Genomic DNA, 140,652 nt, shown 5'->3' with positions numbered 1-140,652 from the left:
TCAGTCTCCCAAGGGTTAGATTGGGCTATTGCCTTGCTTGATCATCTACCCAACTTGTCAATGGTTATTTTGATAATGACTCTTTTCTCACTCTCATTGAAGAGGATCGAAATATCAAGAATGACCTCAAGTGTTTGGACACCTTTTGTTAGACTTTTAACTTGACTATTTGATGGCATATGACTTGATCTCATCAACAATCAATTATTCATATGTATGCCTACTTGGCTTCAAGCTTTTGGTTGTACATGGATTGAACATATGATGAAGTCTTCAATTTCTAGGGAATTTTGTTTTCTTTCTAGAATTCTTAAGTAGTCTTATGGCATGTAGTCCTTTCCAAAATTGAAAACAAGGTCACTTATTATATCACCAAGCCTCTTTCCCTAGTAGGAAAATTCAAGTGAGCTAAAAATTCTTGAAATCACTCATGTTTATTATTCCTTATGTTGGGATTCTTTGAAAACCTCCTACATAAAATTGGACAAGCTTCTCTAATAATTTCAATGGGCATATTCTAACAATCACAAGGGTTTTCATCAAGTCACCTAGGACTTTTTTCCCTCTCTCATGAGTTTGGAGGTCTAGGGCTATGATCCACCCAATAGTAAGGGCTAAATATTTGCACAGAATGGATCATTCATGCCCTCACCGAAAATTAATCCTAGATCCTTTGGCATTGCATTTCTTCTGTCTATCCAATTAATCAACCTGTCTGAAAGGGAATTGGTTTCCAAACCCTTCTCACCATGAATGATGCAATTCACATCAAGGGTGATTTTGTGGCTAAAAGAATATGGAAATATTGGGAATTTTTTAAGCCTTAGGTGGTTTGGAATGATTTTGGTTTTTGGGATGGTATTTTCCTAAAATAGAAAAACATTTTGTGATCCACTCTCTTGCAATATCAAGGTCATCCCGTATCTTGTTTTCCTTGGGTGAGGGCCTTGAAATTTCACAAGAAATGTATCCAATTATCATGGGATTAATTCTCTATAACTTATATGAGCCTTATGTCAAGTGGAATGAGACTAAGGCCAATTTTTCCTTTCTAATCAAGATTGTGAGACTTCTAAAAATATTATAGGGGCTAATTGTACTAATATGATTCACAAATTTGGCATTCAGTCTTCCAAACCTGGTGGAAAGATTGAAAGTGGGGTCCAAGGATCACCTTCCTCAACTATGAGCCCCATCTTGGATATTAAAGACTCTACATTTTCTCATGGTGCCTATTTCAAACTAGAGATGATATTTGCAATTGGCAATCTCAATTTCGCAATGTAAAATTCTCATTGTTTGGTCTACTATTTTGAAGCCTAAATTGGCTCACTTTTCTTGGTGTACTCTTTTTCAAGTCTTACTAATGGGTTCATGATTAGTTTTCATGGGCATATAAGGCCCTTGTTGCCATGATTTATGAGAAATTGGAGTCTTTTAAGAGCCTTTTTTGGTTTTGTTTCTAAGAGTATAAGCTTTGGAATTGGATTCATGATTTCTTCTATGCTTTTCAGTTAGAATCTTTTTCCTGGCACATGATTCTTTTAGGAGATTGGCCTTGCATTCCCCATTAATTAAATTGCATATGGAATTATTTTAGGGCGGAGATACTCTTCAATGTATGAAAAGATATAGATTATATAATTTTTGTTCATTGCTTTGTTGACCAGAATGTTTTTCTTTTTTTCTAAAATAATTATTTGTTCTAATATGTTATTACAGTTTAGGTGCAAGCCAATAAGGGTTCCCTAGAGGTGGTTTGTAGTGTCCACCCTTGACTTGACTTGTTTTGAATAGAGTTGACTTTTAATTCATGCGTGATAGACATTATTAGGCATAGGCTATTTCAGATGATTTATATGATGTTGATACTATCATTATTCATTGTGTGATTTATTAGACACTATATACTTATTATGTGATTGATTATCGAAAGACTATATTGATCATGTGATTTGAGGAGCATAAGTATTGATGGATTTTACATGTTGTACTATAATCATGAATTATACTAATCACGCACTCGATGATGTTTTTATGTACTGACCATATTTAATGATTATCTATGATGAGTTGATCTTATGGTGTGTTTGATTGTTGTATGATTGTCTTCGGGATAGAGACAATGCCACATCACTCATTGCGAGTGGGATGTGTCGTTGTGATTCTCCAACCCTTGCTTGTTATAATATATATATATATATATATATATATATATATATATATATATATATATATATATATATATATATATATATATATATATATATATATATATATATATATATATATATATATATATATATATATATATATATATATATATATATATGCATATGTTGTATCGTTGCTTTGTGGATGCAGGATTTGCAGGTACCAAACACCGACTCCACCTGGCTCCACAAGTCTAGCATGTCTTTAAATCCCAATGGCATGTGGTTCAGAGTTGGCACAAGTTCCCCTCACATACTCTAGGTCTAAGTTGTTCACTGCGAGTCGTCAGTATCTTGGAGCAAGTCGCCATGTCAGTTAGTAAGCTTGGTTTCTTATGTGTTGTGAGTATGTTAGTATTGGTTGGTTAGTTCTTTTATGTTGAGACTGATTGATGATTGATGCGAGATTAAATAGTTAACAATGTTTATTCTAATTATCTTGAGTAATAGCGATTTGATTATTTGATTATCTAATGTTTAATTTAATTTATTGGATTCTTGCCCTTTTGGGTATTTAATTATTTGATATTTAAATATTTATTTATTTTAATCATGATTTAATATTTATTTAATATTTATTGTTTAGCTTATGTTGTGGTTTTATATTTATTTGTGATTTGACCTTTTATTGGTATTTAAATATTTATTTATTTATTTAATCGCCTATGGTTTAATATTTATTTGGTTCTTTAATTCATTTATGAACCTTTGGTTTATTTAATTTAATTTCCCCATTTGATTTATTTAATTGTGGCTCATGTTTTATTTATTAGTTTGACTCTTATATTAAGTGGGTTGTATAAATACACTTTAAAATAAAATAATAAAATATTCCCACCTAATTGTAAAAACATGATTTATATTTATCTTACCTACCCTCTTCTCTTATTGGTTGAATTTGAAAAGGGAGGTAAAATTATATTATATGGTGGGGTTGGTAAAATATATTATAGAATCGAATATTTTGATTGGTTGTTGTGAAGGCTAGGGTTTTGGTTATTGTTTAGCTTTTTATTTTCATTTCTGTGAAGTTTTTGGGGTTGGCTATTCTCTGGAAAATTTCTCCAGCAAGTTTTCTCCTTGGTTTTGGATTTCTTCACTCTTGGTTTTGGCTGGAACTTGGTTGGATTTTGGTTTGGCTTTGTGGGAGCTCTTCTTCATCTTCATTCCATTACTTCAGGTTGTAGGTTGGAGCTTGAGCCTATGTATTTTAGTTTTAATGGCCTCTCTATGTATGCACCGTGTCTGCAAGTGTATTGGGCTTGGGTTGAAAGAAATATGTATTGCATATTCTATAGTCTTAATATAGTTTTGGAAATAAATATTTGGGGAGAAACTTTATGTTATGTGAGTTTCTGTATAGTTGGCTGGAAATTATATTTTGGTTTTTCTGAGAATGTGTTCACGACTCTGTATATTTTTATTGATTGTGAATGTTCTTCTTGTGGATTCCATTTGAGTTGTTTGAGGATATTTTTGCAATCCCCTCTCAGAGTGTGATTATTTTGTGAGAGTTTTGTTGGGTTATTTGGAGATCTGCCGAGTTTATTTGGTTCTCTCTGTCAGTATTGCCGTGAGAGAAACTTAATATATTTTGATTTATACTTGGTTAGATTTTATTTTATTTATGCTCTTTATTTCCATATTTCTGGGCGACCTTGTTAGTCTTTGTTTCGTAAAATTTGGTTAAGTGTAAGATTTTATTTTTCTGTCGTAAGTTTTATGAGTATTTCCATCAAATTTATGCATATGCACTAACTTGTTGAGCATATGCGCGAACCTATTGAACATATGCGCTAACATGTTGAACATATGCACAAACCTATTGAACAAAAGCATGAACCTGTTGGGCAAATGCATGAATCTGTCTTATTTATGTGTTTTTCATAGTTTTGCTTATTTTAATTAATTTTCCCGAATTGATTTTGTACCAGAGGCTTTATTTGAGGTCTGTTAATATTTTCTAGATTTGGCTTTTATCAGTTTTGATGTATTTTGATGGTTTTATGTATATTTACTTCTCTACACCATCTTGGATATTTTAGACTCTCTTCCATGTGGATAGGTCATGGATGATTAAGATGATTACTATGTTGTTTTGGACCAGCAAGTGAATAGGCCTTGCTGTGATGGTATATTTTATTTGATGGCTTGATATGCCTTTGTTTATTGCTAGCCAAGAGGCTCATTTTTCTATATTGATGTTGTTGTAGCCTTTTTTTTAAGAGTATGTGTGGAAGCTTTTGGCTGCATTGAGTATTATTCTCATGTGTATATGTTGGTAGAGCCTCTTGTGATTTATTGTTGGGCCATGTTAGGAGGAGTGGGCTTCCTTGTGATGACCTGGGGCACGAGAGATAAGCTTGCATGAGGTTCCTTGTAAGGATGCATGAAGTCTAGACCACCAGGGCACATTGAAGTTTTCCATGATTTGTAAACAAGTGATAACATTGATAATGAATTAATTGGGATGGGTAATTATAACTCATTTAAACGAGATAATGGATAGTTTAGGAGCCTCATGGCTTAATCCTAGGGAGGATGTTTTAAGATAAGCATGAGAAGACCGTGAAGACAGTAAGCTAATCCCCCTTGGTCTCTCATAGGTTGAGATGGCTCGACATGTCCATCAGGATAGTGCCTTGTGTTATTATGTTATTATGTTATGAGGATGGCATGTGATGACACTCCACTCCTACATGTGCTCCCCCTTTATGATTTATGATTATGCTTATTGGATGCATTTATGTCTTGATGAGTTTTATGCCTCTGGGAGTTTATTCTTGTGGTTCTGTGTGAGTTCTTTCTTGAGAGTCCTTGTGTGGTTAGTCTCCTTGGTTATAAGTCTCAGCCCAGATGTAGAGTGTGTGTTGGGACCTTGTGTCATCTCCTAGCATGGGGGGTGGTTCCTTTGGTTCCACATGGTCGGGTGGTTGATGCTTTTAAACCATTGGGATGTTCCTACCTTTGGATTCTTCTTTTGTGGATGAGGATGCTTCTTCAGATAGTTCTTAGATGATAAGCACAAAAAGAATGTAAATGATGATGTGATTTATGTAATGAAATAATGGTTGTAAAAGAAATCATGCTTATGAGAAATGATTATGTTGTTCTAGTTATAGTGATAGCTTTTGGTTATGGTATATGAATGTAATGATGAACCCTTGAGTTGTATTGTAATGCATTTATATTAAATGAAATGGATGCATGAGATGTGGATAAGTATTGTGGTTTGGAATTAAATGATGCATTTTGTAATTTTGATGATGTTGAGATAATGGTAATAGCCTAGAAATGATGTCTTTAACTAATTCTTTAAGTAGAAGAAATTTTATGCCTTGGCAAGATGTATGAGTATGAGTAATTTTGGAAGATATCTTAGGACATGTTTATGAGTTGTGATTGAAGAATTTGAATTTATAGTATCATACTTCGTAGTCAGTGATCTAATGGTAGGATTGAAATCTTATAATGCTTGGGATTTAGTTGAATGTTCCTTATGAAATATTGTATGGATGTTCTTAATGAATGAATTACTAATCTTATTAATGGAAATTACTAGTAAGTGTATGGATAGACGGTAAGATGAGTGCTTGTCTTTTAGGAAAGGATTATAAAGTATCATGTGTTATAATTTAAGAATTATATCTCCATTTGGTGGATGCTATTAGTTGTTATGGAATTAGGATATTGTACCTTAATTTGTGTTGAGATGAATTCGTGTAGTTACTCAATTTGTAATAAGACGATTATTGGTTAATTGATATAGTGTAAGAGATTTTAGGAGTATTAAATGAGCTATGGGTTAAATGTTTAGGAAGACTCTGTGATTATTGCCTTATGTACTTTAGGAATCATGATGAAGTAATAAGCATGCTAGGAGCGTAGAATCATAAATGATTATGTGGAAGGTAGTCGTAAATGGAAATGGTGCTAATGCAATGTAAGGGTTAATCTTGGAATGTGAATGGTGATGTTAATAGTCAAAGGTTGGTTAATGGTAATAGGAACATTTGGACTTGGTGTATAAAATGAACCTAAGAGAAAAAGGGAAGTAGCTATGCATTGAAAGATAGAATCTCATATTAAATGAAATATTAAGTAGGTTGCATATCATGAGTGTTAGGTATTGACTATGTTGCACCTATGCTTGTAAAATGATTAAGATTATGAGGTATTGATCTAGATGAAAGTAAATGCTTATTGCTTATGTAGGTAGATTAAGTAATGGCGTTGATATACCCTAGGGAGTTAGTAGAAATGATTTATTGTATTCCGCTTGCGTAATTGTTTAAATATATTGAGTGAATTATTCTATGTTCATAACACTTAAATGTTGTTTGTGTGCTCGATGCACTGCTTAAGTGATGTTATGTGTTGTATTGTAAAAAAAAAATTAGTGTGTATTTAGCTATATTTCTCTAGGGTATTTTGGAGGGCATTACATGGTTCACCTTTAGAAATTGCTTGACCATTGGGGGAATGCCTCTTACATCATGGCTAGAGTTCTTTCATCCTTCTTCCTCTTAGGGCCATGCACCTCCTTGTGGGTGTTGGAGAGATAAGAGTCTCTCAGCTCATAGAAATCAAGTTGCTCAGCCCCAGGTTTCTCTCTCAGCTAGCTAAAGGGATCATGGTCATAGGATTTCATTGCAAACTATTTGATGATGTTTGGTCTCTCCTCTAGCTCAATGTATTGCTCATGAGTGGCCTTCTTAAGGCATTTCTAGTTTCTCTTTTGGTGGAGCTCTTGGGTGGCCATTTGGTGGTGTTTTCGACCAGTTTACTTCTATTGGTTTAAGTTGGCTATTTCTTTAGCACACAATGATCAAGGTGAAGAAAAATATGATGAGGAGTGGGACCCTTTTGTTGACACTCTAGATCTTTCTAGGATGTATGGAGTAAGGTGGGTGATTGAGACTCTTTGTCTTACCCCTCTATTATTTCTCTTACTGCTTAGCGACTATTTGAGTTATGTTTTTTTTAATTCGAGCTTCAACCTTTTTTCCAAACTATTGGGGTGTGATTTTATGTCCACCCACCATTTATATGAATATGTATTGTTATTTCTATATAAATGATAGTGTTGAGACCTATTTATAAAGAAAAAATATTGATGGCTAAATTTTTAAAACTTAAAAGTTTAATAAATGTATTTTTTCTAAGTTTTTTTATTTAAAAAGTTTAATAAATATTTTATTTAATTTTTTAATTTATGTAAATGTTTAATAAATATTACTTATTAAATATTTAAGGCCTCAGCCTTTTATCCAAAAAAATGAAAATGTTTAATAAATTATTTTTTTTATAAACTTTAATTTTAATTTTATATTTAAAAAATATATAATTAATTTTACTTTATAATTAAAACTTTATATAAAAATTTAATATAAAATTTGTAAAATTGTTAATGAATAAATACAGAAAGCTTAGAAATATTAGTTGAAAAATAAATCATCATAGGGAAAAATAAGAATTTCAAATTATTATTATTATTTTATAAAAGTGGGCAAGCCACTAAACTATATTTTATTAATATTGAATTTTGAATACAACGTGTTCAAAGGGCATACCGGCAGGAAAGAACCCGCAAGAAAACCTTTGGTTGTGGCCCAAAAATGCAAAAAAGTAAAAACCCGATAATCCCAATTATTACATATCTGATTGTAATCACCCTCCCATTACATGGCTTTCAAAGATATACATATAATTGTCTGTGCGACCATCAAAAAATGAGAGAGAACCACCTAACCCATGAGATATGATCTATAGAAGTAGAATCGTACCATCAAAGCTTCCCAGGTTTGCCAAAAATTCGAGCATATCAATAGTACAAAAAACCTGCATCAAAAAGATATCAACCAACAGATACCTGCATAAAGTAGTTAAATCTGAAACCAAGAACTTGAGCTCTCAATAGGAGGCTCTCTATCCATGCTCGAAGGAGGGATAATTTGCAAGGGGAATTCTAGTCGTGGAGGAGCTGAAGCCAAGAAACCAAAAGAGAGCAGAGAATGTAAACTCATAAGCACAACCAATGCCTTATCGACAAACTGTGAAGGAACCCGAATCTAGCAAGATTTCAAATGATTTCAAAGTATCCCCCAATCTATCACATAATTAACTCATTCTCAACTCAAACAATAACTCCCCACACCTCCCATTATCCAATAGATCAGAACGAGGAAGCAAGCCCCCATAATAAAAAGAGCCCAGCTCAAAATGATAATTATCCAATGCAGACCTAACAAACTCCCAAGAGCAAATCAAGGGAGGAATGAACACATTAACCAAGAGTTGGAGTAAACCCTCATCAAGCAAAATGTCATGGCAAATAGTAAGAAATCAAGACAAAATCTCAAAGCCAGAAAAAGAAGAACCAAACTGGAACTAGAGAATTCCCACCAACCTACGAACCTCAAAATCCACCTAAGGAGTAAGCAAACGAAACACCTTTCCAAGCATCTCATAATTATTGCCTGAAACCTCATTATATTTCTCAAGTTGGCATTCAACAATGACCCTGTATCTTGAAAGAGCAATAACACTTGACATATGAAAAAACCCAACAAGACCGATACAAAGTTTACTACTGGATTGAGAAATGTTATCGGCTTTTAAAGACAACAACCACCAAAAACGTAAGTAGGACAAATCACACCGCTTCATAATTACAAGTGAAGGCATTTAAGCAAGATTAAAGCTCATGTGAGATACATCATAAATGAAGAACTTCTCATGATGGTGGCGGCAGAGTACTTCATATCCCATCAAATGCCACATAACAAAATGCTTACCCAAACATGATCACAACACAAAAATCGTGACCGAATGCAACAAAAGCACATTCCCTACGTACAACACGATATAATAAACACTTTTAAGCACTCGTGCGAGAGCATAACAAGTAAACAAGCCAAAACATAACTGCTGATAGGGCGCTACCCTAAGACCATAAAAGGTACCCACCCTTGCTGCCTATGCCAGATCATAACCATACTTTATAGCCAAAAAGAAATTCTTACCTACAAAGCATCCTTACCACTTGTACATATACAACAAACATGCCTACCTCGCAAGGAAGAAGGGCAGTCCATATTTAGGAAGAACCCAAAGACTTACTGCAGATATTTTAGAAGTGAAGCCATAATCTCTTCCATGCTTACATTACGCAAATTGACATTACTATCTATAGCTAAATTTGCCAAAAAACCTGCAATTCTATTAATTTCTCTGAAACAATGAGAAATCAAGAAAGAATGAAAAAATGCCAACTGTTGTAAAATTAAATCCAGAACATATTTTAATTCCCAACAATTAGATTTCTTCTTCATAACACATTGTATGGTTACCATCGAATCCCCTTCAATTACAAGATCCTTAATTCCCAAGGATATAGCCATATCCAAGCCCAGAGACAAGGCATTAAACTCTGCAAAATTATCAATCTTATGTCCAATAGCATGACATCTAGCCTGGACGAAGTTAGCATGGTGATCAAAAATCACCATACCTACTCCTGCCAAACCAGGATTTCCATGAGAAGAACCATCAAAATTCAATTTAAAATGCCCATGAGGAGGAGGCTTCCATATAGCCGCATTTCTCTTGGTTGAAGCATCATTCTTTTTCAAAATTGATCTATGAGAAGGCAAGATAGATAGTAACTTCCAAACCCTAGACACCCTACTATCCCAGTGCGAGAAAGAAGAAATATTTTCTAAGTTCTTGTAGATATAAGACAAGACAACTTCTGAAATAGAAGATTCAATTTTCATTAAGATCTCCTCAAGAGAAGAGCTAGTTTTTTTAATGATCCTATTATTCCTTTCTAACCAAACATTCCAGATTAAAATCTTTCCCTATAAGATCTTTCCCTATAACAAAAGTCAAATTCAATTTATCAAATAGCCATTGCCAACATTGAAATGTAAAATCATAGTGAAGGAAAAGATGGGAGGAGGATTCCAAATTTTTATTGCATAACACACAAGGAAAAACATTAGCGATACCAAGTCTATCCAAGCGCATGCCTGTAAGAACCTTGTCCTAAACTACTAACCAAGCAAAAGCCCCAGCTTTCGATAGATAGGCCGAATGCCAAAAAAGCTTATATGGCCAAGAGGGTGAGTCTTTAACAGACACAAGAGAATTATATCCATCTTTAACCGTATATTTGCCCGAGATATTCCTTGTCCAAACGAGTTCATCTTCAGACTCAGATAGGATAATAATTCTTTCTCCCAAAACCTTTGCTTAATGCATTTTGAGATCATGATCAACATCCAAGAACTCAATGGACTTCCACTTAGCCATCTTCATATTTCCACTATGAATTACCTCAAAGTAATCTACCACAAAGACCCCCCAAAGGGAAGAAAGGGTAGATATCAAAGGGGACCAATCCCTTATATTTCGTAAAGGAGTGTGACCATTCCACACCTCATCCCAAAATCTAACCTTCTTCCCATTATGAACAATCCAAGAAAGATGTGGCAATATGACATTCCTACATTTGCAAATAAAGTTTCACATTACCGAACCTGAAGGTAAGTTTGAAATTTGAAAAATATACTCCTTAGGCCCATTATTCAAATACTTTGAAAACATAATTTGTGCCCAAAGAGAATCAGAATGCTCATACAACTTCCAAACCAATTTAGCTCCAAGAGCCAGATTTTGTTTTTCCAAGTTCCTAATACCTGTACCCCCCAGATCCTTAGGCAAACAGACTTTATCCCAAGCTACGAGAGGTAGTTTTTTCCTTCCATCTTTATTACTACTCTAGAGAAAGGACCTAAGAGTGTCCTGTAAGCTCACAATCACTGATTTAGGGGCTTTTAAAACTGACATAAGGTAAATAGGGACTGCATTCAACACAAATTTGATCAGAACAATTTTCCTTGCAAGGCTTAACCATTTGTGGCTCCAAGATAAAATCCTCCTTGAAATGACATAAATAAGCTTATCCCAAAAGGTTAGTTTGTCTTGATTGATGAAGAACGGTATACCAAGATACTTACAAGGAAGGATACTAGGTTCAAAACCCCAAAAGGACTGCAATCTATGTAGAACTAATTGTGATGTATTAAGGAAGAATATTTTTGACTTCTCAATATTCACTTTTTGCCCTGAAAAAGATGCATACTTTTGAATAATTCCATTTATAGTATTTGCCTCCCTCAAAGAAGCTTGACCAAAAAGTAGAGTATCATCTGCAAATAAACAATGTGAGATAGAGACAGGAACCCCAGGGATCGCAATCCCCTTCCAAAGTCCTTTTAAATTTGCAGCTTTAATTGCCCAGCTAAAGGACTCAGCTAAAAGTATAAACAGGAAAGGGGACAAAGGATCCCCTTGCCTCAGTCCTCTGGAAGAAGAGAAAAAACCACAAGGAGAACCATTGATTAAAACCGAGAATCTTGCAGAAGAAATGCAAGCATTGATCCATTTGACCCAAGCCTTGGAGAAACCTAACTTAAGAAGAACAAGACCTATTTAGACCAATTTAAAAAACAAATGTCAATATTATTTTATTTAGTGATTTTAAAAAATATATATAATTCCAACTTATTTTTCTTATTTAAATGTCATTTTGTAAATTATTTTTCTATGTAATTACAAATGTTATATTTTAGAAATAGTTTTCATTATTATTCTATTATAGTTTAATTTGATTTTTCATTAACATATTTCAAAAGAAAATCAATATTTATTTCAAAGTAATTAATATTAATTTTTTTTGTAAAATTACTTGTTATTTGTTTTTAAATTTATTAGTATTTGATGAATAGGCCTTCTCTATTAATTTAAAATATTAAAGTAAATTTACTAGTATTAGTTTAATTTACTTTACAAAACTAATTAGTATTAATTTTTTTATTCATAGTCAATAAGTGTCAAACAAGACTTGCAACAAAAGTTAGCAACATTTAGTATCAATAGTGTCTTTGGCTCATGTATGAGTAATGTCATTGCACTGTGATTTGCTGCATATATAGCTTGACATAATTGTAATAACAATGTTTGCGGAATGGTCCCTATAAATCACTAGGAAAAAATAAGGGACATCTTGTTGATTAAAATCTAAGGGATGGGTAACCTCCCTTAGATCCTTAGATCACAAATAAAAAAGATAATTTAATTAAACTAAAATGATGTTAGATTAATTTGGAAAACCATCATACATTTTCATTAGATTTTCATATAGTTTTGATTTGATATATACTTTTAAAAAAGAAACAAAATAATTTTGCAACCATGTGAATATAACTTTTGTTACTTGGTTTAAGGGTGATATTTTGAAAAGGGCCATATGGAGTAGATGAAAACAGTAAACACGTGATAGTCATTGTGACCACTCACTTTGGAATTTAATTGTTCCCCCCTCCACAATGCGGTTTAGGGAGTGTCCAAAAAAGATTATGTTAACTTAATTAATAGCTCAAGATTAATCAATCGAGAGGATCTTTTGACTAGGGGATAAAATATTTAACATAAATATCAGGATAAAGGATATTCATTATATACGTGAATGAATCTAATAGATGGATTTGCTCGACTCCCTGGATCTTTAAGTCAAATTTTGAGGTTGGACTCATGTCTTTATTTATATATCCCTAAATGATGGTGATTTTGGTGCACTTTCATTAGAGAGTATAGAACCATTTAGGAGAGACTCTAGGTAGTGGAAATAGTGGATGTCATTGAATCTAAGTCTCTAGATAGAGCATTACACTTGTCTTGTTGGATGGATGGATGCCTTAGTAGTGGATGTCATTGAATCTAAGTCTCTAGATAGAGCATTACACTTGTCTTGTTGGATGGATGGATGCCTATCATTTCCCTAATCATACAAATTAATAAACATATAATAACTTAATAACTAAATCAAGTTTTAACAAAAATAAATTAACTAGATTTAGTTTTTAGGTACAACTTGATGATGCCTATCACATGGAAAAACCACTATGATAGATACAAAATTAACATGACATAAACACAACTATCATAGTAGTTGCAAAACTATTAGGTATTTTTCAAAGTGCTTCATTACATAGATCTTCCCAAGACCTTTCTCACAATTAAAAAATACATTCAAATATAAGTGCAATATAAGAAAGCTATAGCCTTCCCCATTCATGGGTTTTTCAATTCTTCTCAATTAGTGGTGGATCGCAACTAAACCAAGTGGTCTTCACTACAACCTAGTTGATGGAAAATAATTTTTACAGCACATCTTAGGGAAACTTGGGGCCATTGAGGATTGGTTGTGTGATTCATGATCATGAAGGAAAAGTGCCAAATTCTATTATGACAGAGGAGTATTTTGGACCTAAAAAATGAGAGCACACAATCACGACATGTGGCTCAATGAGAAACAAGGGTGGGAGAAATAATATAATATTCCACAAGAGGTGGATCACCTACCGAATGTGGAATGTAACAACAAGATAATACCACAAAAGGTGGAATTTCTCCTACAAGCATCATCCCTATGTGCACACTTCCCTAAGTATCTCATATCCAAACTATGATGAGAGGCATTATCCTAAGTTAACTTAAGTAAAGTGTAATTATATCCTATAAGAAAAAATAATTACACCAACACCCCCCCTTAAGTGCAACTTAGGGGAATGAAGATGCAAGTCAACAATGCAAGATGGGTCTCGACTACTAGGCCATGATAGGTACCCATGTATAATATGAAAATGCAATAAAACCTATGCAATGCAATCTCTCACAAACGGAGAAAGGGAGGAAACCCAGTGGGAAAAAACTCCCCCCCAAAAGAGAGATATTTGTACAAAGAGACTCTTAAAGAAGAAGGACAAAACCTCAAAGAGGAAAAAGTCCCCCCCATAAAAGAGGAAGGAGAAATCAGTTAACCCCCCCGAATGAAATGTCATGCACCCCCAAGAGAGCTCACAACTTTTGGTACTTACTCTCAGTGAAGGGTTTGGTGAATATGTCTACAATCTACTCCGTTGTAGGACAATTCTGTAAATCAATGACCCGCTCCTAAATCAACTCCCTAATGTAGTGCATATGAATCTTGATGTGTTTGGTCTGCTGGTGTTGGACTGGGTTATTCAAGATTTCAATAGCACTCTGATTTTTGCAATGCATAACTGTCAGATGTGGAGTGGAGAACCCAAACTCTGTGAGAATATGTTGAAGCCAAATAGCCTCAGTTGTTGCATTGACAACCCCCCGATACTCAACATAAGTCGAAGAGAGAGCAATATCATGCTGCTTCTTGCTCTGTCAACAAATGGGGCCCGAACCAAGGTGAAAGCTTTAACCTAAAGTAGACTTAAGATCATCAAGATCGCCAGCCCAATCGGAGTCTGTGTAACCAACCAAACAAAGTCCTATGTCTGTTGCATAGTGAATCCCATAATGATGTGTACCCTATATGTAGTGTAAGATGTGTTTGGTGGCTTTCCAATGAAGCTCATGTGGTTCCCACATAAAGCATGAAACCATGCTAACCACAAATGAAATGTCAGGCCATGTGTGAGTAAAGTAGACGAGACTACGCACAAGCTAACGATACAATGTGGCATCAACTAGTGGAGTGCAACACTTAGCCTCAAGCTTGACTCCTAAAAGAAAGGGAGTCAGTGCAGGATTACAATCAGCCATATGGAAGCGTGGGAGCAGATCAAGAGAATGCTTGGGCTGTGAAAGTGTAATCCCAGAAGGTGACTGTGAAATCTCTATCCTAAGAAAGTAGTGCAAAAGACCCAAGTCAGTCATAGAAAATATGTCATGCAAAGCAGATTTGACACTGCTAATGATGGATGAGGTGCTCCCTGTAATGATCAAGTCATCAACATAGAGCACAAGTATCAAGTGTGAGTCATCTTGTCGCAAAATGTAGGCATTCGGATTAGAATGAAACATGGTGAAACCTGCTAAGAGAAGGAAGGAATCCATCTTGGCATACCAATCCCTAGGGGCTTGCTTAAGGCCATAGATAGATTTCCTCAATCGGCAAACCAATGAAGAATCCTAGATGAAACCTTGTGGCTTCTCCATATAAATATCCTTATCAAGATCCCCATGAAGAAAAACACTCTTCACATCCATCTAATGTACAACCCAATCATGAGTTGCGACAATAGCAAGTGTCAAGCGAGTGGAGTTCATATTTGCTACGAGCGCAAAGGTCTTAGTATAGTCAACACTTGTAACCTGTGAGAAACCTTTCACAACAAGTTGAGCCTTATACTTATTCACAATACCATCCGCTGCAAACTTGGTCCGATATATCCACTTACATTGAACCATCTTTCTCCCCTTAGGGAGAGGGACTAACTCCCAAGTGTTGTTCCTCATCAAGGAACTATACTCTTCCTGCATAGCTTGGTCCCACTTGGGAACCCCTAATCCTTCCTAAAATGTTCGTGGATCGGAAGTGGTAGCAATGTATGCGTGTGGGAGCTCCCGATGCTATGATCGAGTCCTCCTTGTGTCTGAAGGATCCCCAACAAGAGAACCTGCTGACTCAAGTGTCTGTCTATCCCAATTAGTTCTACGTGGAGGTGGAAGATGATGCTCCTCAACTGCAAGTGGACCCTGTAGAGGTGTAATTATACAAGTCGATTTGAAGGGGTCTCATCATCTGAATCATTCTCATCACTATTCACAATGCAGGAAAGTGGAGGAGGAAGTGAGACTAAGCTAGGAGAGATTTCCTCAAAATGAAAACTCCTCTAAATACACACCTCATGTGTCTCTGGATCCATCAATCAATATGCCTTAACACCCTTGGGATATCCAACAAAAATGCAAGGCCTATTATGAGGTTCCAATGCCTTGTGTTTCTGCAGAGGAATGCGAGCCCATGTTGGACACCCAAAGACTCTGAAATGTCTCACAATCGGTTTCCTACCAACCCAAACCTCAAAAGGCATGATACCCTTCAAAGCTTTGTGAGGAACCCGATTTTGGATGTGTGTGGCACAACTGATAGCCTTTGCCCAAAAGGCGAGATCAAGGGAACGTGCATTTATCATATAGCTAGCCATTTCCTTGAGAGTTCTATTCTTTCTTTTTGTAACTCCATTCTGTTGCAGAGTGTAGGCAATTGAATGTTGAAGATCAATACCCTCAAGTGTACAATACTCCTCAAGTCTTTTGTTCACATATTCCCTTCCATTATCTATGTGAAGGATCTTGACCAATTTCCCTGATTGCTTCTCCACATGAGCCTTGAAGGCTAGAAATTTATCAAACACTTCACTCTTATGAACAAGAAAGTATACCCAAGTGAAGCGGGATTAGTCATTAATGAAGGTGAGGACATAGCAAGCCTTCCCAAATGAAGGTGATGGAAATGGACCTACTACATCGTTGTGAACAATTTGAAGAACTTCCAAAGCTCCCCAAGATTTCCCCTTATCAAACTTCTCTCTGGGATGCTTGCCCATGGAACACCCTGAACATACACCCTCTAAAAAACTGATTTGAGGTAGACTTGTGACCATGTCTTTAGTGCTAAGTTGCTGAAGATAGCGGTAGTATAGGTGACCAAACTGCTCATGCCATAGCTTACTTTCTGAATTTGAATGAGTAAGCAAGGCCATAGAAGGAGATCTTGGCACAAAGTGGGAGAATGAATAAAGTCATGAATTGTGATTGAATTGTCTCACTGCTACCAAGACATCATTATCAAGTTCTTTTACCATAACTGAATCAAGTGTAAACTCAACCTTTTTCCCATTCCCATAGTGAGTGATTTGGTAGATAGAAGGAAGATTGGTGGTCAAGTTAGGAACATAAAGAACATTCTCAACTGTTCCATCATCCATGGCAACCGAACCTTTCCCTTCTATGTCAACTTGTGTATCATCACCTATGTAAATGAGAGGTACCTTAGATGGCTCCAATGAAGAAAACTGCTCCTTTGCAGAACCCATGTAATAAGAGGCACCCGAGTCAAGTATCCAATGCTGCGAAGAACCTGCTTTAGCCACAAATGCTTTCCCTTTTCTCTTAGACTGTGAGGAAGTAGAAGGAGATGATTCCTTCTTAGTGTAGGCAGATGGCAAATTGATGTTGTTCTTCTTAAGGAGTTTCGTCAACTCATCAACCTCCTTGGTGTGACAACGATGCTCATCATCATCATACTTCTTGCAATAAGCACAAGTTGGTTTTTCCTTCTTAGGTGTATTCCCCTTCTTGGAAGAGGATGAAGAATCACCTTGTGATGGAGAGGATGATTGCTCTTTTTCCTGTTGTGGTTTTGACTTAAACTGATTATGCTTCTTTTTTGAACCTTTACCTTGATTCCCTTGATTAGCCACCAAAGCCTTGGACTTTGAAGATTTGAGAACCCCCATGCTCAACAACTTGGATTGTTCCAACATCAACATTTCTATGAAGGCATCAAATGTAGGCATAGTGTAGGAACTTCTCACTATCAAGCGATGGGTTTGGAAGCTAGAAACAAATGTTGCATATTCAGATGGAAGCTTGTCCGACAAGTTGAATATCAATTGAGCATCCTTTTTGTCAATTCCACAATCCTTAAGCTTTTCTCTTAGCTCATTTGCCTTAGTGACATAATCTTGGATTGTATCAAAACTGTTGGGATCTAAGTTGGTGAGCTCAATGTCAATCTTGTAGCCTCTGATTTCATCAAATTGGCCATATAATTTCTAAAAGATATCCCAAGCCTCTTTGACTGTGGTGCACTTCTCAACATGAAAAATGAGGTCATCTGATACATATTTTCTCAAAATTCTAAGAGCCATGCAATTTTTAGTGAGCCATTCTAACTGAGCATTAGGATCATCCTTAGGATTTGTAGGTGCTATTATTGTTCCATCTATGTAATGTGTGAGTCCTTTTTCCATTAGTTTACTCCATGCTTTAATTTTCTATGAGGCATGGTTATGTGGAGTTAAAGGTGGAAATTTATGAGCACCCATAGAAAAAAGATAAAAGAGCACGAGGAAATAGAGACACAATCACACAAGACACCCTCCCAAATTCATTCAATCAAAGAAACCCTGCCCCCCTGCCCCCCAAAAAATGATCATTTGGCACTTTATACTTAGTGCATGTACAATGGGCCACTTGCAAAAAATGACAAAGTGGACTTCTGATTTCAACTTTACAACAACCTCAAATAGGCCAAAAGAGACTCAAACTGATAATGCAAGAGATCTAAACTAAGATCCAAGCAAATTACAAGTACCAAGTAGGCCAAAAAAGACCAATTTCTGAAAGTATAATTTCTACCCAATTTGGTGAATAACTAATAGAACCACGTGAAAGTAGATGAAAAATTATGCACTTCCAAAAAAATGACACCTAAAAAGGAGGTTGTATGAGCCTAAACGAAGCCTTTAGAGTTGCAAAAATGAGGATTGGACAGGTACAACTGTGAAAAATTGTCCATCAAAACTATAAAATAACACCACAACTATGTAGAGCACAGAAAATTAGCCGAACAAAAAAAAAAAATTGCACCCCAAAAGGAGCAAAATTGAGCAAGCTATGGGCCTCCAAAGTTGACCCAAAAAATCAAACTGCTCAATGGTGAGGGATCTAAATTTTCAAAAAGGTGCTAACGTAGGATGACGTCAACACGCCACTATGTTAATTTTGACGACCATATGACCATCGAGAAAACTTCACTTCCTTGCTAATGTGGCATCTGTACAATATAGACAAGCTGTCGTGGATGAATCAGATGTTGCCAAGTGTCATACGGTGATGATGTGGCAAGTATGGTCAGGTTGACTGTGCTGCTGATTGGGACAGTACAAACTACTAACTGGGCATTGACATGACAGATGATTGTGCATCTATACGATGACATGTCAAGCTGACATGGCAGGATGACAAGGATCATTGTACAGATGATGTGGCACCTGCATGTCACAGTACGACTGCTGACTGGGACAACTGACTGGACTGATGAGTCAGATCTGTGTGGTGCTGAGTCGGTAGAACGTGGTAGAGTGACTGTGCATGGACCGTGTGCATGGTTGAATAAAGCACCACCACATGTCTTGTCTGTCAAGTTATTCGGCGCCACGTGGCACGATGTGGTGCCTGCATGGTGTCATTGTAGCGGTGGTCCCAAGTGGAGCGGCTAGCTGTTGGACAATTGGGAGAGGAGGTCGGGGCAGAGCAGACGCCGAGGTTGTGGGCCCGGACGACAACTTGTGCAATTTTTTAAAATGAAATACAATATTCACAAAATAATAATAAAATATTATTATGATTATTTTTAAATCTGTATCGTACTTAGCCGAATTGGCTAAAAAATTCCTCCGATGCCCCAAAATGCACTTTCGCCAAATATAGGTAAATCTATACTTGATTTTTATGGAAATAGCCTCCTAAACGCAATGATGAGGTCGAAAAATCTCTAGGACGCCTCCAAAACAAGCAACACTTCAGATCCGAAAATGAAGCCCTCCAAAATATCTCCCAAAAACTACTCAATGAAGCCCCAATGGCTCTAATACCATGTGAGAATTTTCCAAGAAAGCACAAAAAAGAGAGACAATAGTTTGACAAGAACAAACTGTATTCTCATCAATATGCAAAAGTGATCAACTAGATTAACCAATACAAGAGAGATGAGCCTTCTTATATAGGTAAGGCCAAATGGATATGTGAGCACACAATCATGACATGTGGCTCAATGAGAAACAAGGGTAGGTAAGAATATGTAGGGGTAGGTAGGAGAAATAATATAATATTCCACAAGAGGTGAATCTCCCACTGAATATGGAATGTAACAATGAGATAAGACAACAAAAGGTGGAATTTCTCCTACAAGCATCATCCCTATGTGCACACTTCCCTAAGTGTCTCATATCCAAACTACAATGAGATGCATTATCCTAAGTTAACTTAAGTAAAGTGTAATTATATCTTATAAGAATGAATAATTACACCAACAAAATTATTAGGGAGAGATCTCAGTGGCAAGGTTGTAAAGTGTTTTGTTATGAAAGCCATAATTGAGGTCTTGGGAAGAGGTTTCGTTGAAGGTGGTGTAAGGCACTAGGTATATATTAAAATTGCTTCAGTGTTTGTTAAATTTTTGCTCCATCTAACAAGGGATAGGGAAATTTTGATAGCTTTGGGAAGATTCTACATATGAGAAAAGTTTTAGAGTCGGTTTGGAGATAGAGATGAATAAACAATCATCTAAATTGCTTACTCCCCTTCAAGTGATGGGTTTAATTTGGAGAAATTGTTCATGATATGGTGATGATTTAGCATTTTCTCTCCTCAATGTGAGGGTTGGAGTTTTACAAAATTGGTTTTTATGTGCTAAAGCTTTTTAGACCTTTCAAAAATTCTCCTTTACAAGAGAGATTCGATATAGCCAAGGTAGATATTGTTGTTAAATATCTAATCAAGAGGGCATCATTGATTAAGCTTGAATATGGTTCTTACATGATAGAGGTTAAAGGTTATCAATAATTTTCTTAGTGTCTTTGGTGTTTGGTGTTATGTTTTCTCAACTCGAGATCTCTTTTTTTATTTTCTTATTATATCAACCAATTTTTTCAACGAACAGTGACATGACTGGAAATTCTCTTCTTAAGTTGGATGTTTGTGTCATTTGTTATTTTTTTTTTCTCAATTGTGGCTTGCTCCAATACAATACCTTATTAGATTATTTATGTAAATTTTTTATATTTTTCATATAATATATAGGAGAGGACCTTAAACCTCCACTTGTTTGATAGAAAAATAAAGTAATGGCCTTTGGAAGGTGGATTGTCTAAACAAATTGTAGAAATATGATGATATTTACAAAATTGCTAGATATATTAAGACAAAACCAACTTGTTTACTAGATCTAAGACTTTAAAGACCTTTCTAACACTTAAAGAATGATATCATATAAAGTTCAAAGGATTAAGTTATTGTCTCTGCAAGACAAGATATAACATTAATGATATCAAATTTCCACAATCCACAGAGAATAAAGTAATTGTTTCTGAATTAAATTGTGTAGAGATTTTTTTCATGAAAAAATATCTACACAATCTAATCCAAAAACAATTACATTAAAATATCACATGATTGTCAAGTGGATTGAATTAACTTAAGAACCTTTGCTGAAATTGCATGAGTGAACATATCCAAAGCTAGCTAATATCGTAAAAAGTTCAAAATGTGTGCATGAACAAGAACATACAAATCACACAAAAGTCATAACTCATTATTAGAAGTTACATAAATATAATGAATCGAGATTATGAAATAGAGAAATCATTAATAAACACAACTATAATGCTGCAAACAAGAGCTAGGTACATATGCTTGCTACTATAATTATAGAGTATCATAGAATTGACATTATAGCCCCCTCTATAGGACAACCTATTGTGTATAAGGAATAAATAGAAAAACCTCATGGAACAAGCCAATTATTTATCTAATTAGTAAAAAATTCAATCATCAACAATGTGCCAAATTAAGCAAGAAACTCTACAAACAACAAAACTCTTAAATTTTGTTGAAATCTTTAAGTAACATGGCATCATAAATTTCACGACCTAAATTTGATGATTGCATGATTATATTTCTATATTTTATCGTAAAATCAATAAAATTAAAAACATTGCATAAAAGAGATTTTAGATTTTGTTGAAAATTTATAGAAGATTATGATGTTATTATATATAATTGTATTTACATTAAAATATGTGTTAATATTTTAAATGGCAACTTTGAAGGGAAATGGAAATGGATCCTTTTATAGTTCATGATACCCGACAATCTATTTATGGGTCTGTAGATGGCTTATAGTAATTTAGGACTACCCGTACTCCTTGCGGGAAGCACTTAACTGTGCTATAAACAAGACATACATGTTTTACCCCTTACAAAAGTTGAACTTGTGACCTCTGAAAAAGGGTACACACTCTCCCCCACTAGACCAACTCAGATGTACCGTCATAAAAAAGGTTGACTATAAGGTTGATAGAATGCACTAGCCCATAATATATTTATAAGTCTAGACTTGTAAACACATTATAATTTCATGTCCCCATGTGGCTGCTTAAGTCTATTTCCTGCTTATTTTTAAGCACCTAAAGTATTCCCATGCAATTTTATAATTACGGGGAACTGAAAATCTAGAATCTTTTTCTACTTTTGTGGAGTAGCCTAGAAAAAAGAGAAGGGGCTGAAAATAAGAAGCAACTTCTTATTAAGAAAAAATGGCACATGGCTTCACCAAATTTTTTTCTCTCCTTTTTATTTGTCTTAAATTTTGTTTTTAAATTTTATTTGTAAGAATTTTTTAAAATTTCATTAAAAATATTATTTAAGAAGGTTGGCTAAAAACAAGCATCACTAATTCCACAAATTTTTACACAAAATGACTGCTACCCAAAATAAGCTAAATAACCTCATAAAAAGACTGATACATTCTATTGACCCCATATAACTTAACAAATAGGGTGGACCGTCAAATTTAGGCCGCCAGACAATGTTAAAGTCAACCCAAAACGGCTATGATAACAGAGACCAGCTGCCGGCGCTTCTGAATTGATTGACAAAAAGTTTCAACAGAAATTGTAATGACGCTGGAATTGGTTTGCAGAGTAGCGAGAAAACCAGGCATAACACTAGTTTTAATGGCATGTGGGACGCTCGTATATTACCACTGTGCTATTCTTCAGACCACCCTCGTTTCCCTCATCTGTGATGTCCTGCTTGTCATTCTCTGCTCCTTTGCAGTCTTAGGATTGATGTTCCGCCATCTGACTGTATCGTGAGTTTCAACTATTTTCAATTTAATGAAGAGCTTCAACATGGTAATGGTGATTTTTGATATGAGTCTTTTTATTATTCTTTATTCATGGTTTCTTGTTTTAAACCATAGGGTTCCGGTGGACCCTCTGGAGTGGCAGGTTTCGCAAGAAACCGCTAGCGGTGTTGCGGAATTCATGGCAAATACTATCGGAGCTGCAGCATCTGTTCTCCGAGTGGCTGCTAGTGGCCGTGATAATAAGCTCTTTTTCAAGGTCCCTGCACTTCACAGTTTTCTGTTTCCATTTTTTGAGCTCAATTGTATTCTCAGGCTAGCAGAAATTAATAACGAAAATATTCTCAGGCTGTTCTAGAAGAAATTAGGAACGTAAATATTGTGAGCTGTTTTAGAAGTCCACTTTATTCGGATAATTAAATTCAAATTTCAGGTTCCCATTTAGAAATAAAATGATTATGATTATGTCCACTAGACCCAACTATATTTAGAGTCAGCAGTATTACAGCTTTAATTTAAGACATTGTTATTAGAAATTGCCCTATATTTCTCATTCTGTTGTAAGTGCTTCATTAACAAGTGAATCTGTTTGAGCATTATATTGCTTCATATAAGGGGTTGTTTCAGAAGGATAATTAGCCTTCATCTGTCCCTTCCAAATTAGACAAGTTTGGGGTTAATTGGATGCTCTCTCTTGAGCACTATAGCATGGTCCCATGCAGCTGCCCACTGCTCACTTTTTTAAGGCTGGGGTTGCCCCATGTAATTTTTCAACAGGCACAGTGCATGATTTGGAATCTTTTCTTAGAATAGTGAAGTAGTTATAGCTGAGGATTTGAAACTAAAACTGTAGATGGAGATGGGGTGACAGAATCATGCAACCACTGCTCAACCACAGTTTTTCCATGGCTACACATTTTGTCTTCCCTCTCTTTTTGCTTTCCCCTTTTTATTTTACCTTCAAAATTTGATAATTACAAAAATATCATCATAATTTGCCAATACCTTGAAACTCCTTGAATTTCTGTTGCCTTCCCCAAGCTCATCTTGAGAGAATTTTAGGGAAATAGTTAAAGGTATGGGAAAAAAGGGTTTCTAAATATGACAGAAAGTGGGAAACTATATGGTTTTGAATCTCGCTTTTAAAAAACTATTTTGTATTTTTTTATTTTTAAGAAAGTTTGATTTCAAATCTTGAAATAAAAGCAACCCTATGTTGGAAGAGTTGTACCTTTAGGATTATATGACAGATCTCCTACAGCATGGGAATATTTTATCAGGGCTGTGAAGTGAAAATTTTAGTCACAAGTGTAGGAGTACGTTTTACTGAACAGGTATCAATGTGTTAGACAAAAGTCAGAGGAATCAGATGTGGTTTATTTAGAGAGATTTGATGGCCTGCTTGAATTTATATCAGAGAGCTTAAATAATCTAAGTTAGGACAAGGTTGCAAAAGGACACTTGAAAACAGTATACAAAGGTTGTGACGTTTACCAGCCTCGCAATGGAAGTATTAGACTAAAACATGGGAGAGACCAGAGAGAGTTGTCATGAAAAAGATTGTGACACCATAGAATGTATGTGAGTGGCCTAGGGCAAAGAGGGGGATCAATAAGTTGTTACCAATGTGATGGCAATTATGGTTTCAAATCATGAGAATGCTCAACGAACCTGAATACTAATAGAAGGAGGGCAACACAAAGCAACACATTACGAGTTGAATGCAAGGAGCCTGAACAATAAGACAAAGCACATGCAGTAAAAAATGGAGATAGTTTTATGCTTCATTAAAATAACCATTGCTATGAAAGAGCATTTTCAAGCAAATTCAAATTAAGAGATAAGTTGTGTACCTCAGTGATCGAATTAGCTACCTATAAAAATGTAGTTAGTTCTTCTGTTCTCTTGTAAACAGTGTTCCACGGGGACGTGTCCCCCCCCTTTTTGGGCGCGTCCCCCCATCAGAAACGTCTCGGGGACGGGGGGACGGGGACGCGACGTCCCCCGCCGTCCCGCCACCGCCACCCAAGTGCCGCCGGGACGCGGAGACGTCCCCGCGTCTCCCAGGGAGACGTGGAGACGTGGAGACGTCTCCTTGGGAGACGTTTGGGCGTCTCTCCGTCCTTCAAGAGACGTGCAGACGTCTCTCCAAGGACAGGGAGACGCCTAGACGTCTCCTGTCGCCCCCACTTATATGCAATGTTTAAAATTAAAATTTTAAAAAAAAGTGAGTTTTTAAGTTTTTTGAGGGTTAAGGGGTAACTCTAATTGGACGTGGGCCAATAGAAAAATAACACCCGACACCTTTAGAAAATAATAAAAGTATTTTTGGCCTCGTGGGGCGCTGCCCCTCGACCCCGCCCTGTATCGCGACAGGGTACGCGCAAGGGGCGCTGCCCCCAAACCCCCGTTGAAAAATATAGGGGGAAACTGCGCCGATAGAAGTAGGGAAAATCTAACCTCCGAGTTTGAATAGGCTCCATATAACAACACAACTTAGAAATCTTGGTATTTAGATTTAGTATTTCAAATTTCCTATAGTCTCATTTGAAATGTAATTCTTACACTGTAATACTGTCATACATCTTTTCAAAACTAGTTTTTCAAGTACTATATGTATATGTACAAGTATATGAGCACCACCACCCCGCCACCGCCCCGCCGCCGTCCCCCCGCCGTCCCCAAATTTTGGCCCTTGGTTCCCCCATCCCGGAAACGCGTCCCCCCCGTTCCCCCGTCCCCCCGTCCCCAACGCCCGTGGAACACTGCTTGTAAATGATCTTGCCCACCTAATAGCTTGCATCCTAATCTATATAAGCTATTTGAGTGCAAGATGTGAATGGAGTATAAGTATTTTATTGTTTCACAAGAGATTAATTTCAGTTTTGGACCTTATGTAGACAAAGCATGGAGTGATATTTTATAATGATGACTTGCCATATACTATTCCAAAATAAGCACCTTTTAGTTGGGCATGCACCTTTCCAAGGAAAACTTGCACTATTCACAATTGAATTTGCTCTTCACTACACATTGTTAAGTTTTTTATCAGATTTGAATAGCTGGGAAATTTAACTTCAACTTTCTATGACTGTAAATGTAACCTTTTAAGTGTTATCGATCTGATACTATATGTACTCGATACAATATGTGATTGCCACGATATGAACAGTTGTAGTCTGTCACGGATTGCTGTCCGCTCGATCTGAGACAATGATGTTGTTCACCGTCTGCTGTATTATATATATATATATATGTATATTTGATATGCTATTAGTATTCTGGATTGACAGAATATAATCGAACACAAACTGCTATTATCTCTCTGTATGCTGAGTGTATGTTTGATCTGCTAGCAACACAAATAATTTGGTTGCCACTGAGTTTATTCACAGCAAGCTATCGATTTCATATATTCACCGTATATACTATCCCCGTTCCTTTGCCATCATATTCAGTCTGATGCTATTCGTTGAGTATGCCAGCCGTCTACCAATCGTATCTACCTTTGGTCTGCACTTGGTTCAATATTATTCGAAGTCTTTTTCTATGTCTTCTGTATATCTCGCTCCAATGGAAATGTATCATCCTAATATATGATACTCGTAGTCTACTTAAGGAGTCGTGCCTCTTCACAAGGAGACCGTAGACTATTTGAATGCAGCCTGATTCATAAATGAATCGAAATTATATCCAAACGATACTAATATAATCGGTTACAACCAATCATAATCGGTTATCGATAACAACCAACATTAACTGCTACGATAACAAAATGGAGTAAACCGATCATTACAAAAAGTCGATAAAGTAATGCAAGTGGATAATGGTTATGTATAATCTAAAGGCTAAATCTAAACTTAATAATGAGAACAGTTATTTAAATGTCTAAGGCCGATAGGCCAATTAGACATTTGAATTGTATAGGCTTGATTAGAGAATTCCGACCGAAGCTATACATATTCAACACACATGGATTGTAATTTGTGAATTTCACACATGCAAACAGCACTACAGACTTTGCACCTCATGCAAAGAACAATATGAATCACACCGATAGTATGCTTAGCTCTATGTGATGCCCCCTTTTTGTTGACATCAGTTCTTTAGTGAGGATTAGCCTATTACCCTGACCCTCATAGGCTAATGGGATTGGTTAGAGGGTCTTTTGAGGATTGGTATCATCCCCAGTGTTCAGAGTGCTTCAGTTTGGTCTTCGTTTGGCATCATTCGGACATCATTTGCTCTACTTACTATTTTTAGTAAGTCTTGGGACGTTAGAGATGGACCCTTGCTATTTTTAGTAAAGGGGGTATGGTCATATGCAGTCTCCTCATGTTAGCTCCTAGTTTAGACGGCGTTCGAAAATACAGAGTATTCATGGAAATATTAATGTTTAATTGGCTCAATTAAACATCAATTATTTGGAGATTATATTATTAAGTTATAAAATGACTTTATATTATAAAGCACTTAAATGAGGGTCTATTTATCATGAGAAGGGGGCCAAGTTTATTAATAATTTATGAGCACATAACCCAAGGTTTAATTACATTATTGATGCCAATGAAATATTATAACATTTTAATGTTAATAAAGAACTTTTTGAAGAAGTTTGAACTTCTTGAGGAAATATAAGTGTGCAAAAGGAATCGAACTTCATTATGTGATTGGAGTTTTTGATTGAAGTTTCTCTAGAGCATTGAAGTGTAGAATACCAAGGGTTTCTGCAGGGTTCAAGGCTCGTCGGCATTGGAGAGCGTAGTTTCTTCATTGTAACAACATATAGAGGGTGTGCGATATCATCTGATTATGCTTGTGAGAATTGGCTTCATTCAAGAGTCAATATTGAGCTAATTGGAGGGTTTTATTTCAGAGTTTGTTTGCAGATTGAAAAAGATTATATTCAGAGATTTATTTGCTGCTACAGTGCTCGTGAACAGTGCGCTACAGTACTTGTGAATAGTAAATCGCTACAGTACGCATGAATAGTAAACGCTACAATACTAATGCATTTTAGAAGAGTTAATCAACATAAATTCAAAGGGGTTTGAAGAGCGATTTCAGATTGTTGGAGGCTACATTAATTGCTGTTAGTACCACTCATTGGCATGTGGGAATTACATGTATGTATGACAAGTGTTTGTGTTAATGACAATCTGTTGTAAGTGCATTTTGGTCTCTTAGAATGCATGCCAAATGTTCGTAGAAATGTCTAACAGCTGTAGATGCATATTTCATACGATTTCAGTCACACATTGTCATTGAAAGGTTAGTGGTAGGTGTTACATTGCATTCTCATTTAGTTTCAGATTTTGATATATGTCATTTTGAGTTCAATGAATGCATATTATCATCTCTTAAATCAGAATATCAAAAAGAAACCACAATCAGCAAGTACAAAAGTTTCATGACAAGTGTTTGACAATATTCCTTGAGCATTTAAATCGGAAATTTTCAATCAGATTTGGCAAGGGATACTACAGTGGTATCAGAGCGGTTTCTTGCCAACCTGTTGGGTAGATTGATTCAGCTAGTTAATCATGGTTACTTCGGGTACCCAGAATCAGTGGGACCAAAATATGAAGCAAGTGTATTGCTCATTGGAAAAGTTAAAACAAAGCCAGAAGAAGCTGGATGAATTGATTTCAGACTTTGCAAAACTTGATAGAATTGCTTGGTATATGACATCTCTTTTTAAGGGGAAGGAGAAACTAGAGGTCTCTACAGGGCAAGTATCTAGAAACCTCTGTAATGAATTTTTAGCAACCCGTGACCAGCATACAGCTGAACCTATGGCGAGCAAAAATCAGACTTACATGGATGAATATGTTGGGCACAAGACACTTCATGATGACTCCAAGAGTGAGGAGGCACATGTGCAGGAAGTGAGGGTCAGATTTGAAGAGAATGTTGACACTGATAGCACTTTAGAAGTCATTATCAGTCATGATAACAATTCTGATTTTTGCAACAGCGGTCATATTTCATTGCCTAATCGTGAGTTAGCAGCCATCTCAGGTGAGATTTGTTGACGTGTTTTTGATGACTACGTCGAACACAAAATAAAGTTGCCTAACGGTCACTTCACTCTCTCTTGATCAAAGTGTGATTGCATGCTAAGATTGCAAGAAGTTCAAACAATTGACTCCAAGGTTCCTTTATTCTACGGACGTGACTCAGTTGGCTGATGTGATTGCTGGTAATCCAAGGGGCCTTACATTTGCATCATTCTTTCACTTCTTTGTTGTGGCTGGAACTCCATCATCAGATATGGCAATTTTGCGATGCTTCTGCTTCAAATGGACTAAAATGAACTAAAAGTAAAAGGGAAAGGGTTCAGAAGGATCTAAATCTATTCCTAAGGGCCATGATATCAACAGTTACTGCTTTGGTGGACAAATTCCAAACAAACCAAGCTCTGCTTCGCCAAGATCAACTACAACTCCGCAAGAACCGGTGCAATCTTTTGGGGATGCTAGAGGATTTTCAAATCGTGAAAGTACATTTGAATACCCAAAAACGGCACAATCCAAACGACCATCTACAATCGAACTTAGCACAAATTTAGGGGGTTCAGGCTAACTTTACACTGCAACTTACAATCAGCAAGATGCAAAAAGTATGAACCATGGAAATTCATCAGACACCATTACATTCTCCATTGAAATCAAAGCACTTCACTACTTCTACTCTAAGTGAGGAAGGTGAAACCATGCAAGCTTTAAAAAAATAACCTAAGTAGACACCATCAAAGAACAATGTTTCACTGTTATTATCTCAAAGCTTATCGCAACAATTTCATACAAAGCTCCCTCCTTTACAAATGAGGGGGTCACCCCTTTATATGGGCCTCAGGCCATGCAAACCCTAATTAGGGTTCACCCCAGAAGATTCCCACTCAAGGTGCAACAAGGTGGGAATCGGTAATTAATAACCCATCATGCCCATATACAATTAATTCTATCCCATTACAATTAATTACATTCCAGAAGTGCCCACTATGCAATGAATGTAACCTCATGCAAAAATCGCCCGTGATGCCATAAATGCACCATCATCTTCTGAATGTGACGGCTGCATGCAGAAGGAATATGTCATAATACCATAAATGTGATGGTTGCATGCAGAGAGATGCTTCATTAATTCAACGTTCGTTGACTCGGCTGCCACTTGGCGATAAAACCTTGGAGAGAGAAAACTTCAGGAGAGAAGAATTTGATCCATGAAGAATTTTTCTTGAAGTTTCTCGAACTCTCTTTGCTCTGGAGGAGATTTTCAATAATTCTCCACCATCTCCTATTTTTTAGGAATTTCCACAATTTTAGGGTTTTGGTCCAGGAGAGAGAGAATTCTCTAACGTATCCATATCTTCAAAAATTTCTAAATTTGGAGGTCATTTGAGCCTTGAAAATGGATTTTTCAAATTTTTCCCGGGGGGGGAAATTTCTTGTTCAGTTCATCCATGATTCCTTCCTTGCCTTAGAAATTTTATCTTCAATTCATCCTTGGGTGTGATTTCTTGTTGTGGAGGAATTCTCCTTTGGAAAGGAATTTGTTCCTTACCCTGAGGAAGGAAATTCTTCATGCCTTAGCCAATTTTCATGATTTCCAAGAACTATGTCCTAAAGGAAGAAATTTCAAACACTTAGTCAATTTTTTACCTTTCCTAAAATTTTGTCTTGAAGGGAGGAATTTCTGACACAGCACCAATTTTTTCACTTTCTTGGAATTTCTTCTTCTTGGGCGCAATTTTGACTTGGTGGAGGATTCAGTGAATTTTGTGAATCCTCCATGCCTCCTTGGTTTTGGCGCCTGTCCTTCATCTTGGGCGGAATTTTGACTTGGTGGAGGATTCAATGAAATTTGTGAATCCTCCATGCCTCCTTCATTTTGGTGCCTGTCCTTCATCTTGGGTGGAATTTTGACTTGGTGGAGGATTCAGTGAATTTTGTGGAGGATATTTATTCTTTCCTGCTCTCCATGGATACCTTTGCTATAATCACTATGCAATGGATTTCTTCATTTTTTATGAATTCCTTGAGGACCTCATTTCAGCGCCTTATTCATGCCTTGGGCGCTAATCTCCTTTAGGCGTGGAATTCTAAACTTTTTCCATTCTCCTTGAGCACTCCACTTTGGCGCCCTCCCTTGGAGTAGGGCGAAATTTTAACTAAGTGGTGGAATTCACAATTTTTTTGTGAATCCTTGAGACCTCTTTTTTAGCGCCTAAGTCCACAGTTGGGCGGAATTTCACCACTGTGGAGGATTCATGAATTTCTAAACATTTCCAGACCTGCCTCATCTAGCGCCCAATCATTTCCTTGGGCGGAATTCTTCATGCATGGAGGGATTTTGATGCTTTTCACAAGTTCCAGTCTCTTCGTCAGGATATATATATGAAATATAACATTTAAGTATAAGTGGCATCTTCAATATGTCTTTTTCCTTTCTTATACTTTAAGTTATATTTCATATATATTGTCAGGATGTTTGAGAGTGGTTTCAGGTCCATAGGAATCATAATGCAAATTCTGGATTCTTTCACATTTTCAGACTTAGTGAAATTTTAGGCCACTTTTGGATCCAGATGACATTGGTGGATTGATGTGAATTTCCAAACTTAGATGATTTTTCAAGCTTTCCATTCCTAAACAAATTCCCATACTTAGCCAAATTTTGACCACTGTCTGTGCTGAGATGCCACTTTGGGACTTTGGAGGTGGATTTTCCAGACCTAGAACAATTTTGTGCCTTCCACTTCAGGGATGATTCTCACACTTAGCCATTTTAGACCCCTGCCTGTCTGCTTTCAACTTTCCAGATTTAGAAGTGATTGTGCATGTTGATTCTTCGCTGTCTGCTAGCCCGATCCTGCCACAAATAGACTTTCCCAAAATAGAAACTTTCCAAAACGTCAGAGTTAGAGCCCAAAACAAGACGCAACATGACTTACTAAAAATAGAAACTTACTAAAAATAGTAAGTTTGACTTTTGGCAAAATGATGACATTCCGAGGCTCAGTAAAATCCCTAAAAAATAGGAACTTTCTAAAAATAGAAAGTTGCTCCGTTTTTGCTCAAATTTTACTGGGAGGTTCCTTGAGGGGTCGTGATTCCAACGATATGTTCAGTTTTTCCAAAACCCTAATAGAAACCCCTAAAATCTAGGACAAAAGGCATAAATCCCAAAAAAGACAAAACATGCCCTAGACTTCACCAAACTCGCTCAAACGAAAAGCGGATTTAATCAATACGACCCCCAAACACTTGCAAAGTGGAGAAATTGACGAGACTGCTGCGAAAAAGACCCAAAAAACAAAGCCAAAAGACCAAAAGGGCCTAAAAAGAAGGGGGTCTCCATTTGCAATGGGGCGATGTGTGAAAACGTCACAACAAGATTGATGGTTGTGTGGAGGCACCTAATGCAGACACTCAAGTTATGGGTGATGTTGAGGCCATAGGTGTTGTGGATTCAAACCACAACAAGTCTGATTTTTCCAATCAAACCATGGAAAACAAATCAGAAAATTTGCCTAATGGTGATGGTTTCGAGGATTGTATGACTGATGTGCACACATTTATATGGATAGGGGACGTGAGCATTGATATTGGCGGTTCAGTAGTCTCTAACATGTTATTCGAGCCATCCCAAGAGGTACATGACAGCGGTACACTTGTTGAGGATGTGTGCGAAGTAGATAGCACACATGATGATGCTTACTACTCAGTGAGCGATGACGACTCCGCCTCTTACCAGAGTGTAGATTTCAAACCAGGAAATTTGAATGGAAGTGAGAAGTTCCAGGGTTCTCACCATTTAGTAGTGCAACTGAAGGTGAACAGAAGTATGATAACTTCAGCCTTAGAACACTTCTATATTGTGCAGCAATTGGTGGCACATTGTTGCTGGACTCCTGGTATATGTGAGCACTTGGATGGTGGGCTTACCCTTGCAGAGTTTCAGTCGCTCAGAGATGCCGTTGGGGTAATGCGGAATCATTACCTACAGATATTATCAGATAGAGATCATCTCCTTATGCTTGACAGTATCTATTATGATGCATTGAGGGGGAAGGAAGAGGAGGTTGACGAGCTCACTCATGAGCTTGAGGTGACTTTGAACTTGTTGGAGAGCACTCAGTTGGCCCTTCAGGAGTCACAGGCACGGATTAATAATCTTACTGTGGAGTTGAGTCGAGCTCACTCTTCACCTGTTACATATACAATACAGTCTCCTACAGTGGCAGTTGGTGATGGTCTTATATCCATGGATCATGGATGTGGTGATGGATATGTTAAGGATGTTGTTGTCTCCATCACTGAGTTAGGTGCAATTGATTCAAATGGGATGATCATCTTGGTTGAGAGCAGTGGAGAACCACATGTTGCACCAAGTTCTTCAGTGATCGGTGCTACTACAAGTGATGCAGGTCAAATTGCTGATCGTGCTAGTATGGCGGTGATGGGTTCTCCAGAGAGTTGTGAGTTGGTGCACCGTGACACTCCCTCATCTACACAAGTGACTGGTAGAGTGTTACCTGGTTGGGCGTATGGCTCTCAAACTGATTTGTTTTCCTCTCCTGGAACCAAATATGTTTCCTCATCTCATGCAGTTGATCTGGGTGGACAGTTTGTTGCGACTCAGAGTCAGAGTCATCAGCTGCAGGTTTTTGGAGATAAGGTTGACTCAACCTTATTTCGTTTTTACAGCGCCAACTTATTTGTTGAGCACCTACTTGAGAGTTCCGAGTTTCAAGATGGTCTGTATGGAGCTACCGGGGATACTCTCATTCGAGGTTCTCATGCCATCAAGCGTCTTGTGGGAGCAATTGTAGACACTTTGGCTACAATGCTTCCAAATAGAGATTTTGCGATTGGGTTCGTTGAGCAGGTTGCCAGAGGCCCTACCCAATCCACTTTTCGGGGCCAGAGTTTGTAGTCATCTTTTGATTCTAGAGTTGTTAGTGATGAGTCGTTGATTGAGGTTGGAGCCTGCTACATGAATTACATTGTGAGGAGTGCTCACCACTTTTCCTTTGATCCACATGTGGATGACCTGATGATGCGTAGGTGTGGATTGGCTCAGGGATTATATCATCCCTTGTGGGATGGAGGGTCGCCATCTATAGAAGATGGGACTAGAGGCTGCAAGTACTTGATTCAGATGGTTGTAGGATATTATTTGCAAGGACACCAGTCAGTTTTCCATTATACTGATGTGTATCCGACAGGGTTGGTCACTCTTATCTCACCGAGATTTCGTACGAATACATGGTTACAGAGTGATTATGGTTTCAGTAGTTGCAAGATGGATTACTTGTCAAGTCAGCACATCTGTGGGAGTCTAGCAGAGGTGAGAGATAGTTGTGGAGTTGCAGATACCTTCAGGAATTTGTATCTCTTTATCGAAGATGGATGTGAGTGCAGTTTGCTTTGGGACCCGAGTGATGACTGGGTTAACACTGTAGTTTAGGTGGGTTCCATTGGTTGACTTCACTTTTGGCATGGTGAACATGAGATCAAAGTTGAGCAGCAGGAGTTTGAGGATCTACGTTGCATGCTTCTATTCGAGGTTTGGGATCTTTTGGGTGCATCGAGATTTCAGACAAAGCTTGCAAAGGAATTTATGGGTGTGCACATGATGTCGAACATGTACATTTTCACATTGGACCCTCATGTACGTGATTTGTTTCGGATGCACAATTCAATGGCACATGCGATGGACAATTTGTATGACAGCATACCTTGTGCCAAGTTTGGTAGCAACCAAGATCAGTGTTATGAGTTGCCTCCACTTGAGACTCTTACTCCAGTGACACCAGATGGCGGGGATGAGTTGATTCAGCAGGTTCAGCTTGATGTGTCAGGGTTACAGGAGTCATTTGTTGATAGCAGGGACATTGTGCAGGTCTTCACTTGGGATCCAGGTGGAGGAGTCTATTTGCCGTCGAGATTGCTTGGGGACAAGCAATTTCAGGAGGGGCAGACTGTGATGTCCCCTTTTTGTTGACATCAGTTCTTTAGTGAGGATTAGCCTATTACCCTGACCCTCGTAGGCTAATGGGATTGGTGAGAGGGTCTTTTGAGGATTGGTATCATCCCCAGTGTTCAGAGTGCTTCAGTTTGGTCTTCATTTGACATCATTCGGACATCATTTGCTCTACTTACTATTTTTAGTAAGTCTTAGGATGTTAGAGATGGACCCCTACTATTTTTAGTAAAGGGGGTATGGTCATATGCAATCTCCTTATGTTAGCTCCCAGTTCAGACGGCGTTCGAAAATACAGAGTATTCATGGAGATATTAATGTTTAATTGGCACAATTAAACATTAATTATTTGGAGATTATATTATTAAGTTATAAAATGACTTTATATTATAAAGCACTTAAATGAGGGTCTATTTATCATGAGAAGGGGGCCAAGTTTATTAATAATTTATGAGCACATAACCCAAGGTTTAATTACATTATTGATGCCAATGAAATATTATAACATTTTAATGTTAATTAAGAGCTTTTTGAAGAAGTTCGAACTTCTTGAGGAAATATAAGTGTGCAAAAGGAATCGAACTTCATTATGTGATTGAAGTTTTTGATTGAAGTTTCTCTAGAGCATTGAAGTGTAGAATACCAAGGGTTTCTGTAGGATTCAAGGCTCGTCAGCATTGGAGAGCATGGTTTCTTTATTGTAACAGCATATAGAGGGTGTGCGATATCATTTGATTATGCTTGTGAGAGTTGGTTTCATTCAGGAGTCAATATTGAGCTGATTGGAGGGTTTATTTCAGAGTTTGTTTGCAGATTGAAAGAGATTATATTCAGAGATTTATTTGCTGCTACAGTGCCCGTGAACAGTGCGCTACAGTACCAGTGAATAGTAAATCGCTACAGTACCCACGAATAGTAAATGCTACAGTACTAATGCATTTTAGAAGAGCTAATCTACATAAATTCAAACGGGTTTGAAGAGAGATTTCAGATTGTTGGAAGCTACATTAATTGTTGTTAGTACCACTCATTGGCATGTGGGAATTGCATGTATGTATGACAAGTGTTTGTGTTAATGACGATCTGCTGTAAGTGCATTTTGGTCTCTTAGAATGTATGCCAAATGTTCGTAGAAATGTCTAAAAGCTGTAGATGCATATTTCATACGATTTCAGTCATGTCATTGAAAGGTTAGTGGTAGGTGTTAGTTGTTACATTGCATTCTCATTAGGTTTCAGACTTTTATATATGGCCTTTTGAGTTCAATGAATGCATATTATCATCTCTTAAATCAGAATATCAAAAAGAAACCACAATCAGCAAGTACAGAAGTTTCATGACAAGTGTTTGACAATATTCCTTGAGCATTTAAATCGGAAATTCTCAATCAGATTTGGCAAGTACTACACTCTACAAGCACTACTCAAAAAGCCACATCATTGATGGGGTTAAGTCATCCAACCACATTTCACCCTTCCAATCTGGCAACAACCAATGAAATTGAATCATTTGGAATTCCAACAGTCTTTGTAATTGTCCGTTATTGCAAATTGATTGTAATTGTATTTTCTGTAATCTTCATGATTATGATAATTGAGAGCATACAAATGCAAGTACACAAACATACCACGTGTATAACACATTCTCAATATACGGGAAAAAGAGTTTGGTCTCCAAGTTCAGCATTATACCCTTAAAGTATCATATCCTGTTCAAGATGAATAGAAATAGAATAGCTTTATTTTGTTATCTATCATCTCTATTCAATTTATAATGGTGCTTCTGTTTTTGTTCCTTCATTTCCATTGCTATTTTTTCATATTTACAAAGTAAGGAGACTCATCTCTTAGTATGTGGATCATAGTTACAAGACTTGGACTTGGCAAGCTGATTTTTACTTAGATTCAAACTCAGCACTCAAGTTCAGCGAATATTCGGCAAATTGAAAAAACTATGAAATATAGAGATTTTTAAAGATTCAAAGCTTTTATTATGCATCCTTCAATACATAAACTTTAAAGACGTAATAATCTAATCAAATAGAAGCTACTCTAATCACATACACAAGTATACATTGAACAAATGAATACAAAAGTGGATTTGAGTTGAAGGAAATAACACTTTAAAAAATATAAATAAATCGTGTCAAATGTTTTAAGAATACAAAACTCATGGATTTTATGAAATCCATGAACTGAAAACAAAATATCAAAACTAGAAGTATAATTATGGTTGAGGGGAGCTTGCATCACTTTACCCAACATTTGTAGCTATATTGCAAGTGTTGTGTGGGCATCCTCAATGATGATGCAACCATGATATCTGCCCATGTAGCAGTGACACCAACATTCAAGGGGCCTACTTGTGCTCTAGCTTCCTCTGCATGGCTATTCGCATTGCCTCAAGATTAGATCAATCAACTCGTGCAATGTCCTCCTTAATGAAGATAGGATCCTCAACCTTGGGGATACAATCTGATTGTAGGTCAACCTCCTCTAATGTGATGGGAGATAAATTAGAGGTCAATATGTGCTTGTGATGGAGGTGAAGGTTGTATTGAACATAGAAAGATTACTGTAATGTCCCCACTTTGAGATATAATTTAATAATAAGTAATAATAATAAAATTAAAATAAAATATAAAAGAATATAGTTAAATATAATTAAGTCAATGAATGGTCAAAAGACATAAAATGAAAAGGTGTGACTCCCTCAAACATGAGATATAAAAGGGGGAAGAGAACCTCATTTGAGGGGGGATAATTTGGGAATCAGAAGTGCAGATCTGATTGTGTAAGGTTGTGTCCCTTTCAAAGGGCAGAGTTGCACTCTTCCAAAGGGTGCTAATGGTGAAAGGGTGTGTCTCTTGCCAAAGGGCACATGTGATGAAGAGGTGTGACCTCTCCCTCACATTGAGAGATATAAAGGAAAGGAATCAAAAGCCTCCAATGACAGCACCATCGATCCGATCCGATCAGATTAAGTTACCGGCAGTAACATCCTTGTTCTTGGTGGTATGCATGGGAATTATGGAAAAGAAAGGGAGAAGCATACACAGCAGAGATTATCGAAACAGAATATCATCAAGCAGTCACTCAGATCAAAGGATCAAAAGAGGGAAGAAGATCAGATTTGGACATTAATAATTAATGGAGTAAACGGTAGACTCAAACATATAGTGGGGACTGTGGTATGCATTCCATATTTATGGCACATTGCATACTATTTATCTAAATGCTACTGATTAAATGATGTATAGTGGCTATGACCGTTTTGCATAGTATAATAAATATAGATCTGAATATGTTTGTAAATACAGTAGCAATATTTATGTAGAATCAGTCCATGTGAGGCGTATGCACTTGAAGAAGTGGTCCAATCTGCTTGTGGCATCTTGTAGGAAGAAGATAGAGGTGTAATCCAGTTGTGACAAGGGGCTCACAAGTGATCATAAGAACCCTTGGAGTCAAGCAACCAGTTACACTCTCTATGCGAGACTCACAAGATGATGTGTGTATGGGTAATGGGCTTGGAAGGGACAGCAACATGGGCTGCCAAGTCTAGAAAGGAGGTTAGAAACAACCATTCCTTGGACTTGGTAGAAACTGACCCAAGCAATTCTTTCATGTCTTGGTGTATAGGTAACGAGCTTGGAAGGGACAGCAACATGGGCCGCCTAGTCTAGCAAGGAGGTTAGAAGCAACCATTCCTTGGACTTGGTAGACAATGGACCCAAGTAACCCTTTCATGTCTCGTATACCCACTCTTTCTGTTGTTACCTTATAATGGATTATGACTGATTAAGAATGGATATGCTTGTAGGTGTTTGCCTTTCCTTGTGGGTGCAGGTTATCTTTATAACTCTCCACTCCTTTGATACAAGGTAAGTCTCAAGCCCTATTTCTGATTTATAAATTTATGAATTCTTGATTGCAGTAGGATTTTGATTCAAGGATAATTACATTGAGTACTGTGATAAATATTTGTTTCAGATATACTGTTAGCAAGTTAAGAATGGAAATTGTCTCCTAATCAAGCAAATTAATTTAAGTCATGAGTGTATTGAAATTAGGTAATTGTTGTTAAAAAGGCCTATATCTAGTAGGGGACATTACAATTACTCAAACTTTGTATTGATAATCTATTGTGATTCATGTGGTGTATATGCTCAAATATATTCCAATTGCACTTGTATCCTAAAGTGCTACATGGTTGGCTCAAGACACCATGGACAAGCCTCTAAAGATAAGGCACCTTAGCCCCATGCATCTAAAATAAGGAAAGAAAAAAATGAACTCAATCTCATTGTTGTACTTCAAGTTTCAACATTAGCATAAAAAATGTAAAAACTTCAAACTTATAGTATGCCCTTGATAGATTTTTACTTGTTTGGTAATGTGAGTTGCCTTAAATCTATCTCATATAAAGAGGTCTGTTTGTGCTAGTTTGTCAATTTTAATCTTAGAGATGATATTCTCTCTATGCGGAGGATTTAGGTTCCATCCACTCTATGACTATGTAAAGTCACTCAAAACATCCTCATTCACTTTGAAATCTGAGCGGAATTGGAATATTGGATTCAAGAAATAGGAAGCTACATGTAAGGGCCTTTGAAGTTGATGGTGCCATTCGATCAATGGTACCCCAATGGGATGATATCTGTCCTCAATCCCACCATAGATGGATCTAATAGCCTCCTTGGTCCTCTACATGCCCTTATATACATAGCTAGTTGTGGGCTTCTCTCCATCAACTCCTTGAAGGAGGACAACTAAAGGATCTTTGAGTTTATTTTTAACATAAATAAGTATTATAATGAATTAAAGAAGAGAAAATAAAGTTCTAAACAAATAAAACTATTTTAAATGATAATGTAGTAAAATGAGTAAGAAAGAATGGAAATATGAAATAATATTTATGATCTCCTTCATCATAACCTAGAAGCTTTGCTCATTGAAAATCTACTCAACCATGTCAACCCTTGCACTAGTCTTAGCAAATGAAGATTTAGACTACTCCTCACTAACAAACATACAATCTTTGAATGAAACAAAGATTGCAACATTATAAAGTCCATTGAAAATCAGGTCATTTGAGAATGAGCCACCGCTTTCTTGTTTTTGTGTAGCCTTATTAAGTTGAGGACCCAACTATTGTTGTATATGTGATGGCAATAGTTTTTACCATGCTTGACATATGCTTTAGTCCATGGGATTTTGCCAAGATGCTCCAATATAAGGTCAAGGTAGTGAGCAGCATAAGGAGTCTAGAATAAGGATGGGTGCCTATCTATAAGAAGTCTACTTGCAACAACATAATTTGCTGCATTGTGTGTAATTAATTTGCACAGTATTTTTTGACCCACCTCGTTCAAGATTTTTTCTAAAATCTCACAGAGGAAATGAACTTTTTGTCTTCCGTGCAGCATCAATAGATTTTAGGAAAGCTATACCACTTGAGGAAGAAACAAGGAACTTTGAAATGCTAATGTTAATCACTAAAGAAAAAATTTAAAATCTTAATCACTAGATCAATGGATTTTAGGAAATACAATTACTGAAGGAAGAAACAAGAAAATTCAACAATTGCCCAATCGTCGATCATGATTATGCAGCCCTTCCTCCATATCTTACATTGCTCATCAATTTTGGCCTTCATATCAACCACCTTTTATGTCAAAACTGAGCCCTTTGTCTCTTGAACATTGGGGGCTTTGAATCTTGCCCTACAAATAGTAATGGCATCTACTAGATTTGCCAATAAAGAGACTTGAAACAAAAAACTAATCAAAATAAGTATTATAAATTTTAGAATCTAAATTTTGAAAAGCCATAAATTTAAATTTGTTAAGAGAGAAATTAATAAACATACTTTAAAACAAAAATAACAATTACTTATCTAGCTGCATGAAATGAAATGGAACGATAGACCAAAAGTCTGTAATTGCACTTTTTGCTGCGTCATGCTTTTCCGTATTTCAAACCCATGCTCTAAGCGATGGTTGGGAATTTGTAGTGTGTGATACAATATATGAATCCAATTGGGTCTGTGAACTCTTGACCAAACACTAGCATTGCCGTTGGTGCTTGAAGATCTAGGGAATGGAGGAATTAAAGAACAACTGTCTCCATGAATGTTTCCTATCTCCTCTTTTCCTCTTTTCCACTTTTTTAGTTCCTTTGATGAGTTAAAGGTCTCTAATTGACTTCGTGCCTTGCCACAACATCAATAGGCGCATGTTAGCATGAAGTAACATTTTGACATGGCATTTGTGTGAGTCTATATTTTAATCGATTAATGCCTCCCTCATTAATTCTTGTATTGCAAAATTTTTAACCAACTTTCCTTCCATAGCCCTTGGGATGGCATGTTTTCAACAATGGTCCTTCTAATTGGACCCGTTTTGATCAATTTATAAATTTTAAGTACGCTATAATAACAAATAAATGAAAAATTAATTGACATTTCAGGTTTTTAAATAAACTAAGACAAAAATATCAGAAAATAAAGTAAAAATAGGTAGAGTTTGCAGCTAAAAAATAGATTATCTTTTAGGAAAAAATAGTTAGGGTTTGTTCATAAGTAGAGATAAAAACAAAAAAATCCATTATGAAACAAAAAAAAAAGAGGGAATCACTAACACATGCTAATAAAATATAACATGGGTTTGAGCGGGACAGGCGGGAACACAGAGGTTGGGGTTTCCTCAAGCGATGAGGAAGCCGATTTAGACAATGAAGACGACTGTGGCGACCATTCTTTGCTGCGATTGTTGGGTGTGTGCCTTCTGGCTTCTCTGGGGCCAGGGGTGTTAGGCTTCGAAGTTGGACAAGGATGTGTTGATCCTCCTATCGCTGTTTCGGCAAAGGTGGGAGGTTAGCGCCCCTGTTGGGGAGGCGGTTTGGTCGGCCATTCCTTTCTCTTTGTTCCTTCCTTCTACGGTTGCAGAGAGCGTTGGTGGAGAAGACGCTTCAACACAGGGAGAGATGGCTCCTCTGCTTTGGCTTTGGAGTGCGGGCTTTGATCCCTTCGGTTTTTCTTCGCCCTTTGGGGCTCCTTGTTTGTTCTGCACTCTGTACGACAAGGGATGTGGAAGGTTTTGTGTTTTGGTCTTTGTGACCTCTGGTTTGTTTGCTCTTGGGGCTTTGGTTTCTGGTGATGCTGTTTTTTCTAAGGCTCCTTCGAAGCTCTGGAAGGTCTTTTTTAGTTGTTTGGAAGGTGCTTCTCTTTTTGTTCTTTCGTTGCTGGGCTTTCCTCCTATTGAGGTGGAGGACCTGCTTTTGAGGAGCCTTTTGAGAGGGTTTACTGGGCATTTGGTTTTCACCCTTCCTTGTCTGTTAGAGGTGACCCAGTTTCCTATGAAGGTGGAGATGTGGTGGAGGGGTAAAGACTGGCTTCAACTTGTTGTTATGGTGCTTTTTGGGACGTCTATTTGCCTATCTCATCATCCTATTGAGGTGGAGAGATGGTGTGTTTGGGCTTTTCGACTTCTGATGTTACCCATACCGTTGGCTGAGGTTTGTGGTTCTCTCTCTCAAAGCTGTCTTCTCGAAAGTATCTGGGTTTTGCTCTTCCCAGATCCCTAGCTATTTTTGTGGCCTATGCTCTTATTGTTGTCTCTTTGGAGGGCTTTTTTGTTCCTGCCTTTTGGTACCTTGGGTACCCATTTTTCTGGTTTTGGGAGCCATGCAAAACCCAGTGACAGGGTTGGATGCTAGCAGTTTTCGAGGGCCCAGTCCTGCCAGCTTTTGTTCTTGTTTTTGTTTAAGGGAAGGTTGTGTTGCTGGCGACCTGGTTTATTTGCTAAAGATTTGGGGATCCTGGAAAACCCTTTGCTGGTTTTGGGTGCCAATTCAAAACCCAAATTCTAGGTTTGGGGAACCTATCAAAACCCTTAGCTTCCAGATTGGGTATGTATGGTCAAATATTGCTACCTGGATTTTATGTTTGGGGTTATGGGTGCCCGGATCCACCCATGGTTGCAGACATAGGCTAAGGGTGCCTCTGTTTTACCCTTGTGCTCTTTCTTGGGGCTGATCTTTTTAGTCCTGGTTTTAGTGGGCCTGCTGGTTTTCTGAAGTTTATTCCTTCGAGCAGCCTTGTTTTTCTTTAGTTGGATGTTGTTTGGCTGTGGCTTTCTTTGTTAATATCTTTGAGCAGCCTGCTTTGTTGGGTTCTAGATCCCGGTAAAATCGATTGGGTTTCAGGTCCCTTCAAAACCTGTTGTATGGGGTTTCGGGTCCCCTCAAAACCTGTTTTCCCTTAATCAAAAACAAAAAAAGAGGGAAAAATGAGTTCTCATCATTTTTCCTTTGTTTATTTTATGTTCCTTGAATCTATAATGAAAAAAGATAAACAAATGTAGAAGACATGCCAAATTAAAAAAATATATATCAAAATAGGAAAATATCTCTTCAAATTAACTCCAAGTTGATAGTGGGCTGCTACAAATAATGGGTGGGCTCTTCCAAATGCACCATAGGCTCCTTTATATGCATCAAGGGCTGCTATAAACTTGCTCAATTTGCATTCAATCAATGCTTGCTGCTCAAGGTGCATATTGTTTTTTCTTTCAATGGGTTTTGATTTTAGCTTCAATGCTCTTTTTTTTTTTCCTTCATTGTGATTGCAAATGAATTGAATGCCATTCTAGAATGTTAGGTTAGAATGATTTTATTTATTTTTCTTTTTTTTTTGGCTTAGTGTGATAGCCAAGGCTGAGTGATGAGACTTTTCAATTTTTGTGATTTTTTAAACTTAGTGTCTAGCCAAATTTGTTGAGTAATCGAGTTCCAAGTCTTGTAGCCTTAAATGGAGTTAACCAGCTTGGAACTCACCAATTTTAGGTGATTTTTGTGAGTCTTGTAACTCCAATGTGGATTGCCTTCCATGAAAATATAATGCTTGACATGGATCATTGGTATCAAAGAAAATTCTACACCAACGTCATGTTGTCACTTAGTTTCCACAACAAATTATAATTGTGCATGACTACTTGTTTATATTAATGGAAAGAAGGCATATAATCTGGGTTTGTTTCAGTCTATCCAAAAGAGCAACGAGACAAGGTGTAAATGTTTGATGATGTGGAATAACCTATCTCGTAGAGGCCCAAAGTAATGTAAGCTTTTGAAGAACAAAGAAAATAACTTTTATCATAATTCCATTACTCATGCTTTAACTAGGTCCCACACCATTGTCGACTAATTGTAGAAATTCTTTTGAGCACTAGATTCCCATCCAAAGCACAATTCAATCTTCACATCCTAGTTTTCCAATGAAAAATTGGCATTCAGATGCTACATGAAGGGCTTTGGAAATTGGATTCTTACTATATTGTAAACAAGTTCAAGGGCATACAATAGACCACCTCCATAACTCTGAAGATGCCCAACTTTGCTAATGGAAGTATTTTGTGCAAAGAAAGAGTGTGAATTTAAAGCTATTAACACATGGTCTTGTTGTGAAGTTTTCACACATCGCCCCATTGCAAATGGGGACCCCCTACTTTTAGGTCCTCTTGGTCTTTTGGTTGTGTTTCTCTGGGTCTTTTCACAATAGCCTCTTCGGGATCCTTGGTTTGCAAGTGTTTTGGGGTTAATTTGATCAAGTTTGCAGCTCGTTTGAGCAAATTTGGCTAAGTTTTGTCTGTTTTGTCTGTTTTGTCTGTTTTAGGGCTTCATCCTTCAAACTTGGATTTAAGGCCTTTCCTTTAGGGTTTTGAAAAAACTGAGCATTGCATTGGAATCAAGACCCTCTAAGGAACTTACCCATGAAGTTTGAGCGAATTCTGAGCAACTTTCTATTTTTAGAAAGTTCCTATTTTTTAGGGAGTTCATTGCCTCTCAGATTGGTCTAGCAGTTTCTATTTTTAGTAAGTTTCTATTTTTAGTAAGTGTCTCTGTGTCTTGTTTTGCCCTAGTCCTAACATTTTGAAACACTTACTTTTTTTGGAAAGTCTATTTTGCCAGGTTCTTCACAAGCGGACACTAGAGACTGAACATTTCTGAAGAATCATCTAAATCCGGAAAGTTGGTAAGGCCAGGCTACCATCAAAAAATGGATAAGTATGGAACTCCCATTCTAGAAGTGGAAAGCATGGAAAATTCTCTAAGTTCGGCAGAAAATCTCTTCAATTCCAAAATGCAATCGTGATCCGGAAATGATTGAAAAATGACTTAAGTTTGGATGGAGAACCAAGCAAGAATTCCTTAGGCATCAAAATGCATACCAAAAGGAGGTGGGCGCTAGATCAAGGTCATGGAGGAATTTCCTCCATGACAAGTTTTCCTTCACGTAGTGGAAATAGCGCCCAAGTCTGCAAGAGGGTGCTAAACTGGGGTGGTGGAGGAATTTTCCTCCACCCCCATTTTTCCTTAACACTGCCAAAATAGCGCCCAACTGCTGGATAGAGCGCTCAAGTTGGGGTATGGAGGTCGTCCACACCACTTTTTCCTTCTTCATGCCAAAATTCCACCTAGACAGGAAGTTGGGCACCAAACCAAGGGTGTTAAGGAAAAGTCAACGAAGTCAACATTCCTCCACTGCATGGAATTTGCACCCAAGGATAAAGAGGAGTGCCAAACCAAGGAAGTGTGAAGTCAAGGATGAAATTGAAAAGAAAATTCCCCTCGGGAAAAAATTTGAAAAATCCTCTTTCAGGCATGAAAATTGATCCGAACTTCAAGATGATGACAAAATTGGCTAAGTGATAGAATTTTATCTCTCTTGGACCTTGGAACTCAAATTTGAAAAAATTCCTAAAATGTAGGAAAAGTAAAAAATTGACGAAGTGTTGGAAATTCCTTCCTTCGTGATAGAATTCTTGGAAAAAGTGAAAAATTGACTAAGTTTTGGAAATTCCTTCCTTCAAGATTGAATTTCAGGAAAGTGGAAAAAATTGACCAAGTGTTGGAAATTCCTTCATGATTGAATTCTAGGAAAGTGGAAAAAATTGACTGAGTGTTGGAAATTCCTTCCTTTAGGACAAAATTCTTGGAAGAAATGAATTTGCTCACATTTAAGGCATTATGGCAAATTCCTTTTGGTAGCCATCGTACTTAATGCAGTGGTGGAGCATCTTTTGCTGTAACTGATTTGGAAGTGATGGTGCATTCAATGCACATTGGGCGAATTTGAAAGAAGTGGTGCATGCAATGCACAATGGACGCCATTTTTGGCAGGAATGTAATTAATTGGAATGGGATGAAATTAATTGTATATGGGTATCTGTTGTGACGTTTTCACACATCGCCCCATTGCAAATGGGGACCCTTGCTTTTTTGTTTTTTTAGGGTTTTGTTAGTTAGCCTTTGCATTTTGAGTGCTGTCGGGGAGATCAATAGGATAGCATGTCCTAAAAATTTGGCTAAGTCTGAAAGTCCTGATCCTGAAATTTGTCTAAGTCTGGAATGTCCTGATCCTGAAATTTGACTAAGTTTGGAAACTGAAAAACCTCAAAAAACTAGATTTTGCTATATAACTCCTGGAGGTCTGAAACCACTCTCAAACATCCTGAAAGTATATATGGAATATAACTTAAAGTATAAGAAAGATCTTATACTTATATGTTATATTCCATTAAAATTGTCCTGATAGAGAGTTCAAAAAGTCAAATTTCGCTCCTGACCTTCACTAAGGATCCAGAGCGAAAAGCGCTCCTGTCCCTCTCCAAGGGTCCAAGGCAAATCGCTCATGTCCCTCACCAAGGGTCCAGAGCGAAAAAGCTTAGTGGAGTCATTCCTGACCTTGTTTGGACAAATTGAGACATCAAAGGCATGATGGAGGACAAAATGAACGTGATAGAGCATCCAGACTTGATTAAGGACAATGAAATGATGGAGTATTTGTCTAGATAGGTAAATTCGCTCCTGTCCCTCACCAAGGGACCAGAGCGATTTTATTCATATACACATTTTTAGACCTTGTTTGGACTCGAACTTTTATTCATGGCGTGTAAAGAGATGATATTTTCCTCAGCGAAGGAAATTTGAAGTGAAAAGTAAAAAGATTTGGCCCTGAGAGCAAAAATCGCTCCTGTCCTTCACTGAAGGACCGGAGCATGAAATCCAAAATTGCCTTGCCCTTGAAAAATTTGAACGATTTTGCGATTTGAGATGAACGAGGGAGGTACATTTTACTCATTGAATATAATTTGGTTGCACCTCGAAGGAGAAAATTGGCCCTAGAAGCAAAATCGCTCCTGTCCCTCTCCCAGGGACTAGGGCGAATTTTAATGATAGCTCCCGTCCCTCTCTTAGGGACCAGAGCGATTTTCTTATAAGACAAGTTTTGGCGAAGTGAAATGAGTTTTTTAAGTTTGAGGCAAGTAAAAGGAGGCGTAACGAATCTATTGAATATAATTTTGAAGAGTGTAAGACGCCAGTGAAGCCTATTTTGTCCTAGGCGCTCCTGTCCCTCTCCAAGGGACCAGAGCGATTTCTTCCTAAGACAAATTTCTCACCAATTTGAAGCAAATTCCATGTCAAAGATGAGCGAAGGGGAGCATAGCGGATCCATTGAAGATAGTTTTAAACATTGGCAAAGAATGATTGAGCCCACAAATGAAAGTTCGCTCCTGTCCTTCAGTCAAGGACCAGGGCGAAATCTTGGTTATTTAGACTTCCCCTTCGAATTTTAATAAATCCAGGCCAAGGTACAAGGGGGCGATGATGTTTGGAACGCTTCGAAGAAGAACAAAGTTGCAAGGACCATGAAAAGTGATGAAATTACCCAAGTTCGCTCTTGTCCCTCTCCTAGGGACCAGAGCGAACTGTCCAAGTATACTTAATTTTGAGATGTCACTTCCATTTCAAACGTTCAAGAAGGAGTAAGAGAGACCATTTTATACTTTGAAGACAATCGAAAGTTGATAAGAACAAGGATTAGCCCAAGGAACAAAGGTTCGCTCTTGTCCTTCAGTCAAGGACCAGGGCGATATTCATAAAATCAATCATTTTCTTCCAAAGATCACATCAAAGCAAAGTTACACAAGGTTGAAAATGTCATTTGAAAGGTGATGAACAAGGAGTTAAGGTTAAAAGATGACAAATTTGAGCTAGAATGTCAAGATCGCTCCTGTCCCTCAGTCAGGGACCAGAGCGAAAATGGTCTAGGAGGCATTCATTTCAAAACATTGAATCAATCAAGCTCAAGGTTCCTATTTAAAATGCCAGTTTCAACGTAGAGGAAGTGACTTTGAACGTAAAAAGCGAGAAATTCAAGAACAAAATGCTAAGGCGCTCCTGTCCCTCTCTCAGGGACCAGAGCGATGTGGTTTGTATCCCTTATATCTCCCATGTTTAGGCGAACATCATTTTCAAATGCATTTAAATGCTAAATTTTGATGAACCTTGATATTTTTAAAAAATCGGCATTTAATAGGTGCGCACAAGGCATTTAATTGATTAATTTAATTTTAATTTTGCCTTTTAAAAATCGAAATAAAAAATTATAAAGGCATTTTAATCAATTAATCTAAATAAAATTGGAGCGCTTGGGTTTTATTTTCTATATTTTACAAAGTCGGCCTCCATTTTTATTTGAAATTTATTTTTTATTTGCCTATTTTCAAAAGTCGGCCTATAGGGGATTGAAGAGGTAAGCGCTTATATAAAGGGGGTGTGATATGGCATTTTAAATCATCTTTTAATTATTCATTTGCATGCGATTTGGAAGACAAGGAGGAGTGCGAAATCTCATCAAGAGGAGTGCGAATTGTGTTCCAGTGGAGCACATTTGCCCTCAAGGCGTTGGAAGACCCCAAAGTTGGTGGAGTTGACAAGAAAGGCGCCTTTGCTAGAGGAGGATCACGTTGAATACTTCAATCTTCGTTTTTGCCTAGGCGAATTTCATAATTTTAGCATCTTTTGTTAAGTTAGCTCTCAAGTGAGGTATGGCGAAGTCCTCTTTGTTCTTATTTTTGAATTTCAAAAGTCATCCTAGCCTTAATCTTGAATTTTGAATTTTGAAATTTTGAATTTCCAGTAGCTCAATCGTATTTAGGAAATGATAACTCAAAGACTTATCATGAAGTTTCCTAAATTCAATCTTTAATCTAATCTATGTTTATACATTGCAAAATCTATTACTTATTATGAAATGTTGTGTAGGTATCAAGATGGCGACTCCAAGCTCGAAAGATCTACAAGTCGGAAGACTCTCCTCAAGGACAATCAAGCAAGGACAAGGACGATCAAGCGAGGACAACGGCGACCTCCTCCAGCCTAGCATCGACAAGGACGGCCTTCTTTGGACTAACGTCATCAAGGGCGACTTCTCCAATCTAGTATTCCAAGGCGAGGTACATCAATCGTCCTGCACATCAAGGACACAAGAAGTCAAAGCAAAGGGTTCGTTGAAGAAGCAGATAGTACCAGATGAATTAATTAAAGCTAGCTTCTCAACAACATCAAGTTGAATATTTACCAAGTTACAAGTGTCAGACGAGGTGGCATCCTGGTCATCACTTCTCCAGTCAGTGTGGTCCACCTCAGCATTTCCAGATTCAATGTACCTAACTCATGGAAGGTGGCACAAACTCCGATGTACCTACCCCGACTATCCATTGGTCGATTTTTTCAGAGAGGACATGTGTCCAAGCAATACAATTATATCATTGGTCAAGCATTAAATGTTATGTAATTGTTGTAACAAACCCTAATTAGGGTTTTCATTGTTGAATCTTGGCCATTGATCTCAAATTGATCTAAGCCATCGAATTGTATTGAAGGCACTATATAAGCCCTGGCATTTCATTTTGTAAAGGCAATTTTTAGTAATTAGCAATAGTTAGAGTTAGAATATAGTTAGAAGCAGTTGGAAGTATTAGAATAGCAATTAGAGTAGAGTAGAGAGAGAAGGCAAAGATTGTTGCCAAGATGTTGTTGTAAAAGACTTGTAACTTCATTGAAGAAATGGTGAAATTTATGGGTCGATTCGACAATTTGCATGGTCTTTATACTTCTCATGTTTGATTTCATGTTATTAGATGAGTGGAAGAAATGTGCTTGATTGATGGTGAAATTCGTATATCCATACTACTAGCAGTTTGTTGATTGCAGACTTGCCTTGCGTAGTCAACTGGAATCATTCAGCTTAAGCTTAACTTCAATTATCGCTTCTTCATTGATATGCATCAACCTGATGGTGTCTATGCTTGCAGTGATGATTTGAACATCATAAAGTTTTCCTTCGAAGATCGCACTAGCCTTGTGGAGATGGTCCTGCGATGTCAAAACAAGACCTAGTTAGAATTTCATCAAAGATCAATCATTGCTCCTACATTCCTTAGTATTAGGATTAGATTCTCTCCTCGCCCTCCTCTTTTTTCCTTTTTTTTCAAGTCAAAGTTATCAAGAGCCTGTGTTCCAGCAATATTCAAAGCAAATCAGAAGTTCAGGCATCAAATGTAAGTCCCCTTGTGATTCCAGCAAATCACATCATACCACAAAGAGCTTATCCACACGTAGAGACCCTACATACAAGAACCTTGAAGTCATCCTGATTGATCCTTTTTCGCGATATCTTCAGCAATCAGAGGCTTTACTCAAGAGAGGATAAGGTACCTTTAGGTATTTTATTCTGTGTTTGATAGTGTACAAAATACACCTCAACAGTATCATGGGTATTTATTGTAGATTCCCACCTTGTTGCATCATATTCCATTAATATGTAGTGTTGCAATAAGTTTTTGAGATAATAACAGTGAAACATTGTTCTCTGATGGTGTCCACTTAAGTTATTTTTTCAAAACTTGCATGGTTTCACCTTCCTCACTTAGAGTAGAATTTTATTTTCTCAGTTGTTAGATAAAGTGCTTTGATTTCAATGAAGAATGTAATGGTGTTTGATGAATTCCATGTTTCATACTTTTTGCATCATGTTGATTATAAGATGCACTGTAAAGTTAGCCTGAACCCCCAAATTTATGGTAAGTTCTATTTTGAATAGTTGTTTGGATTGCGTTGTGTTGGGTATTCAAATGCACTTTCTCAATGTGAAAATCTTTCAACATCCTCAGAAGATTGCACTAGTTCTTGTGGAGTTGTAGTTAATCTTGGTGAAGTAGAGCTTGGTTTATTTGGAATTTGTCCACCAGAGCACTATCCATTGATTTCACTGCCCTTAGGAGTAGATTTAGATCCTCTAACCCTTTCCCGTTTATTTTCAGTTCATTTCAATTTAAGCAGAAACATCACAGAATTGCTATATCCGATGATGGAGTTCTAGCCACAACAAAGAGGTGAAAGAACGATCCAAATGTAAGGCCCCTTGGATTACCAGTATATCACATCAGCCAACTGAGTCACGTCTGTTGCACATAGGAACCTTGGAGTCGATTGTCTGATCTTCCTGCAATCTTAGCACACAATTGCACTTTAATCAAGAGAGAGTAAGGTGATCGTTGGTAACTTTATTCTGTGTTGGACGTAGTCATAAAAAACACGTCAACAGGTCCAAGTTCACTACAAAAGTACATGCACAATATTATCCTTCACTTATTACTATGATGCGTATAAGAAATTTCAACTATTGAGACAAGAAAGACTAGTTTCAAATTACACATGATTTCCATGAACTTTACAAATGTTTGTATCTCTATGAAATGAATACACATAAAAAATTGAAGTCTACTAGTGGCTTTCATTGCTACACATAAGTTGTCATGGAGTTCCTATTAGGAAGAACATTGGGGTAATCCTATTGAAAAGTTGTCAAGATTGAAGAAAAAGCCAAAAAAAAAAAATCTCTAACCTCCTCTTGCCCCTCATACACACACAAATCTTCAAGGAATATTCAATGATGTAGTCAAGGTTGAACCTAACTAAAGGTTGTCTAACTGAGTAGCCCACAAAGCATGCAAAAAGATAAACGGAAGCAAAATACAAATTGGATGTGGATTAGTTTTATCTCATTACAAAAAATGTGACATTACATATTACAATCTTGCAATGGGTGAAAAGCTGAAAAATTATTCTCATTAATGTACTGCATTTTTTTTCTCTAACTCTATTCTTTCTAAAGACTCACTACTAGAAAAAGTCCAACTCCTCCACCACTTGAGTGCAATATATACTAAAGGGTTCATGAAAAATTGTTAAGCAATCTCAAGGATTAGGATGATCTCCCAGGCAACAAAACATATAACTTTAAATTTGCTTTCCAGGATTCCAAGGTGGGAGGATCCTTCACATAAACAATATCTAGTTCTAGGTTATAGGCATTCACTAATGGTACTTGGACTATGTTTCTAGAGTAATATTTGTTCACTAGATTTGTTTATTGGTTGGCCTACAGATGATTGCATGGATTCAAAATCCTCCTACCCATTGATGGCATGTGTTGTTAATTGAATACCCTATCGAGTTTTGCACTAACCACTGGTTTCAGACTCTTTTCACATCTCTTGCACTCTTGAATCCTTGAGCAATTTGTAGACTAATGAAGCTAAACTTCTACTTAAATAAATCACTAATTGCCTTTGTCAAACATGGGTTTGGGGAGTAGTTGACTAAGGACTAAGGGTGAACACCCACACAAGCCCAAAACTATGTGCCAAACCAAACTTGAAGCCATACACTACTTGGGATGGCATTGTGACAATTTAGTCTATCTTGCAAAGGTACAAGGTTACTCACATCATGCTACATCAATACCACAATCCCTACTCATAATGATCCCACAAATTATTGAAACTCCCAAGCTTACACAAGTAAAACCACACACAAAAACCCTTGATGCAAACTTCAAAACAAAACACAACAACAAATTAAATGAAACTTCTATTTGTTGATACAAGATTACTTAATTGCTTGCGTACTCTTCATTGGACACTCAAGTAAGAAACTATGAACTCTTGCTCATGCGCCTTCTTGAAGATCTATAATCCAAAAGCCATAATGGCTAACTTTTGTTGGTATCAACTAAGTTGTCTCTTCTTCAGCTTTGTTCTTCTACTTGACAGAGCATTCTATGTACTCCTTTCCTTAGTCCTTTGGGCCACTCTTTGTCTCAGAATGCATTAAATCTCCTTTGCTTCTTTGGCATTCAATGTGACCCAACAACCCTTATCCCTAGCCTTAGCTTATCCTAAAGGAGCTATTTTTTTAATTTTTGGCATAAATTGGGCATATGATGTGAAAAATTGGCACGAGATACCTTGAAAACGCTGGTTCTGAGCACTTTACATTAGTACAGGTATTTTTCACTGATTTTGTTGATGGTACATTTTATCACCCTTCAAACAACACTAGTCTACAATTTTGTTTCACCGAACTTGGATATTCTTCTTCTCAACCGGTTCATGGTGATAATAACTATACAAATCAGCCACACATTGAAAATGGACGAAATGTCTATGCTCTTTGGCAATTGATCTTATAGGCATTTGTAAAGAATTATTTAGTATGCTACACAACCCTATCTTCTTCCATCACAATTTGTTGTATGTTCTCTTTGGAAACCTTTCCTACCTCAGATGTTCTAGAACCAAATCACCTTCTTGAAATTTCTTAGTTTTTCTTTTTTTGATATACAATTCCTTGTACTTTTGGATTCTATTCCTCACATACTCTTTGACTTTGTTATGCACCTCATGCATATGTTCAATAACTCTTCAGCTTCAACACTCCTTGCACTTACTTCAATTAAACTTTTAATTTCATGACCTCTTGGATTGCAATCATGTCCTACATAAAAAATGGTGTATTTCCTATGTCATGGTTCACCAAATTGCTGTAGGCAAACTCTACTTGTGTTTTCTCTAGATCCCATTGTTTGGTCTTTATCTCCAACCAAACATCATGGCAAATTTCTAAGACTTTGGTTGATTACCTTAGCCTGTCCATTAGTTTGCGGATGGTAAAGGTGAACTAAAGTATAACTTAGTTTCCAAGTTCTTCCACAATGTTATTTTAGACACGACCAACAAATTTGGTATCTCTGTCTAACACTATGCTCTTAGGCAATCAATGCACTCTCACTATTTCCTTGAAAATCAAATTTACAAAATTGGAAGTATGGCTGTTTTTTTGAAAAGCAACAAAATGTGCCATCTCTGACATCCCATCAATGACAACAAAAACTGAATCATTACCTCTTTGGTTTCTTGGCAGTCCCAATACAATTTTCATACTAATATCCTATGGTCTGTTTGGTAAAGGCGATGGTCTATAGAGTCCAATATTCAGATTGCCCGCTTTGCATATGGATTACATGACATGATTGCACAAACTAGTAATAACCTTAGCTCCCATTTTCAGATAGTAGTAATCTTCACTCAATGGCACCAATATTTTGTCGATCTCCTAAATTGCAATGTGCTTTTCATTGATCAGGTTCTGTCACATGGAACTCTATGGTATATATAATAATTGACTTTAATATAGTCTATTTTGCACAAAATAATCCAAGCATGGTGCTTTATCCTTGTTGATTGGGTTGCAGCATGCACTCTCCATGTCCTTGATATCTGTGCCTCAAGGATACAACTCCTCCATTGCATCAAATCAAACTATCTCCACTCTCATCTCTGTCAACAATAAGCTTCTCTTGCTCAATGCGTCAACTGCTCTATTGGTTCTTTCACTTATATGCTATAAATAACATTGCAAAAACTTTATCCACTTCACATCTCTGATTCAACTTGCCTTGATTGTTGATAAATTATAACACTTGGTGGTCTGTGCAAAAGGCAAACTCCCCTGACAATTAATGACTCCACTTCTTTAATGCTTGTGCAATTGAATAAAATTCTTGGTCATAGGTTGAATTATTCTTTTTAACATCATTCAATTTCTCATTAAAGTATGATACTGATTTTTCCAGTTCACTCAATACTACTTCAATAGTTGTACTGCTAGCATCACAATCGAATTGTAAAACTATCAAAATCTGGTAATGCTAACATTTTTTCTATTACCGTCTACTTCAGCAACTTGAAACTTTTCTCAGTAGCAGCTTCCCACTCGAACTCCTTGCAATCAGCCCTCATTGTCTCAAAGACGGGTGCATATATATTGCTGAAGTTATGAATGAACTTTGGATAAAAACTTGCTAAGCCATGAAAACTTACGGCCTCAAACATGCTTCTCAGTGTTGACCATGTAATGTCTCCTTTTTGACCTGCAAACATTAAGCTGTTGGTTGTTGACATGGATTGGGTTGACTAGATCCTGTTGTTAATTTAGTCAGTCTTACAGTTAGTCAGCTAGTTTAGTTGTGTCAGTTAAATAAGGGATGCCGCAGTTATCGTGTTAGTTCTCTTCAGTCAAAAAATGAATTGGCTTAAGTTAAATAAGGATTCAAGCAGTGACTTAGTTATCTCTCTAAACTCTTGGGGAGTTTGTTAGTTAGCTACCATTGAATGTGGGATTAATTCCCATAATTTGTGGATCACTTGAGTCGACGATTATATATGTAGTGCTGGGAGAGGAAAGACCTCATTTTTTATTATTACAAACAAAAATAGTTCATTCTATTTATAGAGATTGTAATATGCTACAGCAGGTTGTTGCTTGAGATGAAATCCTCGGGTTTTTTTCGATTGGCTCTCATGAGGACAGAAACCCTCAAGATATTCACTAGAATAGGGCAGCACCAAGGTTATTTCGGAATATTCAACAATGTAAGCAACAACAAGGTCATTCTAAGGTCTTCAATAATACTAGGCAACAAATAGGATTATACAAGGAAATTATTATCATTGAGTAGTATAAGTTTGTTGTATTGTTTCTTGAGTATGTGCATTTCAAAAAGACAATAAAATATAGACATTTGTTGTTAGAACATTTTCTGGTTTTACTTTCTGTGCAATTAGAATGGGTTATTTCAGTGGTATGAGAACTGTGATCTTGTCAGCTTGTAAATCATGGAGGGAAATTTAAGTAGTCTAACAAAAGGAAAGATGGCAAATCTTTTTTTATACACTGGTGGAAACTTAGAGGAGCCAACATAGAATGATCGAGCTACTGGAATGAAAGTTGCAGCATAAGAGTAGCATGCAGAATCCAAATAAATTAGAGGAAGTAAACATACTCCTTATGAAGTATCAAGGGAACCTGGAAGATTTTAAGACTGCAGTAACTTTTGAGAATTATTCGGAGATACTTGAAAAGAGATTTCAAAATGGAAGAGGCCAGGATGACAATAAAAGAGAGTTGAAGCAGAAGAAATCAGTGTTGCATGTTGCATTAAAGATTCAATAGTTGGAAGATATACTTGAATGGTAGCTAGCAGTGTCTCATGCATTTGTCAGGGTCTCGAGCATAAAAAATATGGAACCATTGCCATGTGAGAATGGTTTACAAGTAGCTTTGTTGCTGGGCTCAAATCTGTGAAGAATGTTCTTATTCTAGCAATAATCTTCATCTTGAGAATTTGGGAAATCTTTCAAAAAGTCAGCAATGGAAGGTAAATAGTTTGATCGCATGTTGGATTACCATTCAGAATATAAGTAAGATGGTAGTAAGATTTGTTGCAGCAGTATGACACCATGTCATTACAAAGCAAGCATTCACAGTGGGACCACACTACGAAAACATGCTCTGTGTAAAAGAGGCTGGTGTTAGTTGATAGTGTAAAGCTCAAAATAGCTAGGTACACTAGCTCAAGCAAGTCACAAAAAGGTCAGGCTTCTCATCTGTAGTTCATGGATCAACGGCTACAACAACAACGATCTCGACAACTAGATATGTTTCAACAACATGAATGGAGACTACAAAAAGGTCTGCTAGAGAGATAAAAAAAAATCTTCTTATGAGCTTGGTTATTTGATCGTTTTCTTTATCCATATCTCAAACATCCCAATATGATTATGCTAGCAAAGCAGGCAAGATTGACTAGAAGGCAAAGTTTCTAATTGGTCTATAAATGCATGTGTATGCCTTTGAAACCCATGTTAGAAGAAAGAGCACTAGTAGCGTAGTAGAAGGAAAAGCTTGTTGGAAATGGGAAATTTCCTTATCTAATTGAATGGGCACTTATGCAAGATGAAGACTTTAAGAACAATACTTTAACTCATCCACTTGATGAGTTGTGCTCGAGTGTCCTGGGCAAATATTTTCACTTCATTGAGTCATTGGAAGGAATCCCCTTTGCATCTAGAGAACAAAAATCTGTTGGGTAAAGATGAAGTAACACTATTAGGCATAGGATAGAGTGTTGTAGGATGTCACTTGGGAGCAGGTAGATATCCTCAATCACCCAACCTTGTCTTTATTGAGGACAAGCAATCTCGAGAGGGGAGAACTTGTAATCTCCCCTTTTTGACTTGCAAATATAGAGTTGTTAGTAGTTGACATGGATTGAGGTTGACTAAATCCTATTAATTGTTATATTTAGTTAGTCAACTAATTTTAGTTGTGTAAATTAAATAAGGGACACTACGGTTATTCTATTAGTTATTTTCTGTTAAATAAGGAATCGGCCTTAGTTAAATAAGGACTTAGGCAGTGAGTTATTTCCCTAAATTCTTAGGGAGTGTTTGTCTGTTAGATAGCATTGAATGTGGGATTAATTCCCATAATTTGTGGATCGCTTGAGTTGAAGATTATGCAGGGAACAATGGGAAGAGGAAAGGCATCATTTTTTATCATTACAAATGCAAAAACTTCATTTTGTTTACAAAAATCAGATGTTGCTACAATAGCTTGTGCTTGAGACAAAATCCTTAAGTTTTTTTAGATTGGCTCTCATGAGGACAAAAAATCTATATGAGATTATCAATATTATAGGGCAGCATCAAGATTAATTCGTGGTATTGAATAGTGCAAGGCATCAATGAGGCCATTTTGACGTCTTCAGTATTACTAGGCAGTGACAAGGATTTTATAGAGAGATTAGTGTTAGTGAGCAGTATAAGTTTGTTGTTTTTTTCCTAATATATGTATTTAAAAAAGAACAAATTAAAATATATATGTTTGTTGTTAGAATTTTTTATGGGTTTAAATTTTATGCATTTAGATTGGGTTATTTTAGACCAGTTGAGAATTGCCTTAACCTTCTCTAGATCCATTCTTAGTCCATTATGAGAAATCACAGGTTCTAAATATGTCAAATCTTCCTTCACAAAACTGCATTTCTTCAAATTTATTAGTCACCTTACTTCCTCTATTCTCTGTAGGACTTGTCTTAGTGCTCTTCCTTGGTTTTGCTGAATACAATACATCATCTAGTTATCTGATCACAAAGTTGTCTATAAATGGCATAAGCCTCAAACTCTATGAACGTGCTTAGCGTGTTGGTTAACTTGAATGGTATTACCAACCATTCAAACAATCCCTCTTTAGTCTTGAAGATTCTCTTCATTTTATCACCCTCAACAATTTAGATCCAGTGATATCCACTCTTCATATCAATTTTGGTGAAGTATTTAACACTCTTAGGTAGTGTAACATGCCAATTGTTCTACCCATTCAATTTACTAAGTTTAACCCACAAGTGAAAGAAATAAATTGCCAATATACCAGTAAAAAAATTCTTCTTTCCATTTCATTAACAAGATGCATATTTGAAATAAATCCCATTTCAACTTTTCCATTGCATCATAAATCATATACAATATCATATTCATAAGCATATGAAAGTATGTACATTTTTCCTTTTCAAATTTCCATTTACCTTAGGAATATTTGAATACATACAAAGCTTCTATGAGCTTATTGAAACATAAGAGAAACAAATGGTCCAGATGTCCTTGCTGGCATACATCCTCAAATATCGGCCACCAATTGCATGAGGAAGAGCATCACTCATGTGCTTTTCCACCCAACGAAGACTTTGCAGTCCCCCATGCCTCTTCTAACTGAAGCGGCCCGACCCTTCGACGAAGAGTTTGGTTTGGTGACCTCACAATAATAGCCTTATGAGTAGTGTTGTGTCCTACATAATTAGAGCTACCATACATTGGCTACAACTTACATGTATGACGCTCCCTTTCTGGTATGTGAACTTGGATCACAGTGAACCGAAAGTGTAGACAATGGCAACCTACACTACTTTGGCCAAGAATTCATCACCCAATACTTCGAGTGTGAGTCGTATGTCCACCCACTTCATTGCTCTATTTGGTAAACTGGCCATTTATTCTATACCCATACCATTCCCATAAGTTAATAATAGAATGATTGTCTAGGTTATTCCCATCCACAGATTGACCTAACCCCAGGATTAACCAATTCAATCATTCTTATATACTAAAGATACATATCATAGCATAGCACTATCCTAGCTATTACACATATATACGTAATTCTAATCATAAGGATTATCAAGTTTCTATCAACATAAGTAACTCAATTTCAATCTTTGCTTTAAATCAAGCTTATGCAACAACCTAACCTATATATAACATAACTCAAAAAGAGGGTAGAATCCTCATGCCTATATTATAGCTTCCACGCAAATGCTGATTCCTTCCCACAAACATGCTGGCTTCACAGCTCATCCACGAACATAAGAATTCACAAACTCTCAATGATGACAACTATCCTATTCTCTCTCTCTCACCAATGAAGATCAATGAAGACTATGAACAATAAGCAAAGAAAAGGGATTATGAAAACGTAATGATAAGATGGGTGATGCAAGAGATGATATATCCCAAAAGATGAGATATGCTCCTCTATTTATACATAAGCTCAAGAGACTTAATGCTATAATTAAGCTTTGTACTTTGCCACAACTCTCTTTGTCATTGTGTTGTGAGGTTTTCACACATCGCCCCATTGCAAATGGGGACCCTTGCTTTTTTTGTTTTTTAGGGTTTTTTTTTTTTGGTCTTTTAGGGTTTTGTTAGCTAGCCTTTGCATTTTGAGTGTCGCCCAGGTGATCACATGGATAAGCAAGTCCGGCTTGAGTGATGTCTTGATCCCGAAATACGCCTAAGTCTGGAATGTCCTGAAAATTTGGCTAAGTCTGGAAGTCCTGATCCTGAAATTTGGCTAAGTCTGGAATGTCCTGATCCTGAAATTTGACTAAGTCTGGAAACTGAAAAACCTCAAAAAACTAGATTTTGCTATATAACTCCTGGAGGTCTGAAACCACTCTCAAACATCCTGAAAGTATATATGGAATATAACTTAAAGTATAAGAAAGAAGAAACATAGAAGGAAATGTCACTTATACTTATATTCCATTAAAATTATCCTGATAGAGAGTTCAAAAAGTCAAATTTCGCTCCTGTCCTTCACTGAGGATCCATAGCGAATTTCGCTCCTGTCCCTCTCCAAGGGACCAAGGCGAAGCGCTCCTGTCCCTCACCAAGGGTCCAGGGCGAAAAGGCTTATTTGAGTCATTCCTGACCTTGTTTGGTCAAATTGAAACATCAAAGACACAATGAAGGACGAAATGAGCATGATAGAGCATCCAGACTTGACAATGAAATGATGAAGTTTTTTGCCTAGAAGGTCAAATTCGCTCCTGTCCCTCACTGAAGGACCAGAGCGCTTTTCTTTATATTCCAGGAAATGTCACTTATACTTAAATGTTATATTCCATTAAAATTGTCCTGATAGAGAGTTCGAAAAGTCAAATTTCGCTCCTGACCTTCACTGAGGGTCCAGAGCGAAAAGCACTCCTGTCCCTCTCCAAGGGTCCAGAGCGAAAAAGCTTAGTGGAGTCATTCCAGACCTTGTTTGGACAAATTGAGACATCAAAGGCATGATGGAGGACAAAATGAACGTGATAGAGCATCCAGACTTGATTAAAGACGATGAAATGATGGAGTATTTGTCTAGAAAGGTAAATTCGCTCCTGTCCCTCACCAAGGGACCAGAGCGATTTTATTCATATGCACATTTTTAGACCTTGTTTGGACTCGAACTTTTATTCATGGCGTGTAAAGAGATGATATTTTCCTCAGCGAAGGAAATTTGAAGTGAAAAGTAAAAAAGATTTGGCCCTGAGAGCAAAAATCGCTCCTGTCCCTCACTGAAGGACCGGAGCTTGAAATCCAAAATTGCCTTGTCCTTGAAAGATTTGAATGATTTCGCGATTTGAGAAGAACAAAGAAAGTACATCTTATCAGTTGAATATAACTTGAAAGTACCATAATGAGGAAAATTGGCCCTAGAAGCAAAATCGCTCCTGTCCCTCTGCCAGGGACCAAGGCGAATTTTAGTGATAGCTCCCGTCCCTCTCCCAGGGACTAGAGCGATTTTCCTTATAAAACAAGTTTTGGGCAAAGGACAAGTGAGTGTTAAGTTTGAGGCAAGCAAAGGAGGCGTAACGAACCCATTGAAGATAATTTGAAGATTGTAAAACGCCAAGTGAAGCCCATATTGTCCTAGGCGCTCCTGTCCCTCTCCAAGGGACCAAAGCGATTTCTTCCTTAGACAAATTTCTTGCCAAGTTGAAACGAATTCCATGTCAAGGGTGAACGAAGGGGAGCATAGCGGATCCGTTGAAGATAGTTTTAAACGTTGGCAAAGTACGAATGAGCTTACAAGTGAAAGTTCGCTCCTGTCCTTCAGTCAAGGACCAGGGCGAAATCAAGGCTATTTAATATTCTCCTCCAAGTTTAAACCACTCCAAGCCAAGGTACAAGGTGGCAATGATGTTTGGAACGCCTCGAAGAAGAACAAAGTTGCAAGGACCATGGAAATTGATGAAATTACCCAAGTTCGCTCCTGTCCCTCACTAAGGGACCAGAGCGAAATAGTCAAATGTGCTTAAATGTTGGATGTCACTCCCATTTCATATGTTCAAGAAGGGATAAAGGACATCATTTTACGCCTTGAAGACAATTTGATATCAATATGATGGAGGATTTGCGCCATAGACTAAAGTTCGCTCCTGTCCTTCAGTCAAGGACCAGGGCGATATTCATAAAATCAATCACTTTTCTTCCTAGATCACATCAAAGCAAGGTTACACAAGATCCGAAATGTCATTTGAAAGGTGATGAACAAGGAGTTAAGGTTAAAAGATGACAAATTTGAGCTAGAATGTCAAGTTCGCTCCTGTCCCTCACCAAGGGACCAGGGCGATATTCACTCAAATATCAAATTTGCTTTGTAAAGGACAAGTAAGTATGCGTGGAATGAAAGAATAAAGTTGTTACTTGCCTTGTGATATAAATTAGTGATTAAGGAGGCAAAGACCAAGGAGTAAATGCAAGATCGCTCCTATCCCTCAGTCAGGGACCAAGGCGATAATGATCTTAAGAGGCATTCATCTACAAAATTGAATAAATCAAGCTCGAGATTCCCAATGTAGATGCCAGTTTCAACGTGGAGGAAGTGATTTTGAACGTAAAAGGCGAGAAATTCAAGAGCAAAATGCTAGATCGCTCCTGTCCCTCTCCCAGGGACCAGAGTGATGTGGTTTGTACCCCTTACATCTCCCATGTTTTTGCGCTAACATCATTTTCAAATTATTTCAAATGCTAAATTTCGATAAAATGGGCATTTAATAAGTGCGCACAAGACATTTAATTAATTAATTTTGTCTTTTAAATCGAAACTATTAAATATGAAGGCATTAAATAAATTAATTATTATTTTAAATAAATAAATTGGGGCGCTTGGGTTTTATTTTCCATATTTTAAAAAAGTCGGCCTTGATTTTTATTTAAATTTTGTTTTTATTTTGCCTTATTTCCAAAAGTCGGCCTAGAGGTAATTAAGGAGGTAAGCGCTTATATAAAGGGGGTGTGATATGGCATTTTAAAACATCATTCAATCATCCTTTGCATGCGATTTGGAGAAGACAATTACAAGGTGTGAATTTCATCAAGGAGAGGTGCGAAATTTCAATTCAAAGGGGAGTGCGAACTTGGTTTGTGTTCAAGTGGAGCGAATTTGCCATCAAGACGTTGAAGACCCCACAAGTTGGCAAAGTTAACAAGAAAGGCGCCTTTGCTAGAGGAGGATCACGTTGAATACTTCAATCTTCGTTTTTGCCTAGGCGAATTTCATAGTTTTAGCATCTTTTGTTAAGTTAGCTCTCAAGTGAGGTATGGCGAAGTCCTCTTTGTTCTTATTTTTGAATTTCAAAAGTCGTCCTAGCCTTAATCTTGAATTTTGAATTTTGAAATTTTGAATTTCCAGTAGCTCAATCGTATTTAGGAAATGATAACTCGAAGACTTATCATGAAGTTTCCTAAATTCAATCTTTAATCTAATCTATGTTTATACATTGCAAAATCTATTACTTATTATGAAATGTTGTGTAGGTATCAAGATGGCGACTCCAAGCTCGAAAGATCTACAAGTCGGAAGACTCTCCTCAAGGAAAATCAAGCCAGATCAAAGACGATCAAGCAAGGACAAGGGCGACCTCCTCCAGCCTAACATCGACAAGGACGGCCTTCTTTGGACTAACGTCATCAAGGGCGACTTCTCCAATCCAGCATTCCAAGGCGAGGTACATCATCATCCTGCAAATCAAGGACACAAGAAGTCAGAGCAAAGGGTTCGTTGAAGAAGAAGATAATTTCAGAAGAGTTAATTAAAGCTAGCTTCTCAACAACATCAAGTTACAAGTGTCAGACGAGGTGGCATCCTAGTCATCGCTCATCTAGTCAGTGTGGTCCACCTCAGCATGTCCAGATTCAATGTACCTAACTCATGGAAGGTGGCACAAACTCCGATGTACCTACCCCAGCTATCCATTGGTGGAATTTTCTAGAGAGGACGTGTCCAAGCAATACAATTTTATCATTGGTCAAGCATTAAATGTTATGTAATAGTTGTAACAAACCCTAATTAGGGTTTTCATTGTAAAATCTTGGCCATTGATCTCGAATTGATCTAAGCCATCGAATTGTATTGAGGGCACTATATAAGCCCTGACATTTCATTTTGTAAAGGCTAATTAGAGAGAGTTAGAGTTAGTTAGTGAGTTAGGCAATAGTTGGAAGTATTAGAATAGCAATTAGAGTAGAGTAGAGAGAGAAGGCAAAGATTGTTGCCAAGATGTTGTTGTAAAAGACTTGTAACTTCATTGAAGAAATGGTGAAATTCATGGGTCGATTCGACAATTTGCATGGTCTTTATACTTCTCATGTTTGATTTCATGTTATTAGATGAGTGGAAGAAATGTGCTTGATTGATGGTGAAATTCGTATATCCAAACTACTAGCAGTTTGTTGATTGCAGACTTGCCTTGTGTAGTCAACTGGAATCATTCAGCTTAAGCTTAACTTCAATTGTCACTTCTTCATTGATATGCATCAACCTGATGGTGTCTATGCCTACAGTGATGATTTGAACATCATAAAGCTTTCCTTCAAAGATTGCACTAACCTTGTGGAGATGTTCCTGTGATGTCAAAACGAGACTTAGTTAGAATTCCATCAAAGATCATTCATTGCTCTTACATTCTTAGTATTAGGATTAGATCCTTTCCTCGCCCTCATCTTTTTTCCTTTTTTCAAATCAAAGCTAGCAAGAGGCTGTGTTCGAGCAATATTCAAAGCAAATCAGAAGTTCAGGCATCAAATGTAAGTCCCCTTGTGATTCCAGCAAATCACATCATACCACAAAGAGCTTATCCACACGTAGAGACCCTACATAAAAGAACATTGGAGTCACCCTGATTGATCCTTTTTTGCGATATCTTCAGCAATCAGAGACTTTATTCAAGAGAGGATAGGGTACCCTTGGGTATTTTATTCTGTGTATGATTGTGTACAAAATACACGTCAACACATTGCCACCACTAAGACTATGTGGCTAGTCTTTAACTATAAGGTTGACACATAAAAGTCCAACAAAATACTACTACGAATCATCCCTAATATTACTTGGCATGACCACTTAACTACATTATCAATGCAAAATTCTAAAGATAAGGTGGCACTTATTACACATAGTTGCTTGCCTAAGGAATAGGTTGATACTAGTTACCCACCATAATCGACCACCTTGCAATAAGTCTCCCTGGCTGAAGAAATTGCTAGCACGCATGCATGAGCAGTGACTTCCACAAGTCTCGGTTTGCACATAAGACTGAGTCACTCGTTATGCATACTTGGTCCACTCAATCCAAGTTTCATATGGTCGATGATTGTGCATACCACACCATATATTTTGGCTTCCCACAGCAGGCGGCCACCTAGACACAATGACTTGCGCATGGTATTAACTCCCCTCTCTATGTACTTACAAAGGGTGGCGGCTTGCCCTATTCGTATGGCGCTTTACCTTGCGCACTCTCCAGCCATGCACGGGTCGTGCTAACAATTATGCGCTTCCCTTGAGAATAGGGTGCGCCACCTTTATGGTGGTCGCCCCCTTACACATGTCGACCATCTCCATAATCACCACTATGTGGTGTTTGACCAATTTGCATATGGTATACGTGGGATTGATAGAATGCAGGTCAATTCAATATGTATGTATGTATGTATGTATGTATGTATACATATATTAATATTTATATACCAAATAAATAGGGTATTAATCTAAACAATTAAACATTATATATATATATATATTTTGATATTGATCGTATTTATATACATCAATTAATAAATAGATAGATATGAAAACATGAAGATTTAAACCTATCATAGAGATTCAATCCAAAATTCCAAACAAGGGTATTCAAACCAAAACATTACGAAATATCACCAATTCGACAGAAGGCAACTTACCATTATACAAACTAATTTAACTCAACTAGACCACTAAAAACGTGAGTGTGTGATTGCTCAATAAGGCAAATATATAAGATTACTTAACCAAATTCCTCTCTTGAGTGATACTCTTCCTCCAGTCTGGAGGCTTGTTCATTTCCTGCATCCAACTTAGCACATCACAACAGTAGTCAGATATTTTTAAACATATATATATATATATATATATATATATACATCATATATTTTATCTTTAAATATTCAAAATACTATATTGATTGCATATTTATTCATCTAATTACCAATCAAGATAAATATATTCAAAACATATTCATGTGCTAAAGCATTTTAACTTAAATAGGTAATAGTGAATAGTAATATCACAATGGGGTGTAATAGGTAGTCTTTTAGATCATCCATCCTCAGCAATGGAAATCTATAGTTGAAAGTTATCTTATTGATGGCTCTTGAATTAGTACACATGTGCCTTTCTCCATTTTTCTTTGGTACAAGTATTCCTAGTGCCATAGATGGATCCAAACTTTATTTGTTATTCCCCTTTGCAATAGATCTCCGACTTGTTGATTCATCTCCTCATTCTCCTAATGTGCTAACCTATTGCCAACCATATTTGACACCTTACATGTTAACCTTTAGGCAACCATATTTGACAAACTCTTAGGATCAAATCTTATGATGACAATCCTTTGTCATATCACTATACTGTATTAGCATGTTTGTTCCTTAGGTCCTTCGCTTCCTTAAACATATTGCGGCTTAGTAACATAGTTTCCTATGCAAGCTTGGCTACAAGTGCATAACCCAACTCCTCTATATTCAAACTCCTTTCTTATGATTAGTTTCACTCAAGAATCACTTTCACTTTCACTCTTTAAATTGGATTTAGGGTATAATTCTCACCATCTTTGACAAGAGTGTAAGTATTCACTTGACCATTAGGTATAATCTTTGTCAAACTGCCATGGTCTACCCAATAGGACATGACACATCCATTGACATGATATCACACAACACCTCATCTTTATATAACCCAATATTGAAATTGAATGTAACTAGGGATTGCTCCCTCGCTACAATTTGATGGCCTTTTTGCAACCATGACACCTTATATGGGTTTGGGTGTGCTACTCTCTTCGATCCTAGCTCATGGATCATCTCTAAAAATACAAAATTATCAATTTTACCATTATCACAATAACTTTGTAACATTTACCTCTAGATTTGTAAATAAGTCAAAAGAGTTTTCTTCGGTATACCAATTCATTGCTCTCTTAACTTCAACAAGATCATTTTCATCATGACTGTTTCTCTATGCTTTGCATTTTCAACATTTTGTAGTGACATAACACACTCATCATTAGCCTATACAACATGGGTGCTTGCATCTTTTCTATAACGCCCTTTAGAATCATCTTGAGAACATTCATATGCTTGCTGATTGGTTTGGCCACATTTGAAACATGTTCCTTGGAATCCTTTGCCACTTTCATCATATCCACCTTGTCCTCTATATGGACTAGTTCTTCCATGGCCATAACTCTAGGTCTGAGAAGTAATAGCTTCTCCTTCTCATTCATGCTAATTGGTCCCAATAGTAGATCATCAATTTCGTTTTGGACAACTTTGCTTTCTCCTTTAAGGCATATTGGTAATGGTCCAACATTTCCACATAGCAATCTCATCCTGGATACTAAACTATAGCCTATTGATGTATCGCACCGCATTCTCTTGGTCAACTTCAAGATGACTTGGCCAAATTATTATATTGTAATCCTCTTTGGTGTATTCCTTCACAATAAGTTCACTTTGCCTTAGATTCTGGAGCTTCTTCAACAAATCAAATTGGTAATCAGTTCTCTCAACATAGCAACCATTCTAATTCAATGGGTCATCTTTTCCTTTCTTGTGTGGTTCCTGTTGATGTGTGTTTTGACACACTCACCAACAGTCAGGTAGGATATGAGAACGTATACCACCTCTCCTGAAAAGCAATCAATCCCGAAAGACTAATTACTCCAAGGTCTCTATAGTCGGGTCACGACGGTGTTGGATCACTCAGTGGCTGATGCGATTGTACTTGTCAAGGGGCCTGCTGGTTGTAACTAAATAAACACAATCATTTTTTAGTATTTTCCGATTTCCACTGAATAAAGAAATGTCAAAAGATCGGTCAAGGTAACAAGAGACAATAACAAAACCAATACTAACAACTGAGCGAATTACGAAGTTGGTGCATCACAGAGAGGTATTATCAATAACACTTAAAGCAGCAGTTGTGTAACGTTCCAACAAATATGCTAAGTCAGTCAACTCGCATATAAACGAAACTGGATATCAAAAGATCATAAAATTGCTCTACTATTTCATCTTCATATACCATTCACATGCATAATATGATTCATAAAATAATAAAACTAAAAGGACAAGCTGCTGATTAGAATGAGAGAAGATACCAGACTACGAAGAACATCAACTACGAAAACACGTATTGTAGATCAGGCAATCCACAAGTTGCTTTGTATTAATCTTCAAAAATGGATAACAAAATAGATCTAAGAAAGAAATTGCAGAAAAAGTATAAAGTCTCTAACTAAAATGGCCTTGAATCATCAATTCACGGAACCTCAAAATGGCCCAAATTCTACAATTTATAGAATTTCACCCTACACCCTAGGAAGGAATCATGCCTACAAACTAGGATTACAAAATGGTGGGAGTCGCAGTCGACATGCAAGTCATTGCCCGTGAACTCCACTTAACTATTACAAAACTGGTGCTTGCAGTTCATTTTTGTGACGGTGCCTCAAGTTCAGGACCTTCGAACCATGCAAAAATGATACAAAATAAAAGCAAGTGTGACATCCAATATCAGTTGAAGCTGCAGTGGTTGTGGCGGTGGCACTACTTCAGCATGCATTTGCTTTTTCTAACTACCTGTTTGTCTTTTATTCTTTTTGTAGTTTCGGTAGTTGCTAATGAAGCATTCTATGGAAGCGGCTAGTGGATCAGCAATGTACCCCATCCTGAACTTAGACACTCTGGGTACCTCCTTTGTACTCTCTAGTCTGTCTTAGATATCAAGGTTTGTTCCTGATATTGATATTTCATGGTTGGTGGGTTTTTCTCCAATTTAATCTCTCCTCTAGTCTTCTTTCGGGATGAGGTGGAAGGTTCCATAAGCCTGCTTCAACCTGCAACACAATATACATAATCAGCTCCATCATATTGGCAAAACCATAAGGGACTCCGGAATTCTAGGATTCCGGGGTCTTCAAAGAGTCCATTATTGATGGTTTCAAGATCCCGGGGTTTCGAGGTCCATTATTGCTGGTTTCGGGATCTTGTGGTTCCGGGGTTCCGAATCAGGGTAATAGAGGGAGTTCTGAGATTCTGAGAACTCGAGATCTCGGGATGAAGAAACGAGGCCGAGAAAACATAAAACCCTAAGTGTTGATTCAAAATCAACTTTATTGAAAGGAGGGAAACTAAGACTAACCCTAAATTATGAAAGCAAGGAAACACACCAAAAAAAAGCGAACAAGCAACGACAGGACGACAACAACGGACACGAAGACGAACGAACGATAAAGACGAAACAACGACCAACAAGAGGACGCACACGTGAAAACAAAGATGCACACGCAAAAATGAAGACGCACAAGCGACAACACGCAACAAAGACACAAAAACCAAAACGCACGCACGACAACTAGAGACAAGCAACCAACAAATGGCAACGCGAGCACACAAACAACTTCGGGGTTTCAGGATCTCGAGGTTTTGGAGGTCAAAAAGAGAACGACCTCGGAACTCCGGAGTTCCGAAACTCCGAAGAAGGAACAAACAAAACAAAGAGAGAACCTAGGATTCCAGAATTTCAGGATCTTGGGACTCTAAGAAGCAAACACAGGACTTTGGGACTCTGGGGTTTTGGAGTTCTGAAATCAAAGAGAAACCAACGAAGAGACACTTTGGGATTTCGGGATTCCGGAGTTCCGAAGTGTCAAAGCGAAAAACAATGAAGGCTTCGGGGTTTCGGAATGCTAAAACTCCGAAGTCAAACAAAGCAAACAAAACAGAAGGAACAAAACGTACTTCGGGATCTCGGGAACCCGAGGTTCCAAAGTGCAAACAAAAAGAAAACGCAACGAAAACAAAGCGAAGCAAAGGGAGGCCCCTAGCTCGAGAAGCGAAAAGTTGGGGTGTGTTATGCAGGTCATAACGGTTCGTTTAGTTGTATCCAAGAAAGATACAGTTCTAGGACTTGTTATCCAATTTCTTTGCATCATTGGGTTGTGCATGAAAGTTACACACCTAAACACCTTGAAATGTGAGATGGAAGGCTTTTTTAGCCCAAGCTTCTTTAGGAGTGATGTCATCTAGTACCTTTGTGGCTGCCTTGTTCAAAAAATACTTTGTTGTATGAATTCCTTCATCCTAGAGTGTAGAAACTAGATTTGCATCTTTAAACATAATTTTTACCATTTTGATGATGGTATGATTATGCCCCTTCGTGACACCATTTTAATGGTGTGTATATGTAGTGTTTAACTGTCTTTTTATCCCATGTTCTTTAATATATTCTAAGAACTCATTATTCGTGAATTCCCCCTTAGATTTGAGCAGATTACCTTGAGAGGGCAACTAGATGATCTTTCAACAATGCCTCAAAATTCCTTGATTTTTTCAAATGCTGGAGCTTTGTTAGCGAAGTAATATACCCACATCTTCTTGGTGTGATCATCCACAAATAGTTGAAAACACTAAGCATGATTATGACTTGGTGCCATTGGTCACAAATCTATAGGAAGCAAATCTAAAGGACTAAGGTTTTGCTTATAAACAGTAGGGAAGGGAGGTCGATCTTGTTTCTCGACAAGACAATTGGAGCAAAGATCTTCAACTTTTTTTATGGGAAGCAAATCCAAAGGACTAAGGCTTTGCTTTTAAACAGTAGGGAAGGGAGGTCAATCTTGTTTCTCGACAAGACAGTTGGAGCGAAGATTTCAACATTTTTGATGAGGGAAGTCCTTGTAGCATATGTGTACTTAAAGGTAGAAGATAGTAAATATTGAAATGGCTAAACTGTCTATGCTAGAGTGTGGTAGATGAATGTACCTTCACTGTTAGGCCTTTTTCATCACACAAAGCATGAAATTAACATTTTTCCAAGCTTTGAGGCATGGTCAAAAACTACTTGATTTGAGACATGCCTTGAATGTGATGGAGCTTCTCACCATCTTGTTGGTAAAACTCAACTTTCAAGTTATGATCAAGTAATTGACTTATTGGCAAGAGGTTCTTAGTGAGCCCTGAAACATTAAGAACCTTCATAAGTTGAAATTTGTGGGTTTTGAATACTAGTGAGATCTCACCAACACCCGGAACTTCATAAGTGATATCATCTCTCAATAACATTTGTCCATGTGAAGTAAAATCGGTCAAGGTGATGAACTGTTTTATTTTGCTTGTCATATGTTGGGAGGCGCCCAAATGAAACCAATGGTGCTGAAGAGGATGTGAATGTTTCTGCAACAAACACGAAGTCCTCTTCATCAAAATCTTTTGTGGAAACAACATTTCCTTGTTGCTTATGGGATTTTTTTTCCAATGGGGATTCTTCTGTTTGCCTCCCTGGGAACTTTGGTGTGACTTTTGCTGGCTTGATTCCCCATTTGCAAAGGAGTTGCAACAACACTCTTAAAGTGTATGCCCTTTCTTGCCACAAATGCTGTTATTTAATAGTGAATTGGTGGGTTGTGAGAGTGTTCTAAGTCTCCTACAAGACAGTAATCATGAATGTGAAAGAATCCAAACGTTAGTATGAAAATTCACCTTGCAGAGATCCAAATTTGGTGACCAGTTGTGGCAAATTGCACTCTAGGTTTTAGACCTTGTGAGCAGGTGTCATATTTTTTATTTTTGTTGGGGTTCTAAGACCTTTGTTAGCCTTGAAGAAGTATTTGGTGAAGTCTTGCTGCAAGGGAAAGGTCACCATTCACTCTGCTCCCTACCCTTGACTGCATCGTTTACTCACTATGAACCAAGACTGCAAACTTCTACCTTCAATATTGTTTTATAATCCGTGTGTAGAGTTCAAAGAGTTGATAAACATCACACATAAGTTAGCTTTTGTATAACTGATATTCTGGGTATGTTTTTTTTCACAAATTAGTTGTGTTCTTTGCTACCATTTTTGTCTTGAAGTACCATGCAAAATCTCTAGATTGGTTTAGAAATAAAAGAATCTAGTGAGGAAATAACTGAATCTTGAGTCTCTCAATGAAATCGAGTAAACATTTTAATGCTATCTGCCTGATCTATCAAGTTATCAACCATCTGAAATGGGATTTAAATTATATGCATCTTGATGTGCATTGAATTTATGCATTTATCTCTTTCAAGGCTGTAACTATTCAACGTATATGACCTGTTTTGTTCTGTTGAAAGTTATTGAAAACAAACATTATTCTTCCTCTTGAATTTAGTGAAGAAAAATTCTTTTGTAGATACTTTTCCTCTTAAGATCTCTTAATATTCAGGCAAGCTCTAGGGTTGACCTTGACTCACCTTTTATATTTACTCTGATACAGAATAAGGATTTTGGTTCTGTCATATTCTATGAGGTATATGATTCTTGAGTCTAACTGATTGCAGGCAGTTCTTGTTCTGTATGTTCTATCTGCTGTGGGAAGAGCAATGTCAGGTGCTACAGTTACATATGCAGGTACTGGATAGCTTTTCTTTGAAAACAAAGCACTTGGATTGTTTTAGTTCGGCTATTGTAGGCTATGAATTTAGAGGTTCTTTCAAGCAGTAAACTTATCACTTGTTTGTTGTAAACAGCATTGTGTCTTGCCTCAATGACATTCTTTGTCTCAAAGTTGTTAGCTGATGTGAGCTATCTGCTTCCTTTTATCAATAGAAGAAGTGCTCATAACACTAGTAGAGAACAAGAAAGTTGAATTTTATTTTAAGTAGTGGCAGGCACTTGAAAGTTGTTGATTGTTGTGAATTGTCTACCTCCTTTTATCAATACGAGTGATGCTACTAATAGGGCTGAAAGACAGGAAATTTGATTTTTGTTTGAAGTAATGGCAGCAAAAATTAGTTGCCTTTAACGGTGAAGGTGTATCATGGAGTGAGATTAAATTTTTCCCTGAAAAGGTGTTTCTTGGAGTCATTCAGTTTACTAACAATTTATAATTTTTTATTGTTTTATGCAGAAAAATGTAAACCATTGTCTGTATATACTCTTTTTTCGTTATAAAATATAAATAGTTTTGAATTTTTTCTGAAAGTTACACATGGCTCTTTTTTTTGTTATAAATGGTTTTGAATTATGGCCATTCCCACCAAGATTTGAACCTGGGCCATTATCACAGCAAGGGCCTGTGCTTACCAGTAGACCACAGCTCAATGAATGGATGTTCAATATCCTTTCTTATTTTTTACCATGTATACTAATGAAAAAAATACAAATTAATATTTAATAATACTGTAGTGTATAGGTCATCATTGGTTTATAATTTTATTCATAATGCAGATCTGTGAAATGAATTTCTGGAGCCAGCTGCATACAAATGTATATTTTTTGATAGGTAAATTGTGGACTTGAGGTCCACTCCTGTTTATATTAAACATAAAAAATATAAACATTTTTTTTTTAGTATTTTACATCAACCCTGTAAGAGGGGTGCACTGAAATTACAAAAAAGAGCAGCTTCAACCCTTATTACACCGAAGGAGTATTACACTCACATAATGGATGCAAAAACATCGGTAAATAAAAAATAGAAGCATTTAATTTGATGTGTTTGTGACACTTAAATGCATGAAAAGCAAAAGAAATATTTTATTTATTTTCTCCTCTCAACTACTACTCACTCTGATTTTAACTTCAAAGGCCCCATGAGTGGTGGGAAGCTTCAAGTTAGGCCAAGATTTCAATGTCTCTCTATCCCATGACAAAAAGGTTATATGTTTTGCAGACAGCTGCATTACTCCAAGTCCATTCATCATTACCTCTCAATTGCAATTTGAAGTTTGGACAGGAATTAAGATTCCAAAAGCTGCTGGTCTGAAAAAGTTCTTCTATTGCACTTCTTCCAAATGTGCCACATCGTAACTGGTGGGTTGATTATCCATACACGAGAGGATTAAATTCTTCCGCACAATTGGCCAACTCTTGAAGAATTCTAAAAGGTTGTCAACTAGGGCTCCAAACTAACCTAATCTAACATATAACCCATCTCCAGCATTTGATTGCAAAAGGACACTCCTTAAAAAGATGATTCACAAATTCTTGTGCTGCTGGACATAAAATGCATTTTGATGGGGCTCCAATTTCAATCTTTTTAAGCCTGTCCATATCAAGATTTTTTGGGGAGTGCGGGCCATATGAAAGCCATGGCTCGGGGGCAGGGGAAAGCTTTATTCCAACATTTTGCTGCTAGCCAATCTGCTAAGGAGGAATGAGTTGAAGCCATCTAGTAACTGAGCTTTATTGAATGCTCAGCTTACATTCAGCAAGACCATGGTATATAATCATCAACTTCGCTTATGAAATTTTTTCTTAGGGAGCTCATTTCGTAGAATAAGACCTTCATTTTCTAGAATACCAATCATAGGAAGATTTTTCATCACCAATCTTCTACTCCACTGAAAATAAAACTACAGATGTAGTCTCTTCACTTTGTGACCCCAAATTAGGAGAAAATCTCTCCTGCTTTCGATAAATCATCACGATAATCCAAGGAGGGATACTTGTTCCACAAATCTTCTTGAAAGTTTTCTTTGACATTGTTCTAGATTTCCTAAGTGAGATGATTGGTTACAATGAATCTACAATTCATCATGAAGTTCCAAATGTGCGAGCCTCTAGGGGGGATTGCCTCTAGAAAAATTCTAGAAGCATCTTCCGAATCAAGATATTTTTTTTGGATGATCTTGCTCCATTTCAAATTGTGATTAGCAAATATCACAATTGCTCCCAAACCAATTTGGCTCCTAGAGCTTTGTTTTGGATTTCCACATGCCTAAATCCAAGACCTCCATTTGACTTTGGGGAACAAACACTATCCCAAGGAATTAGTGGGATCTAACTTTTATCTTCAAACACCAAAGGAATTGTCACTTGATTTTTTCCATTTCCTCAACAATCTTTGAAGGCATTTGACGACAAGACATCAAATAAATCAGAATGGAGAGGACTGGTTTTACCTGCAAAGAATAGCTACTTGCCTTCCACAAAACCATTCCATTTTTGCAAGATTCAATGATTTTTTTCTATAATGACATTATACTTGCTACTTTGAATAATGGAATCCTGAATAATTAGTGGGATGCCACCCAACTTTGAACCTAGAATGTTAGAAATGCAAACTTGCAGACTATTGTGACCATTTCACACATTGCCCCATTCCAAATGGGGACCACCTCTTTTTTCTATTTTCTAGGTTAGTTGTTGTGTCTTTGGCTATTAGCCTTTCATTTGAAAGAATTGTAGTATCTTAAGTGGTTAAGAGCCAATCGAGTCAAGGCTATCTCTTTAGGATGAGGTAAAGTTTATTTATTCTCAAGGCTTAGGAAGTGAATGATTCATGATAATCATCATCTTTGCTCGCTCTATTGGAGATGAAATGCAAAAATTGGCTAAGGCATGAAAATTTCCTTTGATTGCTTAGATCAGTGACTTAAGCATTTTGACAACACTTCCTTTGCTCAACCATGGCATTGACATTACTTCCATTGACTACTCCAATGTGCGACCTAAGACTTCCAGTACCCAAGCAAGAGTGTGATCCTTCCTTCCTTCCACCCCCCCTATGCCTTCACCACATTCTTTCATCTCAACCATCCTTCCCTTGACATTCATTACTTCCAATTCACAATCTCCCATCCTCCATCTACCCTTCCTTTCACTTCCCTCTTTCTTCCCTTAGCACATGCTTCCATTTCTACTTCCTTCCATTCTTCCTCACATCCTTTTACCATCCTTCTTCTTCCATCCCTTATCCCTCCATCTTTCTTCATCTTTCATCCTTCCATCTCCTACCATTTTCATCCTTCCACTTCCCAACTCCCTTTCCTTTCACCATTCTTCCATCCCATCCCTACACCCTTCTGTATTCCTCACCTTCCTTTACCCTTCCTTCCATCGCCCCACTTCCTACTTTCTTCCATCCCTTATACCTCCCAACTACCATTTCCTACATTTTCTAACCCACATCTCATACCCTTTACCCCCCCTTTATTTCCCTTGGCATACCCTTCCATTACCCCGATCCTATCCTAACCCACCTTCCTTTCTACCCTTCATAACTCCTTAGCCTACCCTCCTACCGCCTTCCTTACCATTCACCTTCTACCTACCACGACACTCACCAAACCCCCCACATCTTCCACTCTACCTTAGCCACCGTGTCCCTTATACTACCCCCACATCCCTTCCATCCTACCCCTGGGACAACTCTTTACCACTTCCCCTCATCCTTTCTTCACTGCACCCGCCTTCCACCTCACTGCTTTCAACTTCCCCCCACTACCATGTAGCATTGCTTGGCCCCCACCAACTCTAAGTAAGAGAGTGGAAGTTTTTAAGGCATTTACAATGCCACCGAAGAGGCCAGATCACCGAACCAACACTTCCTTTGACTACCAAAAGGCACGACTTAAAGGATTGAATGATTTTCTTTGCCATGTCAAAGGTGCAAATTAAGGGGATAGTACAATTTTCTTTGACCATTCTAAGGCACAAACTAAGCATTACAATTTCCTATGCCCATCCAAGTCAACGAGCTAACATTTCCATTGCTATCTCAAAAAATGCAAACTAAGCCTTGTGCCATTTCCTTTGCCTAGCCAAATTAGCGACTTAAGCGATTGAATTACATCCCTCGGCAAAGGATATGTGTGACTTAAGATTTTAATCTATCATTTGACTAAGGATATCGATAACCTAGCCTTGGCGGACCTTCCTTGACAATGACCGATTTTGACAAAGCATCCTTGAGCTAAGGATAATAGCAACTTAAGAATTTCAAGCATCCTTGAGCTAAGGATATTATATCTTTGGGCTAAGGACATTAGTGACTTTAGAATTTCAACCATCTCTAGGCTAAGGATATTGGCAACTTAAGGAATTTTATCACTTCCTTTGACATATGAAAAGTACGACTTAAGGAAAATCGTTTGAAGATGCATTGAAAGGTGACCCACGTAGGAAGGAGGAACATTTCATGAATCATTTAAAATAAAATTGAAAGACAAGTCGGTTGTGTTTAGCAATGAAGAGGTGCGATTATTCGGAATAAAGCATATAAGATGAAGGAGGAAGGCAATATCATTTCAAAACAAGTTCAAATCAAACTCAAATTTAATTCACATCAATAGAAGAGAGCCTCAATAAGTTTGCATAAAACAAACTTAGAAAATTCGCTTCAAAAGGAAATTCTTTCAAGTTTAATCTGCCCTAGCAAATTCGCATTCATGTGAGGTTGATTTGGGTTCAATCCAAGAACATAAGTAGATTCGCATCAAGGGAGAAAGAAATCAGTCCTAAAAATGAAAATCAGACATCAAGTGATAAAAGTCAAATCTAAGAACAACAATTAGCAGCATTTTACTGTATATATATGTATATCAAATTAGGAAGCTAAAAATGGGGAAATTAGTATATGTCAGTATCTAGGGTGTTTGATTGTATCTTTGTTTGTGTTGCAGGCAGTTGATAAAGAGAGTGAAGTGGTAGGTTGCAAGCAACATCAAGGCAAAGAGTGGGGATCAACATCAAGCATTCAAGGAGGGAATTTTACATAATCTTGAATTTCCTCTGGAAATCCAAGAAGCATTGCTAGTACAAGGAGTAATCAAGGAAAGGAAATAAGATCAAAGACATATCCTAGACAAAGGAGTTTCCACACAAGACAAGGATAATGCAAGTGGTCAAGACAGGAAATTAGTTTCAGAAGAGTTAATCAATGTTAGAAGATGATGCAATTTGGGAATATCTCCCACCATCACCTCATTCATTGGTTGAGCTTGGAAATGTTGAGTATCAAGAGATATGCCTCACTCATCTACAACTTGTGATGAGTTATAAAGACCAAGTAAACTAAGGTGTCGCCTAGTCATCACTTATCCAATCATATTGTTTCAAGATAAGGCATCTAGACTCAATGTACCTAGCTCATCCATCAAAGGAGATAACTACCACATGTGGGCACAAATTTCAATGCACCTACCTTTGTCATCTATTGGTCAATTATTCAAGGAAGGACATATGTCCCATCAAATGTAGTTTTATCATTGGTCAAGCATTAAATGCTTTGCAATGGGTGTAACAAACCCTAATTAGGGTTTCTATCTTTCGATCTTGGCCATTGATTGTGAATCAATCTGAGCCACTCAATTGTAATGAGAGCACTACATAGACTATAGTGAGTAGTCGATAATTCATAACAGATAGTTAGAGTAGAGTAGGTGGAGTTGGCAAAGATGTGAAATTCATATGTGGATTCAACAATTTGCATAATGATCTCTACTTCTCATTTGATTTTTATGTTGTTTAGATGAATGGAAGAACTTTTTGTGTATTATCAATGGTGAAATTTGTACATCCATACTATTAACACTTTGTTGATTGTAAAGTGCCTTGCGTAGTCAACTGGATCCATTTGAGCAAAGCTTAACTTCAATTGTCACTCCTTCATTGGTATGCATCAACTTGATGGTGTCTATGTATGTAGTGGTGATTTGAAAATCATAAAGCTATCCTTAGAAGATTGTACTAGCCTTGTGGAGATATTCGTTGCATATCAAATGTAGACTTTAGTTGAGTTTCACCAAAGATTGCCCATCACTCTTACATTCCTAGAATTAGAATAGCTTTCTCAACCCTCATCCTTTTTTTCTTTTTCTTCAAACAAGTGAAATTCCACGTTCCAACGATATCCAAACATTCAAGCATTCAATGTAAGTCCACCTTGCGATTCCAACAATATCACATCAAACAACTGAGTCTATCCAAGACCACATCAAGACTTGACATCAATAACCTTGGAGTCGTCCCTTTTGATCACACAACTTAGCATTTGGGGAATCTTTGTTCAAGAGAGGATAGAAAGTGTTTTATTTTGTGTTGCATAGTGCATAAAAACACCATCAACACAAACCTCCTCTGATGTTAAAGAAGAGAGTTGATTGCTGGCATTTTGATGATGTTTGTACTTAGTTGTGATTGTCATTGATGGACACACTTATTTGTTGTATGAGTTATTCTCAACTGGTAGTATGTGATGTATTGTTCAAACCGGTATTATATGCCAATGTATGCGTACTCTTTGTTTGTAGAAGACTATCGGTGTTTGCAGAAGGAGCTTACTGGTCAAAGCATGATCAAGGACCTCAAGTGGTACGAGGACCCCAAGTTGTAGCCAATCTTTTTAAGATCGAAACACTATGTTCCATTTTACAAGTCTTTGTTTGTAAACCGGTAATTGGTATACTTTGTTTTGTCAACCAACAAACTTGTAAAGTGTGATGAGTTATCATCCACCGACACCGATGCGGTGATTCTGTGTCATGTTACAAATTGTGTCTAGATGCATTGTACCTAGGAAATTCTAATCTAATCTCATTGGACCGACATGAAATCAGATTCCTATATGAGGACATCATGTCTAGGGTTTTGAGAAGAGTTGTGTAAGAAGATTAGGTTTTTGCAAAAAAGGTATCTTGCGACAGAGATTGAACGTGCGAAGGATAGAAGAGTGAAGTAATGCTGCAATGCATTAACAGAGAGCAATCAAGGATCTAACTAAGCATTTTGTGCTACTTTGTAGATCACTTACTTGTTGATTACTAACCTCTTCGACAAGTCAAAAACCCTTAATCAGGTAGGCTCAGTTAAGCCTGTTCTAAATCCTCTAACAAGGTGGTTATACCAGTTTGGGTTCCAATTCATAAGAGGTTCTTGGACAACTCCTTTTGATCTCGGTGCATAACCTCCAAGGTTGTTCATAACCAATCTGCACTCAAACGATCTATGCCCAAACTTGTTGCATGCATAACAATGACCATTAAATCTACCAGTTCTAGCCTTGTGGTCATACACATTGTTTTGTATGTAAGGGAAATTATTATAAGTCTTGCTCCTACATACATTGGCAATATGTCCTTCCTTATGACATTTAAAGCATACAGGTTTGAACTTTGACTTACCTTTGCTTTTGCTGTTGTTCTCAGGTACCGGTTGCTCTTTTGGTGCATCAATCTTGGTTCTAGAGGATTCACCTTCCTCATTTGTAGAGAAACTAAGTCCAGTGGTATCCCTCGATGGCTTCATTGATTCCAGCTGTTGGTCTAGTTTTGTAGAGCTCAAGTTGAACTTTGCAAGTATCTCCTTCATCTCAGCAAGTTCTTAGAAAAGAGCTTCATTGGTCTTCAATAGGGTTTCATTCTGAGAGATGGTTGCATTGAGTTTTGCTTGGATTTCTTCTTTCTCTTCCTTACCCTCTTGCAGATAAGCGATAATGGTACCAATTTCTTGATTCAACTTAAAGATCTCGTGCTCTTTGTCCTTCACTAGATCCTCAGCTTTTCTTCGGTTTTCCAGTTCTTGACTCATCCTAATGGTCAGTGCTTCCAGCTCCCTCAAGTTAATTTTGGATTCATTCAGTTTTTCCACTTCTTCGACTAGGGCATCCATGTCTGCTTCATCAAAAGAGTTGTTTCCAGTAATTTCCATCATTTTCTCAGCAAGTTCTCTTCTTTTGGCTAAAGAGGCTTTATACTTGACCTTAAGCTCATCATAGGCTCTCTCAGATTCAGCTAGACGGTGAGTGAGTTCCCTCATGTTGTATTCCCCCATATCTCCTTTCAAGCGGTTAGACTTAAAGAAAGGTTGGCTCTGATACCAATTGATGAATACTAAGAGGGGGGGGGGGTGAATTAGTATACCCAAAAACCTTACCAAACACTTGAGCAATTTTACTGCAGATCGGTATAGCCCTTTAAACAACAAACCAGTTAATATGCAAACAAGCCAAATAGCAAATAAAGCATTCACCCATAATACCACAATCACCATAACACAAGATATTTTGACGTGGAAACCCAAATGGGAAAAACCACGGTGAATAAAATTCACAAGTCCACTATCTGTAGAATAGCAACCAGGCCGGTTAAGGCCTTACAATGTTGTTCACCAGAACAAATCCTGTTAGGAATCCTGATCTCTATTAGGAGATAAGTCTTGTTAAAGACTACTCTGTTAAAGGATTTCAGATCCACAAGTGTACAGAACCTATGACCAATGGTCAAATGGTTATGGAGCGTCAAACGGTTGGCGTGCAACCTGTGTGATCTGTCGTGGTAGTAGTCACACTGCTGCAACATGTAGGAGACAGAATGGAAATGTGAACACTAGACCATGGAGAGCACTTGGTATGGTATGCCATCATTGCCACAAACCGGGACATCTTGTCAGATCATGCAAACTGAGACATAATCCATCGAAAGACAGACCAATCGACCTAGAAGGTAAAGGAAAGATTGATGTTGAAACCGTTCAGGCAAATATGAATAAAACTTGGAAAAAGAAATCTGAAGAGGTGCCACAAGATGTACCAGTTCCCACACCCAGTGTAGAGACCCCTGAATCGGCAAATTGAGCTTTGAAAAGCTTAAGGGGGAACATATCGGTAACAATGTTTCGGACCCTCGGAGTATATCGCTAAAGTGCTTTTATCGGTATTGGTTACTTGTCAACCGACATAAGAAATGAAGTGGTAAAAGGTAAAATTAAGGTTTGTACCCTATCGATGATGCATTTATTATGGTAGGTAGGAGCATGTATAAAGGTGACTCTTTTACTCATTGTTACTTACCTATTTTCGAAGAAGCGTTTTTCTAACTTGAGTTGTGCAACAAAAGCGATCAATCTTGCATTCGAAGAAATCCAAAAAGAAATCTTGTGCAAGACCCAGCAGTCATTTCAAGCTATCCAGAGTGGAGGTCAGAGTGGTAAAGCAGGCTTTTGGAGAAGTGTGTTGTGCTCGACACCGACAAACCCTAGTTCGGAGTGAAAAGGTATTTTTTGTCGAATCACTCTTATCATTCAAAATTATTTAGACATGGCTTCTCCATCCTAAGTCGCTTCTAGTTCTTCTGCACTTGAGGAGTCATCCAAATCTCATAGGAAGAAGTTGAATGGCAATGCCCTATCTCAAATTCCCGTCGGAGTCATTGTCGAATGGGATGTTTCTAGTTACATTGATTGCAAACTGGAAAACCTAGGGTCTCTAGTGATTCACTCCCAGTTGAGTTTGTTCTGTGGAAAAGATAAGAAAATTAAACCAGAGAGTATAGTGTGATCGAGAAGAAGAATTTCCACAATGCAACATATTTTCTCGAGGAATTCACAAAAGATCATATAAGAATTATTATTAGTAGGGTTCATGGTGACAAGATGTATCTTAAGTGAACCCATGATATCACACCGGAGGCAATCCATGTCGTGACCGGTTTTTGCAATATTGGAGAAGTCTATGTTCTTCATAAGATCAGAAAAGCCAAAGTGGAAGAGCTCACTGGTTCTGTGAGCGACAAGCGGGCAATGACTGTCAACACCATTAGAGATGACTTGGTGAAGTATGTGTGCATGGTAATCGAGTATAGAGTATTCTATGCCAGCAGGATGACTTGCTTATCGAATGATCAAGGAAGATGTAGAGTACGACTTGTGTACCTGCATGCAAAAACAACTCATGGAGAATTTGAAATCCATCAAAGAGGACAAGGCACTAAGGTTCAAGTTCGGTCAACTACTTGTCTGGTTGTTTTTCTACTTTCAAGGGTATTTTCTAGGAGTTGGTGATGTTCAATGGTCAAGTGACCTACCGGTTACAAGACAAATCAAGGAGAGTCTGCAAGCAATGGGATCTACTTATCTGGAGACTCTGAACAAGTATTTTGATGAGTTCAGATTGAAGATGAACCATAAACAAGGCTATCAGATGACCTGGTTAAGAAGTATGAAGATGATATTTGTTTCACGATCAAAGTGGAACATTGCATAATGGAAGCGGTTGAGCCAAGAAAAGAGGAAGTTGAGCCTATGGGCTATGAAGTGGTGAACGATATACTCACTGGGTATGCCTCTACCCTACTTGCTTCCCCGCTTGATCCAAAGAAGAAGAGGACCGGTACCTACTCTGAGAGGGTTAATCCTACTGAAGTACTGAAGCAGAGGAAGAAGAAAGTTGTGCCATCGACATCGACACCGGTTACATCTGCTACCAGTCCAAAAGTGACCAAGAGGTCACTAGCCAAGAAGAAACCAGAGGCTTTTTCGCCAAAGGTATTTGAGAGGAAGAGGAAAACCAAGAACGAAGCACAAGATTCAGAAGACACTGAACCAGAAGCTGAAATGAAGAAGATGAGGCAATCGAGTAAGAAGACCAAGCTAACCGATAATGTACCTATAACCTTTGATAAGTCGATGCTTTGACATGTTTTTTTAACAGGACTCTTAGGTTTTTGGTATCTTTTGGGTTGCGTTGTAATAGTAAAGTATTGTGAATTGACTATATGTAATCCATGTTTTAAAACTGAACTTAAGAAATCATGTTTGAACTTTGTCGGTTAATTCTTGCAGCCATGCCAATTTATTCCTGCAACCAAAAGATTTGTCCCTGTGATATGCAGATTATTTAGGATAATGTCATATGTGAGTTAATGAATGTATTAATTAAGTAAGATACATATGCATATCCTTGTATGTTGTTTTTGTTTTAATGCAGATAATAATTGATGCTGCGGTGGATGATTTTCTTTCGTGCCTAAGGACTGGAGGATCACGTTCAGATAACTGGAGGTCAAACTGAAGGAGATTCAAGCAAGCGCAATGAATGGCATAATCAGAGCAGTTGTACTTCACCATGGGAGTTTAACTCTAGTGCATATTGAATTCGCAAAATATCGCTTTGGCGTGCAAAGATTGTGGTTCAGTTTCATATCCACGATTCTTGCAGCCAAGCTCTCAGTTATCTCCTTCATCTGACAATTATCCGCCTCTTCTTCTGAGCGTAACTTGAGTTGTCCATTGTAGTTGATCTTTTCTTTATAATAAGCTCTTCCTTCTTTTTGAGAGTTAGACAGAATGGAAAGGAATTGAGCAGAGTTTTGTTAAGCATTCTGAATTTTTCTCTTTTAGAATATGTAATCATTTTTAGGAAGAAATGAATAAGAATATGTTGTTCTAATCTATTAATAGTACTTTACTGAGAGTTTGATATCACTCATTCAAGGGGGCCCACTTGGTGAGTGATCTTGTGTTTATGATCATTGAAGTTAGTTTTTACTTAGTTGTAGTAGAAGTTCATGACTAGATTGTTCCTGCAGCCACTGGAAATAGATTCGTTGACTGTTCCTGCAGCCAAGACAGAACGGTGTGATTTCTGTTATTTTCATTAGATCATTTCAGCATTGTTTTGTGAAGCTTTCATGTAGCCTTTTATGATTTCCATTCCTACCTTTCCTTTCTGCATAATGTTAGTCACTGCAATAATGCAGAATAATCATTTAAGGAGCTTAGTGCATATATATTGCAGACCCATTTCAAGTTTTACGTTCCTGGATTGACAACTAATTGAACACCAGCCATGAAAATAGTAAACTCTACCATATGAATGTCCAAACTTCGGATTGAGATTTCAATTAGAGGTATTATTATTGTCATTATAGTTGGGGGAGACATTTTTGGCGTCGTTGCCGGGAATGGTGTCAAGCTAAGAACCTTTTATGATTATTTTAGTTTTTAGTTAATTGTTTGAAATTTCATGAATCTGCATGCATGATAGAAGAAGAGATGCTAGAGGTAGATTTCTGCCCACTCATACTACTCATGCAGAAGATAATTTTCCAGATATAAACCTTTTTGCTGAACTGTATCAAGTCCCACAAAATTTGAATCACCTTGAGTCTGAATTTCCAAAAGGTAGTCTTCAGTTCCTTTTTGGTCCACAAGAAGAAGAATTGCCTATTGTAATAACCCCCACAAGTCCAATGCAAGGGAACCCACCTCATGTTGGAAATAATCCACCACCACCACTTGGTCCAACATTTGAGTTTCCCATCTCTAACCAGCATGATAATGCTAACCTCAAGAACATTCCAACATCTTCACTTCCTAAATTCTATGGGTTGGTGACAGAGGATCCAGATACATTTCTGTTTGAGTTTGATGTTCTCTGTAAGAGTTTTGACTATGCTAGAGATGCCCATAGACTCAAAAATTTTCCAACCACTTTGAAGGAGTCATCCTTGAGATGGTTTATGAGTTTGGGTAGTAGTACAATCAATACATGGGATGAGATGAAACGGTTGTTTCTTGCAAAATACAAAGATTATTGTAGAGGCACTGATCGTCATGGGGATGATATCTTTAGAATGACACAAACTGAAGATAAGAGCCTTGAGGATTATCTGGAAAGGTTTTTGTTTAGTGTCAAGAAGTCCAAGCATAGTACTCTAAATGAAGATTCCCTCAAATTGATATTCTTGAGGGGTATCAGTGATGAATGCACCGATTCCTTAGATCTCATGGGGGGAGGTGACATTACACAATCTACTTGGGCTGAAATAGGACAAATTTGCAAGAAGTATTCTAGATCTACTTCTAAGAAGAATAGGAGATTTAAGCCAGGGGCACCATCATCATCATCTGGAACTGGAGTTTCTAGATTGGAACTTAGTCATTTGTTAAAAGATTTCAAGGAGGACATTATAAACAATATGGCTACTCAGTTGGATACATTGGTAGCTAAGAAGAAGCATGAGGAAGCTAATGCATTTCTTGCAGAATTCTGTCCTCATTGTAAGCAGCGGAAGAAAGATTGCAGATGTAAGATGGTTGCAAATGTTGAAGTACTTGATTTCAAACCAATTCAAGGTGAGGATGAACAAGTCTTCTATGTTGCTCAAATAAGACCAAATTTTCAAAGACAAGGTATGCCACCTGATCCACTTTCCTTTTCTGGTTATAGTGGTAATTCTTATGCACCAAATAACCAATGGCAACCACAGTATTCTCAAAATTTTGGTAATTATCTACATTGGTATGGATCGCAAGGACAAGGACAAGGACAACAATTTGCTAATCAAATCCCCCAGTGGCAACAGCCACCAGGAAACTGGTATCCACCTCAGGGTGCAGGGAACTAGTTTTAAGGGAATTGGCAACCTACCTCTCAATAGAGGGGAAACCCATCATGGTCATCCCAATCTTCTAGATATTAGCCCCCTGCTCAGCAGCCACAACCTCTTGCTTTAATGCCACCACCTGCAGCTACAACACCACCTCCTAAGCCAACACAGTTGCCTACTCAATTGTTGCCTAATCCAAATATCAAATCTCAACAACAACAACAACAACAATCTTATTCAGCTGATGCTAATCAATACCCAACCTATTCTTTATCACTAGATGATATTCACCTTCGATCTGGCACAACTTTACCTAATCCCTCTCAACCAGTTATTACTGAGGTACAAAAAGAGCAACCAATCTCTGATCCTAGATGTAATACCTCAGAATCAAATATTACCACCATTTCCTGATAGACTGAAAGACAAAGAAGTTTCCGTTGAACAACATCAAAGCTTTGATATTCTTGATCAACTGAAGCATATTTGTGTTAAAATTTCATTGTTGCAAGCAATAAAGGATGTCCCAATATATGGTAAGGCATTGAGAGAAGCATGCCTAAAGAAACCTGACAGAAAGAAAAAGGATCCACAAACAATTCATGTTATGGGTCAATTGGTTGATATTATGTTAGGAAAAATTGCAATTCCAAAATATTTTGATCTAGGTAGTCCTGTTGTGAGTATAGTCGTTAATGGCAGTCAAATAAAAAATGTTTTAGTTGATCCAGGGGCAGCCATTAATGTAATGACAAGGGAAGTAATGAAACATCTAGAGATAGATAGTTTAAGGGCTGCACCCACAGTTCTCCAACTTGTTGATGGCTTTGCAGTAAGACCTGATGGTATCATAGAGGATATAGTAGTTATTCTAGATTTCTGGGAATATCCTGCAGACTTTATGATTTTATCTCCAAAAACAACATTGGGGGAATATCCAGTCATTTTGGGAAGACCATGACTTGCCACAGCTGATGCATATATTGGGTGTAGATCAAGAGATATGACTATTTTAGATGGCAGTTCCACAAAAACATTAGCCTTGTATTCCCCTGCACAACCTTAGCTTGAGCAGCAATAAGTTGTTTGGCCTATTTTGGGAGAGGAATATGAAGAAATTGACTCTATTAATCACCTTATGATGATTAATCGAGTGCCACTCATGCAGTTATATGATGAAGAATCAATCCTTTATAAGGTCTTGCTAAATGAATTAATATAAGACCAAGAATTGCAGGAATTCGTTCCGAATATTGCGGGGTTGGAGTTTCTTGCAGCCACTGATATTTTGCATACCTTGTTACCGCAGGAATTGTCTTATTCTCATATTTCTGATATAAATCAGATTGATCTTACTATCAAGATAGAGGTTGAATTGAATAAATATTTGAACATCAATAAGAATATAGTAGAGACTCAAAAGGATAGCCTAGTGGACTTGCTGAAACTCCATAGAAATGCTTTTGCATGGGATTACAAGGATATGAATGGAATTGATCCAACAGTTTGTACTCATCGAATTTACATAAAGGATGAGTGTTGCCCCCTCAGACAACCTCAAAGAAGAGTCAATCCTGCCTTGAAAGAGATAGTTAAAGAAGAATTGCAGAAATTGTTGAAAGTTGGGTTTATCTATCCTATCTCTGACAGTCAATGGGTATCACCTTTGGTGATAGTTCCTAAAAAAGGAGGCAAATGGAGAGTATGTGTTGATTATAGAGCCTTGAACTTAGCCACAAGGAAGGATCATTTTCCACTGCCATTTGTGGATCAGGTATTGGATTCTCTTATTGGTAAGAGATATTTTTCATTCCTGGATGGATTTAGTGGCTATAATCAGATACAAATAGCTCCTAAGGATCAGGAGAAAACAACATTTACTTGCCCATGGGGCACTTATGCATACTCTATTCTTCCTTTTGAGTTGTGTAATGCTCCAACCACTTTTCAAAGGGCAGTGATCAGTATTTTTTCTGATATTTCTCAAGATATTATGGAAATTTACATGGATGACTTTACAACTTATGGTTCTAAATTTGATCAAGCATTAGGTAATTTGAAGAAAGTTTTGCAGCGGTGTGAAGACTACAACTTGTCTCTAAACAGTGAGAAGTGTTTCATTATGATGAAAGAAGGAATAGTCCTTGGTCATCATATATTTGTACAAGGCATACAAGTGGATCCAGCAAAGATTGAGGTTATTCAGCATATTAATTACCCTGTGAAACAGAAAGATGTGAGAAGTTTTATTGGCCATGCTGGATACTACAGAAAGTTTATCAAATATTTCAGCAAAATTGCAAGTCCCTTATATACACTACTTACTAAAGATGCAGAATTTAAATGGACCTCAACGTGCAATGAAGCTTTTTAAAAGCTTAAGCATGCTTTGACTCAAGCACCAGTTCTAAAAGGACCTAATTGGTCTCTACCATTCCAAATCCATACTAATGCATCTGATTATGCTATAGGAGCAGTGCTGGAACAAAAAGTTGACAAGTTGGAAAATGCAATATATTATATCAGCAATAATTTGCAAGGACCTGAATTGAATTATACAGTTACTGAAAAGGAAATGCTAGCTGTCATATATGCCCTTAACAAGTTTAGACACTATATTACAGGGTATCCCATATTTGTGCATACAGATCATACTCCAATTAGATATCTCATGAATAAGCCATCAATCACCGGTAGACTGGCTCGTTGGTTATTGTTGATGTAGGAATTTGATATCACAGTTGTTGATAAGCCAGAGAAGTCCAATGTTGTTGCAGATTATCTTTCACGTCTTCAATTGTAGGAAGATTCTACAATGATAGATGACACTTTTTTAGATGAGCATTTGTTTCTCATACAAGCTCATACTCCTTGGTATGCTGATATTGCCAACTATTTAGCTGTAGCTAAGATGCCAATTTCTTTGTCTCCTAAGGAAAGAAGGTTGCTAGTCGAAAAAAGTTTTAACTTTTCATGGATTGCTGATTGTCTATTTTATACTGGACCTGATCAAGTCATGCGAAGATGTGGCAGAGAGGATGAAACATATGACATCTTGCATGCATGTCATGACGAGCCATGTGGAGGTCATTTTGCTGCCAAAAGGACAACACTGAAAATACTCAATACCGATTACTATTGGCCTACATTACACAAGGATGCAGCTCAGTACACAAGGAAATGTGACAGATGTCAGTGAATGGGCAGACCTACAAAATCTGATGAGATGCCACTATATCCTCAAATATTTGTTACACCATTTGACAAGTGGGGATTAGATTTTGTTGGCCCCATTGATCCACCTTCTAATGGAAAATCTTATATCTTAGTATGTACAGACTATGTGACAAAATGGGTAGAAGCTAGAGCTATGCAACATGCAAGAGATAATAAGGTGGCTGAGTTTCCCTATGAAGAAATATTTACAAGGTATGGAGTACCAAGGGAAATTGTCTCAGATCGGGGACCTCAATTTACATCAACATTGATAAAAACTTTGGTCAATGAATACAATGTAAGACACAAGAAATCTACTCCATATCATCCACAGTCTAATGGCAACGAGCTTGAGGCTATTCTTACCAAAACAGTGTCTATCCACAAGAAAGATTGGTCTCATCAACTTTCAAAGGCAATCTAGGCATATAGAACATGGAAAACACCAATTGGATTCACACCTTTTGAGATGGTTTATGGCAAAACAACAATGATGCCTATTGAATTTGAGCATAAAACCTTGAGAACAACTCTACAACTAAATATGACATTGTCTGAAGCACAGAAGGAACGCATTCAGCAGTTAAATGCTCTTGATGAATGGAGAAAGATAGCTGTTCAACAGACAGAATTGATTCAAAATCAAAGAGCCAGATGGCATGATAAATATATCAGAGAAAAGAAATTCAAAGTTGGTGACTGGGCACTCCTGTATGATTCCAGATATAAGGATGCTATGGGAAAACTCCAAACAAGGTGGTTAGGTCCTTATGAGGTAGAAGAAGTTTTTCAGAATGGAGCAGTCCGGTTGTCCACAATAGATCATGTTCGATTTAAACTCTTAGTGAATGGACACCGACTATGACTTTATCACAAGCCAACTACTAGAGAAGAGTTCCTGCAGCAGTTTGCTCCCCAAAATGAAATACAAGTTCCTACAGCAACCGCTAATGATTCGGTATCAATTCATGAGCTTCCTGTTGCACTTGCGCATGTTGATAAAGGTGATGTTCCTGCAGCCTCAGCAGTGAATTTATTCACCATATCATAATAAAATATTTCCATGGGAATATTGTTCTCCGTACATAAAGTTTCATCCACTACATTCCATTCCACTTTCTTACTTGTCACTTCATTTCATTTCGCCATCATTTTCACCCAATTGCAGGTACGTGTATATTGTACTTTATGTTAATTATGCATTTATTAGTTCATTATGATTTTTATCCTGTTTAAATCCACTCCAAACCGGAAATCTCGTCAACCTGTGTGGACACGTGCTAGGTTAAGTTGGGGGGGTAACTTTATGGTCCTTTTTCCATAAGATTTATTATCATTTTTTTGATATCCCGAATTGATTTCCTAACTGACATTACTTATCATGATTATTATTTCACGCAAGTGAGCGTGAATAATAAGGTCTGCCGCCAAAATTAAGATATGTAGATTTTAGTTTTTTGTGAACTGTTAAACATTTTGGTGAAGCTGCGGAAATATCAAAGTAAAAGATGGGTGGTGATCTAATTCGTCATGAACCAACGGTCCATGAAGGGTTGCTGCAGGATGTTGTCTGTGTGCATTATTTCCAAAACCACGGCTGGCTGGATTATTTCTTGAAAATCAGGGATTTCAATGACGAAATAGCTGCGGAATTTATGCATTCCTTTGATGAAGGAGAAGCTACAGTTAAAGGGTTGAGGGTAATTGCTATGGAGCAGCGAATTGCAGAGGTCATAGGGTTGTTGCAGGAAGGAGAACTCTTTCCAGAATCAAAGGATGCAAGGAGTGCCAGGGCAGAGTTCACAATTTCTACTGACAGACCCTTAATGGTGGATAGACAAGGGACTAGAAGGGTTTCTTTGCCAGCACATTGGCCTCAGGTAGCTCTGTATATTATGAAATATATTAATGTGAAGGACGGTATTCAAATCTACATTCACCTCATTTCAAGTTACTTAGTCATCTGCATTATGACCAGCGAGTTAATGTCCCAAAATTTTTGTATCATCTCATTTCTATAAGTGCTAAGGAGACTAAAAAATATGGAAATCGCTCTGTTAGCCATCATGGACTGGTGAAGTTGCTTGTACAATGGTCACTGAGAGATGTTTCACAAATGGAATGGGGTGTGTTTGAGGATATTTTGCAATTTAGGGTTGATGAAGCCCCTATTGCGAATAATCCGCCGGCTCAAGAAGAGATTGTTGCAAAAGATCTTTCTAGTGAAGATGAGGGTTTGCTGGTTGTTGAAGGAGCCGCAGTTATTATGGAAGGAAATATTGAAGCAGAGTCAATCGAAGGACAACCCTCTACCTCTCTTCAAAGAGATTCACCTATTTTGCAAAGGGAAGGAAAAGAATTGGAAAATGATGAATCAGATGAAGAATTTGTTATCTGGTCGCAGGAAGCGCATATTCCTCTTGCAACCAAGAGGCGTCAAACAAAAACAAAAACTCCTGCATCTGTTTCACAAGTGTATGTAAGGAGAACAAGGAGGAGGACACAAAAGACTCAACCTGTAAGTAATCCAGTAGAGGTTATTGCAGTAGAAACTTCCGAAGAAGAAGATGTTGCAGAGAAGGAAATTCAAGAAAACCCTGTGGAAGAGGAAATTCAAGAAAACCCTACAGAGGAAGAAATCCAAGAAGAAATTCAGGAAAAGTTGTAATGGATAAGCTAGCAAATCTTGCTTCAGTGGCATTGCAATGTGAAGAGTTTGTTGATGATGTTCTACAACAACCTGAAGAAAATGTGGGAGATATGTCAACTCAGAATGAGGAGTTTGTTGAAGAATCCCTTGGTCTAAGGTAGGACCTATTAGACCTCCTTCATCCCTAACTAGTTTATCAATTGCTTTAACATTTTTTAGACAATGGGAAATAGAGAAGGATAGGTTGCAAGGGATAATTAATAAGCAGCAAAAAGAGATTGAAAAGAAAGATAATAGAATTAAAGAATTGAAAGCTAAGGTAGAAGAGATTTATGGTATGGTTCCTGAGATAATGCAGTGTAGGGCACCCCCAAGAATTTATGCAGTACATTTGAAAGAGTGGTATCGGAATTTCATACTAAACCACATTGTTAGGGACCTTAATCCATCCTTGGAAACACCTGAAGAATTCTATCATGCTTATCAAACCTCTCCACATGCTGTAAGAAATTTGTTATGTGAATTATATTTACATAACTATGTTGTACCCCAAGACAGATAATGGAATCCTTTATTGTATATTGGGGATATCCATCTCAGAGCTCTAATGTCGTGGATCCAAAATGAGATGATTATAGGACCACAAGCCAGGGAGTTTGAAAAATTGGAACTTGACTGTCCATTGCCATTGAGGAGGGAATCAGAAGCACCCAGGGTTCTGTATTATGATTGGCAAAAGTTGCTAATAAGAGATGATGTTAGTAAGATAGTACTTCCAATGAGAGAGGAAGTCTATCAAGCATATGAGCATTTAGTTCAGACCCACAAGACATTGTTGGTGATTTTAGAGTTTCAGCAAAAATCAGAAATTGTCTTTTTCCTGCCAGAGCAGCAAACCCTTAAAGTTGGGGGGCATGATAAGTCGATGCTTTGACATGTTTTTTTAACAGGACTCTTAGGTTTTTGGTATCTTTTGGGTTGCGTTGTGATAATAAAGCATTGTGAATTGACTATATGTAATCCATGTTTTAAAACTGAACTTAAGAAATCATGTTTGAACTTTGTCGGTTAATTCTTGCAGCCATGCCAATTTATTCCTGCAACCAAAAGATTTGTCCCTGTGATATGCAGATTATTTAGGATAATGTCATATGTGAGTTAATGAGTGTATTAATTAAGTAAGATACATATGTATGTCTTTGTATGTTGTTTTTGTTTTAGTGCAGATAATAATTGATGCTGCGGTGGATGATTTTCTTTCACGCCTAAGGACTGGAGAATCACGTTCAGATAACTGGAGGTCAAACTGAAGGAGATTCAAGCAAGCTCAATGAATGGCATAATCGGAGCAGTTGTACTTCACCATGGGAGTTTAACTCTAGTGCATATTGAATTCGTAAAATATCGCTTTGCGTGCAAAGACTGTGGTTCGGTTTCAGATCCACGGTTCCTACAGCCAAGCTCTCAGTTATCTCCTTCATTTGACAATTATCCACCTCTTCTTTTGAGCGTAACTTGAGTTGTCCATTGTAGTTGATCTTTTCTTTATAATAAGTTCTTCCTTCTTTCTGAGAGTTAGACAGAATGGAAAGGAATTGAGCAGAGTTTTGTTAAGCATTCTAAATTTTTCTTTTTTAGAATATGTAATCATTTTCAGGAAGAAATAAATAAGAATATGTTGTTCTAATCTATTAATAGTACTTTGCTGAAAGTTTGATATCACTCATCCAAGGGGGCCCACTTGGTGAGTGATCTTGTGTTTATGATCATTGAAGTTAGTTTTTACTTAGTTGCAGTAAAAGTTCATGACTAGATTGTTCCTGCAACCACTGGAAATAGATCCATTGACTGTTCCTGCAGCCAAGACAGAACGGTGTGATTTCTGTTATTTTCATTAGATCATTTCAGCATTGTTTTGTGAAGCTTTCATGTAGCCTTTTATGATTTCCATTCTTGTCTTTCCTTTCTGCATAATGTTAGTCACTGCAGTAATGCAAAATAATCATTTAAGGAGCTTAGTGCATATATATTGCAGACCCATTTCAAGTTTTACGTTCCTGGATTGACAACTAAATGAACACCAGCCATGAAAATAGTAAACTCTACCATATGAATGTCCAAACTTCGGATTGAGATTTCAATTAGAGGTATTATTATTGTCATTATAGCAAGTGTTTGACCTATCAAAAACAAAACCGGATGAAGTCTTTAATGATCAAGGAGAAAGAGTAGCTGAGCAAAATGATCCTATCGATGTGGATGCATTAGATGTTGAAGGTACTAAACCGGAGGAAGCTGACAAGGAGAAAGCAGAGAAGGAAAAAGTTGAGAAAGAGAAAGCAGAGAAAGAGAAAGCGGAGAAGGAAAAAGCGGAGAAGGAAAAAGCGGAGAAAGAGAAAGCGGAGAAAGAAAAAGTAGAGAAAGAGAAAGCAGAGAAAGAGAAAGTGGAGAAGGAGAAAGCAGAAAAAGAGGAGAAAGAGAAGGCCGACAAGGAGGCCAAGGAAAAAGAAGAGCAAGAGAAGAAGAGACAAGAGGAGATCAAAGCAAAGGAAGGAGGACAGACTTCCGAGATTCCCAAGGCAACTGAAGATCAAGTTCAATCTAAACAGGTCGATCCCACCGGTCACAGTGAATTGACTCTTGTCTGTCTTACCAAATTTGTAGACGAAAATGAGCTACTTAGAAGTATTCAACTTGCTCAAGAAAGATTGGAGGAACTAAGAAAGAAGAAAGAAAAAGATGTTACTCGATTTGTTGTTGATACTCTTTCAAACTTAGTCCCCGATACTGATCTTTCTGGTACCGATTCCTCACTGGCCCAGTTGAAGATTCTATGCACAATAGTGGGTGATCAAGTGCAATCATTGGAAGATGTTGCCCTGGCTACTATAGAGAAAAAGCACGAAAAGGCACTAAAAGTTGCACTTGTGAAGCAAATTGACGAAGACAGAGCCAAGTTGATCCATCAGAGAGATGATATCAGTCTGGCAATGGCTGAAGGACATAAACTTTTGAGCAAAATCTGTCAGCTCGATCTATTTTGTGATGATGCTCTGAAGAAGAAAGGTCAAGTCCAATTGGAATTAAAGCAGTATATGGAGACCTTCAAAGTACCATATGATTCCTTCACAGTGTATGGGTAGACTGTACAGACTCACAAGCAACAGATTGCCAGGATTGATTCAGAGATCTGCAAGCGGACTCAAGATCTGCAGAAGCTTCAGTTGCTTTTGTTACCTAAGTTGCAGATTCTTCAGAAGTGCTTTCTGAACATGGAAGCCATTATTGTCACTCAAGAAATGAGCACTATGGATGCCATGGAGGAGTTAACATTCCAGATGAAGACTCGAAGTGAAATTGTTGCCTCACTCCTAGATACTTGGTCTACAGACATGAAGAAATTTCTTAAAAACTTTAAATTCATTTTTGAAAATTTTTACTCATTATTGTTGTAAACATATACTTTGTTTTCATGTTATGCAATATGATTTTGGTAAATCTTTGTGGCATGTTTGCATTACTTTGTCATTGTTGGTAAAGGGGGAGTGGTATTTGAAAATTTTATGCAAATGGAAGTAGTACATGCTTGTAATTTGTGCAAAGGGAGTAGTGTATATGCTTAGGGGGAGTAATTTTGATTATGACATCATTTTTATTTTGTAAGCACTTAGATGTCAAATTTTCCTAAGTGTTGTCATCAATGCCAAAGGGGGAGATTGCTGCATTTTGATGATGTTTGTACTTAGTTGTGATTGTCATTGATGGACACACACTTATTTGTTGTATGAGTTATTCTCAACCAGTAGTATGTGATGTATTGTTCAAACCGGTATTATATGTCAATGTATGCATAGTCTTTGTTTGTAGAAGACTATCGGTGTTTGCAGAAGGAGCTTACCGGTCAAAGCATGACCGAGGACCTCAAGTGGTACGAGGACCCCAAGCGGCAACCAATATTTTTAAGATCGAAACACTATGTTCTAGTTTACTAGTCTTTGTTTGTAAACCGATAATCAGTATACTTTGTTTTGTCAACCGGCAAACTTGTAAAGTGTGATGGGTTATCATCGACCAACACCGATGCAGTGATTCTGCGTCGTGTTACAAATTGTGTCTAGATGCATTGTACCTAGGAAATTGTAATCTAATCTCATTGGACCGACATGAAATCAGATTCCTATATGAGGACATCATGTCTAGGGTTTTGAGAAGAGTTGTGTAAGAAGATTAGGTTTTTGCAAAAAAGGTATCTTGCGACAGAGATTGAACGTGTGAAGGATAGAAGACTGAAGTAATGTTGCAATGCATTAATAGAGAGCAATCAAGGATCTAACTAAGCTTTTTGTGCTACTTTGTAGATCACTTACTTGTTGATTACTAATCTCTTCGACAAGTCAGAAACCCTTAACCAGGTAGGCTCAGTTAAGCCTATTCTAAATCCTCTAATAAGGTGGTTCACAGTTGTGGATCTAAAATCCTTTAACAGGGTAGTCTTTAATAGGACTTATCTCCCAACAGAGATCAAGATTCCTAACAGAATCTGTTCTGGTGAAGAACATTGTACGGCCTTAACCGGTCTAGTTGCTATTCTGCAGATAGTAGACTTGTGAGTTTTACTCACCGTGGTTTTTCCTATTTGGGTTTCCACGTCAAAATATCTTGTGTTATGGTGATTGCAGTATTGTGGGTGAATGCTTTATTTGCTATTTGGCTTGTTTGCATATTAACCGGTTTGTTGTTTAAAGGGCTATATCAGTCTGCAGTAAAATTGCTTAAGTGTTTGGTAAGATTTTTGGGTATACTAATTCACACCCCCCCCACCTCTTAGTATTCATCAGTTGATTCATTATGATTTATTATTTTCCTTGAAATTGTGCAACCTTGCATACCTCCTCTGATGTTAAAGAATAATAATAATAATAAGAACAACAACAACAACAACAACAACAACAACAATAATAACAACAACAATAATAACTGTGGTCACCACTCCCTAACCCCAAGTGGCCGACACACGGCTATGTGCTCAAATGCCCATATGTGCAACGAAGTAACTTTGATACCCAAGTTCTTGTACCTTCAATAAACACATATGTGAAAATCATGGTACAATTGCCCGAGTATGGCATACCCCCAAGAACACCGAACACCATCACCCATGTTGTGGTATAGACACCTAGACTAGCCTATAAAAAAGTCATGCCCACTGAGGTCGAGCATCATCTATCTGCTAATCAATTTGTAGATATATAGCACCAACCTCAACATCTGCCACAATCACTCCATAGCCCCCTCTAGTACCATCTGCACCCGATCCACTAGAAGGTCATTTGTCTGACAAAGATGGCATAGGTAGTGGTCTCCATGCTCCAATCGATACTTCAGGATCAATCCTCGAATGGGCACTCACAATATGCACCACACGTCCTCTAAGGTGATAGAAGCCTTTCCAATAGGAAGATGGAATGAACATGTATCACTGTGCCATCGCTCCACAAGTGTTGTCATCATTGTTGCATGGGCTCAGATTCGTGGCCACTCGTGTACCCACTGTAAGTCGACCTATCGTAGGACCATCCTCTCTACGCTGCTCTATCTACACCAATATTACATAGTCGGCAGCCAACACTCTCGCAATTGCAGCAGACCTAATGACTCTTGCATCCATGCATCAACTCATGTCAGCTATTTTCTTTCTAACCTCCCTCTCTCCCTTCCCGCGAGTTAAGGCATCCCCTAGATCCCCCTCGAATATTTGTCCCCATCCCTTTTCCCCCATTGCCCTTCCCTATGGAGACGTCGTTTCTCCTCATTGAGACGCTGAAACTATGCCCTATGCACTATTTTGCAGGGCGCAGATGGCATTCCTCAACCTGCATTCTTACATATCGCACACCTTGATTCTTAAATCGACGCTTGCGCATGTGCCCCTACACCTGAGCAAATGGTGGTTCGTGTTTTACCCCTGAGGGGTGTGTGTGCATAACAGTACAAAAATGTAGGAAATGTGACAGTATACAACAATGCAAGTTAATAGAAGAACTCATATGTTTGTATTCATTAATGTCAAATGCCAGTACATTCAAAACATAGCTTTCTTCGACAATATCTACACCCTGAAATAGGAAACCAAGTACATATATATAGGTGTCGATACAGGTTGTCTAGTGCCAAATGCCAACAACCGTCACGTAACCACCAACCCTTTACACACATAACATTCTAATTATAATATGACATAATTACCCGACAACATCATCCCCCCCAAAAAAGAAGGTTGTCTCCTCACGACGTACAAACAAAATGGGAAATGACACCAAGACCAAACATGAAAATCAAAGCTGAGGAGGTACAAAGGGCATCCCTGATGAAGAAGGGGTCGGTGGTGTTGTTGCTACCAACTGCTCCCTCAGCTGGTGAACCTGTTGTGTTTGATGTTGGAGATCTCGCTCAGCTACTAACTGCCTCTCCCTAGATTGTTTCACCATAAAAACTACTTCCATAAGCTCCTTCTGCTTCCCATCCAACTCCTCTAAGGTAGATGTGAGACGGGTCTCAAGGGTTGCCCATTCTGCTACCTCGTGTGTACGCCTCACTGTCTCCTGGGCCAATTCTACCTTGGCACGAGCCAACTCTTCCTCCAGGTTGGTTGCTCGGGCCCTCTGTTATGCCAACTCCATCTCCATCGTATGCAGGCGAGTGGCGAGCTCCTCCGGAGCTGTGATGGTCGCCACCCGCTCTGTCTCTGTTGTCGAGGCACCATGTTGGGTACATCTAAGCTGGTAGTACCCGTCATGGAAGCCTTGCTCTACCCGCTGTAGTAGCAAGTGTACTCCACTAACCCCCAGTTGTCTCCTCACTCTTGCAATCCGCCAACATCTCGGGAGTCTCCACAGCAGGCCAACCCCTGGCCTCAAAACATCTCCCAAACTCCTCAGCACACCCTCTGGTGGCAAAGGCAGTGAGTCCCTCGATGACAGACTGCCCGACAGTCCGCTCCTGAATAGAGCCTGCCAATCTCCGTGCACTAGCCTCAACCTTTGCTGCCATCCTCTATGCACTGGCTCCTATCTCTGCCAAAAATATCTCTATGCCCTTTGGTTGGCTCTTGGTAGCAGCCTGCTCCTGTTGTTGCATCTCTGTCATCTCCTCCTCAAACCCAACGGTGTCCTGCAGGAAGTTCATCGCCAACTCCTGTTGTCCCGCCTCTTGATGAGAACTACCCTCATCGAGGTCCACAATCTCAGGAAAAGGACGTGGTTGGGGTGAGGCAGGTGGGGGTCCCAATGGTGTCATAGGAGGCATCTCATAGCGACGCATCCATGCATCCATGGTGGCATCATCATCTCTGGTCACCGTCCCCTCTGCTGTCGTGACCTCCTTATTTACCGGTTCCCTCCGTACGATAGACCCAATGCAAGGAGGTTCATTGGGAACCATTGACACTGCTGGAACCTCCTCTGTCGAAACTGTTGTGGCGACCCTAGAGGGTGTAAGCAATGAAGGTCGGGGTCTCAACTACCCAAATCCTGGGATGGGTACAGCTGCTGGTATGGCTCCCACCGTCACCCCCAAAGTCCGGAGAGGTGTCAATTCTCCATCATGAGTCAATAATATTGGTGCATACACCAATCTGCCTACTCCCGCAAGTCGCACTCCACCCGCCGGTAATCCACGGATTCCTCTCGTCGCGTGCCCAAAAGACACTGCACGATCACTACTCTCCTTTGTGCTAGGGGTTTTCTCTACTTCTTTCCAGCTATCAAGGCAGAATGTGTCGTGACTCTAGCTACTCCTAGAAGAAGTGTCCTCAGAATCTTCCCCTTCCTCTGCACTACTATCATCCTCTTCTTTTGCATCCTCGTCAACTGTTTATGTCTCCTGCTCATGTTCTAACACTACTACATGTGGTGGTCTCCTTCATTTCCTATTGGAATGGGCTTCCCCGCTACCTGCGATGGTATCCAGGTGGGTACAATAGAAATTAGTTGGCTGTGAAGGGTCCAACGTCTTCCGAGGTGTCCAGACATGCTTCTCCGATGATACTTGTGTGCGTACAACGTCGAGGAACAACCCTATGGCATGAAACGACATGTAAAAAGCCTTGTGTCGCAGGATCAAGAATTCATGAATTCTGTCGGACAAAACTGTTGCCCAGTTGTACACCGTCCCATTCCTCAGGCCATTCATAAGTGCAATCATGGGTACTGCCGTGTCTGATGCCCTACTGGCTCCCGTAAGTCTGTTTTTCATAACATCCAACAGACACTGCCAATCTCCTGGAATGATGTACGAATTTTTTAACCCTCTGCCCTTAGGTGCCTTGATCGCAGCCCATTCCTGTTCTGAGAGATCACTTCGACAAATCAACCGCAGCAATTGCTCTTTCCTCTCTAGAGACATCTTAGTGGCATTCTTGTCTATTTCCTTTCCCTCATTTGGTATGCCAAATACCCTAGCAAAATCATCGGGTGCAAAGGAGATGGTCACAGTGCTCTGCTGGTAAGAGAAAGTTGATGCCCTCGTCGCGCTATCATATGTAGCCACCATCATTCGCAAACATGATTCGAAATCCCTGATGGCAAAGATGGGCATTTGAATTGCCCAATGCACCCATGTTTTCCTAAAAGATTCCTTAATTACATAATTATCTGGGGTTTCCAGCCACCAGGTCCTGTATACATTTCCACTCAATCCTTCAAATGTAACAGTGTCAGGTGTGATTTTCTCCGGCATTGTCTTCTTTTTGGAATTTCTTGTATCTGTTGGCCTTGCAACTTTTACTCCAGACTGCAACACTCGCTTACCCTTGTCCTTGGTTGTCATGCTTCCTTCTACCATTTTCCTTGACTTAGACAGTTGGTGTAACTGCTACAACCGTTTTCGCCAGTCCAGCTTTCCTAATCTCGGTTTTCCTAATTCCATTTGAATGAGTTGTGAAATTTCCAGTAACGCTTAATAAAATTTTCCAAATACAATTATGCTCTACATTGTACGACAACTTCTCCTTCTGATGCTACCCGGTGTACGGTATGTTGTATGGCTCCCCCACTGGATTGCTCTGAATTGCTTGTACGACAATCTTCTTCATATATTCTCCATATGGCAATATGCCTATTTACCGTTCGGAATTTGAACTGACCCCGTATGAAAATCAGGTGCTTCCTATTCTTTACTCTGACTACCGTATGTAATTCCTTGATTGCAACTACTATACGGAATTCTTGATTGCACTGTACATGCACGATGGTCCTCTCCTCCTTGACTGTACAGTCTTCTTGTCTATTGTGTATGTCATACAGATTTCAAAGCTCACCTCGTAGTACGGATTTCACGTGCTTTCTGTGTCGCCGTACGGTTTTATAATGCTCACTTTTTGCCAATGAACGGATTTGAAATTGTACTGATTCCTCTCCTCAGCTACCGTACAGATTTCTCGTGCTCCCCTTGACCGTACAGATTGCATGCCTTCACTTTTGACCATATGAATTCTTCTTGTTGGTGCCCAAAACCACAGATTGGAAAACCCAAAGACTTGCCAACTCCTTAGGAAATCCAATCAGCCTTGGCCAACGAATAGAGATGGTCAAAGACCAAATCCCTCTGCACTTAAGGCTCCACAAGACCTAGGCGAGTGTACCCTTCCCTCTCAAGCACAAAAGAGTTATTTAAATGTGGATTTAAGCCTCTAAGAAAGTTTACACTACTGGCAAATTAGTGTTCTGCAACTATGCTATATCATGTGTTTTAGCTGGATACTTTGAAAACTGAAAACTGAATATGAATAAAAGTGTATGTTAAAGATATTGTATATTGAAAATGAAATGCTTTCAGGACTTGAATGAAATCTGCAAGGATTAGTTCAAATAGGATATGGAAGAATGTTGCTCTGTAAGGACCTTATGCATACAAATCAAAATCTCAGAAATAAATGACAGACCAGTGCCTCTATCCAGAAATATGCATGATACTTTGTGGACAAATAATTCGATTAAACTCTTGAGATAGTTTTCAGGCAGCTTGCAACACAAGACTATCAATACAGAGGTTCCATTAAGTGCTATAAGAACATGAAGAAGCAAATCTTATATTCAATTATAACAACTTGTGGTGGCACACTATATTAAACCTTTTATCACATTTATCAAGAGGACAAAATGAAATTCATCAACACAAAAGTATACACGAAATCTTAAATTGAAACAGCGAATCTTGTATATTAATTTTTGGAGAGTGAATGCATACAATAGCTACACTTACAGATACTCCATTACACAGTGATTGCTCAAAATGATACTTCCATTCCTACAGACTTCTCCAATACAGACATCCCATAGCCCCTACTGGCAGCATCACGGATTGTGAATTGTCTCTCTTTTTTTAATTGAAAAAGACTCCCTATAAATACCTGATCCAAAAGATATATGTGAAAGGACACACCCTTATGCATACAGGAGGGAGTTACAGACAGTTGTTTTTCAAAAGGACACACCCTTTGGTTTACGGAGATAATTACATTTGAATCCTTAAAATACACACTAAATAAAGCTTTAATAATATATTATTTATCCTCCGCTTTGATAATACTTCCCGTAAATATTCAATATCTCCTGCACATAAAATAAACCAATCAAATCCCTTATTAATTAAAGATTAAATATATTCCACTTTAGATTAGGCAATAATCATTTTACCCTATGTAAAATAATTATTTGCAATAATTCACTTAAATCAAAGTATCAAACACTTGTAAATATTTATTCCAATAATAGTTTTTATTAAATAACATAAGGTAAAAGATTTTGTAAGTAAAAGAAAATACTTTCCTTCCGATAATGTTACAATACTTTCTCACCTTTTGGTAATCTTTAATTTGGGTGGGAAATATTATATCATATGAAATAACCTTTGCAAAAAGCAATCAAACATTAAATGACTCACCCTAACGAATATGTTCAAATTATTTACCTAGGGTGAAAATAATATTAAGAGAATATAAAATGACATAGTAATATATCAAACCCTATTTAGGTCATCCAATACCACATATATTTTCCCTTTTGATAAAAAATATTACAATTATAATTTCTTAAAAGGCAAAAAGAAAATACTATTTGCATAAGTATATCAAGATGCTATAAATATCAAAATGTCTTTCGCAAGTAATAATTAGAAATATTATATCACAAAAAAATGTCAAAATGTAATCTTGGATGAAGAATACTCTCTTTTAATGTTTGCCCAAGAATTTTAGCTTTCTGCACATAAAACAACATTGTAATAAATATTTATCCTTTAATTAATCTCTTAATAAATAAAATTCACCCTAAAGTATTTAATTTAGTGATTAAGGGCAAAAATAATTTACAAGAGAATAAAAAAGGTAATAACAATATCAAAATTCAATTTTCTTCATTAGTACATTTCACACCTTTTAACATATTTTTCAAAATAAGATCCATTTATATGAAATAACATTTTACCCTAATATATATTTTACCAATGTTTTAAGGTAAAAATAATTTATTTAAATCACATATTTCAAAATGTATTTCCACATTTCAAAATTACTTTAATAAATTAAAATCTTGTGGAAATATTTGCAAATTATTATCCATAGTAATTTACCCTAATAAACATTTTCAAGTAATACAATAGAGCAATTGGTAAAAGGGGAGGGTAGGTATGGGTAGTTAGGAAGGTCGGGTTGAGAGGTTGAGTGTTCAACTCCCTCTCCCTGCCCTTTTGTAAAAATATATTTTATTTTTAAATCATTTATATGCAAAATATAATCACATTGCAAAAAATATTCTTGGGTAAGATATACTCCCTGTAGAATAATTTTTTGAGAATAATTTTTTGATTGTCCAACCTGAGCAATCTGGTTATCAATTATCAAGTTTTTGCCTGTAATTTTAGGTTCCACCACTTCTGATCACCTGGGCATGTACTGATTTGAACTCTGCTTCCTATTGTAAGAATTCTCCTTCATTTTGTACGGAAATCGTGATTTTGCCTCCATTGTACGTATTCATTGCTCACCGTACGAATTATCGAAATGCAACTCGTACGATTTATTTTACTATTTTTCCACAACCGTACGGAATAACATGGCCGTACTCTGGTTTTTTTTCCAAATTTCAGAACTTTTCAATTTTTATTTGTTTTCAATTTTTTTTCAATTTTTTTCAACAAAAGTTAAATAATTACCTTTTCAATTTGTCTGGCTAGGCCCCGCCTCCGGACGAATTGGGTCATTCCGCTGCTGCCCATGGTGGTAAATTTTCAATTTCGACCCATTTACCGTCTCCTTTATCGGTTGGTCACCCAATGTGGACAACTTAATTTGTCCATTCGCAGCTACCTCGCGGATTTTATATGGCCCCAGCCATCTGACTTTAAATTTTCCAGGCTTGATCTCATTTCATCCATTATACTTCAACACCCACTGACCTGGATGAAACTCCATGCGTCAGATGTGTTTATCATGCCAAAAAATTTATCGTTGTTGGGTGGCTTCGGTGGCCCATTGGGCCATCATTCTATGTTCATCCAACTAGCCTAACGCGTACATTCGCTCCTGCAGGCTTTCCATATCTCCTAGGCGATTCTCGATTGCAATCCTTAAACTGGAACCATGAATTATGTTGGCACAATGGCCTCATGGTCATACATTAACTGAAAGGGTGTTTGGCCTATGGTGACCTTGTAGGTGGTATGGTATTCCCATAGTACAAATGGCAACTTCTCTTCCCAATCTTCATGTTCAACTCCGCAGAACTTATAGATCACAGACACCAATATTTTATTAGTGGCCTCAGCCTGCCCATTAGCCCTTAAGTAGTACGGGCTTGACAAGGAATGAAAAATCTTGAATTTCGTCGTGAGCAGTTTGACGACATGATTCACAAAGTGCCCACCGCGATCACTCGTCAGTTGGATTGGGATGTCATACCTTGTGATGATCTGTTCATAAATGAACTTGGTTGTACTCAAAGCTAAGTCATCTGGCAGTGCTCGCGCCTCAGCCCACTTGGTAAGGTATTTTGTCGCCACCACAATGTAACGACATCTCTGTGTTCTACTAGCCTTCAAAGGTCCAATGAAATCCAGACCCTAGCATTCAAACAACTCCTGGGCATGGGATGGATTGAGGGGCATAAAGTCTCGCTTTAATGGTTTTCTTGCCCTCTGGCAAGTATCATAGTCCACCACCCATTCTCGTACATCATTATACAGGATGGGTCACCATAGTCTGGCCAGCAATACTTTGCGTGTGGTGGTGTCTTGACCCATGTGGCCTCCTACGGTCCCTTCGTGTGCTTCTCAGAGCACTCTCGAAATCTCTTCCTCCATCACACACCTTCAGAGGACTTGGTCGGGTCCTATTTTATACAACAACCCATTAATTAGTTGAAATGTCCTACTTCTCAAGACCAACTTCCTTCTCTCACTCAGTAACATCTCGACTGGGAACCGAGAGGTGGACAAGTATTCCCCAATGTTTGCATACCACGAAGGTAGTGCCGCAATTTGAAATAGATGTGCGTCAGTAAAGTCATCATTGACTCCCTCTGGCGGCTCTCCTGATCTAATCCGGGACAACTGATCAGCAATCATATGGCTCTTGCCTAGTCGTACAATTATTATGAATGTGAACTCTTGAAGGAGGAATAACCACCTGCTTATTCTGCCTTGGATAATGGGTTTATTTACCAGGTACATCAACGCCTGATGATCCACATAGAAAGTGAAAGGTGTCGCCAGCAAGTAGTGCCAAAATTTTTGTACGACATAGACCATTCTGAGGGCTTTCCTCTCAATGGTACTGTAATTCTTCTTGACTTTCTACATCAAGTGACTGACAAAATAGATGGGATGGTCCAACCCATGTCCCTTTTCCTGTGCTAGCATAGCCCCAATGGCATAGTTCAAGGCATCCACGTGTACGTGGAATTCTCAGTTCCAATCTGGATAGGCCAGAATGGGTGCGGCCACTAGTCTCCTCAAGTTCCTCAAATGCTTACCCCTGTGTCAGTCCCCATATGTACGGTTCACCCTTCCTTGTCAGTTTGTCCAATGGGAATGAAAGTTGAGCAAAGTTCTTAATGAACTTCCGGTAGTATCTTATATGTCCCAAGAAGGACTTTACTCCCGTTACATCAGTGGGCGACTCCATCTCCACAATTACCCATACCTTATCCGGGTTAGTTTTTAATCCAACTTTACAAACAATATGACCCAACAACTTTCCTTGTGGTACCATAAATTTGCATTTCTTCTGATTCAAGGCCAGCCTGGCCCTCTGACATCTCTCCATGCATTCTCGCAGTGCCACCAAGTGAGTGTCTTCGCTACTAAAAATCAACCAGTCATCCAAAAAGGCCTTAAAATTTCCCATAGAAATCTTATCGAAGATGTGAAGGACTATCCTCTGAAATGTTGCCGAAGCATTGCACAAACCAAACGACATTCGGTTGTACGCATAGACTTTGTCTTCCACCACAAAGGTGGTCTTCAACTTGTCCTCCTCAGCTATTGAAATCTGATTGTATCCCGAAAAACCGTCCAGAAATGAGTACATTTCATGGCCATCCAACTCCTCCAGGATGTTGTCTGTGAAAGGTATAGGCAACGAATCCTTGATGGTGACTGCGTTGAGGCTCCGAAAATCCACGCAGATGTGAATCTGGTTGGCCTCCTTCTTCAACAAGATCACGATCGGCGAGACCCACTCACTTGTCTCCACCCGAAATATGATATCGGCCTCCAGCATTCATTTGATTTCTTTGTTCACCTTGGCCGCATAGTTCTTATTCATGTGGTACGGCATCTTCTGTACTGGCTGGGCTCCAGGGACCAACGGTATCCGATGGACACATAGTTCAGGCGGGACTCCTTTCAAATGTTTGTAGGACCAAGCGAACACGTCCTTGTATTCCATGAAAATTTTGAATGTTGCAGCCTTCAGCACTGGGTTCCAATCGTCTCCCACCTAGATATTTCGAGGGGTGGCAGTGTCTCCTAAGTTTGTCTCCTTCACGGTGGGGTCTTTGTACCGCATTGGTCTGTCCTTTGAAAACTCATATACCAGAACATCATTCACTCTAGCATCTCCCTCCTTATACTCCCTGTATTATGGTGGGAACTCATCTTTCTCGCCTGGCTATTCTTCATTTTGCAGCATGTGGCACGTAGGATGGAATACTTCATAATCTTCCATCTGCCAGTGGAAGAGTCCATTCAATGAGCAGATGTCGTCTTCCGAGCAGCCATCGTGTTCAAGCACTCCTTCATTATTTGGTTCCATCTCGTCTTTGCCTCCGTAGGAATCCCACTCCCATCTGTTTGAGTCTTCTGAGTCAGAGTCGGATAATGCAAGCTCCTCGCTAACGGCATGGGTCCTCGGATCAATAACGTACTTCCAACCCCCTTTCTCCATGGAAAGGGTGTTCTTCTTCCAATTGTGGTTCACTTTTGTTGTGACCAACCACCCTCTTCCTAAGATGGCATCATAGCCCTTCTTCTTAAGTGGGATTACCACAAAATCTAGTAAGAAGGGTTGTGTGCCAATGGTCACGGGCTAGGCCATCAAGGTGTCGAGTGGCTTAATACTGTGTTGGTTTGCTCCCACCAAATTGAATGTGGGTGGCCATAGTGTCGGCTTCCGGAGCTTCTTCCATGTATCCTCCGACAGCACATTCACCCCAGATCCTCCATCCACGATGGTGTCCTTGAGGATAGCCTTGAGGATTCTCATTTCCACTACTGCAGGATGCCGACCACTATTTAAGGCCAACAACATTGGATCAGTCGAAGGGCTGACCGAGACTTCTATCTGGGTCACACCTGAAGGTGTGTGTGCAGTGCTTTGTACGGTACTGAGAATGGCGGTTCTCAGTTGTGGCATTGTGTCCAGAAGGTTCTTCACCCTTATCGACACCTCCATCTGCAAGACTTGCCCAATAATGTTCTTTTTTGCTTCAGTACGAGATGAGGTACTCACCACCCCTGCATTTTTTCGTCGTTATGTCATCATCTCCCGCTCAATGTCGGCCTTTGCCTCCCGTAATCTCCCCTTCTCCGTACGGGGTTGGGATAAGTGGCCTTCTTGGCTTGAGCACGGGTGATTGCCAGCACTTCTTTATCATCACCTGTTTTCTCAATATTGAGAAGATTAACCCTTGGCTTGGGGCAATTTATGTCGTTGTGGTCTACAGGACCACACCATCTGCAAAAGTTCTGGGGTGTTTCCTCTTTTTGGCAATCCTACGCAAAGTGTCCCCACTGGTTGCAGGCTTGACACTGAATCATCGGTCGTCCTTTGGCATCATACTGCATTCGACTCCAGTTATTGTTATTATTATTGTTGCCTTTCCCTCACCTTCGGTTACCTCTGTAACCGCCAAATGATGTCATGGTGTTGGCTTGAGGCTGGGATGTGCCTGTTGTAGCAGAGGGTGATGACTGCTCCTGGGTGAAGAACACCTGATTCCCTCGTGTCTTCATGTTGTAGGGACATTCTTTGGTGGAGTGCCCCAACACTTGGCAAATATCGTAGAAGGCCTTTTTAGGACAGGAGCCTTTTGTATGACCTTCCTCCTTACACTTTGCACACCACCCTTCCTCATTCTTACTAGTGCTTCCCTTCATACTTCTGAATTCCTTCATCATGCGATGCATATCCTTCTAAAGGGCTTGCACCTTCTTTCTCAACCCCTCGTTGTTGCTACTTCCCTCAGAGGAGTCCTCCTCCCCAAAGGATTTGTCTTTCTTCTTCCTAGATGTCTTGCCTTCACTCTCCAGGTCCATTGCCCGGTTATAGGCATCTTCGTAGGAGGTGGGTGGTACAATTTTCATTTTCCTCCTGAGCGATGATTTCAAACCCTCCACAAATCACCTTTTCTTTAATCCATCACCGAGTTGGTTATCCATTTTTCCCAACAATTCCTTCAAGCGCCAACTATACACTCGGACGATCTCATTTTTTCCTTGCTTGGTACTCAGGATTTCCGCCACGATTTCATTGTCGTCTCTGAGAAGTTGAAACTATGTTTCGAAGGCTTTATGTAATTTGTCCCAAGTTACCAGCTTCATTTTATCAGCATCGAAGTACTAGTCAATGGTTCCTCGTAGGGTGGAGGGGAACTGCACCACTCATTCCGCCTTGTTGGCCATGCCATTGGCCAACCAGATTGTTTCACATGTACGGTAATGCCATATCGGGTCTTCTTTCCTGTCTCCATTGAACTTAGGCAATTTTTGTCGATTTACCATCACGCTCCTTGGCGGCAGCCCAGTCTGCCCTCAGGAACTCAAACTCGTCCCTCCAGGAACTCCTCTAGACACTAGTCCTCCAAAAGGTACTCCGTCGAGATTTGGTACGTTGGATCCCACCAGGTTACTCTGACTACCAAGGTGTGATGAGCCTGAACTGAACAGATTGCTTCTACTACCTTGACCTTGTGTCCTCCCGACACCTTCGATCGCACTAGTATCCTCTACCTCTCTATTCTCATTTTCGGTCTCCTCTTCTCTCCTGGTCTCATCACCTCTGTATGGCGTGTACGACTCTACCGTACTCCCATCACCAATCTCTTCCAATGTCAAGGAAAGGTCCCCCAACCGCTTTCTGGTGGTTTCTATTAGTTCAGAAACTTGGCCCTCAACACCCGAGCCATCATTGCCTGTTGCACTTTCTTCAACAAGTTTCTTCAGTCGTCGTCGACGTTCTACTTGTTGTTCTAACCTCAACATCCTCGTGGCTGCCTTGTGCACGTCTTCTTCTTGTCCCTTCAACACACGGTTTCTATCCATATTCAACGTCATGGGCATCAATTCCTTCTTGCCGTGGGGTTGAAGGTTCGTCGATAGCTTTCGTCACGTTCCTCTTCCTCTCATCGACTCCTTTCTTCAAATTGCTGCAAAATTTGTTGCCAATGGGTCTCGCGGTAGGTTTCTTCTCAGCGAGTTTGGGGAGCAAGGAATGCCTGTGCCAACAAGCTAGGCAAATTGTTCATCAACCGGTTTATGGCCGGACTTACGCCAAGGGCACTCCACACTGCGCCCTCAGGGACGTCCTCAGTCGTGGCCTCCCTCTGTACGTAACTTTCGATGGATGTCTGTAGGATGCAGGTGAAATCCCTTATCAGTGCTCCCTCTCCTTCGAACAACTCCGTCGGCTCTTCCTCGGGATTGCTACTTGTCCCCTTGCTCACTTGTTGCCCCATTATCGTCGTGCCATGTAGTATGTTCCTGTCATTCCAAGTTTAATTTGGCAACGATGCAAGATGTTTTACCCTTGAGTGGTGTGTGTGCATTCAATGCATAACAGTACAGAAATGTAGGAAATGTGACAGTATACAACAATGCAAGTAAACGGAAGAACTCATCTGTATGTATTCATTAATGCCAAATGTGAGTACATTCAAAACATAGCTTTCTTCGACAATATCTACACCCTGAAATAGGAAACCAAGTACATATATATAGGTGTCGGTACAGGTTGTCCGATGCCAACTGTCGACAACCGTCATGTAACCACCGACCCTTTACACACGTAACATTCTAATTATAATATGACATAATTACCCGACAACAGACTGTCCCACAAATGTCAATCCCTGGGCAGATACTTCGATCCGTGGGCATAGGCGTCAAACAAGTGATCGACGTTTGCACCCCAATGGATTTTCCCCTCATTTATTACCCCTAATTAATGCTAATCTACTCAAATCACAATTTGGATTAGGGGTACATACTGGTGGCTCATACTCAGGCAGCCACCAGAATAGTCTGACTCATTCACCGTGTTGCTCATGTCGTGGGATCCTCACCATCTTCGATGACTCTACTCTAGGCTCTCTACTGCTTGTGCAATTGGGAGTGTGAAAATGACCTTTCTGTGGGCCTCGTGTGGCCTATATAAGCCTTTCTTTTGCCCTTTTTGTCACCCTTTATCTGCTTATTTTTTCCCTTTTCTTCGTTTATTTCTTCTGTTTCTCTTCCATTTCATCTTTTTCTTCATTTTCTTGCTACTTTCCTCTTTTTTGAGAATTTCTCATAAAATTAAAAAAAAATTGATTAAATTCTCGAGGGGGCATCCCCCACCCGCATTTCCACATTGGGGCATCTTTTTTCATCTTTTACCCATGGCCAATTCTTGTCACCGCGTAGAAGAGGGGCAAAATGTTGAGGCCTAAAATTAATTAAATTAATATTTAATTAATTTAACCTTTTTTCATAATCAATCATATTAATTATGTCAACCTTTATTCTTCTCAAAATTAATTAATTTATATTAATTTTGTCACCTTAACCATATAATTAATTCATCAAAATTAATTATATCCAATTCTTCTAAAATTATTTCATTCCCAAATCCTAGCCAATATTCTCATCTAATCCTGATTAGTTAATTAATCGCAACTTATTAACTAATGTCATGATTCCTACAAATCACCCTCTCAATCCCCATCACTTAGCCTAATAATGATCATCATTTTCCCAGATTTTAAATTCTTCCACTCATTCTCTCTCTTCATGTCCTATTCTCTTAATTCATCCAATTACATCAAAATCCTCCATCATCCCACCTAATCATTCCCCCTAATCATTTGCACATCCCTATGATTAGGGATGGGTCAACTCTTTGTCATAAATGGCTTTCCTATCTCAACCTCCCAATCTTAAATGCTACCCACTTTTGTCTATCCAAGAAATTTCAAATTCTTTGAATCTCCTCATGCCCTCTCTTTCTAAAAAAAAATAATTTCTTTATTATTTATTCTTTCAATGCCCCTTCTTTCTTAGGAATGTTTTATTCCCTTTTTCATCTCTCCATGAATTTTGAATTCCTTTCTCCTCTTTCCAATGTACTTGAGGATCTCTTCCCCATGTACTTAAAAAGTGTGGAGACAAAAAATGCCTTTATGGAAAATCTTTTGGATCTCCCACTTGTCCTCTCAAATTCACCTCATCTTCTTTCAATCCTAGCACTCCATCTCCTTTCAATCCTTATCGTTCATTTTAGGTCCCTCAAATTTATAAATTGGAGTCTCCTCCCTCACAAATCATCCGTCATTTTCATATTGTCATGTTGTCCATTTGAGTCGAGAAATCATTCGTCACACCCATATTATGTCCAAATCTTGCCACACTTGAGCCATCGTCAATCAATCCCTATCATTTTGTTGTGTTTTGGAGAGCAATTTACATCCCTTGACATCAAGGAGCAAATCAAGTGGGGACAAGGGCGCATTCCACTTCTAGCTCAATCAGATGAGGTGAAGAAATAAGGTATAAAAAGATTATTTTTCTTTGTTTTGAATGTTTTTTATGTATTTATGATTTAGTTTGTGCATCTAACCTTCTAACCACTTTTCTCATCCTCATTTTGGCACGCCCAGTGGGACCCCAACTCCCTTAATTGAACAAATTTGTGAGTGTTTTTTGTGAAGGTTCGCATAGGTAGCGCATCGACGTCTACATCTGCACATCATCGTCTCTGACTCCAGAACGACATCTCTGCTTTGTTTTTGTAGATCCTACCTTTCGACGTTTTCACCTACAGAATGTCGTCTCTGCCTCGGTTTCGACATCTCCATAGAAACAAAATTTCGTCTTCGCTTTGACCTATTTTCTATGCAAGTTTTATCAGTAAAACATTTAGATAGAAAAATTTAAAACAAAAAAAAAATGTTAACATAGTTGCTTTTTGTTTTCTATTTCTACTTTTACTAATCTGTAGATTTTGGATAATCGATTTTTTTTTGTTTTCATTGAATTTAAGTTTGATAGATAACGATTTCTGATTTTGGGACTAACCATTTTTCATAGTAGACAAAAATGACATCTGCGTATCGACATCTCCGCTTCGTCGTTTGCGTAGATGCAGCACCATCTTTGTGTGCCCTTTGGCGTCTTCGCCCTAGATATTTTTTGATGAAATTTTGCTAATCTTTTGTGTTTTTGCAACTTGCCTCTCGAACGTCCAAGGCTAAAATCCATAAACTACTAACTATTTTGCTGCAGATTCGTATGTCGAAGATCATTTTTTCCACTAAGTGTCTGTTAGGATTTGATTTCATGCATTAGGAATTAGATAATCTCTTGTTTGTCATGTTTGTATAGGAGGTGTATATTATGAAATCTTGGGTGATAAAAAAGCTAGACTTATCCCCTTTTTTGTCATAGTTAGAACCTAAAACATTGTGTATTCTCCCATTTTCAATGGGTGAGAATAGAACTTAGTGTTTATTTAGTGGGCCTACCTCCCGAAGCACTCATGCAAGTGAGAGGGAATGACCCAAGTAGTACTTTAATTTTGTTTGCTATATAAACGAGGGTGAGACAAAAGTCATAGCCTGCTGATATTATTAGCTTTTGTTGTTCTTGTCAATCTAGAATGAGTTCACACTCAAAGTACGATCGCCTTGATGCATGCAGCCTACTAGCTTTCCTCGGATTCTAACTAGACACCACTTGTTGTAGAGGTCAAAATCCTTTTTCTTGTTGGTGTAGGAGGTCGGACCTCTGAAGCTACCCCACATCATACAATTCATTATCAAGACAAATGTCCCTCGATTCATAAAGTCTCTGAACCTTTGGGGTATGAGATTTTGGTGTGCCCGAGAAGTGTGTGTCGTGTAAGGGGGGGCCAACTCCACCAAATCTCTTTTTGCCCACTTTGTCTAAGTATATGGAGTAATCTAAGTGGGGAATCAACAAGTAGAATCTTTTTTTCAGCCTAGGAAGTGCTTGCTTAAGCGTGTTTTCAGATGGGCATACTCATGATTTTCAAAGCAGGCTAATCTAGGCCCTTTGTTTCACACTCATTTCAAGCATTTCCTTGGCCAATTTGTATTCTTGTTTGATACCTCTTGCCAAGAAGACAAATCCCAAATTCCCAATTTGACAAAAAATTAGACCAAACTCATCCAAATCTTGTCAAACCTCTTTCAAATTGTCCTATGTCGTCTACGCCTTTGTTTCATCGTCTTTGATATTCTGAAAAACGTCATCTACATTTGTAAATCGATGTCTCTGCCTCTATTTTGACATCTTCGCCTAAGTAAAATTTCTAGTCAGTTCTCATCCATGCGCCATACCCAGAGGTCCCTTAAGCATCTCAAGAACTCAATCTATTGTCAAGTCAAGAAAAAAAAGCCAAGTCTCAAGAAAATCCTCAAGCGCAAAAGCTTCTTGTATAAGAACCGCAAGATCTTGTTGAAACACTGCATCTTTTTGCACTATTTCCAAAATTACCTCCACGGGTTCAACAATGAATTTGACCAAGAACCTTTGAGAACACGTGCTTTTGAGAAAAGGTCAGCCTTATCCCAAAAGATCAATAGGAGTGGTCCCATCTCATTGTCCCTCCTTCCTTAGCTAGAAATCTCATATTGAGCATCTTCCTTGTCTTGGGTAACCTTTGCCCTTTCCTTCTTTTCCATCATCAATCCATTCTTCCATACTCATAATGCATACATGGTTCCGTAGGAAAGACAATTTCTCTTTATCAAAGCCACCATGCAGCTTGACATGACTCCTATTCCCCCTAAAGAACTGGTTGAGGCTCTCATTATCGAAAACATGTCTTGTCTTCTTCCATTTCTAGCTCGTGATCGGTAACCCCATCACTTGCGCAATAACCTCTTCATTCACTTCAAAAGAGATTCTACCCATGATTACCCTTCTATCCACCCACAAGGTTGTGAATTGCATGGAGAGGCCCTCGTCATAACCATTGATACTTTCTATGAATTGCGACACTCCTCCTTCATAGCATATAACCACAATTCACAATGAAAAGGAAAGTTGGTGTAGATAACCAAGTAAAAAGGTTTAAATTATTATTATGTGTGCCATCTTCGTTCTTGTTACTCCTTGTTCATCTCATAATAGCCTACTTGTGTGGACATCCCCATCCTTTACAAGTAATAAAGAAGGTCCAAATTTCCAAATCTTTTGTTAGCTTTCTCCATTTAAAAATGCTTAGAATCTTTTTTCCTTTTCATCTTATCATGATGCCATCTCATTATTAGGAGACCCTACGAAGTATTCACATAGAACCTGTCACCTCAACATGCTACACAAGGACCCCTCCACGTAATTGTACCATCTCCCAATCCCTTTCTGCCTAATCAACCATTTCAAAATCCTATCTCTAATACAATCCACATTCCTATAATTCTTTACTTTATTCTCTCCCTTTAGAAGAGTTCTCACATGCGGTGGAATACAATCAATATTTCTCCAGCATTTGATACCATCAATTTCAATACCCAGAGTTGTCATTGCATCAACAACCATATTACCTTCCCTATAGAAATGGTCAATAACAAACAAATCCAACCCAAGAAAGAGCTTCCTAATATCCCCTATGATTCCTTCTATAGACCAATTGGTTTTTATAGGCCTTTAACAACTTCAACTATCAGCTTTGAGTCCCCTTCTATAGCTAAAGCCTTAACACCAAGTGAAAGAGCAAATTTAATTCCCCACAATAGAGTCATTCTCTCGGCCTAGTTATTAGTATATCCATTCAAATTACCAATGAAGAAGGCAACCATATCTCAATTGGTAGATCGAATGACACCCCCTTGTAGCAACCTTTTCCTTTCTTGCAGCTCCATCAAAGTTTAACTCATACTAGCTTGGGTTTGGTGGTTTCCACCTAGTGTTCCTTCTTGCCAATCTTTTGGAAGTGTCAAACCTAGCATAAGCATTAGGTAATTCCTAGTTTCTCGCCATCGTATCATCAAAAGAAGTGAGGGGATCTGATGGGCACTTCCAGTTGGTGACTAATAAATTTTCCTTGAGCAATTTACAGAGGGTTCTAAGGACTTCCTCGACCAAGTTTTCCACACCTCTAAAGATTCTATTGTTCCTTCTTTTCCACAAGCTCCATCCCAAGTTGGGGGGGGGGGGATTTGCCACCAAAGATATCTGACCAAAGGATTATGAGTAGGTCCTTTCCATTTAGTGACAAATTGTTGAATAGTTCTATTAGTGGCCCATGGTATATCCAATTTCATCTGTACTTTTTGCCAAAACTCATGAGAAAATTGTGGAATAGATTTTGCATCTTGCTTGCAGCGAACACAAATTTTAGGTAATTGAGATCCCCTCTTAATTAGGTTATCGAGTAAGGATTTTATTGTGCATAGTCATCCACCAAAAGAAGTTTAGTTTGGGAATCAACTGTGGATTCCATATCCTTCTCCACCACCCCAAAGAGTTTTCATCTATCAACAACAAATTGTAAGCCGATCTAACTAAAAAATCCCCCTTTTGGTCCTTACTCTAGATGAATTTGTCCTCCCTTGGAAATAAAGGAATCGTGACCTTCCTTATCATCATTTGCAAATTTCTAGCCTTCTGTATCATATTAGGTTGGTTTTGACAACATTGAGCAAGATCCTTCTAGCAATTTGAAGGGGATATATAATCAGCAACTAGGTGCCAAAAAACCTCTTAACATGATCATAAAGACATTTGAAGTTTTGATTACAAGCCAAAGGCGTACCCCCAATCCAAACATCCTCGTAGAATCAAATTAAACACCCATTTCCAACTTGCCACTTTAGCCTAGATTGGATGAGGTTCCTACACTTAAGAATATTATTCCAGATTTTTGATCCACTTGGGTATCCAAGAGTAGAGGATTTTGTAAAAAAATTCAAAATTGAGATATGTAGCACCAATCAGAATTGTTGAGCGCTAGTTTCCACCCCATTTTTGTTATAAAGGTTTTGTTTAGAAGATTTAGTTTACTAATTCCCAACCCTCCCTATCTCTTTGGTTTACAGGCCGTATCCCAATTCACAAGGTCCATTCTTTTTTATCCTCCATACCTGACCAAAGAAATGTCCTTCGTATTCTTTTAAGTTTATCAGCCATAGTGACAGTAATCTTGAACAAAGAAAGAAAATAAATAGGGATACTGTGAAGCAAGGTAGCAAGTAGTTGGAGCTTCCCTACACTGCTAATGAGTTTTCCCTTCCACCCCGCTAGCTTCTTTTGAAATCTTTCCAAAATAGTATTCCAAAATGTCGGGATCACATCTTTAGTAGTAAGAGGAAGGCCAAGGTGAGTTCCATGGAGTATAATGCTTTTACAGCCCAGGATTGCCTTTTATTCTACAAGTCCTCTTTAGTATTGAAAAAGTATATATTGTTTTTATCATAGTTCATATGTTGCCCTAAAGCCTTAGCATAATCAGTAAGGAAAGCTCTATGTTCCCTAGCTTCAACAACATAAGCCCTCCCAAATAGAATGGTATCATCAACAAAATGTTGCAAGACAGAAGAGGGGATGGTGGAGGCAACCTTAACACCTTGAAGTCTACCCGTACTTACAAGATTCAAAAAATTCCTACCCAAGATTTCAACAAGAATGATAAATAAGTATGGGGACAACTGGTCACCTTGTCTAATGCCCTTGGCTACTCCAAAGAATCCCCTTGGGATTCCATTAACAATAATCGAGAATCTAACCATTTCCACACATTCCCTAACAAGGTTGATTAGTCTTTCTTGGAACCTCGACTTCCTTAAAAATTTAAAGAGAAATTCCCACCCTACTCTATCATAGGCCTTAAAGATGTGAAGTTTAAGGACCATACCCCGCATGTGGCATATGTCCATGGAGTGGATAATTTCATGAGTAGTAGCCACAACACATAATATTTGTCTCCTCGAAACAAATCCTTTCTTATTACAATTGATAAAACCATCCAAAAAGGGTTTGATTCTATTCACCAAGACTTTAGAAAAAATCTTGTAGATTGTGTTGAATAAGCTAATCGGTCTAAAGTCCACCAATCTTTTGGGTTCTTGAATTTTTTGAATTAAGGCAATGAAGGCATTTTTTAGTCTTTTTAGCAATTTCCCATACTTGAAAAAATCTTTAGTTGCCATAGTTACATCATATCCCACAATGTCCCAAAATTCTTGGAAGAACACTGGTGGGAAACCATCAGGACCCGGAGCCTTATAAGCACCCATAGAGAAAATAGTTGTCTTCACTTCATCCTCAGTGATCGGGGTAAGGATCTGATCATTATCAACAGGATTGAGTGCCCTTGGAAAACACTATGCTATTCCTCGAGCACATAATATCTTTTTCCACCATCTTCTCTATAAGCATTGCTAAAGTAGTCAACTGTCATACTTCCCAATCTTGTTATAATGAGAATAATATTTTTTGGTGTTAAACAAAAAGTTAAATTTATTTGTGGAAGTGGGTATAATATTTACATAAAGGATGTTGATATGACATAAAATTTTAAAACTGAAATAATAAAGAAGGGGACATATATTTATGATTAATGAAACTCTCATCTATACATGTAGTAGTTGATTTTTAAAAATAATGAAATATGATTACTTAAATAACAAGCGCTACGTAGTGGCGAGTACTTGCCATTTTAATATTGTAATAGAAGTAATAAATGTAATAATATAAATATATAAGATTTTAATTTTATGTAACTATATTTGGTTATTTGAATTAATTGATTTGATTTATATAATTTAGAAATAGAAATAATCAATGTCACTTGAATTATAATTGAAACTTAGAAATATATGCATTGTAGGTTAAAATTATATGTATTGTAATTTGATTTTAATTTTAATTTTGAGAAATGAGATTGTACTAGAAATAGTAAGATATATAATAATATTTTTAATACTAAATTACATGAGGATAACCCTAACCTAACAAAAAAAATTATTTTAATATTATAATAAATAAAATATTGTTATTATAGATATTATATTATTTTTGTTGTTATAAAAAGAATCTTATTTTATGACAAAAAAAAATATTTTATTAAATTGCATTAAGATAACCCTTACCTAACTAAAATTATTGATGCAGTCAAGGCGGGGAGGTCCAGTGAAGGACAACCCAACCTTGCAGCTAAACACATAAACCATGCAAAGCATACCAGTAACCGATAACAAGATGCTAGAAACAACATATAGAACAACCGGTAACAACACAGAACACATAACCAGTAAACAATGTGAATAAATCTTATTACAATTTGAAAAATTATACATGCCACATGCTGGATCGCAGTCCAGGCTACAATTAATGCTTACAATGCAATTACAAGATCCATAGATCATCCACATAACAAATCAGCTACCGATAATCAGTCTGTCGGTTCAACCCCAATTCGGACCTCGACCTTCCGACCTCAGTCCTACCGGATCAGAATCCAGCTGGTTCTACATCTTCGCCCAATATCAATGCTTTGTCTTCAATCTTCTAGCTTCGCTGATCTGACTTCTATGATGTGTCCTCCATGATCAGACTCCTCTGATGTGACTTCCTTCGTTCTCCCTCAAATGATTCACAAACCTTAATATATATATACCGCCCACAAGTAATTACAACTTAATCAAGTCGGCCCAAAGACAAACCGGTTCAGGAAACATGTAACAGTAACACGTTGACTCAATCACTCCAAAACACAAAACGATGCACAACCCTCCAAGAATACTGGCCAAGGTCCAAAACAACATCTCCAACTATCCGCAAGTCATGGAGATCAACTGCAACCCGAAATCATCTTTGCTCAACACACTGCAAGCTAACTGGTAAGAACACACCAACCGGGACAATACCAGAATTTGCTTACTACAGGTAACAAAGCCAAAAGCTATGAAACTCAAACATGATAACAACCATGAACACAAGGGAATAAACCCAAAACCACAATGCTAAACACTCAAATATGACGAAATGCCAAGCTCTCAAGCAATTCCACTGAAAAACTGCTCAACCGGTAACAACTAGACCGGTGCTCCTACATCAGACTCTCCAGGTTAATTGAAAAGTGAGTCCCATCACTTGGTCTGGTTTCTGTGATCGGTTAGTAGGTACTTGCAACTGCCTCAGGGGATTCGACGATCTAACCACAGCTTCCAGTTGCCTCTCAACGGCGATCTACCGGTACAAACTGCAGCCTGCCTCAAACGGCGATCTGTTCAAGTCTCCACCCACTAACTGCCTCAAGCTCAAGTTCTAGGATTGGTAGTCTACCTACAAACCTTGCTCTGCCTCACATTCGGTAATCTGAACAAGTCCACAAGTTGCCTCAACTTCATTTCCAAACAACCGGTGCACAAACAACACTATGTCCAACAACAGGTTCACGAAGCAGCTCTGATACTACTTGATGCAGTCAGGGCGGGGAGGTCCAGTGAAGGACAGCCCAACCTTGCAGCTAAACACATAAACCATGCAAAGCATACCGGTAACCAGTAACAAGATCCTAGAAACAACAGATAGAACAACAGGTAACAACACATAACACATAATCTGTAAACAATGTGAATAAATCTTATTACAATCTAGAAAATTATACATGCCACGTGTTGGATCGCAGTCCAGGATACAATTAATGCTTACAATGCAATTACAAGATCCACGGATCATCCACATAACAAATTGGCTGCTAGTAATCAGTTTGTCGGTTCAACTCCAATCCAGACCTCGGCCTTCTGACCTCGGTCCTACTGGATCAGAATCCAGCTGGTTCTACATCTTCGCCCAATATCAATGCTTTGTCTGCAATCTTCTAGCTTCGCTGATCTGACTTCTATGATGTGTCCTCTATGATCGGACTCCTTTGATGTGACTTCCTTTGTTCTCCCTCAAATGATTCACAAACCTTCATATATATACCGCCCACAAATAATTATAACTTAATCAAGTCGGCCCAAAGACAAACAATTACAACTTAATCAAGTCGGCCCAAAGACAAACCAGTTCAGGAAACGTGTAATGGTAACATGTCGGCTCAATCACTCCAAAACACAAAATGATGCACAACCCTCTGGGAATACCAGCCAAGGCCCAAAACAACATCTCCAACGATCCGCAAGTCACAGAGATCAACTGCAACCCGAAATCATCTTCGCTCAACACACTGCAAGCTAACTGGTAAGAACACATCAACCGAGACAATACCAGAATTTGCTTACCACCGGTAACAAAGCCAACAGCTATGAAACTCAAAAATGATAATGACCATGAACACAAGGGAATAAACCCAAAACCACAATGCTAAACACTCAAATATGACAAAATGCCAAGCTCTCAAGCAATTCCATTAAAAACTGCTCAACCGGTAAGAACTAGACCAGTGCTCCTGCATCAATTATATATAGATTTGACAAATTTAGATTAAATTAATTTTTTAAAATTTATTTAATATATTATTATAATTAAATTTAAAATTCATTTAGAGATAAGATTATGGTTAAGCTAGGGTTATGTTTAAAATTGGTGTTAGGTAAGGGTTAGGTTAAATCTTTAGTTAATTATACTATATCATTTAAATACACTCTAATGGAAAATTATAAGATATAAAAGACAAAAATAAAGAGGAATATAGTAAAATTAAAACCATGTTCATTTAAAATCTAAATCTTTCTAGCCTCTCAATGATTGCCTTTAGTACCGGGGTTAGTAGAGCTTACCTGGTGACGATTTGAGCCACCGACTTAACCAGGAATGATTTTGGAGGAAGATATCATCATTATTAACCTAAGTAGATATGTCTCACACATCAATTCATCTGACACTTCGCATTAAACTAGATGGGAAAGGACGATTACTCCACAGGATTTTTTTGTGAAGTGGTAGCATTTTTTATTGCGAATTTAGTTCGCACGATTGTAGAGGCGGCGAATTTTTCTCAAATCGTTCTATTTAAGAGTAAGAAATACTTTAGTTCTAGCGAAATGTGAATTCCTTGAGCCTTAGTTGAGTCTTGGTTAAGTGTCTGTAATAGGAAATTGCAGTGTGGATACACCACTGAGGTTGAGAGGTTTAAAAAGACAAATGGCATTCTCAGGAGAAATTAAGGACATTAGGTTGAAAGGCATCCTTGTTCTTCCCCATGATATGGTTATTAGAATAGTTAGGAAAACTCTAGGGGAAGAGTATATCAATAATAAGGATAGGACTAGGGCTAACTCGGATATAGCAGCCATGTTTCTAGCGGTAGCTATGCATTTCGAGCATGACAGAGAGGTGGTGAAAAAATTATGCCGTAATGTTTTCATGAAGGACCTCTTGGGAGAATTAGATAGGGTGGTAGTTAATGTGGCAGATGATCTTACCATGCCGAAACCAAAGCATTATGATAGGTTTATATGGAAAAATAAACTAGTGTCGAGATTTCCAATCCTGGAGGTTGAAGATGAGGGTGAATTTACAGCAAGGAGGTTGGTCATGCAACACAATCTCAACTTTTTGATGTGGCTTCTACATATTAAGCGATCGGTTTGCAAGAAACGGTTCGCCATTTACTTGAAGGAGGAAGGAATTGAAGTTGGGTTAGGGGAAGAGGAGATCCCAAATGCCTCTATGTTAATCCAGGGTGAACCCTCTGTTAATGCAGGAATGAGGAGGGCAAGCTTTAGAAGAAGGGGAAGATCGCTTCCACAGACTTCTAGGGCATGAGATAGGTCTTTTGTGTTTCCTCTGATTAGTGGCTAGTTATGGAGGTTTGTTGTATGTAGGAATCTATATTTGAACTAATGGACATATTTTCTTCATTTTTTGGTGTTTAAAGGATGGTATATATAGGACAGACTTGTTTTATTAGTCCTTAAGTAGACAGACTACTGAAGTTAGAACCTACTATAGTGTCTTTTGTTTTGTGATTAGGACAAGATATGTTACTATTTTAATGGATGATATATATGATATAGTTATACTAATCTGACCTGGTTTATTGTAGAATAGCCTTTGGAGTAAGTAAGCAAAGATATAATGCCTAACAGAGTGGCGGATAGATATTCTCTTGGGAATATTTGCTTTGTTTACTTTTCTAGCCTTTGTCTTCTGTCTTTTTATGCATCTTATATATATACATGTTTATATATATATATTCTCTGTTTCCCAGACTATTCCCTTATTCATATCTAGTTTTTCCATTGCCTCTGTTAATACTGCTTGTAGTTCCTTTTTCAATGATTTGTTTATCCTTCCTTTACTACAAATTAACAATTCTATTTTCTTTTGTTCAAGCTGCATGTTAAGGTAAATTAGGCTTCGGCTTTTACGTAACTAGCAATATTAATCGATATATTAACGAAACTATTCCACTTTTCTCTCTTTCTCCTCGATCCTGCAATGCTAATTGTATCGTCTTTGGGAGATCTATGTAATCTTAGATTTGTTTAGATATTATGGGCGTCTCTTTCCATTTTCTTCTAATGGTAGATATTGGATATGATGAAGTTGGCAAGGAACTCTTTTGTTTTGTTTCCAGTGCTAAGGTAGATAGGAAATCACAAGCCCGGCTCAGACGAGTGGAAAGGTTTGGTATTTCCTGATAGGTACTCACATGTTTGTTATTGATTTATTTATAACTTGTTCTTTAGATTCTCTTAAGTTTGGTTTCAACTGGAAATTGATTTATTATGGAGTGGTTTGCTAACCGTGTGATGAGAACAATAGTTTGGAAGGCAAATTTGTATTTGCAAGTAGTTGGGTTATATCGGGCTTAGGATGTTATGGCTCTGACTTGGCAAAGTCTTCTATACCCTGCTCTAAGCAGAATCGATGTAATTAAAGCGATTTCTCAAATGTATAGCTCCTTATTGGCAATTTGCCACTTTCTGTGATTGTTCTGTATAAATCTAGGAATAAATTTTCTTGGGCAAGACCAAAGGTTTTCTTAGCCCGATTCTTTCCTACTGGTGCCCACACTAAATCGAGTTGTAAATTATGTAACTCTTCTTTTATTAATAAAATTATTCGGCCAATGGCCCATTATCTATCCAAAAAAAAAATCTAAATCTTCCTTTTAATTTTAAAAGGAAAGATTAATTGTAACTAAGGCTTTAAAATGATTCATTTATGTTATTTGGATTAAATATTTGAAGTTTTAATTTCTAATGCATTCAACTACTCCTAAAAATGTGAATAAAGATTTGTCAATATTTAGACTTTGGAGGTAAATTCACATACATTTAATAATATTTGTCTTTTTATTAAAATTGGTATATAAATGGTCAAATTAAATTAAAATTTTAAGAAAAAATATTATGATAATGAAAAACAAATGCTATTTATTGAAGGAATGAGAGAAATAACACATCGGTAATGGCTAGCATATTGGCAGAGCAAAGCGATTTCAAGGGTGATCAGGTAATAGCAGAAAACTCTAAAACAAACCGTGCGGTTAGGAAGAATGTACAATTTCAAGGTGCATATATTCGGACTATTTATGTCATGGATGAAATTGAATGTGATATGTACTTTTTGGATGAATTGGTGATATACTACAGATTCATTGACCCCTGAGTTGGAAGGGAAAAAATTAGAGAATGGATACGAAACACATGGAAGATGGTGCATATCATGAAGTTTCTAACAAAGGGTTTCTTTGTAGTTGTTTTCACAAAAGAAGAAGAAAGAGAAAGGATCTTGCAAGGAGGTCTCTAGTCTATAACGATTCCCCTCTCTATCTACAAACAATGACATCCCAGTTTTAACCTAGCAAAATAGAATCCTTATGAAAACCCAATTTGGATATGGATGTACGATCTCCCAATTGAATACTAGTTGGAAGAATGTCTAGAGAAAATTGGCAGATCGTTGGGAACCCTTATGGAGATTGATGGGGGAATTTTGGAGGGAAATTCATACTTATATGCACGATTGAAAATTGCAACTATAAGAACCATTCCAATAGGAACCAAATTGAAGGCGAATGGTATCATTTGGTCACAGAGTATTGAAATTGAAGAGGACAAATTATTTTTCCTAAGATTTAGGCAAAGAAATCATAATGAAGCAAAGTGTACGATACCACCAAAAAAAGTGAAAAAATAGATCCCCAAAGCAAGGCAAAGCGATGTGAAAAACAAATAAAAATGAAAATATACCATCTATTTCTAAAACACATAACAAAATTAGAAGCAACAAAGGATATATTGTTGAGGCCAAGCAAGTTAAGAATACTAAGGAAATTCGCTCATCATCTAACACAAAGCCAATTAACGACATAACTAATAAGAAGGAGGAAGCACACAAGGAGATAGAAAGTGATGAAGTAGAAATCAGGGAGGACAACCCCAATTCTGAGAATTATGGAGAAATGGTTGCGGAATCAGATGAAGATGTGTTAGACACGTTGGACCTAAGAACCATCAGCCAGTTTACGACGAAGTTATTGGGGTTAACAAGAAAAGGGAGGGGGAGAAAGTCCAACAAACTAAAAAGAGAAGATGAAGCGGTTAAGAGTGATTGGTTGAGTGTGGCAGACTTTTTGAAAATATCCAAGGGAGGAAAGCCCTCCCTTGGAGGGAGATGAGGATCCTTTCTTGGAATGTTAGGGGTCTATCGCTCCCTAACAAATGACACTTGATCAAGTGTCAACTAGAGAAGGTTAAAGTATATGTGATCATGTTATAGGAAACCAAATTATGTGCAAAAGGAGGATTGAGCTTTAAGAAATACTGTTACAAATGGGAAGGTTGATTCATTGATGCTCAAGCCCACATTCTGGTGGACTAGGGCTACTTTGGAATCCTAATACAGTTTATGTTGAGGTGCTTGAACACAACAAAGGATGGGCTAAATACAAGATTTAGGATAGAGAAAGCAATACCATTTTCCATTTGATTAACACCTATGGACCAACTTGGACAGAAGAAAAGGTTGCCCTATGGAATGAATTGCACAATCGAGTAAGAAATATGTTATATGGTTGTATAAATTAAAAAATGATGATGATTAAACTATTGCAAAACCACAAAAGATCCAACCACAAAAAACCCAAGTTCCACAATAAAGCATTCACCATACACCAATGAAGAAACCTAAGAACATGCAAATCAACAAAACATAAAAATATTATACCATTCACATGCCAAATAGGGTTTGATCTCCATTATCTCCTATCTCTATTGATCTTTTTTCTTTGCTTGGTAATAATTTATATTTTATTAATTTTTGAAAAGAGATACAAGAACATAATAGTATCCTTCCAAATAAGATCACATAAAGTTAGGAAAGAAGAACCCACCACACCTAAAGCGATATTTTTTCAAAATTCTCCCAACTAACACTAAAACATCTATACCAAAAACTACCCCTTTCAACTGGTAAAATAACAATCTAAGTAACATATCAAAATGTGGATAAACCCAAACCCACTACAAACAAAACATAGCACCACCTAATTGTAAATGTACTAGATCATGATTTTTTTTGTTATGTGAGCCAGAGTCACTGTCACGCTTCATCGTTTGTCTCCCTCCACTTCCTCAGGCACAACACTCTCCTCCCCGCACCTTCTGCTTCGACTTTCACGATTTCAATAACTCCCTCAAGCTCCTTGATTTCAACCAAGAGTTTCAAAGCTTCCCAGCCATTCTTTGCCTCTGCTTTGCGATGCACTTTACACAGACCTCGCGGCCACCTTACAAAGGGAATCAACACTACCCTGTCACCATGTTCCCCATCCTCCAAACCTTCCCTAACATCGAAACCTTCTCAAAGGCCACCCACTCCAAGAAGGAGTCCATCCCATCTAAAAAATCCTTATGATTTTTCATTTCCATTACTCGCCTTATTGTGCTTGCATTCTCCCCTACTTCCGATCCCGATCCCTGCACCATTATCAAAGAGTAGATATCCATCCTCATCTTATACCTATGTTTAACCAAGTCGAAAGCTTTACCCATAATGAGAGCAACACATTGTGGCAGCATCTCATCCAAAAATCTGAAAATGCCCCCGAGCCTCTTCAACGTCAAATCCCCATAAAATGGACACAATCGCTTCTTGGTCCGCAATGTAAATTTGCCTCCATTCGACTACTTGCACCTCTCCACCACCCTACTTCACTTCACCCCTACAAAAAACCTTCTGCAGAAAAAATAGGCTTTCTTCACGAAGAAAACATGAGATATCAACTTGCTAAAATGATGGGACATTCACTTAAAGGTGTGTTCCATTAACTTGGCGTCCTTCATTAATGCTCCTCTAAGTCTTTAATGCTCCTCGCCTCTTACCACCTCATCACTGTGGACCGTGCATTTCAAAAATTCCATAATCATTAAATCTTTAGTACTTCAGATCCCCTCAAATAAGTTATCCCGAAAATCTTCAAGCCTAAGTTCGCCAATTTTATCAAAGGATAAAGCCCATTTAGAGAGGATGTCCGCCTCCACATTACTTGTTCTCTTAACATGACTAACTTGAAAATCTTCAAAGATTTTAAGCTCAATAATATTGCTAATCAAATTTTGTAGGTGTCATGCCTCTACATTACCCTTCATTATAGCCTGGATGATGATCAAAGAGTCCCCCTCTAGATGTAACTTCCTGACACCAAACTTCCTACCAATTCTAACTGCTATCAATGCAATTGATGCTTTAGTTGTGTTATTTGTTTATGTATCAAGTTTATGAGCACCTAGAGCCACCACATCACCCTTCAAATCCCGAACAATGAACCCCACCCTAGATGGTCCAAGATTACCTTGGGAAGCACCGTCAAAATTAATCTTCCACCATCCCTCTAAAGGTCTCGTCCACTGCTCAGCTGGTTGACAAGCATTGCTAGATTGAACCTATCCATGCCCCTTAACGGGCCCTATCTCCACCGATCTTGTTTTATATATTTTATCTCAGATTTTGTATTGAGCACAAGGGCTCAACAAAGAACAGATTATGGTTGTGAAGTTGCTTGATCACATGAAGACTTGATTGCATAAAAGTATTAGATTGTTGGATTAAATTTTTTTTGAAAGGAAGAGAATATCCTCTTATATAGAATACACCTTAAGAAATAGAGGGATGGGATCAAGAGGTGAAATAATAAATGGTCGACTAGGATTAAAGGGTAGGTAGACGAAATAATAAAATAATGAAGGGGGTAGGTAAGATAAATTAAGAGATAAATGACATGTGTCATGGAGAGAAAAGGCTAGTGAATTAATTAAATAAATAAAGATCTATTTAATTAATAGAGGAAGTGGGACCAATTAAATAAATAAAAATATTTATTTAAATAGGGGAAAAGGCTAGAAGAGGATTAGTGAAATATTAAATAAATAAAAATCTATTTAATTAATAGTAGGCTTAGGATAAAATAATTAAATAAATATTTTATTTATTTAATTATGAGAGAACAATTTTAGGTGTCTGCAGTGGTAAGTTTATTATAGGGGGAGATTTTAATGCAATACTAGACCTGTCTAAAGAGAGTGGGGGTCTAGACAAAGTCAATAAGGTGATGTTGGACTTCAAGTATTTCATTGAAGATATTGGAGCAATAGATTAAGTCCCAAAAAATGGGAACTACACTTGAACTAACCGTAAAATTGGTTTTACCAATATAGCGGAAAGACTCGATCATTTTTTTATGGGTCGGGTTGGATTGGGAAGGATGTTTCCTTTTCCTCCTCTATCATCCTTGTCTCTATTTCTAATCACTTTTGGATACAATTGGATTTTGGGTATACTCCTAAACTCAATAGCAATTATTTTAAATCTGAAAATATATGGTGGAGGGATAAGAATATAACAAATCTCCTAGAAGAGTGGTGGAAAGAGAACAATAACCTCAAAGGTACAGTTAGCTACTGTTTCATCAAAAGATTGCAACATATAAAACAAAAGTTGACAATGTGGGACAAGGAGGTCTTCAAAAATATTTTTACAAAGAAGAACATAGTTGAATAAGAATTGGAGGAGTTGAACGAAAAAATTATTTAAAAAGGAATATTCAATGAAGATTATGTCTAAGAGAAAGCATTGAAATAAAAATTGTTTGAATTGTTGGCAAGAGAAGAAAATTTATGGAGGGACAAAGCAAGAGAAAGGTAGATTAAAGAAGGTGATGCAAATACCAAAATTTTTCATGCCTCTATGAAATCCAAGTAAGCAATCAATAGAATGGGCAAATTAGGGACAAGAATGGTAAGGAATGCAATGACAGAGACTAGATCAGTGTAATTGCAGTGAATTATTTTCAAGAAATTCTAGGGAATGGTGTTCAAGTTGATAAGGATTGTAGCGAATTCCTTGATGTTGTCCCTAAACTCATCAACAGGAGGACAATCGTTTGCTTTTAGAGCCTTTTACAGAGGAAGAAGTTAAACCGGTTGTCTTCCAATTGCATCCAGAAAATACTCCTAGGCTTGACAGACTTCCAGCTAAGTTCTATTAGGAGTGTTGGAATTTTATAGGCCAAGACATCCACAAGGTTGTTGAAGATGTGAGGAGGCACAAAAGATTTGTAAGAGAAATAAACAATACAACACTGGTGTTGATCCAAAAGAGGAATGAATATAGGGAAATGAATGATTTTTGAGCAATTTCATTATTGTTGTCCTCATTTTTGTTTTCAAAAATGATGAACTATTACATATAAAAATTATCAAAAAATGAAAAATTTACTATGTGGCACACTTTCTGAGGCATAATTACGCCTTACCCCTAGACTGGACTAATCCTCAATCCATCCTCAAACCATGCTTCAAATTTCATCACATTCTGGGTTCGTTTGCTATGTCTTTCCTTCAATTTCGGGTTTTTTCTCTTTGACTGCAGGTGGGAATTTTTCCTTAAGTTGCAAGTTTTAATTTTCCTTTGTTTTAGTGTTGTAGGGAAATTTTTAGTTAATTACAAGTGCACTTTAAATTATAAAGTTAAAATAAAACTTGTAATTCTTGTAAAAAGTTCCACTTAAGTGATTTTAAGTTATGGTAGAGGTTTTTCTCCTCAATTACAAGTTTTACTTTTAAGTTGTTTTTGTGACTTGTAAAAGGAATTTTATTTTCCCTTTACTAGTCTTTGGTTGAGTTGTTTAAAACTTGTAATGGGAGTTTTATTTCCCTATTACAAGTATTTTAACCTTGTAGTTTGCTCTCACAAACCCGATATTGCCTTTATGCATGAAAAGTGAACATTTTTAAACTTGCAAATGGGTTTTAGAAACCCGATTTGATGTGTTCTTTGCAATTTTAAACGTGTTGTTCTTTCCCAAAAACCCAACCAGCAATATTGGAGGATTTTGTTGAAGATTTCCAACAATTTTTATGGATAAATTCAAGGAGGAGGACGACGTTTTGATTTCATGCATTTTGAAACTCTCTTCACGCCATTTGGAAGACATTGTTGCTAATTTTATGGTGTTTTAACAGCAAAAATATGTTTGAGAAATGCCACGATTTTCCTTTGAAATTTGCCACGAATCCATTCTTTCCTAAGTCATTTTTGCTTCCTTCACCTAAGTGTGGGGTTTGGATGGAGATTTGACCATTTATTATGCCATTTTGATAGTTGTTTTTGTTGCACATGGTATTTTGGAATAACGTGACTAGGGTTTGAATCTCCTCCTTGTATCTATTTAAAAGTTTCAATCTTCCATTTCAAGGATTGCTTCATGTATTTTGGAGGATGTTTTGATTGATCAAGGTATGTTTATTTCCTTTCTTTTTTGTTTTTATTTCTTGTTTGTTTGGTTTTCCTTGGTCAATTTGTAAATTTGTATATATGTTAGTTCTTGTTTAAAATCTGTTTGTCAGAGATTTTCCCCTTTGCAAAGCAATTTGTAAATTGCATTGATCTTCCCCACTTTCTCTATTTACTTGCATTTGGGATTTTAAATCCCGATTGCAAGTAGGATGAAAATAATTGATCTTCCCCTTTGGCTGGAATATTTTAATCATCTTTTGGTGAAATTCCAAGTTTCTAAGTTGAAAAATACCCATTTTTTTTCAAAATCGGGTTTTAAAACCAGATTACAAGTTGAAAGTTCTCCCCATTTTCATAAAGATAATCTTCTCAAAATATTTTCATTTTCACTCATGTTCATTGCCATCATCCGTACATACCATTCCCACCATTTCATCCACTCGTTTCACACCTTCACTCATTTTTCTCATTTAAAGTCTTCACTTGCAGTCAACCATCCAAAACCTGAAATCGGTCCAAAATGCACTCAAAAAACACTTGAAATGACTTTTAAAGGTCCAATTACAAGTGAAAACTTGTGTTTACCCATTACGCATATGAAGTTGCATGTTTGTTCCCCACAATTCCAAGTTAATGCTCTTGTTTTTCCCACACATGTAATGCAGCTTCCAAAACCCGAAATTCACTTGTGAACCCATTTTTGCATCAATTTATCCCTTCCCTTGTCAATCCAGTTTGCACACATGACCTACCAAATCAATAGATTAAGGAATGGACCTTATTTTGCAAGAAGATTTCAAGATTGGAGGATGATACAAAGAAGAGATACAACAACAATTCATGGTTGAGAGCATAGAATGCTCTCAAGACAAAGATGGTCATGACATGAAGAGAGGAAGGCAGCCCCTTCCCTCTTGAAAATATAGTACTACTCCAAGCAAGAAGATAAGGATGCAAGTTCCCATTCCAGCTCAAGATGTCTTTACCAATCTAGAATACTTCAAGTTCTAGCATCCTGAAGCGACATGAAGATCATCACAGACAAAGGATGATGTAGTTAGAGTCGTATCTTTAGACACATGGAATAGTTTTAGTTATGCATTTATAATTTTGTTTTGACAAGTTACATGTAAAAAAACAACTTTGTAAATGCAAGTTGACTCATTACTTGCGCTTTTGTAATTACATGTAAAGCAACTACAAGTTGTGTTCAATTAGGATTGTAGTTGGAATAAGTCATAGTTAGTTATTGAATAAGTCTTGGCGGTTGAGAGAATTTCTCAAGTTAGTTGTGATCCTCCCACCTTTTTCTCATGACTCCTCTCCTATAAATACTTGAGGGGGTCTATTGTAATTTTTATATTTAGGAAAGCAAGCAAAAACTCTGTCAAATTTGTAGCAAATAAGTCTTTGAGATTTTATGTGTGAATTTAAGAATTGAAAGAAATAGAAGAAGATTGCTCAAGTGTTGAGTCTTTGTGCTACATTCTTGAGTTTGTGTTCCATATTATCTTTCTTGCAAGTGTTTCATAAAGAGCTTAATCGAATTTGACTTGTAGTCTTTGAGCTGCAAGTATTGGAGGTTAATATAAATTAGAGTAAATATTCTTTGAAAGGAGTTGTAAGACTTTGTGCTTGTACTTGTTCTTAAGAGAGTTTAGAAGTAGATTTGTAAGAAATAGTTGGGAGTCTTTGAGCTCATACTTACTGTTTTATGTAGAAAAGAATAAGGTATTTCAGTCTTTGTGTTGATATAATTTGTTTTGAATATCATTAATATAGAAAAAGGGTAGATACTTCACATATTCAAGAGTTTGAGCTTGATATTGTTGTCTCATCCCGAAGGAAGTGACGGAAGTCTTTGAACTTTCAGGAAACTTCATTTCCTTTCTCCCATTTATTTTAAAGTTGTTACTGTTGTTTTACCATAAATTGCTATCACTTTTATGTGAAGAGAAAAGGATATTAGCTTTCTTGAAAAGAGAAGAAAGGCTATTGTTTCATACAATTTTAGTTTTAGTATTAGATATAGATAGGGGGAGCCTTCCCTTAATTGTCACAACCCTCCTTTATCACTCTTTGGATTTGATACAATTTTATTTTATAATTTTTGGTTAAACTATTTAAAATGATTGAATAAATGTTATAAAAGAATAAAATAGACACACACACACACACACACACACACTTTTGGAGAATATAATTCAAAAAGTATTATTTTTATTTTATTTATTTCCACTCCCAATTATGGCACATGTTGTAGGAGGAATTGGAAGCTTCTAGAGGAATCTCCACCACCTTGAATGTAACTCCCCCACTAAGTTTTTAATCAATTTGCATGAATCCAATATTGGAAAAGAATCTTTTTTTTTAATTAAATTCTCTAGATAGTGGGATTGAGGGATTTTTCTTATAAAATTATATGCAAATTCAAAGAAGGGAGTTGATTATGTTTTGAAGAAAATTTTCCAAGTTTTTAGTAGTAGGATCTTCTTGGTAGTCTCATTTTCGTTGCAGGATTTGTTAAGTTATTGTTTGAAAGATTTCTCTCAAGTGGCAAGGAAGGATCTAAGGAGGATAGCTAGAAGGTTGGATTCAACATCGAACTTCGATAAGCCAGGTTCTCCTCTTGTTATTTCACATTCCCATATGAGAAAATGGTATTATCCAAAATATAGCTTCTAGATCTTCCTTTATAAAATTTTCTTTTGTGATAATATTGAAAAGATAGCTTATTTATTTGTTTAATTGTTTTTTTTTAGAAAAGAAATATCAGATCTTGCTTGCATTTGAAAGATAGCTATTTTTTGTTTAAATTTCTTAGAAAATATCAGATCTTGCTGGATTGAAAATTTAAATGTAATTCTTTTTTTTTTACTTCCCTTCGAACAGAAAATGTTGGATAATAATATATAAATCTCTCTGTGCAAAAAGAGTATAAATCTCTCCTTGTAATTCTTTTTTTTTTACTTCCCTTCGAACAGAAAATGTTGGATAATAAGATATAAATCTCTCTGTGCAAAAAGAGTATAAATCTCTCCCTGTGATATGCATTCGTATGAATAAATCTTTATTCTCATTGTTTACATTAATATTTTTTATTTTATTTCATATATCTGGTTATATAAATCTCTCTGTGCAAAAAGAGGATGAATCTCTCCTTGTGTTATGCATTCTTGCGAATAAATCTTTATTCTCATTGTTTACATTAATATTATTATTTTTTATTTCATATATCTAGTTATATAAATCTCTCTGTGTAAAAAGAGTATAAATCTCTCCCTGTGATATGCATTCTTGTGAATAAATCTTTATTCTCATTGTTTACATTAATATTATTTTTATTTCATATATCTGGTTATATAAATCTCTCTGTGCAAAAGGAGTATAAATCTCTCTATGAATATTAAATTCTTGATTATGCGAAATCAATTCAAAGTATTTTTCCTACCTCTATGATTTCTAATTATCTGTTTATTGCTAAAGCAAATCTCTCTCTCTATTTTTATTCCCTGTGAAATCAATTTCTAATTTTCTGTTTATTGTTGAAACAAATCTCTCTCTATTTTTATTTCCTGTGAAATCAATTCCTAATTATCTGTTTATTGTTGAAGTAAATCTCTCTCTCTCTCTATTTTTATTCCCTGTGAAATCAATTTCTAATTTTCTGTTTATTGCTGAAGCAAATCTCTCTCTATTTTTATTTCCTGTGAAATCAATTCCTAATTATCTGTTTATTGCTTAAGCAAATCTCTCTCTATTTTTATTTCCTGTGAAATCAATTTCTAATTATTATTTGTTGAAGCAAATCTCCCTATTTTCATTTCCTGTGAAGTCAATTTAAAACAATTACTTACCTCTGCGATAACTTGATTATCTATTTTATTCATGTTCTTATTTTCACAAATAAACATTCTTTTATATATATATATATATTAAATTTGCAATTTGGAATTGTTAATAATTACTTTAGTTTAAATTTAAGTTTAATTGTTAATAATTGTAATTTAAGAAATGTTAATTCTCTTCTTAGTATAAATTTTAAGTTATTGAATTTAACTTAGAAAAATTTATAAATATTGGGGATTATTGTGTAGTAAATTCATAATTAATTTATCTTTGGTAAATTTTATTATATTATATTCTTTAATTAGAGTTATTCAATCCATTTAAGATTCATTGGGGCACTTAGTTGGCCTTTGGCAATTAATTCACATTAATATGATTTGAATCGATTGTCTAAATTAATTGCTATTTTTGGATTGCTTAATCGTGCACGTTACACTATTCTTATATCACACAAATTACTTATAGACTAATTACATTTATTGACGTTATCATCCCCATGCAAGTACACATGTAATTATTAAAATGCAAGTTTTCATGATGGTCATTATTATGCAAGTTATATTTCAAATTATGGTTTTTATTCTACATAATTCATCAAGTAGTTATTTCAATCAATTAAAATTAAGCACGTTCAATTAGTAATTGTTTCAAATATGATGTTTTCTTAGCTCGTAGTTAGAAAACTAAACAAAGGAAATTGGAAAACCAAAACCTAGTAGCGTTCGGTATATACGGTGCCTCTGGGTCACGCTTATGGGTAATGTCGTCGTGTTTAACTACTGCACTTAACGCCTCATAAAGCTACATCAACAACGTCTGTGGCATCGTCCCTATAAATCGTCGGGGAGTAATAAGGGACACTTGGAAGTTAAAATCCAAGGGGCGGGTAATCCCCCTTGGATCGATAATTTAATAAGATAAATTTAAAAATGATCTTTCATTCGTTGAGTTAAACCATAGTAAACCCCTTTTAGGGCTGGTTAAGTAAAATGCTTTTATGAAATTGATTTTTAATCTTGAAGAGATATTGGTGATTGACAATTTGGTCAAGGGTGACGCTTATGATAAGAATTAGGATTTAGTTGTTTTAGGCCACAAGCAATAGGCCATCTTGAGCCTTTGCTTAAGCGCTACCACCGTGGGTAGCAACCATAGAGAAATTGTCTGGGACATTGACCCTAGAAAGGGTTGCGTACCCACTAATCAGTTTACATCAAACCATAGAGTAGAAAATAGAACTACATACTTTACGCCTTGATCTCGTTCCAAAGTGGGTATGTAGGCAGTCTTGGGATGGATTTGTCCCTCATACTCAGGCGTTCGTGGGTGGGGTCTAGGCTTGGTATAGAAGGATTGAATAGAATCCTGATTTGAAAGATAATTAAAATGGAAAAAAAAAATTAATTCAATGCATACTCAGAAGGAATCTCGTATGGATTCGCTTGACTTCCTGAGGCTTTAAGCCAAATTATGAGGCGGAATTCAAGCTTGTATTATGTTATTTAATTACTCCTAAGGATGGCAACCTCGGTGCGCTTCTGTCAGAAGAGTGTAGTACTTAGTGAGTGGCTCAGCACTCGAATGGTCCCGATGAGTCTAAGTCTCTAGCGAGAGCACCTCCTATCCCGATTGGATAGATGCCTACCCCGCATGGGTAGATGCCTATCCTGATTGGATAGATGCCTACCCCGCATGGGTAGATGCCTATCCCGATTGGATAGATGCCTACCCCGTATGGGTAGATGCCTATCCCATATTGGATAGATGAAATCTTATGTCCTATATGGACAAATGCCTAACCCGTATGGTTAGATGCTCATCCCGGATGGATGAATGCCTAATCCAAATGGATGGATGCCCAGAGTATGTGATTGAATCAAACACAATGGTTAAATTAAAAAAAAAAGAATGGTCAATTTTGTTGAGTTAATTATGGTGGGTTATTACATTAATTAGGAGAGTTTTACTCACACACTGTGGTTGAAGCCACAATTTTGTATATTTCCCCAAGTGTACAAAATTTTCAACCAACAATTATGTAATACCATCTACAAAATTGTCTCCAAAGCCATAGCCAACCACTTAAAGAAAATAATGGGAAAGCTAATTTCTAGTGAGCAAAATGACTTCACTCCAGGAAGGGAAATTGCACATAGTATCATCCTTGTATCAAAATCCTTACATTCAATCAATATGAAGAAGATTAAAGGTATGGCTACAAAACTAGACATCAACAAGGCATATGATAAGGTACAATGAAATTTTTTTCTCTCTATTTTAGAAAGTTTTGGTTTTGATAAAAGTTGGATTAAGATGATTCAAGTTTTTATATCATTCGTAAGATTTTTAGTTCTTGTAAACAGTTCTCTATTTGGGTTCTTCAAAGCTTCCAATGGACTTAGATAAGGAGATCCCATATCTCCATTTCTGTTTGTAATTATGGTTGAGCCCTTGGGATGTCACATCAAGAAACTGGAATCATTAAAGTTATGGAAAAGAATAACAATTGATGATAGATTAGACCCAATCACACATTCACAGTTCGTGGATGACACAATGCTATTTGGATGCACAAATGTTAGAGAGGCAGAAGTGATAGATAAATCCCTAAAAACATATGCAAGAGCCTCAGGACAAGAAGTCAATAAAAAAAAGTCAACTGTGTACTTCTTTAATACTAAAAAACTACAACAAAAGAACATTGCTAGGATCTTAGGATTCTCAATTGCTTCCCTTCCTACGAAATATCTAGATGTTCATTTATTTGCTAGATAATCTGAATCTGCATATTGGGAGGAGATCATTGCTAAATATAGAAATAAATCAGGAACTTGGACTAATAAGTGGCTTTCACAGGAAGGAAGAATAACAATGATTAAATTTGTCCTTGTTGCGTTGCCAATATATGCAATGTCATGTTTCAAAATGCCTAATTGAGTTTTTGTGGCTCTCAAAAATTTCATGAAAAAGTTCCTTTGGGAAGGAGTGAAGGAGGTTAGACACATTTCACTCATTAGTTGGGATACGACCTGCCTTACCAAGGAAGAAGGTGGTATTGGGCTCAGACACATGGAGTTACAAAATCTAGCTCTTGGGACAAAACTTGTATGAAAATTATACAAGGAACCAGACAAACCATGGTGTAGAATTATGAGATGCAAATATCTGGATAGTGATGAATCCTTTACATTGGCAAATTCTTCAAGGGGCTCTGTGGTTTGGAGATTTCTATGGGAATTCCATTATTTAATAATCAATCATCTATCTTTGAAAATTGGGAAGTGGAGAAAGGCCAAGTTCTAGGTAGATTCATGGAATGGAGAAGATTCAAAATGAATGCCTTTGAAGATAAGGATTGGATCATAGATGCAAAAAGGAATAATGGAGAATTTGTATGCAACTATGTCAATAATACAAAGAATAAGAGTTGAATGTCTATGGACAAATTAATTATCCCGGATTGGGTGAAATCGACCTTAACAGAAATATTGGGATGAAGAAAGATTTTCATAACCACAAATGAGGATGAGGTGATATGGTGTGCCACAAAATCAGGGAACTATTCAACTAAATGGATATGTTGATCAAAGAAATTTGGTTGTGAGAATGGATCGGCCTGCAAAATTTTTTTGGAGCTCTTTTGTTTTACCTCAGGCAGGTGCATTTCTCTGGGTTGCACTACATAGCCGAGCACTCATAATGGATAGACTTAGGATATATGGTGTGATCGGTCCTTCCACCTGCACTCTTTGTCTTGTTGATGAGGAAACACATGACCATCTTTTCCTTTGGTGTCCCTTTTCCTCCAAATATTGGGAATAGTTATTTTTGGTGTGTCGATGGAGCAATGCCAAGAATGGGAAACTATTTGATTTCCTCAAAGGATGGTTGATATTCAACAAAAATTCCCTTTGGGGGGACATATAGATGGTTGCCCCATCAATGGTAGTTTGGCATATATGGAAAGAAAGAAATAGATGAATTTTCACAGATAAGGCATTAAGGGTGGATCAGATTATTAAGAAAATTAAGGCATTTATAAAGTGGTTAATGAAAATGTTAAAATCAAGAGGATTAAATTTGTAAGTGGGATGAAATTATCCAAAAGGATTGGGAAGGACTTAGACCTCCCCAAGGGAATTTCATTAGATAGAATGTTGATAGAATCAATGCTAAATGGATCAAACCTGATCAAGGGAGATACAAAATGAATTTCGATGGGGCATCTAAAGGCAATCTGAGTAAGGCGGGGATCAAATGCATTATTTGAGATTGTGAAGAGAAATGTGTAACACTATTGTACCATTCTATCACTTCTACAACTAACAATGACACGGTGATTGAGGCTTTGGAGAGTGGTCTTTCTCTTTGCAATTCGATGGGTATTCAATCCTTGGATATCGAAGGTGATTCACATATAGTTATCAATGCAATAATTAAAGTAGATGCAGTGAATTGGAAATTGAACAAATGGATCAAAAGGATCAATAAAAGATTAGAAAATATTAGAGATTACAAAATCAAACATGCGTTTCGAGGAGCAAATAAGGAAGTTGACTATATTGCCAACATTAGTACCATAATGGATCAGGGAGATATCATAGATAATATATTTGAGTGGTCAGAGTTGGTTCGAATAATAGAAAAAGATTCTACAGGCTCCATTTTTTAGCTTGCAGGAATAGGATAAAATGATCCAAGATTGATTTGATATAGAGAAGAGCTTTGTTGATCAAATCCCAAAATGGTAACTTGGAACTAATAGAGGCAATCAGGTAATCTCAAAGTAAGCTATGAACAAAAAATATTATTTGCTTATTGGGTAAGACCAGAAGTAGGTACTGTTGTTTCCTTCATGTAACAAAATGCATCAATTAGTATCATTCGATAGGCCCGAGATGGCAAAAATCAAGGGGATTCCAAAAAATTAGACTGTCGTAGGATATGGATAGATAAGATCAAGATAAAGAACAAAATTTGTGAGGATGTTATCCAATTGGAAGGACCAATGATAAGACTTAGATGAGATTGAACTTAGAAAGTTTGTCCTTCAAAGGAAAAAATAGGATCAAAATCTAGATTGCATATTTGATACTCAATTCAAGGGACGACATGATTTCCAAAGAATAGATTGACTGCTCCTAAAAAGGGAGGTTTATTGACTGACGAGGTGTTGGTTTTTGGAAAAATGTATCTCCTTTGGTATTATAAATTCATTGGAGATAACTAGGTGACCCATAAAACAAGTATTGGCAATTCAAGGAAAGGTTTGAGCAATGGCAGAGGTCTTCAAAGTGAAATGTATCTGTGCATCGACTGAGGAGGTCAATGAATCCCTTGAAGAGTAGATTGAAAGACTCTTCTATAAAGAGGAAGAGGAGGACAAACTCACTGTGATCAATATTATTGGGATAGAATTATGGGTCAATGGACATGTCCATGATGGCCTGGTGTATGAGAATTTGTTTTCCCCTATTGTGCAGATTTTAGGGTATGCATTGAACACATATGGCATAGTTGACCGAATGATTAAGGAAGATAATGTTGTTGGTGTCAAGGTGGCTCTGAATAAATTGCAAGTGGTGTTGAACTCAAGCATTATGGTTGGATATTTTGATCTGAATGCAGATGGCAATAAGAACAAGATGAACAAGGCATGGAGACTCTTCAAAACTGTAGTTGGAAAGAACTACAATCTGGACGAATTTGTGGCCTACATGGAGGCAAATAAGGATCTGATGACACATGAGATGTTTAATAGGCTAGATTGGGAATGGGATTAGGTATTTGTATCACTAATCCTTGGAATAGCCATGCAATCTTTTATTTTGAAGTAATACAAGGGTATTCCCCCATAAGGTAGAACTTATCAAAAAAAAATGCTAGTTATTGAAAAATTTGGTCATGTGGTAGTTAGTTTATACAATTTATTAGTTTGAAGGTATGTAGAGTAAAAAAAAACATAAGATCCATAATGGTAGAGGCTAAGATTTGCTTTAGCATAAGAAGAAATACAAAAGCATAAGATCCATGATGACAGAGGACCAAATAAACCAATAAAATATAGTTTTTACTTAAAATAAAAATAAGTATCTAAAATAGTAGAATGTGAACCCAACTTTAGATGAAAGTCACTAAAATAGAAATTATGAAAATAAAATATATTTTTTACATAAAATAAAAGAAAGTATCTAAAATAGTAGAATGTGAACCCAACTTTAGATGAAAGTCACTAAAATAGAAATTACGAAATAATTTATAAAGTGAAGAAAATTGAAACACTAGAAAATGAAAAACATAAACTGGCAAGAAACTTACATTAATAGAAGAATATGAGTTCATGACAAATACGTCTGTAAACATCATGCATGCAATACTAATGAAGTGTCTATGTGCAACTATCATAGTGTTTTCAAATAAAATTAATAGTTCAAGTTCAAGTTCAATCGCAATCATTTATGCATATTAAAGAAATAGTTATATAAGTGGTTGAGCAAACCCTAACTTAAGTAAATTACTGTTATAGAAACGGTTGAGCGAGCCCTAACCTAACTAGATTAATATATATGTGTTTTAAAATATTTAGAACACATGTGGATTAATAGTTCATAAATTTTCAAAAGATCAAAATCAAAAGAAATCATTTTGTATGGGTTAAAAATAATAATAATAAAATCTTAAAAAATGTACT

At 37.5% G+C, this 140,652-nt stretch overlaps 1 protein-coding gene across 1 annotated transcript; it reads left to right on the top strand.

Moving 5' to 3' along the window:
* Positions 1 to 22,680: 22,680 nt before the first annotated feature.
* On the top strand, positions 22,681 to 72,859 carry LOC131045057 (reticulon-like protein B23). The gene is made up of 4 exons (XM_057978574.2): positions 22,681 to 22,983; positions 23,095 to 23,236; positions 72,227 to 72,296; positions 72,416 to 72,859. The coding sequence occupies exons 1-4, from the start codon at positions 22,790 to 22,792 to the stop codon at positions 72,532 to 72,534; spliced, it is 525 nt and encodes a 174-aa protein (XP_057834557.1). The 5' UTR covers positions 22,681 to 22,789; the 3' UTR covers positions 72,535 to 72,859.
* Positions 72,860 to 140,652: the final 67,793 nt, after the last annotated feature.

Source organism: Cryptomeria japonica, chromosome 7 (assembly GCF_030272615.1).
Source record: "Cryptomeria japonica chromosome 7, Sugi_1.0, whole genome shotgun sequence".
NCBI lineage: Eukaryota > Viridiplantae > Streptophyta > Pinopsida > Cupressales > Cupressaceae > Cryptomeria > Cryptomeria japonica.
Note: the sequence above shows the minus strand (reverse complement) of the source record. Positions and strands in the feature narration are given on the sequence as shown.

Coding starts and splice junctions, on each gene's coding strand:
- LOC131045057 (XM_057978574.2), top strand. CDS start 22,790: ATGACGCTGGAATTGGTTTGCAGAGTAGCGAGAAAACCAGGCATAACA. Junction 22,984..23,094: donor TTCCGCCATCTGACTGTATC/GTGAGTTTCAAC, acceptor TTTAAACCATAG/GGTTCCGGTGGACCCTCTGG. Junction 23,237..72,226: donor ATAATAAGCTCTTTTTCAAG/GTCCCTGCACTT, acceptor AACTGATTGCAG/GCAGTTCTTGTTCTGTATGT.